The 144179-nt window shown below is 41.5% G+C and overlaps 3 protein-coding genes across 9 annotated transcripts; all 3 read right to left on the bottom strand.

Annotated features, from left to right (window-relative positions):
- Positions 1-44372: 44372 nt before the first annotated feature.
- On the bottom strand, positions 44373-104372 carry LOC140719829 (uncharacterized). Of its 4 annotated transcripts, XM_073034755.1 has the most exons (11): positions 104241-104372; positions 101222-101283; positions 98434-98530; positions 97605-97771; positions 95962-96009; positions 86497-86587; positions 84634-84815; positions 81220-81370; positions 69898-70072; positions 65023-65262; positions 44373-47728 (listed from the first exon to the last, which is right to left on the bottom strand). In XM_073034755.1, exons 4-11 carry the CDS (start codon positions 97680-97682, stop codon positions 47671-47673), a joined length of 1023 nt encoding a protein of 340 aa, XP_072890856.1. In that variant the 5' UTR covers positions 97683-97771; positions 98434-98530; positions 101222-101283; positions 104241-104372; the 3' UTR covers positions 44373-47670. The 4 variants fall into 4 exon arrangements, with proteins under 4 accessions (XP_072890856.1, XP_072890855.1, XP_072890857.1 ...); XM_073034754.1 differs by lacking the exon at positions 101222-101283; XM_073034756.1 differs by lacking the exons at positions 101222-101283; positions 104241-104372 and adding an exon at positions 101434-101468.
- A 6518-nt stretch (positions 104373-110890) lies between these two features.
- On the bottom strand, positions 110891-127005 carry meaf6 (MYST/Esa1-associated factor 6). Of its 4 annotated transcripts, XR_012096983.1 has the most exons (9): positions 126799-127005; positions 120915-121030; positions 118754-118841; positions 118602-118647; positions 117895-118090; positions 117335-117364; positions 115777-115810; positions 115506-115607; positions 110891-111740 (listed from the first exon to the last, which is right to left on the bottom strand). XR_012096983.1 is itself a non-coding variant. In XM_073034539.1 (8 exons), exons 1-8 carry the CDS (start codon positions 126886-126888, stop codon positions 111732-111734), a joined length of 609 nt encoding a protein of 202 aa, XP_072890640.1. In that variant the 5' UTR covers positions 126889-127003; the 3' UTR covers positions 110891-111731. The 4 variants fall into 4 exon arrangements, 2 of the variants coding, with proteins under 2 accessions (XP_072890640.1, XP_072890642.1); XR_012096984.1 differs by lacking the exon at positions 117335-117364 and having other exon boundaries at positions 126799-127003; XM_073034539.1 differs by lacking the exon at positions 115506-115607 and having other exon boundaries at positions 126799-127003.
- Positions 127006-132371: 5366 nt separating this feature from the next.
- On the bottom strand, positions 132372-140934 carry snip1 (Smad nuclear interacting protein). Its single transcript, XM_073034490.1, has 3 exons — positions 140581-140934; positions 138919-139526; positions 132372-134926 (listed from the first exon to the last, which is right to left on the bottom strand). Exons 1-3 carry the CDS (start codon positions 140917-140919, stop codon positions 134671-134673), a joined length of 1203 nt encoding a protein of 400 aa, XP_072890591.1. The 5' UTR covers positions 140920-140934; the 3' UTR covers positions 132372-134670.
- Positions 140935-144179: the final 3245 nt, after the last annotated feature.

Here is a 144179-nt window from a genome sequence, read left to right as displayed (position 1 = left end):
GATGGAAATTGTGGCAGGCAACTTAATATTTAGTAAAATATTTACTCTAGTCAGATATAATTAATGGAACAATAGGGCAAAGATAGTGCACAGTGCCTCATGAGTATAGCTATCTATCATTACAATTAGCTACAAAAAATATTTAATTTTAGATGTTTTCAACTAGTACTTAACCATTAAACAAGCTTGGAAAAATACTTTCAGCTCTTTTACTTCAAGCTCCCGTCTAGACAGAGTGTTAGCGAAGTACGGCAGGTTCACACATGTAACAGGCTACATTTGGGACTCTCCGTTCAGAAAAAATGCAAAGCTAATCTGTTTCATGCCCAAACCAGTCCAGTATGTTAAAGAAGGATCTAGATAGGATAAAACTGGACTGGTTTAGGCATGTAACCAACTGGCTGCACAGCATAAATGGACCACAGCAATAGTAGCTGTGTCTAAAGCAGATAAAATTATATGTCTGAGCGGACACCATAAGACCACACTAAAGCAGATTGTAGACGATAAATAATGTGTGCTGAGCTGCTACTTTCCAAGAGTTATTCACAAAATTGGAACTCTACGTGCCTGTGCACAATTATGGATGACACAGACCTAACTGTCAAACATGCCTAAAGGACTTTATACACACACAGTCACCCTATAGTACACTGATCAACTTTATGCAGGATTTTATCCCCCAAGATTTTCTATGCCGGTGGGGGGGCGGGGGGGGGGGGACAATGGAGAAGAGAATAAAATTTTGCATAGAGCAAATTAAGATGACCTGTTGATTGCCATGAGTACAGAAGATGATGATTTTAAAGAAAGTGTTCAGGAGATAGTTAATATATTTAAGACAAGGTTGGATAGATTTTTGCATAGTAGGGGAATTAAGGGTTATGGGGAAAAGGCAGGTAGGTGGAGATGAGTCCTGACTAGATCAGCCATGATCTTATTGAATGGCGGAGCAAGCTCAAGGGGCCAGATGCCCTACTCCTGCTCCTATTCTTTATGTTCTTATGAGATTATGTGACCACAATTAAAAGTTGAAATAAAGCAAATGGGTGATGAAGTGAGAAGTACAGTACCTTGGTTATAAGGCTAATGTCAATGCCCATGACCAGTGAAAAAGAATAGAGAAAGGAGTGTATCAAATCCTCACAGTATCAAAGAGATAGATCCAAGTTGCATGCCATCTTGGACAATGACTCCCATCCACTCCATAATGTACTGGTTAGGCACAGGGGTACATTCAGCCAGAGACTCATTCCACCGAGATGTAACACTGAGCGTCATAGGAAGTCATTCCTACCTGTGGCCATCAAACTTTACAACTCCTCCCTCGGAGTGTCAAACACCCTGAACCAATAGGCTGGTCCTGGACTTATGTCCACTTGGCATGATTAACTTATTATTTAATTATTTATGGTTTTATATTGCTATTTTTCCTCACTATTCTTGGTTGGTGCGGCTGTAACGAAACCCAATTTCCCTCGGGATCAATAAAGTATGTCTTCTGTCTGTCATTCCCAGAGATGGAATAATTCCACACATGGTTCCTTTCAGATCTTGTTCCGGTGCTCAGACCATTGCAAAGATGTGGAATTAGATTTTGACCAAGGAGAAATGAAGGCTAGAAAAGTTTAGCATGTGAAACACTTCTTGTTAACTATGAAATTCTAGATGTGTTGAAAGTTAGAATGAGAAAAGTCAAGTCACAGTCCTAATGCAGTAAATGCATGATGAACAAGGGAAACTTGTCACTTTCATTTCTCACACCTCCACAAGCAACAAGCATAATAAAGCTCAAATCAAGAAGGTTGTAGGATGGGAGCCATGGTAGTGGAGTGGTTAGTGTGACACTATTATAGCTCAAGGCGTTGGAGTTCAGTGCTCAATTTCTGGTTTAAGAAGGCATTACTGAAGTAGGACGACAGCTTTCTGGTGGTTCATAAGGCAAGAATTATGACTAAATACTTTATTAATAACACTTCTAAAATGATAAATTGTAGTAAACTATCACTGCCTACAATGAGGAGGCAGTGAAGGTGAGGCTGACCAAAGGGTCGAGGCCTGCAGGTGTGATGCAAAGTCAGAGTGAGTTCGAGGCATGTTCAAGCTGGAGTTGGACTGAGAGAATCATAGTGGAATTGGAGTGGATGAGTTTTGGAGCCCATCCACCTGAAGTGGGTTGTATCGATCTAACCACTGAGCCAATTTAGGAAGGTCGAATACATGGTGGTGGCCAAGGGCTGGACGGAAAGGTCTAGGCCCAGAGTGTATCACTGCAGAGAAGCCCTCATGGTTAGGTTCCCTGGTTTTTCCGTCAGCCCTTTTAAGGACCCAATTGATTTCCTTCACCTTGTAGCCATTCAGTAGGAACATCATGTATAATCGTCTTATTTCCTCATGGAGACTTTCCAGGTCCAAAGTAGTTTTTGAATGGTTAATCGAAGTACAAATTAGAAGGAACTGCTCTACATTGGGAGGTATGATGATAGCTGTTATTGGTGAGGTATAAGTTCATGTGAGTGGGTTTCTAACAGACGCCATATCCAAGGCTTCTGTTGTATCAGCACAGGAGGTTGTCTCCCTTTGTTGGGGACTGTGAGCATTACAACACAAATTTGCCTGACTTTGTAAAACCAGTAACAAAACATCCATAAGACCATAAGACGATAAGATATAAGAGCAGAAGTAGGCCATTTGGCCCATCGAGTCTGCTCTGGCTGATCCAATTCTTCCAGTTATCCCCACTCCCCAACCTTCTCCCCATACCCTTTGATGCCCTGGCTAATCAAGAATATATCCATCTCTGCCTTAAATGCACCCAATGACTTGGTCTCCACAGCCACTCGTAGCAACAAATTCCATAGATTTACCACCCTCTGACTAAAGTAAAGAGTCATCATTTCTTCCTCCATTGATGCTGACTGGCTTGCTGAGTCAGTTTTGCTCATCACTAATTAACTCAATCAACTAAATAATTAACTCAAGTCTGAATCAAAAGGTTACAATCTATCTCATCACCGCACATTTCCCTTGTACTGTGATAAGGACCTTTCCCAACATACATGTTCTCTCCAGGCTCAGCTGTTCCAGTGATCTCCTTATCATTTCCTCTCAGCACTTGCCAGTAACCTTAGCCCCTCTGTAGGATACCAGTTCCTCTTTAACCCATCCCCTATCAAAGCTAACGGAGAGCACTTGCTGTCAGACTCAGTTGTCTCATTCACAATTTAAAAAATATACCCGACTTGTAAGGTCGTTGATGAAAGATAAGTAAGTGAAATTGCACTGCCTGATGAGACAAGTTGTTCTGACTCTGAGCATTTCAATTTCCCTTCAACGTTTGCACTGAGCAAAAGCTTTTTCACATGAAGAAGCCACAATTCATGCCAAACAAAACACGTGATGTGTACAATGGTGTACATTCTGGAAGAACTTGGGGCAATTAGTAAGCAGGAATGATGGGTAGATTATTATTTCATCCATCATTTTGCACCTGCATTGTGAAGTGGATTAAGTTCCAAGTATATGGATTATGCACTAAATAATCATAAATGTTCAAGGAAAGAACAGCACTAGTCCACTCTTTCCTTGGGCAGAGTAGATGCTTAGTACTTACAATGTACTATAACACATCAGTGGCCTAATCTGATGCCACAAGGCCACAGAAAGAGTGCCTTCACCCAGCAGTCACAGAACCTTAGTCCTGTCCCCAATTGTGTCTATTTTTTGCACTGTCTTGTTTTCGCACAGTCTTTTCTTCTCTCTTTTCACTGCCTTGTAAATTATATTCTGTGTGTTGTCTGAATCTTCGTGCCTGTGATGGTGCTGTAGCAAGTTTTTTTTTATTGTCCCTGTAGACTTGCGCACATGACAGAAAACTTAAATTGATCAATTGGAACTAATTGAGTTGCATTACAAAATGCTAGCATGGAATCAATGGGCTGAATGGCTCCTTTCTATGATCCTATAAAAATACAGGTGAAGGTGTTCCTCAAATCAGCATGGCAACTAGACGGTGGAGACTTTAGTCACTGCCACATGACTGGACAGAACAAATTTTGAACAGACTGCCCCAAACCATTCAAAATTCTTCATTGGAACATCAACCTATTATAGCAAACTATTGTTTCCGCAGTTTCTGCATCTCTGGCTCTACCAGGAAGATAATTCTTCACAGTGATTGCTTCATACATGAAGAACTTCTTGACATCTGGTCTTAATGATATGACCTTGAAACAATGCTCCACCCATGCAGTTCCACTTGAAGGAGACAACAGGATTGGACAGTACTCAAGGCAGATCTTTCCTGGAGCAGCATACTACCCAATCTCCACCTTCTCCCATATATTATACTGTTTCCACCATCACATTTGAACTTCCTATTGCTTTTATTAAATGTTCTTCAGCACCAGTTAGCATTAAGCCTCACGTATTATTCCTGACCACTCTGTATTTGTAAAGCTTGTCCATCCCACTCCACCATTCCTGGACTACCTCTCAGTGGCTCAGCTAGCTTTCAATCATCTGTCAACCTCACCACTGTCCACTAACCTTCTAAATTAAGGTCACTTATTTGGTAACAAACATCAGTGATCCTAGCAACGTGGCCTGACATCCAGCTGACCCCAGAAAACAAATTGGTCAGTTTCGACATGGTGTCCCTGTTCACGAGAGTTCCCATTAAGGACACTTTGGTTCTCCTGCAGTCAAGGTTTGATAAGGGTATCATTGTCTTTTCTGAACACATCCTTACATCAAAGTACTTCCTCTATAAGAGGAACTACTATGAACAAACGGATGAAGTGGCCATGGGATCAACTTTGTTGCTGGCTATTGCTAATTTCTACATGCACAACTTTGAGGAGAGTGATGCACCATCAATAACTCACGCCGAGACTTAGGAAGTGAGATATCGGCTTTTATTGACTGAAGAACAACACTACATCCTGGGGAAAATGAGGGAGAGCAGCAGGCCACAGTCGCCTTTATACAGGGGTCTGTGGGAGGAGCCACAGGGGTAGTCAGCAGGGTCTTGGGAGGAGCCACAGGAGCAGTCAGACAGGTATATCTAGTTCACCACAGAGAGGACTCTGATTTCATCACCCTAGACCTCAAATGCTTCTTCAAATACATTGATGACACCTTTGTAGTGTGGCCTCATGGACTCCAGGCACTCCAACAGTTCCAAGATCATCTGAACAGCATACATCCAAACATTCAATTTATGATGTAGATGGAGAAGAATGGTTACCTCCCATTCCTGGACATTCGAATATGACAGAAACCAGACAGTAGCCTCAGACATAGTGTCTATCAGAAACCCACTCATGTGGACTTATACCACAACAATAACAGACACCATCATGCCTCCCAATGTAGAGTGGTTCCATCTACTTTGATTAATCGTGCAGAAACTATTTTGGACTTGGAGAGTCTCCACGAAGAAATAAAATGATTACAGACAATGTTCCTGCAGAATGGCTACAGGCTGAAGGAAATCAATTTGGCCTTCAAAAAGGCCGATGGAAAAGCTAGGAAACCAAATAATGAGGAGGAATCTGTTGCTACTGCCTGTTTTTCCTGTATTTCCACGGTTTCTGGAAGGATCGCCTGGTTCCTGAAGAAATACTGGATTAATACCAATCACAAACCCATAAGGAAGCTCAAATTGCAGCTTACGCAGGCCGGTGATGACCTGGGACTCAGGCTGGCTGATGATTACAGGATTCCCTGTGAATGCAGAGCAGCATATATCAGCCAAACAGGACGCACAGTGGAAACCTGCATCAAGGAGCACAGGAGGTTTATCCAATTGGGATACCTGGAGAAATCAATGGTAGCAGAACATTTCATTCACAATGGCCAATAAAACCACTGTGCTGCTCCTGTCTCTTTTGGGGCCACCTGCTGAAGGAAGTCATTGAAATACAACTTCAGGAAAAGAATTTTAACTAAGACAAAGGTCTCACTCTAAGTAAGAATTGGAATTTGATTGTAAACAAGATGGGACAGTGGAATCCTGATTTGATGAGGTCTAACCAATCAGGAGGGATGGACAACCAAGGTATAAATACCACCAGACTAGACATGCCCAGGCATCATCCCTGATGAAGATGACAGAGTTTGTCATCGAAACATCAGTTATAATCGATACCTGTACCTGGCTGGAAGCCTGCAAAGTGTTTAATTGTAGAAATAGAAATAATTGGAATCAAAGAATTCCATCAGTTCCAATAGGTTAAACCCTTTATACTTTACTAAAGCTCATAAGTCCACAATATGTGAGGTCTAAGGTCAATGACATTTATTACGGCATCATCATGAATGCACAGCATTTGTATAATGGTACAAGTACATAATCAAGTGCATGGGTCTTAAGCATAACAGCAACGTGGATGTTGTGGCAACTGCATGTACATTGTGATGTAGAAATGAAAATTAAATGCAGTTGAGGAAGATTTTTCAAAGGCTGCATTGACAGTTGCAGGAAAAAAGACATAGAAAGACTCATAGTTATAAAGGATCTATGAAAATTTGAAGAGGTGGACAGCATTTAACCTGTCTACAAGGAAGAGATAGAACCGTTCTACAATGAACGGGGTATAGAATGGGAATGCCTAGTACTTTGAGAGAAAAGATTTGTCTAAACTTCACGTTGAACACTCAGGAAGAGACAGAATGAAGCAATTGGAAGAATTTTTGTTTACTGCCCAGGTTTGAATAATAGTTTTGAACTATCTCTAAGCAAATCCAGTACCTGTCTAATTTTTAGGTATTGGCTATCAAAGTCCAATTTGCAATCACAGTCGATTTCTACTGGGCCTTCTCCCTATTCTTTAATCTTTAGATTTAGGTCAGAAGCCTAATTTAGGAATTTGCAGTCACATTCCTAAAGGTCAAAAGCCTTCCTTGATAACCTCATTCCTATCCCCAAGGATCGAATATGGCATATGTAGTCTCAGATCCATTAGTAAAAACCAGATGAATAGGTACTAAAGAGCTGCTAAATAACTCTTACTGGATCATACACTCTTTCACCACTTGGGTTTGGGGGAGTTCCGCATTTCAAAATTACTGTGATCTCAGTAGGTTTTGCCCAATTGTCTAATTGTCTAATTGTGCCCAAGTTGATATTACAACACTGACTACGTTACAAAGGTATTTCATTGACTGTAATTGTTTTACACCATTCCAGAAAATAGTACATAATTGCAGGTCCTTTTACTTCTTTACTTCTTTCTTTGTTCTAGATGATGCAAGCTTTACAAGAACATAAAACAGCAGGATTAAGCCACATAATCATTAAATTGCCACATTATTCAATGTAATTTTGACTAATCTGCCCCAACTCATCTTCTGTACTAGTTCCCCACAACACTCAATTCCACATCCTTTCTGATAATTACCTACCTCCTTTCTATATACCACCAGCCATCCATTCTCTGTAACCATCCAAGGCAGGAAATTTCAAAGATTCACCACCAATTGCAAGAAGTTTCTACATATCTCAGTTTTAAATAAACATTTCCTAAACATCAACTCTTCATTCCTCTCCATAGATGCTGCCTGACCTGCTGAGTTCCTTCAGTATTTCGTGTGTGTTGCTCAGCAACTACAGAATCTCTTGTGTTTATGACTTTCACCTTACTTTATAACCATGTCCTCTCATTGACTGCCACCAAAATCTGAGCACTTTGGATGATAAACACTAATTATAAGACCATAATACCGCTATAAGGATCAGATGAAGAATACTTTAAGGAAGTGCAAGATCAGACCTGAGGACCTGGAGGATGTTACTGCTGACCATAACACTTGGCGACAGCTGTGTAGGAACGGGGCTCGTATTCTGGAGATGGAAAAAACAACCAGAAGACAGCAGAAGAGAGCCAGGAGAAATGCAGCCATGGTTGCCATCACTACCACCACTACCACATATACATGTCCCACCTGCAATAGAGCTTGTGGGTCCAGGATAGGACTGTATAGTCATCAAAGATCTCACGGTTAAACGAGTGGACGTCATCATCGGATTCCGATGGACAACCGAAGAAGAGAAGAAGAAGAAGAAGAATACCCCATAAGACATACGAGCAAAATTAGACCATTTGGCCCATCAAGTCTGCTCCACCATTTCATCATGGCTGAACCATTTTCCTTCCCAGCTCCAATCTCCTGCCTTCTCCCCTTTTCCCTTGATGCCCTGACTAATCAAGAGTCTATCAACCCCTGTCTTAAATGTACCCAATGACTTGGCTTCCACAACCACCTGTGGGAACGAATTTCCCAGATTCAGCACACTCTGGCTAAAGAAATTCCTCCCCATCTCCTTTCTCAAAGGAAACCCCTCTAACCTGAGTTTGTGTCCTCAGACCCTAGACTCCCACATCATAGGAAACATCCCCTTCACATCCATTCTGTGGAGGCCTTTCAACATTCAATTGGTTTCAATTATGTCCCCCTTCATTCTTCTGAACTCCAGTGCCATCAAACGCTCCTCTTATGACAGGCCTTTCAATTCTGGAATCATTTTTGTGAACTTCCAATGTCAGCACATCCATAAGAGGTCCAAAACTGCTCACAATACTCCAAGTGAGGCCTCACCGGTTCTTTATAAAGCTTCAACATTACATCCTTTGCTTTTATATTCTAGTTCTCTCAAAATGAATACTAACATTGCATTCGCCTTCTGCACCACTGACTCAACCCAAAAATCAACCTTTAGGGAATCCTGCACAAGGACTCCCAAATTTCTTTGCACCTCAAATTTTAGAACTTCCTCTCCATTTAGAGAATCGTCTCCACTTTTATTTCTTCTACCTAAGTGCAAGACCATACACAACACAACACTGTATTCCACCGGCCACTTCTTTGCCCATTCTCCTAATTTGTCTGCATCCTTCTGTAGCCTCTCTGCTTCTTCAAAACTACCTGCCCCCCCTCACCTATCTTCATATTGTCCACATTCGAAATCAGAGTCGGAGTCATTGGTCATGAATTTATGAAAAGAAATCCCTTATTTTGCAATAGCAGCACAATACAAAGACATCCAATTACTAAAAAAATACAAAAATCAATAAATAGTGCTAAAAAAGTGATAATGAGGTAGTGTTCATAGGACCATGAACTGTTCAGGAATCTGATGTCAAAAGGGAAGAAGTCCCTAAAACATCAAGTGTGGATCTTCAGGCTCTTGTACTTACTCCCTCATGGTAGTTAAAAGAAGAGGACATGTCCCAGATGGGGAAGGCTCTTGGTGATAAATTGCACCTTCTTGAGGTATCTCCTCTTGAGGATGTCCTATTGTGAGGATGGTTGAACCCATGATGGAACTGGTTGAGACTACAACTGCAAGTGCAGCCATTTGAAATCATGTGCAAGGTGGCCTCCATATGAGGTAGAGATACAACAAGTCCAAGAAAAAGGAATTTGCAAGAGCGTTTAGTGAAATCTCCTCAAGCTCCTAATGAAGTAGTGCTAATGGCGTCCTTCTTCATGATTGATTTAAAGAGATGTTGATGGCTGGGAACTTGAAACTGCTCACCCTTTCCACCTCTGATCCCCTCAATGAGGAATGGTGTGTTTTCTCTCAACTTGTTCGGTAAAGCTTCACTTTAACAAATTAAGCACCATTTTAAACATTCCTTTACTCACGTGGGTGCTGCTGAGAAAGCCAGTATTCTTTGTATTCAATAACTACTCTAAAGTTGAACAGTTCATGTGGCCAGCTCAGAGACAACCACGTTGTTGCAGGTTAGAAGTCACACAAAAGCTTATCAGCATACCAAAGATTTTTTGTCATATTCAAGTGGTAGCTCTCCCCAGGCATTTTTTTTTTAACTTAAATTAAGCTCCCTAGCTACTGCTGTTGAATCAGTACAGGTTACCAGTACCATAAGCATAAAATGCTTGTGCCAACTCCCTTAATGGTACCTCACTTGAAGATAGGTGTTCAAACTTTAACAGAGGAAACCTCCCTCCAAGTTATACAACCTGTGTTATCCTTGCATTAAGTTTTACTTTCATTGCTACGCAATTAAAATCTCAGTTTTTATTTACATAAATAAAACCTTTCTCAGTTTTTCTCATGTCACTTGGAAATCTGACCTGGCTCTTGTCCTGCCCCAGCCACGCAACCTCTATAACAGGAAGGAAAATTATGACAAGCTTCCCCACACAATTTTCCTGTTGGAGACTGGAGGTGAGCTATGAAAATAGTCATTCTTGCCCCTGTCATTGGGCACTCCCATGGCAGCTTGTTTTTTTTTTACCAGCAAGGCCAAACTGAAACTTGCAAGTCACATAAAACACATACATGAATCCTTGTCTCAGCCCCACATTAACACAAGACCCCGCCAACTTCCACGATCTGGATATAACACCAGTCTCCAGTCTTTAAGCAGCATCTGACCCTAATCTCTGCTCTCCCACCCTTTAGCTCAACAATTCACTCTCCATCCTCATCTCTCCGAAAGCCAACCTTTTCCATCTTGTGTATTTAATATTTCAGTATTATTTGAGTAATATTGTAAATATATCGTTTGATTAAGCATTCTTTGTTGTTTGCTCATTTACATAATTATTTATAGGTTGTATGTAAAAGTATGTGAATGGCATATGTCATTATACTACTATGTCATAAGTGCGCACCATGCTAGAAATAAAACAAAACTAAGATATGTTCTTCTGGCTCCCAAGTTTTTCTTTTAATTAGTTTTATGTTTTGTAGTTATGAAGCATAACAGTGGTGATGAGAAAAGTTTTAAACAAACCTGAGATGACTACCTACCCATTGAAGTGCAGCATACTTTTATTATTCACATAGGGTAAAGCGATGTTTGAGTTTTAAAAAAAAAATGCAGCAAGACTTTGGATTTAAAAAAAAGCACAGCACATGTTTCATTGGAAAAGGAAATATAATCGAGTTAAAAGAAAAGGGGCACAAAATGGACAAATTCACAGGTTCATAAACAGTGAATATCAGAAGATAATAATCATAATTGTTTTAAAAGATAGACACATTCCACTGAAGAAAAGATAACTGGGTCATGTATACAGAGAGAATTGAGTAGCATTTTCAATCAAATGGAATAGCCAGTGAGAAGTGACTGCCAGTTTTTCTGAGAGTATTGGGTGGAAAAGCATACGATTTGCTTAGAGGATTAACTGCTTCAACCAAACCAGCCAAAATGAGCTCGACTGATATCATGAAAGTAATGATGGGACATTTAGAACCAAAACCATTGTTGAATGCTGAATGATTTAGGTGTAATAAGCAGAATCAAAACAAAAGTGTAGTCCATTTCTGTGCATATAACTGAATTGAAGAAGTTGTCTGAGCATTGTCAGTTCAGTGATGGGTGGCTAAACGGTGCCTTGAGAGAACCATTTAGATTGTGGAATCTTAAAAGAAAGCTTTCAAAGTTAACTCCTAACTGAAGCACAACATACACTGAAAAGTGCAGTTGAAATTGTTGTTTCATTGGAAACAACAGACAGAGACACAACTGAGTTGCATTCAGGAATGAAACTAAGCATGAACAAACTTGCAACATCTAAACAGAAACCAGCCTGGCCGTACAAATACTAGTACCATTGTGACATGAGGGTCGCATTCACCAGACCAATGCAGGCTTGACGGCTAAATATGTAGATAATGTGATAAAATAGGACACATACAAAAACTACGTCAAGCAGATAAATATAAATGAACTGCACAAGGAAGAGATAAAGATAAAAATTCAAGCTGCAGTTTCAAAAAGAGCACTAATTTCCAAGCAGAAAAGTTTGACGGAGCTGCCCGGGTGGGTGGAGGTTTAAATTGAATTGACTTTATTTCTCATATCCTTCAAATATGTAAGGAGTAAAAATCTTTATGTTACATCTCTGTCTAAATGTGCAATGTGCAATCATAGTAATTTATATTAATTTATAATAAATAGAGCAGGCAATGTAATATAGAGTACACTCAAATCAGCATGAGTTAATCAATCTGATGGCCTGGTGGAAGAAGCTCTCCTGGAGTCTGTTGGTCCTGGCTTTTACCCCGGTTGTTTTTTTTACGTAGTTCAGTCTAGTTTTTGTACTGTGTCATGTAACACCATGGTCCTGAAAAACGTTGTCTCATTTTTACTATGTACTGTACCAGCAGTTATGGTTGAAATGTCAATAAAAGTGACTTGACTTTTATGCTGCGGTACCGTTTCCTGGACGTTCGCAGCTGGAATAGATTGTGGTTGGGGTGACTCAGGTCTCTAATGATTCTATGGACCCTTTTTACACGCCTGTTCTTGTAAATGTCCTGAATCATGGGAAGTTCACAACTACAGATGCACTGGGCTGTCTGTACCACTCTCTGCAGAGTCCTGCGATTAAGGGAGCTAGGTATCCCATACCTGGCAGTCATGCAGCCAGTCAGGATGCTCTCAGTTGTGCCCCTGTAGAAAGTTCTTAGGATTTGGGGGCCCATACCAAACTTGGAGAGGGTGGGAACCAGACCAAATTTGGAGGGGGGGGGGGGGCCGTACCAAAGTTGGAGGGAGTGGGAACCAGAGTGCCAGACAGGCGAGGCTGTGGAAACAGATGCTGGTAAGACCTCAGATAATGTCAGGAATCAAAATATTGAGCATAGTGCAACCAGCGCTCTGAGTTGCATATATTTCAATGCAAGAAGTATCATAGGAAAGGCAAATGAGCTCAGGGCCTGAATTACACCTGGAATTATGATAGCCAGGTGAGTGGTTTGGCAGTTGCTCTTCACAGAAGGTCTGAGTTTCAGCAGCCACTCTCCTCTGTTCTGGCAGGAGGACGTTTTTGAAATTCAGGGATTTATGTGATTATTAGACTGTAGTTTATATTGCTCCCCTTCAGTTTTTTGTGGTTTCTTTCTTGTTGCTCATTGGTGGGTTGGGTTCTCGGTGAGCGGTGTGTTGTTTTTTTGTGCAAGGGAGGGGTTGGGATTTCTTGTTTTTTTTTCCGTGTGGGCGATCTGTTGGTTTTTGCGTGTGCAGAGTGGGGTTGGGGTTTTAGTGCTATTGTGGCGGTTCTTTAGTTTGAGGGGGAGGGGATTGGGCGTTTGATGCTGTTGTTGCTGATTTTCTGCGTGGGAGAGGGTTTGGGGTTTGCAAGTTTTGTTTCTTTTTCATTTTCGTGTGGGGAGGGTGGTTGCTATCTATTCTTTCAACATCTGCCATGATTCTCCTGTATTTCATTGCTCCCTGGAGAAGACGAATATCAGAGTTGTATTGTACATGCATACTTTGGCAATAAAATCAACCTTTGAACCTTTGATATTGTAGCCATTAGTGATACTTGGTTGCAGGAGGGGCAGGACTGGCAGCTCAGTGTTCCGGGGTTCTGTTGTTTTAAACAAGACAGAGTGGGAGGGATTAAAGGAGGAGGGGTGGCATTACTAGTCAGGGAAGTGGTCATGGCAGTGCTCAGTCAGGGCAGACTGGAGAACTCATCTAAGAGGTGAAACTGAGTAATCAGAAAGTGACGACCATGTTAATGGAGCTGTGTAACAAACCACCCAACAGTCCAAGGGATTTACAGGAACAAATCTGTAGAGAGATCACAGACTGTAGTAAGAAACGTAAGGCTGTTATAGTAGGTGATGTTAACTTTCCACATACTGACTGCAACTCCCATACTGTAAAAGTACTCGATGGGATGGAGTTTGTCAAATGTGTTCAGGACAGTTTCCTTAATCAGTACATAGAAATCCCAATTACAGAGTGTATGATACTTGAATGAAACAGGGCAGGTGACAAAAGTTTGTGTAGGGGAATTCTTTGCATCTAGTGATCTCAATGCAGTAGGGCATAGGGATCTGAGAATATTGGTCCATAATTCATTGAAAGTGGCATCACAGGTAGATAGGGTGGTAAAGAAAGTTCTTGGCACTTTGGCCTTCATATATCAAAGTATAGAGTACAGCAGACGGGGTGTTATGTTTAAGTTGTATAAGACTTTGGTGAGGCCATTGTGTGCACTTTTGGTCACCTACCTAGAGGGAAAATGTAAATAAGGTTTAAAGAATACAAAGGAAATTTACAAAGATATTGTTGGGTCTGGAGGACCTGAGTGAAATGGAAAGATTGAATAGGTTAAGACTTTATTCCTTGGAATGTACAGTAGAAGGTTGTGAGGAGATTTGATAGGGGTATACAAAATTCTGAGGGGTATGGATTGAATAAATGCAAGCAGGCTTTTTCCACTGAGCGTGGGTAGGACTACAAATAGAGGTCATGAGTTAAGGGTGAAAGATGAAAATTTTGAGGGGAACATGACAGGAATCTTCTTCACTCAGAGGGTCATGAGAGTGCGGAATGAGCTGCAAGCACAAGTGGTGCATGTGAGTTCAATTTCAGTGGTTAAGAGAAGTTTGGTTCGGTACAATAATGGTAGGGGTTTGGAGGTCTATGGTCCTGGTGCTGGTCGATAGGAGTAGGCAGCTTAAATGGTTGATCATGGACTAATTGGACCAAAGGACCTGTTTTTACGCTGTACTTTTCTATAATTCTATGACTCTAATCTGCATATTGCTGATATAAAATATCTCATAATTATGAGAGTGGCACAGGACTGTGTAGCCTTAAGATTTACATGATGAAAACTAACAGAAGACAAACAATTTGGCTTACACCACATGTGAACGATAAATTAATTAAAATGGAATTGGACACTGGCTCGGCCTTTTCTGATTCTTTTTCTGTGGGCATACTTAGCAAATCTATAGAATAGTAACTGTAAATATCAGGAACTGTTAACTGCAAACAAAACTGTGTAAATGCAGATATAAATACATAGCAATGAATAACGAGCATGAAATAACAATATTTCATTACAATAACAATAACAATTTAATAACAATAACAAGTTCTTAATTGAGTGTAGCTATCCCCTATTATTCAAGAGCCTGATGGTTGAGGGATACCAATTGGTCCTGAACCTGGTGGTGAGAGTCCTGAGGCACTTCTACCTTCTACCTGATGGCAGCAGAAAGAAAACAGCATGGCCTGGGTGGTGAGGATCTTTGATGATGGATGCTGCTTTTCTATGGCAACGATTCATGTAGATGTACTCAATGGTAAGGAGGATTTTACCTGTGATATCTTGGGTGACGGGGTCCTTAATGATGGATGCCTCCTTTTTGAGGCATCACTCCTTCAAGATGTCCTGGATACTATGGAGGCTAGTGCGTGCCCATGATGGAGTGACTGAGTTTTCAACTTTGCAGCTAATTTTGATCCTCTACAGTTGCATGTCCCCCCCCCCCCCATACCAGATGATGATACAGCCAGTTAGAATACTCTCCATGGTACACCCGTAGAAATTTGTGAATCTTTGGAGACGTACCAAATCTCCTCAAGCTCCTAATGATATGTAGCTGCTATCATGTCTTCTTTGTGACTGTATTGATATGTTGGGCCCGGGATAGATCCTCAGGAACTTGAAATTTCTCATTCTTTCCACTCCTGATCCCTCTATGAGGACTGGTGTGTGATCCCTCGTCTTACCCTTATTGAAGTCCACAATCCATTCTTTGGCCTTACTGATGTTGAGTGCAAGGTTGCTGCTGCAACACCATTCAACCAGCTGGTATACCTTGCTCATGTATGCCCTCTTGTCACCATCCAATTCTGCCAATTCTGCCACTCACCTGCACACAACAGGCAACTTACACTGGCCAATTCACTTACCAACCCTCATGTCTTTGGGATGTTGGTGGAGATTATAGACAATAGGTGCAGAAGTAGACCATTCGGCCCTTCGAGCCTGCACTGCCATTTTGAGATCATGGCTGATCATCTACTATCAATACCTGGTTCCTGCCTTGTCCCCATATCCCTTGATTCCCCTATCCATAAGATACCTATCTAGCTCCTTCTTGAAAGCATCCAGAGAATTGGCCTCCACTGCCTTCCAAGGCAGTGCATTCCAGACCCCCACAACTCTCTGGGAGAAGACGTTTTTCCTTAACTCTGCCCTAAATGACCTACCCCTTATTCTCAAACCATGCCCTCTGGTACTGGACTCTCCCAGCATCTGGAACATATTTCCTGCCTCTATCTTGTCCAATCCCTTAATAATTTTATATGTTTCAATCAGATCCCCTCTCAATCTCCTTAATTCCAGCGTGTACAAGCCCAGTCTCTCTAACCTCTCTGTGTAAGACAGTCCAGACATCCCAGGAATTAACCTCGTGAATCTACGCTGCACTTCCTCTACAGCCAGGATGTCCTTCCTTAACCCTGGAGACCAAAACTGTACACAATACTCCAGGTGTGGTCTCATTAGCTAGGATGCAGACCATCTGGACCTGGGGATTTGTCAGCCTTCAGTCCCATCAGTCTACTCATCACCGTTTCCTTCCTAATGTCAATCTGTTTCATTTCCTCTGTTACCCTATGTCCTTGGCCCATCCATACATCTGGGAGATTGCTTGTGATGGTCTGCACCCTAGGGTACTAAAGGAGGTGGCCCTGGAAATTGCGGATGCATTGGTAACCATTTTCTAATGTTCCTTAGATTCAGGATCAGTTCCTGAGGATTGGAGAATGGCTAATGTTATCCCACTTTTTAAGAAAGGAGGGAGGGAGAAAACAGAGAACTATCGACCTGTCAGCCTGACATCGGTGGTGGGAAAGATGCTAGAGTCCATTATTAAGGATGAAATAGTGGCATATCTAGATAGCAGTGACAGGATTGGGCCGAGCCAGCATGGATTTACCAAGGGTAAATCATGCTTGACTAATCTGTTGGAGTTTTTCGAGGATGTAACCAGGAAGTTAGACGGGGGAGATCCAGTGGATGTAGTGTACCTCGATTTTCAGAAGGCATTTGATAAGGTCCCACATAGAAGATTGGTGGGTAAAATCAAAGCTCAGGGCATTGGGGGGAAGGCATTGACATGGATAGAAAACTGGTTGGCAAATAGAAAGCAAAGGGTAGCAGTGAATGGGTGTTTCTCGGAATGGCAGGTGGTGACTAGTGGGGTGCCACAGGGCTCGGTATTGGGACCACAGCTGTTTACCATTTATGTTAATGATTTGGATGAAGGCATAGAAAATAACATCAGCAAATTTGCTGATGATACTAAGCTGGGTGGTAGTGTGACATGTGATGAGGATTTTAGGAGAATTCAGGGTGACTTGGATAGGCTGGGTGAGTGGGCAGATACTTGGCAGATGGCGTTTAATGTGAATAAGTGTGAGGTTATCCACTTTGGGAGTAAGAACAGGAAGGCAGATTATTATCTGAACGGTGTAGAGTTGGGTAAGGGAGAAATACAAAGAGATCTCGGAGTCCTCGTTCATCAGTCACTGAAGGTGAATGAGCAAGTGCAGCAGGCAGTGAAGAAGGCTAATGGAATGTTGGCCTTTATTACAAAGGGAATTGAGTACAAGAGCAAGGAAATCCTCTTGCATTTGTACAGAGCCCTGGTGAGACCACACCTGGAGTATTGTGTACAGTTTTGGTCTCCAGGGTTAAGGAAGGACATCCTGGCTGTAGAGGAAGTGCAGCGTAGATTCACGAGGTTAATTCCTGGGATGTCTGGACTGTCTTACACAGAGAGGTTAGAGAGACTGGGCTTGTACACACTGGAATTAAGGAGATTGAGAGGGGATCTGATTGAAACATATAAGATTATTAAGGGATTGGACAAGATAGAGGCAGGAAATATGTTCCAGATGCTGGGAGAGTCCAGTACCAGAGGGCATGGTTTGAGAATAAGGGGTAGGTCATTTAGGACAGAGTTAAGGAAAAACTTCTTCTCCCAGAGAGTTGTGGGGGTCTGGAATGCACTGCCTCAGAAGGTAGTGGAGGCTAATTCTCTGGATGCTTTCAAGAAGGAGCTAGATAGGTATCTTATGGATAGGGGAATCAAGGGATATGGGGACAAGACAGGAACCGGGTATTGATAGTAATTGATCAGCCATGATCTCAAAATGGTGGTGCAGGCTCAAAGGGCTGAATGGTCTACTTCTACACCTATTGTCTACTGTCTATTGTCTATTGTCTTCCTTAGTGAAAACAGATCTAAAGTACTCATTAAATTCTTCTGCCATTTCTCTGTTTCCCATAACAATTTCACCCAATTCTTTCTTCAAGGGCCCAACATTGTTCTTAACTATCTTCTTTCTCTTCACATACCTAAAAAAGCTTTTGCTATCTTCTTTTATATTCCTGGCTAGCTTGCATTCGTACCTCATTTTTTTCTCCCCATATTGCCTTTTTAGTTAAGTTCTGTTGTTCCTTAAAAACTTCCCAATCATCTGTCCTCCCACTCACCCTAGCTCTGTCATACTTCCTTTTTTTTTAATGCTATGCAATCTCTGACTTCCTTTGTCAACCACTGTGGCCCCTTTCCCCCCTTTGAATCCTTCCTTCTCTGGGGGATGAACTGATTTTGCACCTTGTGCATTATTCCCAAGAATACCTGCCATTGCTGCTCCATTGTCTTTTCTGCTAGGCTATCCGTCCAGTCAACTTTGGCCAGCTCCTCCCTCATGGCTCCATAGTTTCCCCTGTTCAGCCGCAACACTGACACCTCCGAGCTGCCCTTGTCCTTCTCAAATTGCAGATAAAAGCTTATCATATTGTGATCACTACCTCCTAATGGCTCCTTTACTGCAAGATCGCTTATCAAATCCTATTCATTACGTAACACTAAATCTAGAATAGTCTTGTCCCTGGTCGGCTCTCGTACAAGCTGTTCCAAGAATGCATCCCGTAGGCACTCTACAAACCCTCTATCCCGTGGTCCAGCACCAACCTGATTCTCCCAGTTCACCTGCATGTTGAAGTGCCCCATAACTACTGCGACATTACCTTTGCCACATGCCAATGTTAACTCCCTATTCAACTTGCACCCAATATCCATGCTACTGTTTGGTGGCCTGTAGACAACACCCATTTGGGTCCTTTTGCCCTTACTGTTCCTCAGTTCTATCCACACAGACTCTACTTTTCCTGACCCTATGTCCCCCCTTGCAAAGGACTGAATCTCATTCCTCACCAACAGGGCCACCCCACCCCCTCTGTCCCTACGATAGCACGTATACCCTTGTACATTCATTTCACAGGTCTGATCTCCCTGCAGCCATGTCTCCGTTATCCCAACAACATCATAGTTACCCATTTGCACCTGAGCTTCAAGCTCATCCGCCTTATTTCTGACACTTCGTGCATTCAGATATAGAATTTTTAGACCATTTCTCCTCTCTCTGTTTGAATCGCTGCCTATTGTGCTTAACCCAGCTCCCCGAACTCCCATCAGGCTATACGCCCCTAGAATTTTGTTGTCCTTCCTAAATTTACGTATTCTTTCAACACATTTAACTTCATGTTCCGTCAGACCATCCCTCTGTACATGTGTCCTCCTTATCACTTGTTCCTCACCTTTTTCTACTACACACTTAATATTCCGGAATGGTGTAGTCCCCACCTGTCCTTTATTCTTCCTCTCACTATCCTCTCTCACATTCTGGATCCCCGCCCCCTGCAAATTTAGTTTAAACCCCCCCCCAAGAAGCACTAGCAAACTTCCCTGCAAGAATGTTAGTACTGCTCCAATTCAGGTGTAAACCGTCCCTTCGGAACTGATCCCACCTTCCCTGGAACAAAGCACAATTATCCTGAAATATCCTATTGGCTTGAACCTGGATCTCTGACTTTGAACAGCAGAAGCTCTGCTAACTTTATCACTGCACCTCACACAGAATGATGCAGCAAATTATCCCCACATTCTACTGCAGCTAGTTAGGCCACACATAAATGTCCACAGTTTGACTTCTTTTGTACATTGGTTGTTTGTCAGGGTTTGTTTTTGTGCATAGTTTTTCATTGATTCTATTGAACTTCACTGTTTTACTCTGAAAGCCTGCAAGAAGATAAATCTTAGGATAGTATATGATGAAATATGCATACTTTGATAGTTAATTTACTTTGAACTGTGAACTTTGGTGAGGTCACTTTAGTTTGAGTATTGTATGAAGGCCTGGTCATTGCATTATGTGGAGGCTTTGGAGAGGGTGCAAATGAGGATGTCGCCTGGATTAGCATGTATTAACCATAAGGTAAAGTTGGATAAAATTGGATTGCTTGGGCTGTCGGAGGCTGAGAGTCAACCTGATAAAAGTATATGAAATTATGAGCATTATAGACAGGGTAGATTGTCAAAATCTTTCTTTCCCAGAGTAGAAATGTCAAATACTGGAGGGTATAGATTTAGTTTGGGAGGGGAGAAGTTTATAAGAGGTTCTTGTGTCAAATATTTTTGTCACAGGGAGTGGTCAGTGCCTGGAATGCACTGCCAGAGGAGATGGTGAAAGCAGATATGGAAGTAATGTAACACCCTGGTAAAGGTTTCACAGCTAATGTAATGGTCTTTCTGTAGAAGCAGTGTTTGGGTTATGTTTAAAGATAATGGGTGCTTTGGAATATGTGCTGTCCAATGACGGGAAGGTGTTCTCGTGCCGCGTGCCTGACACCATGGAGATCTGGGTCTTTTGTTCAAGCGGAGATGAAGAGAGAAGACACTGGAATGGGACCATGATCTGACGAAGGCCGGGGAGATTGAAGGAGGATCGGTGAAGGGAAACCATGAGCTCCAACTTGTGCACGTTAGACTGTTTTATTAAAATGGGCCCTTTTCTTTTTTTTTTGCTCTTTCTTCACTAAACCTGTTGTCAAATTAAGAACTATAAATCATTTTATTGTGTGCGGTGCACTGTCTATTATTTTGTGGTACTGGTTTGTAACAGGGTAACACATCATGCAGCATCCACACAAACAGGGGTGTTTCGGGGTGGGCTCACATCTCAATCTCACTCATTCAGCAGAACCAGTGATTGTCTTCCCTAGACTTACACGGCCGACAGAACCTGAGGGTTACAATTGTGGGGGCTCATCCGGGATTGATTTCATTGGATGCTGTGTGATTGCGGGGTAACTGAAGGACCAAGACCACGAGAGATTAGGCCAGACCCCGCCCCTGAATGGGGTACTGACTCGGAGGATGAGGAAATGGGGGTGTGGTATGTGCTACCTTTTGTTAACTCCCCACTGATTGAGGAAGAGATTCCCAACCCTTCTCAGGCTGAGTCAGGTGAAATCGGGGGCTATCTGTGGACAGATTGGGTATAAGCAGGACCCTGCAAGGGATGAAGCAGGGCTGAGCCAAGAGACAGAGGGGTCTGAGTTGCAGAGGGTATGAGTGATATCCCGTGGCAAGGCCTCGGCATGTAAACCAGAAGAATCCCCAGTAGTGGTGGAACATGAAGAGGTAGATGAGGGGGTACAGAGGTCTCAAAGAATCAGGAGACCACTGGATAGACTGGCCTATGTAGCACCAAGGGAACAGAGTGTAGTAGCTATCACCTTGGGGAGCTAAGTCACCGCCTTTTACAACTGGGTTGGTCTTTCTGCTTTGCAGGAAGGGTTGGAAATTATCTCAATGCCATGAGGACATGACTAAATTTGGTAGGGGGAGAGTGTAACCCCCTGGGAAAGGTTTCGCTGTTAACGTAATGGTCTTTCTGTAGAAGCAGTGTTTGGGTTGTGGTTAGAGATAGCGGGTACTTTGGAATGTGAGCCATCCAATGACGGGAGGGTGTTCTTGTGCCGTGTACCTGACACCAACGTGATCTGGGTCTTTACTCCGGCAGGAGATAATGAGAGACGACGCCGAAACGGAACCATGACCCGTCGAAGGCCGGGAGATTGAAGGAGGATCGGTGAAGAGGAAACCGTGAGCTCCAACTTGTGCACATTAGCCTATTTCATTAAAATGGGCCCTTTTCTTTTTTTTTTGTTTTTTCTTCACTAACCCTGTGGTCAAATTAAGAATTATAAAGCTGAATCATTTAGTTCTATGTTCAAAGGTTCAAAGGTCCAATTTAATGTCAGAGAAATGTATAGAATATACATCCTGAAAAGTTTTTTCTTTGTAGCCATCCATGAAAACAGAGGAGTGCCGCAAAGAATGAACGACAGTTAAATGTTAGAACCCCAAAGTCTACCCCCAGCTCTCCTCCCCCCCCCCCCCCGTGCATAAGCAGCAGCAAGCAACAATCCCCCCTTCCCCCATTGGCAAAAAAAAGCAACAGCACCCACCACTGAGCACTCAAGCATGTACAAAGCAATGGCAAAGACACATGTTTGCAGTTACCCCAAAGACTTCACATTTCACCCGGTATACGACATACTACAGGCTCCCTCTCTCCCTAATAAGGGAGAAGGAGGTGTCTCCATTTTCCAAGGGAACGGGGAGACATAACAAACAACTCGCTGGTTTACGATGTTAAAAGTTCTTTATGTCGCTTTTTTCAAGCTCTGTGCCAGAAGATCTCAAAGATCTCGGGTCTTTGGGCACACAGCAGGTATCCCGACTCCCCTGACCACACACGGGTCTCCTGCCATGATACTGACCCTCGATCCACCCATCTCCAGAGCCCCGAGATCCTAGGCTTCCAAATCCGGCCCTTGGTGTGCCGAGCGACAACAGTCGGTTATGAAACCCCGAGAGCGGGTCCCATTCCTGCAAAGAACAAAAGTCAGTGTGTAACTCCAGGTCAGGGTCTTCCAAAGAACCCTGAAAGGGAAAGGTAAAGATATTAAAGATGGAAATAGAGCTGTTTCCAAAGATGCAAACAAAGGAGTCGCCATTTAGCGCCATTATTACTCCGCTCCGTCTCTTCTGCCTCTCTACGCGGTGTACTGTCTGTTATTTCATGGTACTGATTTGTAACATGGGAACAAATCATGTAGCGTCCACACAAACGGGCGTTTCGGGTGGACACGCATCTCAATCTCACCCGTTTAGCAGGGCTAGAGATGGCCTTCCCTAGAATTACGCAGCCAACAGAACCTGAGGGTTACAGTAATGTTTAAGAGGTATTTTGACAGACGCATCAACAGCAGAGATGGAGGGACACAGACCACGTGTGGTCAGATGGGATTTGTTTATGATTGGCACAGACATCATGGGGTGAAGGAGCTTTGTTCCTGAGCTGTCTGTTCTATCTGGAATAGTTGCAGGAATAACTGCTTGGGGGATGATTTCACAAGTCATCATTGAATTTCCAAATGCTTGTGGAACTTACTACTCCTTTGTGACCTGAGGTCCTGGAGGCGGAGGGGGAGGGTTATATAATTCTTTTTTTTGTTTCTTCAGTACAAGTTCTTACTAATTGCTCACTTGACGTGTCGGGAATCCTACGTGAATTCTGTTTAGCTGCCGATCAATGCCAATGAAGTGGAAAGAGGAAATGGCACAAACATACGTACAGATGCAGATATACATGAGTTTTTTTTTAATTTATTCACTTAAAGATACAGCATGGAATAGGCTCTTCCAACCTAACAAGCTACAGCACCCAGCAATCAAGCCTAGCCTAATCACAGGACAATTTACAGTGACCGATTAACCAACCAATCGGTAGGTCTTTGGACTGTGGGAGGAAACTGGAGCACCCAGAGGAAACCCAGCCGGCCATGGGGAGAACGTACAAACTCCTTGCCGGCAGCGGCGGGAATTGAACCCAGGTTGCTGGTACTGTAAAGCGTTATGCTAATCACTATGCACCTGTGCTGCCCCAATAAGAAATGAGTATGGGCAAACGCCTGTAAGTCCCTGCAGTTTTTTTTATGACACACTTTCATCAATTTTAATTATTTATTGAGATATAGGATTTTCTGGCCATCCAGCAACCCTGACTTAACCCTAGCCTAATCATGTGGCAATATACAATGATTGGTTAACCCACCTCCCAGTACATATTTGGCGTATGGGAGCACCTGAAGCAAAGACACACGGTTATGGGGAGAAGGTACAAACTCCTTACGGACAGCGGCAGGAATTGAACTTGGGTCACTGGCACTGTAAAGCACCATGCTAACCACTACACTACTGTGCTGCCCTCATCAGTACCGTACCCCTGGTCCAGACCTGGATATAACCCAAATCTGGATCCAGGTCTAGAAGAGGACCAGGGTTAAGCCTGGTCTGTATCCTGGTACAGAGGCAGCATTGTGTGAGAACCTGGAGATCTGGCCCTATATCACAACAGCTCCCAATTACTGTGGATGGATTTATTAGCTCTGAAGACCATGCTTCCATTGGTTGAACCCTGGGGATCTGACTTCAGCACAAGTTGGCCACAAGGTCTACACAGAAAGGTGGGCCGTTTCTAACCAAAAGTCTTTACACCATAGTGCAAAACTGCTCATTTTAAAGAGTTGTGGCTGACAGGAGGCTTCCCTGGTAACCCTCATTTGGTTCTATTAGAAATTTAGCATCCCATATCTAGAGTTGCTCATTTTCCATTCAAATGCAGTCCTGGGAGAAGGCACAGACTCCTCACAGTCAACACCAGAATTGAACTCCAAACTTTGACACGCCAGGCTGTAGAGGCATCGTGCTAACTGTGACACAACCATGGCACCCTAGGTTAGAGCATGTGTAGCACCTCAGACCTGCTCTGCCATTCTCCAGTTCAGCCACAGTAAATTCTCACACCCACACCTATGCATATATACACACACACACTCACTTATGAAGAATCTATCATTGTCTTAAAATATTTAAAGGCTCTGCTTCCCCGTCCTTTGAGAAAGAATTCCAGTGATATTATCGTTCGAAGAAAGAAATTTCATCTCATATCTTTTTTAAATAGGCAACATACAAAAGGAGCTGTTCTCTCTACATCTACCCTGATCAGATCTCCCTGAGTCCTATTTCAAACAAGCCAACTCTCACAGTTCTAACCTCCAGTTGATAGAAAGCTTATTTGACGAACCTTTCCTCTTATAACCCACCCATTCCAGCTGTTAGTCCAGTAACCCTTCACCGAAGTGATTCCAGCATTTACATCCTTCTTCAAGTTGGAGACAAATACAGTACATTGAATCCATTTGTGGTCTCATCACTGTCCTGACAACTGAAGCATAACCTCCCTACTCCTATATGCAATAATCAACTATCTGCCCCAATGATTCTGTCCTTACATTCTATGAAACGTGTAGGCAAAGTATCTGTTATAAATATGAAATTACCACAGGAAATGCTGGAAACACCCGAACATTCAGAGCAGAGCACTCTTCCGATCATATGAACTTTCTAACTTCCCTAAATAAAGTTCCTTTTTCATTTTTGTACCTAGAGCTAGATGTTCATTGGTGTCATCATTACACCACACATTATATTCAGTTAGTAAGAAGTATGACGTATATTAACAACGTTAACCATAGTATGGAATTCTCACTTGTGATCAGTCCTATGAAGTGTGGTTTTATTTCTAATTACTGTTGTTTTGAGCTTCATTTATTCCTCAAATGTTGAGAGATTTCTTTTGATGTCTCTCACCTTCATTCTGATGGCAGTCAGATCTTGGGGTATTATTCCATAAAATACCATCTTTGAACCCAATTGGCTTGTCACAATTTTTTGATTATTCTCTCTAATTAACCCCCAGAGTTTTATATCATTTTCTTTTTGAGTACTTTCCTATGACTTTGATTTTATTAGGCAGCTTTCCAGATCATAACAGGGCCTTGCTTATAAATATATATCAAATTTTACCCTATAATTCTTGCACTGCATAATCTTCAAGGGAACTACAGCCATTTGTAATTCAGGAACTGGCAGAGTCGATTATACATTGTGTTGGAACAATAGCATAAGGTGTTTAGTACCAGACCACACCATTTTCCATTTACCAAAGGGGTTGCCGTCTCTCTGGGATCATGGTGGAGGACAGATTGCTCCTTAATAAAGAAACTTAAAGAACCTGTTTTCTCGTCTCTATACACAGAGCATTGTTGGCACCAATTGACAAAGAAAAGGTATGAATTCATACAGTGGCTTATCACATAATTCAAATGTTTCAAAATATTTGACATGAATTTGTTAATCTAGGAGCACCAGACATGACAAGTTTTATAAACATAACTGCTATTATATGAGAACAAATGGGATATGTAAGTATTTAAGTCAGTACACAAAGAAGTTCTTTGTATAATACCGAGGATTATAATTCCAAAAGATCCATTGTAATTGATAATGCTAACTGTGCTACATAGCCAGGGTAATATTTTTTACTTTACTTCAGAATATACATAGGAATTCAGCAGGAAAAGTACAAAGTGCTAGTACAACTGTTTGGTCCTTTTCATGCTATTGAATGGAGATGAATTCAAAAACAAACATGTTCACCTGACTCAGCAACAATTCAATCATTCAAAAGTTACAGATTCCTAAGGTAATGCAGCATGAAAACTGGCTCCTCAGTCTAGCACGTCTATGCCAGCAAGATGCCCAATGACTTCTGGCAAGATGGTGGCATGTTCAGATGCAGCAGCCCCTCAGGGGTCAACCAACGGCATTTTTCTCTTTATTAAATGCCTTTTGTATGATCACAAGACAATGCTGGACTCCAAGAACTTAGGGTACTGCAGGTCTACCCCAGCAGTGAGCTGCTCGTTAGGTGGAGGTGCTGCACTGGGTGAACACCCAGTTGTTGCCTGTTGCAGGAAGGACTCGAAGGCATCAGAGTTGGTGCACAAAATCAGTGTGCAGTGTAACCGCGGGTGATTGTCTCAGACGTTTCCCTTGCGATAGCAAGACCCTGTTGGACATTGATCATGTAAGATGTCACAAGCCTGTTTCCCTTGTTTGGTGGTCCACCAGATGGTGGGAAAGCTGTGTGGCCTTGGCTCTAGCAAGGATGAGCCCTCAAGCCACAGTCTTGCCTGCTGCTGCAGTCCAGGAGTGGAGATGCCAGAGGCGGTGTAACGTGGCGTCCGTACTCATTTGGGGGTTGGCCTCTCCTGTCAGAGCTGTCCTCCAGTGTTCGATCGGTAGAATGACAGGCTGGATTCCGTGATTTTGCACACTGCCGGGAACTGTACCTTCGATTTGTGGGACATGTCGTTCAGGAACATGGGCCATATACTTTTTTTTTGCGTGACTATGCTTTTTTTGCTCACTATTTTGAATGTGCTGTGTATGCTTTGCGCTTTGGCCAAAGAAGAATGCTGCTTCATTTGACTGTATTCATGTATGGTTGAATGATAATTAAACTTGAATTTGATTTGATTTCAATTTGAACTAAATGTGGGCCCACATTTGGCCCAGATTCTCTAAGTATTGTCTAACCAAGTATCTGTCTAAATGTTCTTTTCCCTTATGAAGGATATTCACTTTCCAGGCCCCAAGAAGTTTGTTGTTAACCTTAGTGTTCAATTACACTGCCGTGATCTTTCCAAAGGGTCAGAGTTGTTTGCGACAAAGTTAAATGTTTAGCAAATATTCCTTGCTCAACTTTTAGTTGTAAACAAGAAATCCTTAGTGTAAGTTACAAGCCGTGATCTGTTTGAAGTTAAAAGGACACCTGGGTTAGTGGCTAAGAGATATGATTTGCAAACTGAAGTGGCCATGAGATTCCTTGTCTGCACTAGTGAAACACAAAATAACAGGGCTACGTTAATTGGCCTGCATTAAAGCAGGCGATGACAGTAAGTTATTTGCACCATTGTCTTCAGAAGTTTTCAGACCATCTGTGTAGATTACTTTGTCCCATCCAAGGTATCTGGAAAACATCATATGCAGATGACATCATCTAGTAGAAAACACTATAAATATTAAGAAGCACTGGGAATTGTTAGGAATGACTAGGAAAATGACAGAAAGACAGGGTGACATAAGGAAGAATTAGAATTCATTCAACACACACAAAATGCTGGTGGAACACAGCAGGCCAGGCAGCATCTTTAGGAAGAAGTACAGTCGACATTTCGGGCCAAGACCCTTCGTCAGATCTAACTGAAAGAAAAGATAATAAGAGATTTGAAAGTAGGAGAGGGAGGGGAAATCCAAAATGATAGGAGAAGACCGGAGGGGGTGGGGTGAAGCCAAGAGCTGGAAAGGTGATTGGCAAAAGGGATACACAGCTGGAGAAGGGAAAGGATCATGAGATCGGAGGCCTAGGGAGAAAGGAAGGGGGAGGGGAGCACAAGAGGGAGATGGATAGAATTCATTCCTCAGCTTTCAGTTTCTGCGATGGAAAACTCATTTGTCTGCAGCTCATTGGTATATCATCTAGTTGGTAAGAATTGAGCCTGTGTTTGGAAATTCTTTATAGTTTGTAAATCTTTTGTAATTTGGAAATCCTCTTTGAGTATTAAAAGTCTATTAAGAACTCGGTCTAAATTTAAATGTATATCATTAAAATTAAACTGAACTATTTAAACTGCTTCATTAGCTGGAATCATTTCCTCCTTGATAGGGAGGAGGAGCCCACCACTCAAGCAGTGGGTATTGGAAGTTAGACTTTACTACAGAGACTAGACTGGGTAGTAAGCTAGTCCTTGAAGAGCAGGGGGATATAGTATAACCTCTCTGTTATGAGGGTACTTGTAGATACCTATATCAGATAATGCTTAAAATCTTCTTTTGAGTTAAGTCTTTGTGGACAACGAACCCAATTCCGTAACAGACCTTCTTTTTGACGTTTCCTTTTGTAAATTTCCCAGTCAGCAGAGTTCATACACTTCCTGTTTCTCTCTACAGTGACACATTCGTGCTCTTTTCCTGTATTTCTTCCATGTTCCTGATTTTTGGTTTCCCTGTGTCTCTTTTCACAGAGAGTGGCGTATCTCTGGAATTTTCCAGCCTGGAAGATTTTAGAGGCTAGGTGATTGGAGGTATAAAAGCAAGAATACTTTTTGGAAGATCATGGGATTGAGGGCTATGGGGAACCATCTCAAAAAGGTGAGGCCCAGAAAAGATTAAACCTGATCATAGTGAAGGACAGAGTAGGGTTGAGGAGCCAGGTGGCTAACTTCTAATGTTTTGTTGTGTTCTCTCACCTACTGCGTGTTCTCCATATGTTCTTACTTCTCATTCTGTGTGGACTTTTGTAATTGGTGAAAGAGAGCATGAGGCAAGGGATGTTCAGGCACAGAGCAGGGTAAGGAGAAGCAATACAGTGGGTCCTCACCAAGACCTAATTGAATCAGCTTCTGGGCATTGAGACAGACTGGACTGCATTGGTTTCTTGCTAATAACTTCTTGACAGGCATACGTAGAGTGACAATGTGTTAACATTTTGGCACTCCAATTTGTCTATCAATACCATCCAGGCCACAGCTGGGGAAAGGTTCTGCTTAGGGATTTTTAGTAAATGCAACCAGATTGAATCCCTTATGTGGTAACCTTCCCCCTTCCTCTATCTCTCTATACCATGCATTAAACTTTGCATGAACAGTTCACTCCTCCTCCAAGAGGACAACAACTTTGTTGTGGTTTGGAGGCTTGCGTGCCACAATGAGCCAGAAAGTTATGCAGGCCAGAGTCAGGGTGTTTTGCTTTGGTTCTTGGTAGGGTCACCCGTGCCAAACAGGTCATAGGATAGAGGCCAGACTACGACTGGTCCACTGGACCTCCAGGTTTGGGGGTTCAGCTCAGGGCCAACAATCCTGACAAGTAAAACAAAATTGTTATGGAGAAAACAATGAAGAACCCATCTACATCCGAGTGCCATGGTATTCCTGAGTCTCCAGACAGGACTTTTAGGATAGGGGGATCAAGGGATACGGGGACAAGGCAGGAACCGGGTATTGATAGTAGATGATCAGCCATGATCTCAGGATAGCGGTGCAGGCTCGAAGGGCCGAATGGTCTACTTCTGCACCTATTGTCTATTGACTTGCACAAATGACAGTAGTGAAAACTGACAAGAAGCTATTGACATGATAAAGGAAGCTGTGAACATCGCCAGAAATGGAGGACCTTCATTGCTGCCCTAAATGCCAGTGGTGTAATAGGCTGTAAGTGCACAGTTTTCTGATGATCCAAGTGCTCACAACTTCTGGTGGCTTACCATATTGATCTTCTCCTTGACTCTAAGCCTCTCAAAGCTGAGATATCTAATCATTAGGATAAGATCCACCCCATACAACCCCATCCATCCACTGCCCTGAGCATCTATAGTGTTTTTTCCCATCTAATGTACTCCCTTCCCCAGTATTCTGCCCTGAACAGACAGGATTTACTCATTACCCCTCTCCTGTATGGTACCTGTGACAGCTCCTTGATATAATTTTTTATTAAAGTTGCAAAGACATCCTTTTTAATTAACTTCTACATGGTCAAGTTGTTACCACGGGTTTATAAATCTCACTTCAGTGAAGTCTCAAATGGAAACGAGAGCTTCAATGGAACTAGGTGAGATTTCAGACTAGATTTATCTATTAATCGCACGTGCATTGAAACGTACAGTGAAATGTGGCGTTTGTGTTAAATCTGTGGATGTGCTGGAGCCAACCTGCAAGTGTTGCCACACATTCCAGCACTGATGTAGCAGGTTCAGCAGCACAAACACTCAACCCAACATACAACAAGAAACAATAGAAAAACATTCGCAAAGAGATTGCATGTCACAGGCGGAGGAAACAAAAGCTTTGAAAACCTCACAGTCTGGTCTCTGTACAACAAAATGCCCTATGTAAATAACATGACATTAATTTTTTTTGGATTCAATGTGGCAATTTGTTTGTTTTGTTTGCATAATGTTTCAAAGATTGTGGAAATGAGCATTGCGGGGAGCGGGAACAGGAAGGGAGTCGACGCGAGGATAGATCACCTCCAATCACACCAAGTATTGAGGCAAGCTTGAGGGGTTTGACAGCCCACTCCTGCAATGGCATACTCATGTCCTTGTTTTCCACTTTCCTTTGACTCGCACGGTTCGGAAGCAAAACGTTCTGCTCGTATCTGTATTCGACGCTGGGCTGTGTGTTGCTCTGCTGAACGTTGCGAGCTTGCTATGTTGCTGCTGGAATGTCGCTGACACTTGTGGGCTGCCCCCAGCACGTCCGCAGATTATGTTGGTTGTTAACACAAATTTCGTTGTGTGTTTTGAGGTACATGTGATTAATAAATAATTCTAACCTAAAATCTAATTTGTTTCAAGCAGCGATTCCTAGTTCTAGATTCATTCATAAACACCCTCTCCACATCAATTTTCTGAGAGCTTTTAAGTTACTGACTTATTTTTAACCACTGACATTTCTAAAGTTTCTAGACTGAACTCAATATACCCATACTCATTTCGCCAAAGAATGGTGAATATCACAGTCCACAATCACAGTCTCATTCCCTCTCCCTCACTCTCTCTCTCTCTCTCTCTCTCTCTCTCTCTCTCTCTCTCTCTCTCTCTCTCTCTCTCTCTCTCTCTATTGGGGTTGGGGTTACTGGTGTATCCAGTGCTCCTGTTGTGGATTCTCCTATATCGACGACACCAAACGCAGATCGGGGGATTGCTCTGTCAGGCACCTTCCCTCCACCTCCTGGTGTCCAACCAGTTTGCTCCTACACAGTTATGTCTGTCTATAGCCTCCTCTGCTGCCACTTTGAGTTCAGACACAGAATGGAGGAGCTCGTCTTCCATCTTTGTGGTCTCTAACCTGAAGTCACTGGCATCGACATTTCTAATTTCTGGTAACCACTTCCCTCTATTCTCCCCTCACCCCCCACCCCCACACACCTCTTTTTTTTTCTCTTATCCCTCTGGCTCTTTTACTTCCTTCTCTTACAGCCCTTGCTCTCGCCCATCAGATGCACCTTCATCCCTCTGATTCCCAACCTCTTTCCCCTTATTCCATGGTCTACTCTCCTATCCTATCAGATTGTTTCTTCTCCAGCTTTTTGTCTCTTCTACCTATCACCTCTCGGCTTTTCACCTCACTCCGTTCCCCCGCTGCCCCTACCCTCTTGCCTTCCACCTCTCAGCTGGATTCATTTATCACACACCAGCTCATGCTCACTCTCCTCCCCTCACCCCCCCACACACACACACTTTTTATTCTGACCTCTACCCTTCTTCCTTTGAAGCCCTGATGAAGGGCCTCAGCCCAAAGTACGAAGAGTTAATTTCCCTCCAATGAGGCTGTCTGATCTGATGAGATCCTGCACTCTTCTCTGTGTTGTTCCAGATCTCCAGCATCTGCAGAGACTTTTGTCTCTCTGTACTGTTGCCTCCCTTGGCTTGAATTGTCATCGGGTTGGAGATTCGTTGTATCATTGTTGCACTCTACATTGGCTTCACTCAACACCATGCGCTGCAGATGTTATCTCTGCCTGAATACTGAACCCAAAATACTAAGTTTAAACTCCTTGAGGATATCATGGCAAGGTGGGAGGGTTTCCGGTAGACCACACAAAACTGACACAACTGTATTTCTATGTAATATTGTTGTACATGCTATTTATTATAAATTGTACATTGCACAGTTAGAACCATAGAACACTACAGCACAGTACAGGCCCTTCAGCCCTCCATGTTGTGCCGACCCATATAATCCTTAAAAAAAGTACTAAACCCACACTACCCCATAACCCTCCATTTTTCTTTCATCCATGTGCCTGTCCAAGAGGTTCTTAAATACCCCTAATGTTTTAGCCTCCACCACCATCCCTGGCAAGTCATTCCAGGCACTCACAACCCTCTGTGTAAAAAACTTACCCCTGATGTCTCCCCTAAACTTCCCTCCCTTAATTTTGTACATATGCCCTCTGGTGTTTGCTATTGGTGCCCTAGGTAACAAGTACTGACTATCCACCCTATCTATGCCTCTCTCATAATCTTGTAGACCTCTATCAAGTCCCCTCTCATTCTTCTACGCTCCAAAGAGAAAAGTCCCAGCTCTAATAACCTTGCTTCATATGACTTGTTCTCCAAACCAGGCAACATCCTGGTAAATCTCCTCTGCACCCTCTTCATAGCTTCCACATCCTTCCTATGATGAGATGACCAGAAATGAACACAATACTCTAAGTGCGGTCTCACCAGAGATTTGTAGAGTTGCAACATGACCTTTCTACTCTTTAACTCAATCCCCCTGCTAATGAAGCCTAGCAACACATAGGCCTTCTTAACTACCCTATCAACCTGCACAACGACCTTGAGGGATGTAGGGATTTGAACCCCAAGGTCCCTTTGTTCATCCACACTCTTAAGTAACTGACCATTAATCCTGTAATCAGTCTTCCAGTTTGTCCTTCCAAAATACATCACCGCACACTTGTCTGGATTGAACTCCATCTGCCATTTTTCTGCCCAGCTCTGCAGCCTGTCTATATCCTCTTGTAACCTTCGACAACTCCATCCACAACTCCTCCAATCTTCGTGTCATCCGTAAACTTACTCACCCATCCTTCTACCTCTACATCCAGGTCATTTATAAAAATCACAAATAGCAGGGGTCCCAGGACAGATCTCTGCGGCACTCCACTAGTCACTGACCTCCAGGCAGAATACTCTCCTTCCACAACTACCCTCTGCTTTCTTCCTTTAAGCCAATTTTTTAACCAAACAGCCAAGGTTCCACTTATCCCATGCCTCATGACTTTCTGGATGAGTCTCTCATGAGGGACCTTGTCAAATGCTTTGCTAAAGTCCATGTAGACCACATCCACTGCCCTACCTCTGTTAGACAGAGACATAACGTAACGATTTGTACACCTCATGTATATGAAGGATATAAGTAATAAAGTCAATTCAATTCAGTAAAAACACATGGCACTTCTCACCTGCGACTTTCCTTGTCCCACAGCAACCTTTCATTCTGCTGGACGGTGGCAATGAAATTCTTGAAGGGTGACTTTCTTCCAATGATCCCGAGTATCAATATTTGAAACCACAGTTATTGTAGAACTAAAAACACACAAACAATTTTTAGAGGCAAATCTGAATTAGAGATAAACTTTATTTGTCACGTGCATCAAAAAGTTGAAACGTGGTGAGAAATATGCTGTTGACGTCAAATCAAATCAGTAAGGATTGTGCTGGGAGCAGCTTGCAAGTGTTGTCATGCTTCTGACACAAACGTAGCTTATTTATTATTTTGGGAATATTTGAATAATTTTGTAAATATATTGTTTGATTAAAACAATATATTTTTTATATTGCTGCAGAGCAGCAACGGCTGGAGTTACTGCAAAATTCCAAATAAGAAGAAAGTTTTGAATGGAAGAAGGACACTACCATGGCTGACAAGTGAAGTCAGAGCCAAAGTAAAAGCAAAAGGGAGGGCATACAAGGAAGCCAAAGCTAGTGGGAAGATAGACGATTGGGAATCTTTTAAAAACTTGCAGAAGGAAAATAAATGGTCATCAGGAAGGAAAAGATGAATTATGAAAGGAAGCTGGCGACTAATATCAAAGAAGATACTAAAAGCTTTTTTAAGTATATAAAGGGTAAAAGAGAGTTGAGGGAAGATATAGGACCAATAGAAAATGACACTGGAGATATTGTAATGAGCAACGCAGAGATGGCAGAGGAACTGAATGTGTATTTTGCATCAGTCTTCACAGTGGAAGACATCTGCAGTATACCGGACATTCAAGGGTGTCAGGGAAGTGAAGTATGTGCAGTGAAAATTATGACTGAGAAGGTGCTCAAGAAGCTTAATGGTCTGAGGGTGGATATATATCTCCTGTACCTGTTAGAATGCACCAGCAGGTTCTGAAGGAAATAGCTGGAGAGATTGCAGAGGCATTAACAATGATCTTTCAAGAATCGATAGATTCTGGCATTGTACTGGATGACTGGAAAATTGAAAATGTTACTCCACTATTAGACTAAGAAAATGCAGTTGATATGGTGTACTTGGATTTTCAGAAGGCCTTTGACAAGATGCTGTACATGAGGCTGCTGAGCAAGATAAGAGCCCGTGGAATTACAGTTGAGGTACTAGCATGGGTGAAGCATTGTCAAAACACAAAGAGTGGGAATAAAGAGATCCTCTGTCTGGCTGGCTGCTGGTTACCAGTGGAGTTCCACAGGGGTTGGTGTTGGGACCGCTGCTTTTAACGATGTATATCAATAATTTGGAATATGGGATGAATGGATTTGTGGCTAAATTTGCCAATGATTCAAAGATAGGTGGAGGAGCAGGTAGTGTTGAGGAAACAGAGAGCCTGCAGAGAGACTTAGATAGTTTAGGGGAATGGGCAAAGAAGTGGCAAATGAAATACAATGTCGTAAAATGTATTATCATGCACTTTGGTGGAAGAAATTAACGGGCAGACTATTATTTAGATGGGGAGAGAATTCAAAATGCAGAGATGCAAAGGGACTTGGGAGTCCTTGTGCAGGATACCCTAAAGGTTAACCTCCAGACTGAGTTGATGGTGAAGAAGGCGAATGCAATGTTGGCATTCATTTCTAGAGGTATAGATTATAAGAGCAAGGATGTGATGTTGAGGCTCTATAAGGCACTCGTGAGACCACACTTGGAGTATTGTGTGCAGTTTTGGGCTTCTTATTTTGGAAACAATATACTGACGTTGGAGAGGGTTCAGAGAAGGTTCACGAGAATGATTCCAGGAATGAAAAGGTTACCATATGGCAACTCTTGGGCTGTATTCCCTGGAGTTCAGGAGAATGAGGGGGGATCTCATAGGAACATTCCAATGTTAAAAGGCCTGAACAAATCAGATATGTTAAAGTTATTTCCCATGGTAGGGGAATCTGGAACAAGACTTCAGAATTGAAAGACGTCCATTTAGAACAGAGATGCGGAGAAATTACTTTAGTCAGAGGGTAGGAAATCTGTGGAATTTGTTGCCACAAGTGGCTGTGGAGGCCAAGTCATTGGGTACATTTAAGGCAGAGATAGATAGGTTCTTGAATAGCCAGGGCATCAAAGGGTATGGGGAGGAGGCAAGGGAGTGGGGATGACAGGAAGAATTGGATCAGCCCATGATTGAATGGTGAAGCAGACTCAATGGGCCAAATGGCCTACTTCTGCTCCTATATCTTATGGTCTTATGATTAAACATTCTTTTTTCATAATTCATTACAAGTTATATGTAAGAAGTATGTGAATAGCATACGTCTTAATGCCACCGCATCATATGTGTGCACCTCACTAAAGTAAAGAAACTAAGTGGACATGTTATACCAGGCTCCCGTATTTTCTTTTGATTAGTTTCTGGATTTGCAAAATATAACAGTGATGATGAGATAATTTAAAAACCAGTCCAAGACGAATTTGTACCTGTTGAAGTGCAGCATGTTTTTCGTTGAAAGGGAAGAGACGCATTTGAGTTTAAAAATAGGGCAGCCTGTGTTTCTTCAGAAGGGGACAGAGACTGTCGACTTTAAAAAAATAGGCAAAAGAAATGGAGGAAATTCATGGGTTCATAAACAGTGAGACCGGATGATGATAATCATAAATTTTTAAAAAGCGGAACCAGCCATCTACATAAGGAAGATGGACATGTTCGATTGCACAACAGATAACCTGACGACGTATACTGAATGAATTGAGCAGTATTTTAAAGTAAATAAAATAGCCAATGTAAAGCAAGTGCCAGTGTTACTGGATGCCATAGATGAAAAAGCATACAGTTTGCTTAGTTTAACTGCTCCAACCAAACCAGCCAAAAAGAGCTTTGCTGTTATCATGAAAGTGATGCTGGAACATTTAGAATTGAAACCATTGTTGACTGTTTTAGGTTTCACAAGCAGAACCAGAAGGAAGGGGAATCCATTTCAGCATATGTGGCTGAAGTGAAGAAATTGTTTGCGCATTGTCAGTTCAGTGATAGGATTAATGATGCACTGAGGGGTCATTTTGATTGAGAAATCTTACAAGAAAACATTCAGAAACAGCTCCTAAATGAAGCAAAAATCACATTTAAAAGAGGAATTGAAATTGCTGTAACAATGGAAAGAGCGGCCAGAGACACAAATCAGTTGCAGTGAGTGTAAACAAAATTGCAACATCTAAAAGAAACCTGCCTGGCCAAACAGATTGTGTTACCATTGCAGCAGGGGCTCATGTAAACCTGTCCAATGCAAGTTTAAAGGTGAAACTTACAGAAAATGCAACAGAGTAGAACACATACAAAGAACATGTGGAGCAAACAAAAATAAATGTACTGCACATGGAAGAGAAGATAAAAAGTCAAGTTGCAGTTTCAAAAAGAGCACTACTCTGCATGCTGCTGTTAAAAAAATCTGATTATGATAAGAGTAACACAGGACTGGGTACCCTTGAGATTTGCAATGTGAGACCTAACAATAGAAAAGCAATATTACTTAAACCAGAAGTGAACGGCAAATTAATTAAAATGGAATTGGACTCTGACTCAGCTGTTTCAGTCATTCTGCAAAATGAGTTTCTACAGCATTTCAAAGATATTGAACTGAAGGCTGTAGGTATCCAACTAAGATAAATCCTGTGGGAATTACATTTGTAACAGTGAAATACAACAACTAAAGAACCACATTGGGCTTGTATATAATGAAAATAAGAGGGCCGACATCAAAGGGTTATGATTTGCTGACACAATTACAACTTTAATGGAGATCCATCTACGATTTACATAAGAGTCAACTGATAGTGAATTAAGAAATGTACTGGATTATGACACAGCTGTGTTCAAGGTGGGAACTGGAAAACCCAGTAATATCAAGGGTAAAACCACACCCAACTTTTACAAAGCCTGTCCAGTTACTTGTACTACCTGTGATAAAATAGCCAGTGAGCCTGATCAGATGGAGGCTGAAGGAATTCTTTACAATAGAAATAATTCCTTTCACCTGAGTGGAGCCCGGGGCAATGCCAGTGTTCCCGGTAGCCAAGAAGGATAGATCTGTCAGGATTTGTGATGATTTTAAGGCCATCATCAACCCAGTACTGAAAGTAGAGAAATAACCTCTGCTCGGGATAGAGGATATCTTTGCTAATCTTTCTAGAGGGAAACATTTCAGCAAAGTGAACTTAGCTGAGGCCTACCTACAGATGGAAATGGAAGAAGAGTCCAAAGAGTTTCTCACCATAAGCACTTACAAAGGGCTTTATCACTATAATAGGCTTCTTTTTGGAGTAGCATCTACACATGCATTCTGGCTGAAAGCCATAGACCAGATGCTGCAAGGCTGCCCAAACACTCAGTGTTACCTGGATGACATCAATTCAAGTCAAGTCAAGTTTATTGTCATTTCGACCATAAAACTGCTGGTACAGTACACAGAAAAAATGAAACAACGTTCCTCCAGGACCCTGGTGCTACATGAAACACAAAACTATACTAGACTATGGGAGACAGCACAAGACTACACTAGACTACATAAAACAACATAAAAAACTGCACTAGACTATAGACCTGCACAGGACTACATAAAGTGCACAAAACAGTGCAGGGCAGTACAATAATTAATAAACAAGACAATAGGCACAGTAGAGGAAAAATTACAATATAATAATAAATGATGTAGATGTCAGTCTGGACTCTGAGTATTGAGGAGTCTGATGGCTTGGGGGAAGAAACTATTTCACAGTCTGGTCGTGAGAGCCCGAATGCTTCGATACCTTTGCCAGATGGCAGGAAGGAGAAGAGTTTGTGGGAGGGGTGCGTGGGGTCCTTCATAATACTGTTAGCTTTGTGGGTGCAGCGTGTGGTGTAAATGTCTGTAATAGTGGGAAGAGAGACCCCGATGATCTTCTCAGCTGACCTCATTATCCGCTGCAGGGTCTTGCGATCCAAGACGGTGCGATTTCCAAACCAGGCAGTGATGCAGCTGTTCAGAATGCTCTCAATACATCCTCTGTAGAATGTGGTGAGGATGGGGAGTGGGAGATGGACTTTCCTCAGCCTTCACAGAAAGTAGAGACACTGCTGGGCTTTCTTTGCTATGGAGCTGGTGTCGAGGGACCAGGTGAGATTCTCCGCCAAGGGATGAAAATGGGCATCTCCCAAGTCTCCAAGACAGTGTTAAAAAAAAATTAGAAGATTATGGACTCAGAGCACAATGCAACAAGTGTGGATTCTTTAAAGCAAGCACCCCTTACTGTGGTCACTCCATTGATGGGCAAGCATTTCACAACTGTGCTGAGAAAATTCAAGCAGCTGCAGACCGCCCAAAACATAAGAGCATGTTACAGTTGTGATCCTTTTTAGGATTTGTTAATTACTTTAACATGTCCCTGCCAAACCTGGCTACTGTGCTCCAGCCTTTGAACTCATTACTATAGATCAGGAAGAAATGGCAATGGACAAAACAGTGTGAGGTGGCTTTCCAAAAGGTAAAGGGAATGGTGACATCATACACTGTACTCACCCATTATGATCCACATCATTCAGTGAAGCTTGTCTGTGATGTCCTGCATTATGGTATAGGTGCAGTCATATGTCACATGTTAAGAATGATGGAAGTGCATTACGTTTCCTGAACTATGCAGAAAAACGAATATATAAAGATTAACAAAGATGTCTTCAGTCTGGTTTGGGTGTAAATCATTGCAACCATTACCTGTACAGGAGAGTGTTTACCCTCATAGGAAGTGTGGTCCACTGACAGACAGCAGCAGCAGGAATGCTGAGATGGGCTCTGTTCCTTGGAGGACACAATTACAAGAACAATTTCAAGGGGACAACTAATCATGTAAAGGCTGGCGGTTTGTTCCATTTACCTTTGGGAAAGGAAATAGCTGAAAATTTTACAAAAGACAACAGTCCTCTTAACATATTCTGCCTAACGCAAGTTGAAAGTCTCCCTGTTACAACAGAGGTGATCCACAGGGAAAGCAGTAAAGACTCCACACCATGCCTCCGAGGGGTGATTGATAAGTTTGTGGCCTAAGGTAGAAGGTGATGGGTTTTTAACTTCGAACTTTCTGCATAATCACTCAAAGAGTTGAACTGCATGTGCATGTAACAACAGCTGTATAACTCATCTCCTTCTACATTAGGCCATGAACTTATCAATCACCCATACTGTGAACACTTTCCAGAGGTCTAAGGTCCGTATGCTCCATGACCGCTGGACTAAGCGTGTAAGTGTAGGAGGGGACTATGTTGAAAAATAAATGTGCTAGGTTTTCTAAAATTGACTCCTTCTACCTTGGGCCGTGAACTTATCAGTCACCCCTGCTGAGGAAACTTTCTGAAGGTCCAAGATCCATATGCTCCACAACCGCTGGACCAAGTGTGTAAATGTAGGAGAGGACTATGTTGAAAAATAAATGTGCTAAGTTTTCTAAAATTGACTCCTTCTACCTTAGGCCATGAACATATCAATCACTCCTTGTACATGGCCGCTCAAAATAGCTAGAATGTTCAGCAGAAATTCCAGTTCCTCTATTTTACCAGTGCTGGAATGAACATGCCCTTGACAGGTGTTGCCTTTGGTGAAAATGAAAGGAATATGACAGATTACATCTGTACTGTAGAATCCAGCTGCAAATGGCTTGGCAGAAAGGTTTTCCCAGAGTCTAAAGAACGAACTACGAGCGATGTCAGCAGAAAAGACTACAGTGACACCGAGTCAGAAGCTCAGCAACATCCTCCTTCCGTATCACAATATAGCACACACCACAACCAACAACTCGCCAGCTGTGCTGTTGTTGGGCCATCCCTTGCACTCAAACCCAGTCCGAGGAATATACAGGAGAAACAGATGAGTCAGACTGAGGGCTCCTCAAACAAGGAGCTTTGATGTTTCACTCCTGGGCAAGCAGTCCTGGCAAGGGACTACAAGGATCAAAAATGAGTACTTTAAAAATTAAGGACAGAACTGGGCCACTCTTCTACACAGTCCAGATTGCATCTGATGTCATCTGGAAACAGCACATTGATCAGTTGAGGAAAGCAGGGTCAATTGTTGGTGTCCACAGCTATCAGGACCACTTCCTGACACCCCAGAGTCGACACCTACAACCACCACAGAGGAAGCCCCAGAACCTAAAATTGTTTCAGGGCCAGAAGTCTCAGCAGCCTAGCAGAGTAACCCTCCCTCTTTGCCCCATCATTATCCCACAAGATGAAGAACTCCTCCATAGGCCTGAATGGGACAATTTAAAATTTACTATGCTGTGGATGTCTATGTAGCAATTGTATTATAGAGTATACCATTTATAAGATAACTAGAGAGTAACACGTAACATATTTAAGTTAAGATGCATTCTATATCAAGTTGGAGTTTATAGCTAAGCAGAGATGTGTAGTGTATTTAATATTTCAGCAATATTTGAGTAATACTGTAAATATATCATCTGAATAGGCATTCTTTGTTCACATAATTCAATATGGGCTATATTTAAGAAGTACGTGAATGCCATACGTCATTACACCACCACTTCGTACTAAAGAAACGAAACTAAGTAGACACGTTACCCCGCGTTCCTATGTTTTTTTTTGAGTAGTTTCAGGCATCACAAAACATGACCACATAACTGCCCAGAAATCACTAACCCTAACTGTAAATGTGGGAGGAAACCAGAGCACCTAGAGGAAACCCACAGGGAGAACAAACAAACTCCTGTTAGAACGCTACCTTAGCGACCTTGCCACTTTACAGTTCTTCGGGGTTTCTCCACGTCGGTGAAGTCCAGTTTCATGACATTAATACTTAGAAGCCTTCAGGGAATGGCATTACCCTCATGTTTACAAGAGAATAAAATAGATCTTTTAAAATCGGGATTTGTGCTGTGGCTTGTCCTTTGGTTGAGTTCATGACTTCACCTTCCTGTGTAAACTAAACCACATTCTGGAGGATGAGCAGTTCCTCATTCTGCACTGGAACTAAGCTGGTTGACTGAGCTCAGCCAGACAGCCAATAAGGATAGCATAAGTGAATTAGTCATGTCAACAATAGGCAGGAAGTCACTCATCCTGGGCCCCTGCTCTTCAAGTTCATCCATCGATAGCATGTGGACAATGCAGACTAGAAACGGAATCATATTGCTTTCATTTATAGGCCCAGACGCAAGAGGACATGGTAGAGCCCAGTGCAGTTGCAATCTTCAAAAACATTTGGACCAGTACGTGGATAGGAAACATTCACAGGGATACTGGGCAAATGCAGGCAAATAGGACTAGCTCGGGAAGGCAGCTTGGTTAGCATGGACGAGAATGGCCAAAGGGCCTGCTTCTGTTCCATATGAGAGAGAGCCTGTGGTATGTTGAATACCAGGTGAACGAGTAGTCTTCAGGATACTGCAAGTCAATGTCTTTATTGATGCTTTGCTGCACACGTGAGTGCTCGCTGGGGGTCACCGATGCTTTTTTTGCTGGTGGGGGGGTCGTTGCCTTGCTGCTGCTTGTGTGTGGGAGGGGGAGATGGGGGCGGCTTTGGGGTTCTAACATTTTAACTGTCATTCATTCTTTGGGGCAATTCTCTGTTTTCGTGGATGATTGCAAAGAAAAATAATTTCAGGATGTATATTGTATTCATTTCTCTGGCATTAAATGTACCTATTGAACCTATTGCCAAATTCCATTGCATTAGAATACAACCATTTAAGATGCTCTCCATGGTACATCTGGAGAAATTTGCTACAGTCTTTAGAGACATAAAAAAACCTCCTCAAAACTCCTAATGAAATATAGCCACTAACTTGCCTTCTTTGTAATTGCATCAATATGTTGGCCTCAGGATAGATCTTCAGAGAGGTAGAAGACTGATGTGTGTTTCCCTGATCTCCCTGAAGTTCACAATCAGTTCCTTGGTCTTACTGATGCTGAGGGCAAGGTTGCTATTATGACATCACCAACTAGCTGGACTACCTCACTCCTGTTCATCTTCTGGTCACCTTCTGAAATTCTGCCAACAACAGCTGTGTCATTGGCAAATTTATAGATGGTGTTTGAGTTGTGCCCAGCCTCACAGACATAGGCATAGAGAGAATGGAGCAGTGGGCTAAGCAGCGAGGATTTTCAGCAGGGAGAAGATGTTATTTCCGATCGCACTGCCTGCGGTCTACTGATGAGGAATTCAAGGACCCAGATGCAGCGGGAGGTACAGTACAAAAAAATCAAAACAGTGAAACATGCAGTGAAACACGTAGTTTGGATAAAATTAGATCAGTGAGGATTGTGTAGGTGTCAGTAATCCTAACTGTAAATCTTTGGAATGTGGGAGGAAACTCACGGGATGAATATACAAACTCCTTACATACATTAGCGGGAATTGAACCCCAATCAGTGATCGCAGGCACTGTAATATCATTACACTAACCACTACGCTACCATGCTGCCAGTAGTAATGATGATGGCAAAAAAAACTGAAGCATTGTTGTATAAATCCACCTCATTTACTAAATTCCTTAAGTAGAGAAAATTGTTCATCCTTGTCTGACTGTTCAATACATGACCCTTGTCCCACCAATGTGATTGACTCCTGAATAACATACTTAGCAAGCCATTACATTCTAGGGCAATAATTGTCATCTTCACCAGCCATGTCCAGCTCTTGAAATATGGATAAATATTGAAAAACAATGTTGCTTTGGACATCGTGCTCTACACTCACCACCCCATTGATTCTTCTCACCCTTCTTCTTACTACTGCCTCTGATTCTTCCCCCAGCTCACCTTTTTACCACTGCAGTGAGCAAGTGTACTGAAATAATGGTAGCAATGTGGCACAACCCCCAACTTGTCCTTAGCAGAATGACTCTGCCAGTTATATACAAAGAAAGGGTGCATGTGACAGACAATGCAGATTTGGGGAACAGCTGCAGGCATAGGTTGCTCATCGCTGTTCAGGTTAATTGAACCTTACCTGGGAACAATCCCACCAAGGACTTCTGGAATTTTTCTTGCTAAAGGAACAATCATGACCTATCCTATTTTAGCAAAAAATGTTTGATAGCCTTATTGAGTGTATAGGGTCAGCATTCTTTCTGAAATGGTATCATACAATCACATAGCAATATATTTCATTACCATAAAATCTTCCACTGAGCAATTTCAGTGTAGCACCACTTCGGTCTGAAGTATATGCTTTGTAAGACCCTGGTAATGCTCTGCGGGAGCATTCTACACCAGAGCTGTGTGAAGTACAGATTAAAATTGTTTCCTCTTACTCCACCCTATGGTGTTATTGCTGTACTTCAATAAATGACGGAATAACAAGTTGCCATAACAGGGCATCTGTTGCTTCATTTAGACTTACCTCATGCTTTGAGGTCCTCTCTTTATGAGATTGATCAAAGAAGTCTTATTAATTATTAAAGACTTCTGATCATACTTCTCTCTGTGTTATCACCTCTACAATCTACCTCTTATGACTTTCCAACTCATAGATACCTGGCACACAAGTGGGAAGCCTACTTCCTTCTCTCTTAACAGTAATGTGTAAAAATTATCTCCACATGCAAGAATATTGCACCTACTTCATGGGACAACCTACACTCTGCTAATTGTTTCTGGATATTTGGACAATCTTCATCACATCTCAGTTTTTGCAAGTCCTTTCTTATAGGGTGTTTATGATCTATTGCAGAAGAACATGCAGTGTATCAAATAGAACCAAGACAAGTAGAACTACATAAGTCAAATAAATCACTTAAAGTCCATTAAAAATCTGTTTATTTGCAAGCTACCACTTGATGAAAAACTAAAAATGTATAAAGTGTTACTTTGATAATAAGTTTTTGATATATATATTTTAATATTTACTGTTCTAATTCACTGTCATTAAATTTGTCCGCATGGGAAATCAAAACTAACACTTTAAATTTTATTAAGTGATGACCAGTTATTTGACTTAATTTGGTTAACTCAGTCATAAAATATTTTGTCACACAAAGGGAGATGCACTCCTCTCGAGTTTGGCTCATGATGTTTGATTTCATGCATCCCGCTACTTCCTTGGAAAGAGTGAGCCGTTAAAAGCAAATACATATAAATGTTTATTGTGTATCAGTCCTACACTGAGCACACATTTCCAGTAAGAAGGATGCACTTCTTGTAAATATCACACTACTTCCTTTAAGAGTTGCTTTCACATTGCTATAAAGTCTCACTATATACTGCATATTGATATATTTGACAGGAAGAATAAAGGCCATAAATCCTCAATAAAATCTTAAGGATCTTTGAGGGTACAGACAAAAAATCATTAGAATTTGTTTCAGAACTTAATTAAGTGATTCAGAATAAAATCAAACTATACATTTGAAGACTACTCATAAAACTATAAAGGGTAGATTTACAGTAATTCTTCTAATAGTTGTATATCTGTGCACTTTAATGCTACTGTGACACTAGTTTCTTTTGGGATCAATAAACTATCTATCTATAATATATAAAGGATATATATTTAGGAAGGTGTGGAGGCTTTGGAGAGGGTGCCGAAGAGGTTTGCCAGGATGCTGTCTGGTTTAGAAGGCATGAGCTATCACAAGAGGCTGGATAAATTTGGGTCGTTATTTCTGGAGCACTGGAAGCTGAGGGGAGATCTGGTAGAGGTTTGTAAGATTATGAGAGGCACAGACAGAGTGGACAGAGAGTATCTCTTTCCCAGGGTTGAAATGTCTAACAGCAGGGGGCATGAAATGAAGGTGAGAGGGGATAGGTTCAAAGGGGCTGTGAGGGGTAACTTTTTTTACTCCGAGAGTTGTGGATACCTGGAATCTGCTGCCTGGTATGGTGGTAGAGGCAAATATATGGAGGCTTTTTAAGAGACATTTGGATAGGCACATGGATGTAAGGAAGATGGATGGATATGGACATGGTGTAGGTAGGAGGGATTAGTGTTTGGGTATTTTGATTTGCTTTTTAGCTGCTTCGGCACAACATTGTAGGCCACATAGCCTGTCCCTGTACTATACTGTTCAATGATTTGGTGCGAAACATGAGTGGAATAATAGCATCAATACAAAGTTGCACATATCTGAAAAGATCAAATAGTGGAATATTTCTTCGAGCAAGAGACGAGTAAGCCACACCCTGATAATACCTACAGCAAATTGAAGACTGCATGCATGCAAGGTAGGATAAGACTAAAGGACACATATATAAAAAATCAACATGGAATTCAGGAGATATGTCATTAGTGATTAGAATGTCAAACTTGTGAATGGTACTAGAATCAGCAGAATAAACGTAAAGGGAGAAATAAGAAAAGAAGATATGTTGGTAAAATTTGAGGCTTGAGAAATTCTGAGGTGGAAATACTCTTACATTGAGCATAGACAATGGGGGGAATTTAATAGCCTGAATAACTGGTTGCTGTGCCATGAATTCCACACATTAGATCTGAATGCAGCACTGTGGAATTTGCCCTTTTACAAGCTTCTCACATTCTCTAAGGAACAACTGCACACAATTTCCTTTCCGGGCTATGAATTTCCCCAGTGACTCAGGTAAGTCTGTACAGGATATGCAAGTAACTATTCCACAGAGCTGCACAATCATCCCAACGGTCTGCGTTGAAATGGCTAGGCTTGGTTCAGCGCTATGTTCTGTGGGTGCAGATCTGCTGAAATAGCATTGTTTTTGGGGGAGTTTTGGAAATGCATTTCTTCTTCACTGGGGAGTCGAGGAGAATGGGAAAGTGATATTAGGTTGGTCATGATTTTATTAGATGGTGAAGCAGACTCCAGGAGCCAATCAGTCCACACATGCACCTGCTTCCATTGTTCTTAGGTTCTCATCCCATTACTGACGTCATACGACTATCATTTTTGGTTAACAGGAATGAAGTTAGAGCACATACCTATATCGCATGAAATATAAATTAGGACCAAAAGGAGAGAGAAGTAAATGTCAGAGAAGTGTTACAGCCTCCTGGAAAATGACATTAATATTAATATTCAAAATTTACATAAATTGTTGACTATGAAACACTTTGCAGACAGAGAAAAATATTATTTGCAAACCTTCTTTCACAAGATAATTTTGGTTCACTCTGTATGAAATTCTTCTGGTGCACCACGCTGGTAACCTCATCCATCAGTTGGATCTACACTACAACACCACCATTCAGTTTATCCTGTCACTAAAGTCATCATTCTCCAAAGCAACACACACAGAACACTGAAGGAAATCAGCAGATCAGACAGCATTTATGGAAAAGAATAAACAGCAGACATTTCAGGCTGAGACCCTTCTTCGGGACTGAGAAGGAAATGGGGTGCCAGAGTAAAAAGGTGGGGAAAGAGGCTAGCTGGAAGGTGATAGGTGAAGCCAGGTGGGTGGGAAAGATCAAGGAGAAGAAAGAATCTGATAGGAGAGGAGAGTGGACCAGAGGAGAAAGGCTGTCGTAGCAAGTCTAGGGGAGCACATGGTTGAAGAGTCGGAGAGCAGCAGAGATCACAGAGGGGGAGCAGTGAGAGAGGGTCTCATCGAAGAGAAGATTTAAGCTTCTTCAGGGTAGGCTTCCTTTGAAGAGACGTCACAGTGAAGAAGTCAATCAAAAGCACAAGAGTCTGCAGAAGCTGGAAATACTGTCAATCTGATCAAATTAAAGTGTAGTCTGACAGTCCGGTGCTGAGCCTCATGTGTGAGATGAAGTCACAATCCCACACGGTGTACTATGCATAAGATTTTGAACAAAGATACATTCCAACAGAAAAGACAGAAGTAGAGAATACTATCAATTTAGAAGCTACACACTCGTTAACAGTGGAGACAACATATCAGAGTTGATTTTTAAAAACAAGTACAAACAGATACATTCCCTGTTATAAAGGAAGTTGGAATTCATGGAACCAATATGATGAATGGTTCAGGAGCATTTTGCAGAGTTGGCCACCACATCTCATCACCTGAATTGGATAGTGGCTGGATTCTTTTTATCGTTATTGATGTAATGTTCCTTCTGATAGCTAAATAGGTAGAATCCTTTTCCTTTTAATTAACCATCTTCACTCGAGGATCATCAATATTTTGCTAAAATTGACAAAAATGCCTTGGCTGGGCTTGCTGCTTGGACAAAACAAAACAAAGGAAATAATTGGTCAGAATATATAAATCATTCAGTTCAGTATAACAAAAAGAATTTCAATTAACAGGATGTGTACATGGCAAAATTGGTTTTCTTATTCTGTTTATACCAGACCTAAAGTTCATTATTCATTTTTTTTCTATTCCATAATAAAATTTGAGAGGATAAGATGCTGATTCAGCTTGAGACACCATGAACTGAAGAGGCAGCACAGAGAAATTTCTCCACACAAAGAGAAGCAGCATCATTTAGTAGATTTTCTGTCTTACAGCTCCAGTGATCTTGGTTCAATCCTGACCTCCAGTATTATCAGTAACGAGATTTCACACTTTCCCTGTGACTGCATGGGCTTTTTCTGGTCTCCTGCCACATCCCAAAGACATATTTATTTATTTATTTAGAGATACAGCGAGGAGCAATCCCTTTTTGCCCAGCAACCCACCTATTTTAACACTAGCCTAATTGCAGGACAATTAACAATGACCAATTTGCCTGCTAACCAGTACGTCTTTGGACCGTGGGAGGAAACATGCAGGTTGGAACTTCAGTTGCTCCTATTGTGTAGGTGACTGGTAGAATCTGGAGGTGGTTGATGGAACTGAGGAAGAGTAAAGGGGAATAGTGGAGGATTAGTGGAGATGAATGTTTGATGTTCAACATGGACTTTGTGTGTGAAGGGCCTATGTCACTCTATAACAAGTTCACATTCTAAGCTGGGTGCACAAGATGATAAGAGGCTCTTCTGGAACTTCTTCCTAGAGCAGAAGTGGCTAAAATGACAAGGTATTTTAAGGTGATTGGAAGAAGGCATGAGCTAATTTTGTTCATTCAGAGAGTGGAACGCACTGCCAGGGGTAGTGGTAGAGGCAAATACGTTACAAATATTTAACAGACTCCTCGACAGGCGCATGAATGATAGAAAAATGGAAGGCTATGGGAGAGGGAAGGGTTAGATTGGTCCTGGAGTAGGTTTTAAGGCTAGCACAACATCGTGGACAGAAGGATCTGCACTGTGCTGTAAAGTTCAATGTTCTATGTTCTGTCTGCAGTCCCTTATGTAATCATTATTTTTTTCGGCAGCATATTTAATTCATTCATTAAGATATTAGAACATAGAACATAGAAATCTACAGCACATTAAAGGCCCTTTGGCCCACAATGTTATGCCGACCATGTAACTTAGTCTGGAAACTGCCTAGAATTTCCCTACCACATAGCCCTCTATTTTTCTAAGCTCCATGTACCTATCTAAGAGTATCTTAAAAGACCCTATTGCATTCGGCTCCACCACCACCATCGGCAGTGCATTCCACGTACCCACCATTCTCTATGTGAAAAACTTACCCCTGACATCCCCTCGGTATCTGTTTCCAGGAACCTTAAAACTATGCCCCCTCGTGTTAGCCATTTCACATGGCTGGGAAAAAGCCTCTGGCTATCCACACGATCAATGCCCCTCGTCAGCTTATACACCTCTATCTGGTCACCTCTCATCCTCCGTCGCTCCAAGGAGAAAATACCAAGTCCGCTCAAGCTTTAGACAGAGATGATGGTAACACTCATGAAGTCAGTGACATTTTGGGTATTGAAAAGTACTCTCCAGGCACTGTCTAGGTGTTGTCTGGAGAGCCCAACCACTGCAAACAAGGCTGACAGTAAACATGCCAAGTTTGGTGCTGCTCACTTAAAATTACTTGCTGGTTGTTGTTCCGGCACAGGGAGATCATTACCTACTAACATGAAGAGAAATCCCACTACCACCGGCAAGAGCTTGGCTTAAAACAGAAAATGTTGGAAACAAGCAACAGGCCAGGCAGCATCTGTGGAAAGAGAAACAGGGGTTAACCCCTCAGGTTCGAGGCCCTTCGTCAGAAATGGGAAAGAGAGAAATATTAATTTTCAACTGCAGAAAAAGTGTGGGAGGTATGGGTAGAACAAAAAGGCATAGCTCTGACATTTAGTGGTAGTTAGAGACAGATTATGTTTCTTTGCCCCTGGTGCTAATAGCAGGGCTATGAGTATACTCTCTTACTTCTCAATGTCAGCAGAAGGTAAAAATTTCTTATGGACTTCTAAGAAATATTTAGGCAAATGTTTAGATTTCCCTTAGATTATATCTTTAAAAAATCTTTGTCCACAGTACAGACAGGTTTGGTCCCTGAACCAAAGGGGTTTTAGACCATGAGGCCGCAGATATACATAGACAGAGGAGCAGAACTAGGCCATTCAGTCCATCAGCTCTGGTCTACCATTCTATCATAGCTGATTTATTATGCCTCTCAACAGCATTTTCCTGTCTCCTCCCCGTAATCTTTGATGCCTTTACTAATCAAGAATCTACTAGTCTTTGTTTTAAACATACCCAATGACTTGGACTTCACAGCAGTCTGTGGCAATGAATTCCACAGAATCACTACCCTCTGGCTTCAGAAATTAAACATAGAACATAGAATAGTACAGCGCACTACAGGCCCTTCGGCCCACAAAGTTGTGCCGACCCTCAAACCCTGCCTCCCATATAACCCCCCACCTTAAATTCCTACATATACCTGTCTAGTAGTGTCTTAAATTTCACTAGTGTATCTGCCTCCACCACTGACTCAGGCAGTGCATTCCACGCATCAACCACTCTCTGAGTGAAAAACCTTCCTCTAATATCCCCCTTAAACTTCCCTCCCCTTACCTTAAAGCCATGTCCTCTTGTACTGAGCAGTGGTGCCCTGGGGAAGAGGTGCTGGCTGTCCACTCTGTCTATTCCTCTTAATATCTTGTACACCTCTATCATGTCTCCTCTCATCCTCCTTCTCTCCAAAGAGTAAAGCCTTAGCTCCCTTAATCTCTGATCATAATCCATACTCTCTAAACCAGGCAGCATCCTAGTAAATCTCCTCTGCACCCTTTCCAATGCTTCCACATCCTTCCTATAGTGAGGCAACCAGAACTGGACATAGTACTCCAAGTGTGGCCTAACTAGAGTTTTATAGAGCTTTTAAATTTTTTTAAATTCCTCCCTATCTCTATTGTATTGGGACGTCCCTCTATTCTGAGGCTGTATCCAATGGTTCTAGGCTCCCCCAATGGGTTTTCTGTCTTCTGATAATGTTTTCTCAAGAATAATTCCAAAAATGGTATACACTCACCATGATAGTTTCTCTTTGGTGTAGATATATATTTAAGGTGCCAATGACTTTTGTAAGTGCCTTTTGATGATGTGAATGTATTTTTTTCACAAACGTACAAAAGGAGCTGCATTTCAGATTCATGAACCTCATCATATGACCTACTGCTTTTTTTTCTGGAGTGGTCTGCTTTGCTAAAAGTACGAGCTGTTTTATCCACTGCTTTATTTTTATTTTGGTAAAAATATAATAGTTACAAAACCTTAAGCAAAGGAATCAGAGCCACATTACACCTGAATAGAGGAACATAGTATTGCCCTCACCTCAGTGAGTTGCCCCAAAGAGTATTAGAAACAAAATGGAAGATGATGAAATAGCTATGAAAGCATCTTATTTATTTTATTTCCCATTGTTATGATCATATAAGACTTTTTTTTTTAGCTCATTGCAGTTAGTCTACTCACAAATTAACAGCTGACCCTCTTCTATTAAAGCAATATAAGAATACAGAACATAAAACAGTACAGCACACGAACAGGCCCCTCGGCCTAAAATGTTGTGCCAAACCAACCAAAAGGAAACTCAAAAAAAAACCCTACCTACACAAATTAGAGAAAATCTGCAGATGCTGGCAACACAAAATGCTGGAGGAATTCAGCAGGCCAGGCAGCATCAATAGAAAAAAGTACAGTCGACGTTTTGGGCCAAAACCCTACACAATGTCCATGTCCCACCACCCCCCCACCCCCCCCCCCCCGCATCTTTCTTACATCCATGTGTCTATCTAAAAGCCTCTAATGTATTTGCCCCTACCACCATACCAGGCAGTGTATTCCAGTCATCCACCACTCTCTGAGTAAGAAACTTAGCCCTGACACCCCTTCTGGGTATCTAAGGTTCAAAAGCACTTCACTGGATATAGATTTTGTTAAGTCTTGAAGCTATGATTCATTGCTGTAAATGAAGTTCCTGCCACTGTAGGTTCTGAGCAAATGACAGACGGTTTCAGTGAAAGAGAATGGTTGTAGGAAGAATATTTTGAATAATACTCTGACAAAAGAAAGGGGAGGAGCGGAACCTTACAGCACGTTTATATTTATCAGAACCTGAAAACAACCCAAGGGCCTTTCTTTGAATTCTGAAGAGAAGTAATATTAAAAAGAAGTGCTGAATGAACACAGTGGAGTTCCAGGTGGGCAAATGCATGAACATTTCTCTAATTTTTGATTTTCTCTACATCCCTACTCACCAAAACCTCTAATACGAAGAATAGCTCTGATTGAACTGATAAACAGATGTACGAAAAGAGCTCTCCAAGGGATTCGGACTACTCCTCCTGCAGAAGATAAATACAAGCAACCAACTTCTGTGTTATTATTTCTATGCAATATACAATTAATTTCTCCATGGGAAAGGCTCTGTTGCAATTTTAAGTTCTCAAAGATGATAGATCCTGGTGTGACAATTCCTCGCAAAGCAGTTACGTCATTCATCCATCTGTGACCATTCTGCCCTTTGATGCTAGATCCTCCCTTTAGCCACAAGAGCTGCCCTTTTATTGCATCTTCAGTACTTTACCCAGAATGCCACTTAACAAGCAGCAGAGGTTAAAGCCTCTGTTGAGCTGATACCCTGCTCGTTGTCTAGGATCATACAGTATGAAAGTCTCCACAAGTAAACCATGTGACCAAAACGGTACATGCTGATCAGGCCCTGGGTTAGAACCATAGAACATTACAGCACAGAAACAGGCCTTTTGGCCCTCCTTGGCTGTGCCGAACCATTTTTCTGCCTAGTCCCACTGACCTGCACCTGGGCCATATCGCTCCATACATCTCTCATCCATATACCTGTCCAAGTTTTTCTTAAATGTTAAAGGTGAGCCTGCATTTACCACTTCATCTGGCAGCTCATTCCACACTCCCACCACTCTGTGTGAAGAAGCCCCCCCCCATGTTCCCTTTAAACTTTTCCCCCTTCACCCTTAACCCATGTCCTCTGTTTTTTTTCTCCCCTAGCCTCAGTGGAAAAAGCCTGCTTGCATTCACTCTATCTATACCCATCGTAATTTTATATACCTCTATCAAGTCTCCCCTCATTCTTCTACGCTCCAGGGAATACAGTCCTAACCTATTCAACCTTTCTCTGTAACTCCGTTTCTCAAGTCCCGGCAACATCCTTGTAAACCTTCTCTGTACCCTTTCAACCTTATTAATATCCTTCCTGTAATTTGGTGACCAAAACTGCACACAATACTCCCAAGTCGACCTCACCAATGCCTTACACAGCCTCAACATAACATTCCAACTCTTATACTCAATACTTTGATTTATAAAGGCCAATGTACCAAAAGCTCTCTTTACTACCCTATCTACCTGTGATGCCAGTTTTAGGAAATTTTGTATCTGTATTCCGAGATAATCTCTGTTCTACTGCACTCCTCAGTGCCCTACCATTTACCTTGTATGTTCTACCTTGGTTTTCCCTTCCAAAGTGCAATAGTTCAAGTTTCCTTGAACCAGTTTCTCATGAGACCATGGCTACCAGCAGTCCTCCATCCTTCACATCTTTGTGAGCTCCAGCAGGTAGGGCCACCATTAAACAACTGATTCGGATTGTCAGGCTACTCAGCCTCTATCCCTATCACACACATGCCTAACTGCCCACTTGCAATACTCAGCGGCCTTCAGCTTGAGAGCTCCTCCAAGATTAGTGTAGATCTGGTCTTCCCACAACTGCATCATCTTATCCTTCAGCCGTTGGGGTAGATCTTAATGATGGAATTACACACACTCATCAAATTTATACTCTGAGTTGGGTGCTACCCTTTGCTTAAATGTGGTACTCAAGGTACTGTCTTATTTAGCAAGATTGATCAGGAAGGCAATTTGATTTGGTCCCTGTGTACCTTAATAAAAGATTCAGACAGAATGGTGAAGTCCTGCAGGCACCATAATTTCAATAAGCATATTTGTATATTTTCTAAGGGTATATCAGTGCATATGATCTTTTAATGACAATCCACAGTAAGAATGGAGTCTAATAAAAAGCTCTTCACTTAGATCCAACCACACTGCACTTGTATTCTATAATTGGCAAAGAACTGGCAACCCTGGGATTTGTTTTTTGACAGTAATAGGTCAAACAAAAGCAAACCACAGTAACTATCTAAAGAGAAATAGAATGGTGCTAAACTGTGAGAGGGGGGAAATGTACGGATAGGAAAAAAATAGGAAGAGAAAGAGAAAAAGAGAAAGGAAAATATTTCAATGTAAAAGTACCAACAGAGCTTCAAGATCTACCTAAACACTCTAAAGCCAATGAAGTGCTTTTCAATTTTAGACCCGACAGTAACAAAGGAAATTCAGAAGGTATTTTTTACATTGGAAGGAGAGATTCTGGTTAATTGGGCTATCAGTTAATTAGGGCAGTTGCTTATTTGGGCCAATTCTAAATGAACAAAATAAAATTGAGAAAATAGCCAAGATTCTTTTTTAGGACACAATGCTGCTTAATTGGGGCAGGAGCCTGCTGCTGAACTTTTTCTAACTAGCATCCATCACGTGCATGTTATGTGGCCATTAGACACAGCAGCATGCTTAAAGCAAACAGCTGTAAGTAGCATCACTTGCCTGTTTGTGATCAATAAGCAAAGCTTTTTGTCATTCATAGTTGGCAAGTGATAAACGGTAAGACAATTCAGAACTGTTTTACTCACTCCAGTTCCAACCATTTGGCTTTGAGATGCCAGCAACAGCCAGGAGTAGTAATATGAAAAATTTTAAAGGTATCGAGAGTCATCTTGAATGTTACAATTAAAATGAAGATTAGGGGGTTGCAACCCTCAAAAGCACCATTTGAAAGCAGTCCACAAACTTTAAGGGCTGTTGACAATCTCTCCCGGGATTTGGTGTGTGTGTAATCTATTTTTATTCTTGTATAACATTACCTACAGAGTTCTGCAACTAACTCTAACTTGTTTTGGAGGTTCGAAGTCTTTAGTGAAGGCCTCCCTGTTTGTCGGTTCACAGTTCAACTGCTGATTTATTTTTCCTTTGTTTTAAATATTTATTTATTTTATCTTTTTCTTTTCTTCACCCCTTTTTTCTAATCTCTGAATTTTTTTCTCCCTTCTCTGTAAATGGTTGATAAGCACTTATCTTGAATTTACAACTTTCCCCTTCCTCTTTTTTTTCTTTTTCCTTCTTACCTTTTTTTTCCCCTTTCTCTTACTTTATTCTTCTATAATGTTTCGCGGGTAGGTTAGTTTTGGTTTTCTTCCGATTTTCTCTGTATTAAGTTGTATATTTCTGCAGAAGGTGTTCTAATCCGTAGTTATGTTTTCTAGTGCATAAACTAGTTACTATTTGCTATAATATTTATACGGAAATGTTGTTAATGACACAGATCTGGAAGTTGTATTTGGGTTAATTTTTTTGGTAGAGCTAGCTACTTGTTTTGGTAGCCGTCTAGTTTTGGGTTGTGCGGGTGGGGTAGATTTTCCAGTTCCAACATCTCTTTATTGCTTAGGACATGTTTTTATATTTTGACCTTACGAATCTATGTTTACATCTCTGCTCCCAGACTGCTATTGTACTGCTTGACTTTTTATATGCCTGCTGCCTTTTATGCATTAGTAATTGATAATGGCTAGTGCACTTAAATTCGTGAGCTGGAATGTAAAGGGACTGAACCACCCTGTTAAAAGGAGGAAGGTATTCTCACATATCAAACAACTCAAAGCTGACATTGCTTTCCTTCAAGAAACTCATATTCGTTGTTTTGATAACTCCCGGCTTCTGTCAAAGTGGGCGGGTCAGCATTTTCATTCATCCTTTGCCGCTAAAGCTAGGGGAGTTTCCATTCTTATTAATTCAAATATTCCTTTTGAACTCCATAATAAAATATCTGATACAAATGGCCGTTTTATTATTGTTTCTGGTAAACTATATAACACTAAAGTTGCACTAGCAAACCTGTATGCCCCCAACTTTGATGATGTTAACTTTTTTGAACGGTTTTTTTCCTCACTACCAGACTTAAACTCATACTCTCTTATATTGGGTGGTGATTTCAACTGTTGGTTGGATCCTAAACTGGACCGATCGTCCTCTGTTACCAGATCACCTACTAAATCTGCCTTAGCTATTCAATCGGTTCTTAATTCGGATCTAAAGATCCATAAGGTCTGGGGACCTTTTATCGAGTACTTTCATAACCTTCCTCTTGACTAGGGTTTTTTTTTCTTTTTTTTTCTTTTCAGTCCCTTGCTTTCAGCTCCCTTTTTTTTTCTGGTAGTAGGCATTATTATCCTCTGTTGCTAAGTGTATTCACAGTCTGGGAGTTTGACTGTCCGGACTTATACTCTTTATACTGTGTGGTGGTTGGTCTGGAGTTGTTATTGTTTTTTTCTTGTGTTGTGGGGCTTGGGGAGGACGCTAAGCTCACTTGTCTTTAATTTAGGTGCTTTTTTTGTTAAATTCTCTTCCTTTGTAGCATATTGTTATTGTATGCCTAATCTTGCACTGTATTAATGCTCCTCATTGGGATTTGGGGTTTTTAATTTTGTAAAATGTTTTGAAAACTAATTAAAAAAATTTAAAAAAAAGAAAGCAGTCCACTACCTGCACGAGGTGTCTGCACTGATTTTCTTCATGTACAGCCAATCAAAAGAGCATGTCAGCTAATACTGAATAAATTCCTCTGTTGATAACTATTAGAAACTAATACACAGTTTTATAGTAGTGTAGTAGTTTTGGTAATGTTATAATTTGTTCTGTATTTCATTTAAATACATAATCTGTTACTCAGTTAAATGGCAGTTACTCTTTTTTATAACTTTTAGACAATACACAATAGACAATAGACAATAGGTGCAGAAGTAGACCATTCGGCCCCTTGAGCCTGCACCACCATTTTGAGATCATGGCTGATCAACTACGATCAATACCCAGTTCCTGCCTTGTCCCCATATCCCTTGATTCCCCTATCCATAAGATACCTATCTAGCTCCTTCTTGAAAGCATCCAGAGAATTGGCCTCCACTACCTTCCAAGGCAGTGCGTTCCAGACCCCCACAACTCTCTGGGAGAAGAAGTTCTTCCTTAACTCTGTCTTAAATGACCTACCCCTTATTCTCAAACCATGCCCTCTGGTACTGGACTCTCCCAGCATCTGGAACATATTTCCTGCCTCTATCTTGTCCAATCCCTTAATAATCTTATATGTTTCAATCAGATCCCCTCTCAATCTCCTTAATTCCAGCGTGTACAAGCCCAGACTCTCTAACCTCTCTGCGTAAGACAGTCCAGACATCCCAGGAATTAACCTCATGAATCTACGCTGCACTTCCTCTACAGCCAGTATGTCCTTCCTTAACCCTGGAGACCAAAACTGTACACAATACTCCAGGTGTGGTCTCACCAGGGCTCTGTACAAATGCCAGAGGATTTCCTTGCTCTTGTACTCAATTCCCTTTGTAATAAAGGTCAACATTCCATTAGCCTTCTTCACTGCCTGCTGCACTTGCTCATTGACCTTCAGTGACTGATGACTCCCAAAGTGGATAACCTCACACTTATTCACATTAAACATCATCTGCCAAGTATCTGCCCACTCACCCAGCCTATCCAAGTCACCCTGAATTCTCCTAACATCCTCATCACATGTCACACTGCCACCCAGCTTAGTATCATCAGCAAATTTGCTGATGTTATTTTCAATGCCTTCATCCAAATCGTTGACGTAAATTGTAAACAGCTGTGGTCCCAATACCGAGCCCTGTGGCACCCCACTAGTCACCACCTGCCATTCCAAGAAACACCCATTCACTGCTACACTTTGCTTTCTATCTGCCAACCAGTTTTCTATCCATGTCAATGTCTTCCCCCCCCCGATGCCCTGAGCTTTGATTTTACCCACCAATCTCCTATGCGGGACCTTATCAAATGCCTTCTGAAAATCGAGGTACACTACATCCACTGGATCTCCCCCGTCTAATTTCCTGGTCTAACTTTTGAACTATTTCCATGAAACTTTGGCTAATTGGGGCAGCTGCTTATTTAGGCCAAAATGTACTGGTCCCGGTGTGTCCCAATTAACTGGAATCGACTATAATTACAATGAAATAATAATAAGCATTTCATTTCTGGGTGAGGTTCAGAACTCTCATCAAATGATCTTTAGAACAGGATTCCATTTCTGTTCAATGAAACTTTTTCTCTATTGTTCAGATGAGAAATTAAAAGTAATCCCATTCATGACACTTTATTTTGCTCTAAACAGGTCACTGGTGATTAATAATTATCCTCTTGTAGACGTATCAACACCTTTTGTGTTGCTTTGAACAATCTTGTCTCCACCCTATACAGATATTCCCTGCCCTCTCCACCACTTCCCTTCTCTGTAATTTCAAACATGCCTTCTTTTTGCATTTTGCCAGTTCCGATCATGAGTTTGGATCCTATTTCTCTTTGAAAGTCCTGCCTGACCTTCTGGTATTTTCAGACTAAGTAAATATCTTCAACATAAAATAAAGATAAAATTAAATAGAGGAATGGAAATGCTAGAAATTGAGAACAAACAATCAGGTGGATATGCTTTCATGAGTCCAGTACATCTTGTTAACTGTGTCTGAGCAACAAAATTGCACTGGGAGCATCCCATTCTTTCTAAAACAATATCTATCGTCACTTTAAGGTTTCATGGTGTGTGTGCAGTACACCACAAATTCACCTCACCAACTGAAAGACAAACATATACACCACAGGAGGAGCCACTAAGATGAGAGAAGGGAGAAGAGAAATCCGATTAATTTGCACAGTCAATCTCCAGCATTACCAAAAACCAACAATCCATCAGATTTTGGCCCAATGGGGAATTATGTCTAAGACCAGAATAAAGCTAAGTAAGTTTCAAAGCTTTCAAAGGTACATTTAATGTCAGAGAAATGTATACAAAATACATAGTGAAATGCTTTTTCTTCGCAACCATCCATGAAAACAGAGGAATGCCCCAAAGAATGAATGACAGTTAAACGTTAGAACCCCAAAGTACCCCCCCCCAGCTCCGCTCCCTCCCGCACGTAAGCGGCAGCAAGCAATGATCCCCCCTACCCACACTGGCAAAAAAAGCTCCAGTACCCGCCACCGAGCACTCGAGCATGAAGCAAAGACACAAAGACGCAGTTTTTATCAGATGTAGAAAATGTGACTTTTTAAATAAAATGACAGCATGACTACTCTGTGTTTGATTTGTGGACACAAGAGGCTCTGCACATGCTGGAATATGGAACAACAATATGCAGGAGCAGGGGTGCAGTGCTAGCTGGAGCGCACCCGGCACATCTTTAAGAAAAAAGCCAAACTAAACAAGCTAATTAATTAGGTGCCGCCCAGGGTGATTTGAATATCTCAGAATCTGCTGATCTCCAGGGATTTATACGTACAATGGACTCTGGAGTTGTGGTGAACTACATATACCTGTCTGGACAAGCCCCCCCCTGCTGACTGATCCTGTGGCCCCTCCCACAGACCCCTGCTGACTCCTCCTGTGGCCCCTCCCACAGACCCCTGCTGACTCCTCCTGTGGCTCCTCCCACAGACCCCTGCTGACTGATCCTGTGGCCCCTCCCACAGACCCCTGCTGACTGATCCTGTGGCCCCTCCCACAGACCCCTGCTGACAGCTCCTGTGGCTCCTCCCACAGACCCCTGCTGACTGATCCTGTGGCCCCTCCCACAGACCCCTGCTGACTCCTCCTGTGGCCCCTCCCACAGACCCCTGCTGACTCCTCCTGTGGCTCCTCCCACAGACCCCTGCTGACTGATCCTGTGGCCCCTCCCACAGACCCCTGCTGACTGATCCTGTGGCCCCTCCCACAGACCCCTGCTGACAGCTCCTGTGGCTCCTCCCACAGACCCCTGCTGACAGCTCCTGTGGCTCCTCCCACAGACCCCTGCTGACTGCTCCTGTGGCTCCTCCCACAGACCCCCGCTGACTGCTCCTGTGGCTCCTCCCACAGACCCTGGTATAAAGGCGATTGAGGCCTGAGCCCGGCCCTCAGTCTCCAGGATGTCGTGTGATGGTCACTTGCTGCTCGTGCTTTCTTCCAGCCAATAAAAGTCTAACTTAACCCACGCCTCAGAGTTATTGATGGTGCATCAGGAGTTTACAAAGAATGGTGTCAAAATCAAAAAGTGGAGTGAGTGGACTTAACAAGATGTTTTCGCTCACAGAACAGCCACTCGCTGGATGTGTTTTTGCTTTTGGCACCATTTTTTGTAAACTCCAGAGTCCGTTGTGTGTAAAAATCCCAGGAGATCAGCAGTTTCTGAGATATTCAAATCACCCTGGACAGCACCTAATCAATTAGCTTGTTTAGTTCAGCTTTTTTTCTTAAAGATGTGCCGGATGCACTCCGACCAGCACTGCACCCCTGTTCAGGAGAAACTCAGTGGGTCAAGTAGTATCTGTTGCATCAGGAGTACTGATGCAGAGTTTCAACCCATAAACATTGAGCTTGAGGCAGATAATTCTTCAAGATTTCTTATTCTAAATACTATCTTGGTGAACAATCTGGACAACAAAGTTAACACAAGCGTTCCTATGCAGTTATGGCAATGTAGAGGCACATTTAGCAGAGCTGCTGCCTCACTGACTAAGCGAACCATGTTTAATCTGGATCATGGATGTTGTCTCCATGGAGTTTGCACATTCTCCTGGTGACCTTGTGGGCTTCCTCCAGTTGCTCCTGTTGCATTCCACATCCCAACGACATGCAGGTTGGTGCATTAATTAGCCACTGTAATTTGCTTTTGGGTGAGTGTAAAAACTGAGGAGAGCTGATGAGAATGTGGGGAGTATAAGATGGCTTCGAGTAGGATTAATACAAATATATGCTAAATGTTTGGCAGAGACTCAATGGGCCAAAGGCGAGCAGAGGGGCGAGGGCCATTACCGGACGTTCGAGAAATTGATGTTCATACCATCAGGTTGGAGGCTACCCAGACAGAATATAAGGTGTTCCTCATCTGGAAGAACTGTTTGGGGCCCTGAATGGTAGTGAGAGAGGAGATGTAGGGGCAGGTGTAGCACTTGTTCCGCTTTCAAGGATAAGTGCCAGGAGGGAGATCAGTGGGAAGGGATGAATGGACAAGGGAGTTGCGTAGGGAGCAATCCCTGTAGAAAGCAGAAAGAGCAGAGGGAGGGAAATGTGTGCTCACCGGTGGGATCCCATTGGAGAGGGCGGTAGTTACTGAGAATTATGTGCTGGATGCAGAGGCTGGTGGGGTAGTAGAAACGGGAGGTGCAGGATGAGAGAACTATGAGGTTGGTGGCAGTGGATTTGTCCCTTCCCACTGATCTCCCTCCTGGCAATCCCCTCACCATTCCCCATTCCCATTTCCCTTTCTCAACTTATCTCCTTACTTGCCCATTACCTCCCTCTAGTGCTCCTCCCCCTTCCCTTTCTTCCATGGCCTTCTGCCCTTCTCTATCAAATTCCCCCCTTCACCAGACCTTTATCTCTTTCACCAATCGACCCCCCAGCTCTTTACTTCACCCCTCCCCCTCCCAGTTTCACCTATCACCTACTACCTTGTATTTCTCCCACCCTTTGCCCCACCTCCTTACTCTGACTTCTCATCTTTTTTCTCCAGTCCTGCTGAAGGGTCTCAGCCTGAAACACAAAGTGTTTACTCTTCTCCATAGATACTGCCTGGCCTGCTGAGCTCCTCCGGCAATTTGTCAGCATCCTCTTCATGTCCATATAATACCATCTCAGAGTCTGAAATTATCTCCTCATTTCTCTAAATAGATAATTTATTTTACCCCCTTCAGTATGCCACTGATCCATTAGATTTTAGTTCAAATGAAGAGGAGAGTTCCTTCATAATGTTCTTATTTCAAATGCTGCACTTTCTAACGGTATCAGTTGTATCAGGAATATTGGAAAACATCTTGCTTTGAGAAGGTAGTGTTTTGTAGTTGTTTCTGAAATAAACTGGCAAAAAAATGCAAGATCAAAGCTACTACAGCATATGCAAACCTGTACCCTTAGTCAGCCATTAGCTGAACATTCATGATTTAAAGTCAACATAATAATATTAGTTAACAACAGGACTTCACATTCTTTCATCCTATCTCAATTGCAATTAACTGAACTGTCCTGACACACAGAACATGATGACAGTGTGTAATAATAAACTACAGAGTCTTACATACATTCACCCATATCCATTTCTAATTGGGGTGGTATGACAGCATCATGACTAGCTTTACAGTAACAGTGATATCAGTTCAATTCACCCTGTGACCGCATGCGTTTCCTCGGGTTGCACCAGTTTCCTCCCACAGACCAAAGACGTACCGGCTGGTAGGTTAGTTGCTCATTGTAAATTTTCCCTAGTGATTCAGCTAGGGTTAAATCGGGGGATTGCTAGACAGTATGGCTTGAAGGGCCTTTCCATATCACAATAAATATATAAATAATAACATATTAAACACTTACATAAACACACCAGCTTAATTAATCTAGCTGATGTTTCTTGATCACTTTGACAATAAAATGAGGCTAGATGACAATTTCCTGGTGTTTGTTGATGACACTTGCAAATCTCCTAAGATAAGTTGCAATGCTCTCCCAGAGCTTACAAAGTGAGTGATAGACCCTTTAGGCACAACACAAAAGCGATATGCTAGGATATCTGGCATTGCAGCCTTTGTCACCTTCCTGATACTCCTCTTCTTCCTACACCATACGGCCATAGGATATAGGAGCAGAATTAGGCCATTTGGCCCATCATCTGCTCCATTTTGTTATGGCTGATCTAGTTTTCCTGTCTCCCTCCCCCCCTCAGTATCCCTTCATGCCCTGACCAATCAAGAATCTATCAGCCTCTGCCTTAAATATACATAAGAATTTGGCCTCCACAGCCACCTGTGGCAAAGAATTCCGCAGATTCACCATTCCCAGGCTGAAGAAATTCTTCCTCATCTCCATTCTAAAAGGATGCCACTCTGTTCTGAGGCAACGTCCTCTGGTCTTAGGCTCTCCCACCATGGGAAACATTCTCTCCACATCCACTCTATCACGGCCTTTCACCATTTGATAGGTTTCAATGAGGTCACCCCTTATTCTTCTGAATTCTAGTGAATACAGGCCCAGAGCTATCAGACGCTCTTCAAATGAAAAGCCATCCAATCCTGGAATTATTTTCATGAGCCTCCTTTGAACCCTGTTTGGTTTCAGCACATCCTTTCTGAGATAAGGGGCCAAAGCTGCTCACAATACTCCAAGTGAGGTCTCACCAGTACTTTAAAAAGCTTCAACATTACATCCTTGATTTTATATTCCAGGCATTTTTATATTACTCCTATTCAAAGCCACTTTATACTCCCTATGTATTCTCTTAATGATATATACTCAATGTCAGCAAGACCAAGGAGCTGATTATTGACTTCAAAACGAGGAAACAAAATGTTTGTGAGTCAGTCCTCATCAAGGAATCAGAGGTGGAGATCATCAGCAACTTTAATTTTGTTTTTGTTGCCGCTTCAAAAGATCTGTCCTGTGTCCAGCACATAAGTGCCATAATGAAGAAAGCATGTTAGCCCCTCTAATTTCTGAGAAGTTTATAAAGTTTTAGCATGTTGTCTAAAACTTTGACAAATTTCTGTAGATGTGTTGTGCAGAGTATATTCATCGGTGCATCACAGCCTGGTACGGAAACACCGATGTCCTTGGATGGATAAGCCTTCAAAAGGTAGTAGTTACAGCACAGCACATCACGGGTAAAGTCCTCCCCACCTTTGAGCACATCTACATAGAGAGCTGTCACAGGATAGCAGCGTACATCGTCAAGGATCCCCAACATTCAAGCCATGCTCTCTTCTTGATGCTGCCATCAGGACAGAGGTACTCGAGCCTCAGGACAGACACATCACCAGGTTCATGAACAGTTATTACCCGTGAACCATCTAGTTCTTGAACCAAAGGGGACAACTTCACTCAGCTTCACTCACTCCAACAGTAAACTGTTCCCTCAACCTACGGTCCAGTGGCTCTTCATCTCATATTCTCAACTGTTGTTGCTTATTTATTTGTTATTTGTTTGTTATTTTTATTTGTTATTTGTTGTATTTATTTGTTATTATTACTTATTTCTCTCTTCTGGTATTTGCACAGTTTGTTGTCTTTTACACCTTGGTTGTTTGTCTGTGCTGTTGGGTACGGTCTTTCGTTGATTCTATTGCGTTTCTTGTATTTCTTGGACTTGAACTTGTTTCTTTCACTTTATTGTGAATGCCCATATGGAATTGAATCCCTGGGTTGTATATAGTGACCCACTGTATATGTACTTTGATAATAAATTTACTTAGAACTTTTGAACTTTGAAATTAAAAGAGACTTTAAAGTACAGGTGGCCCTCGTTTTTTTAACATTTGCTTTATGACAGCTCGCTGTTACGAAAGACCTACATTAGTACCTGGTTTCGCTAACCAAAGAGGATTTTCGCTTTTACAAAAAAAAGACACGCGCTTTATACATGTGTTTACCCCGGGAAAGACTACCATGACTGTGAAGCCTTGTGCGGGCAGTTGTGTGCGGATGTGTGTACATACGTGCCAATTTTTTTTCTCCAAATCAATTTTCGCTCGCTGTCTTCCCGATTCTGTTAAGTGAAACTACACCGTATATAAAATATTTCTAATTTATATAGGTTGTATATTTATCATATCGTTCCTGCTTTTACTATATGTTAGTGTTATTTTAGGTTTTATGTGTTATTTGGATGATTTGGTAGGTTATGTTTTGGGTCTGGGAACGCTCAAAAATTTTTCCCATATAAATTAATGGAAATTGCTTCTTCACTTTATGACATTTCGGCTTACAAATGGTTTCATAGGAATGCTCTACCTTCAGATAGCGGGGGAAACTTGTATTAGAATGTCTTATTTGTAAAACTTTCCTTGCCCCAATCGCTACTCTATACAGTTAGTGAATTACAAAGTCGTGGAAGCTAATGACTAAAACAAGACTGGATTGAGACAAGCATAATCCTGCAATTTGCCAAAGCAAACAAAGTGAGAAGAAAAGATAAACCAATAGAAAGCATTTTCACATTTATAAAGTTCGCTGATTGCTTTACTCACCAGTGGAAATAGCAGTGCCCTGCAAACTCTCCATTATGTAGGCCATTTTCGGGAAACTCCAGTTCCACTCCGAAACAGACTTCTGGTGCACCAGGCAACATACCCATATACTTTAACACACCTGTGCCAACTTTGCCAATTGGCAAAATAATCTTCACTCTGTGCCCGATCTTTAAATCTAAGATAGAGTGGGGTGCATATGCTTTCAAGGGTTGAACACTTCTGACAGCAGTGTTAAATCTAGGAGAGAGAATGGAATCACATGTAATAACCAGAGGTCAAATCTATTCAAAAAAACCTAAGGATATACTCTGTAGAGAGTCAGAATTCACAATGGTGTAGGCTATCAGACATTCTAATGGTAGCCCATTCAGTAAACCCTTTATATCTCTTGTGATTTTCATCTCTTGTGAACTTTACCCATAAGTTCTATGGGTAAAAGCACATGCTCTCACACACACACCTCCCACTCACTTCACTCCAAACCAAACATGAATCCTCTCCCTCACTCTCTCCTCTACTTTTCAGCTAGCTAATCTCTTTAATTCCTTCTGCCTTTCCCATTCTTAGAGGGTTAAAATCACAACATTGAGTCTAACCATCATGATCAATCTGAATGATATCCAGTAAGTTAAGCTTTTGTCTGCCTGCACCTTCTGAATTGGCTTTCTCGTGACACCGTTTATAGCTGTTGGAAGAATATTAGCACTTGACTGGTTAAAATTCCTGCATCTACACATCTTGGGGAGTATCATTACAATATCCAATTCATACATTACAATAAGATCCACAATTCCACAGAGGGTTCACTGAACACAGATTAGAGAGGTTCCTGTTTGCTTTCACCTCCAAGAGGACCACAACTTTGTCATTGGGTTTGTGGGCTTGCATGCCTCAATGATCTACAGAGCTGTGTTGGCTGGAGTCTGAGCTCGATCAATTGGCTCTTGGTAGGGTCACCCATGCCAAACAGGCTAAAGGCCAGAGGCCAGACTCATTGTAGTCCACCAGTCCTCCAGGTTCAGGGGTTCAACTCGGGGCTAACAACCCTCAGTTGCAAAAACAAAATTGTTATGGAAACAGCAATGAAGAATCCTTCTACATCTGAGTGTGATAGTATTCCTGAGTCTCCACTCGGGACTTGCATGACTGACAGTAGTGAAAACAAAGAGTAAGCTACTAACATGATGAAGAAAGCCCTAAACATCGCCAGAGATGGAGGACCTTCATTGCTGCCCTAAGTGCCTGCAGCATAACAGGCAGTAAGTAAATAAGGAGCATCCTTTGTCCACCTCTAGTTATCATACAGAGAGCCATTACCTTCCTATTTGAACTGTTCCTCCTTGTGAAGACTATTTTGACAGTTCTCGTTATATAAGGAGTTTCAACATTTTCAGCCAGTGATGGTGAAAGAACAACAATATACATTTCCCTAGTTTGCAGCCAGAGTTGGCACAATATTCCTGAGGAGACTAACATCCTTTGAAGTATGCAGGCCTCTCCTTCACATGTTCTATCAGTCGGTTGTTGCCAATACTACCTTCAATGTGGTGGCATGCTCGGGCCTTGGCATCCACACAGGTGATGCCAACAGGCAGAATAAACTGATTAGAATGGCTGGCCCTGTCATAGGAGTCATACTGGACACACTGGTGGAACAAAAGACTCTCCCGAAAAATGCTGGCAATTCCGGACAATGTTTCTCACCCTCTGCACGCTACCTTGGCTGAACAGAGAAGCACTTTCAGGAATAGACTAAGACATCTATGCAGCTCCAAAGAGCGCTATATGAGATCATTCTTACCCTTGGCCATTAGGCTCTATAATGGGGAAGTGATGACCCCCTCTGATTAGACTATTATTAACCTTCGTTTACCAGAGCTCTGTTTACTACACCCTGCTATCGCAGACACCCTATGCAATACTACCATCACTTCTTACCTGGATGGTATGAATGTGCTCCCATTACTGAAATATTACAGTAATTTTTGCACTACCATCTTATCAGTGTGAACTTGTTAGTCTTGTAATCGCTGACTTGCAGACCTTGTACATCTTATTTTTAAGGTAACTTTTAAAAATTACTTCTTGCTTCTCTTCTATTTGTGTATCTGTGTACTTGTAATGCTATTGTGACACTGTAATTTCCTTTGGGATCAATAACAACTGAGGAAGTTCACCATTATCCATTGACAGTAATTTTATTCTGTAGATGTTTCCGAAGTTCCTTCAGCTGAATTCCATGAAACTAGTTAATCAGCTTTCTGTATAGGTACCCTATCTTTCTTGTCAATCCTGTCAAGAAATTAAATGAAAAGGGCACAAAGCATTTCTTTCAACTGCAATGCATACCTCATTAAGTAAATATCATGCCCTAGAACTGTAAGCACGCAATACAATGTTGATCAAAGCAATGTTATTAAAATTCCATTCTACTTTGTGCACATGCAGTGCTGTTACTGGGTTCATTATGAATACCTTTAGCAAAGATATGGGGGCTATGGAGCCTAACCATCCTTGCTAATCTGCTGAATCAATCTGTGGCTTGCTAATAGGCATTTAGCACCTGAACGTCAATGACAGTAACTCATGGAGACTCTGGAGAGGAAGGATCAGTTTTTGCTTCTTATTTCTGGCATACATTAAAATTATCACACCATAGAAGGGATCCGATCATACCAGGTTTATCACCTCTGCCTCAGTAAGTATAACACTGAGCTAAGTGATTCTGCGGATGCTGGAAATCCAGAGCAACACATACAAAAGAGTTCCCACTGCTGCCTGTAAGGAGTTTGTATGTTCTCCCCGTGACCGCGTGGGTTTCCTCCCACAGTCCAAAAGATGTACCGGTTGGTAGGTTAATTGTTCATTGTAAATTGTCCTGTGATTTGTTAAGGATTAAGTGGGGGATTACTGGGCAGCATGGCTTGAAGGGCCAGAAGGGCCTATTCCACACTGTATCTCAATACATAAATAACAAAAATGCTGGAGGAACTCAGCAGGTCAGGCAGCATCTATGGAAAGGAATAAACAGGGGACATTTCGGGCCAGCCTCCGGGAGGGCCACAGCCTTGTCATAAGGTTTGGAGGCTTGCGTGCCTCAATAACCCGGAGACCTATGTTCGCTGGAGTCAGGGCTTTATGAATTGGCTCTTGGTAGGGTCACCCATGCCAAACAGGTCAAAGGGTAGAGGACAGACTTAAGAGCGGTCCACCGGTTCTCCAGGTTCGGGGGTTCAGCTCAGGGCTAGCAATGCTGACTGGTCTAACAAAACTGTTACGAAAACAGCAATGAAGTATCCTTCTACATGTGAGTGCCACAGTATTCCTGAGTCTCCACCAGGGACTCGCATGACCGACAGGAGTGAAAACCGAGAGGAAGCTACTGACACGATGAACATCTCCAGAGATGGAGGACCTTCATTGCTGCCCTAAGTGCCAGAGGTGTAATGGGCAGTAAGTAAGTAAGTTTCAGTCTGATATTCCTGGGTGTTAATATCTCTGAGGATCTAACCTGGTCCCAGCATACGGATGCAGCTACAAAGAGGGCAAGGTAGTGAGTGGCTATATTTATTCAGGAATTTGAAGAGATTTGGTTTGTCACTGAAAACACCTGAGAACTTCTACAGATTCACTATGAAGAGCATTCTGACTGGCTGAATCACCAGCTGGTATGCAGTGGGGGGAACCGCTGTACGGCATTGAAGTAAGCTTCAGAGAGTTGTCGAGTTAGTTATTTCCATCATGGGTATGAGACTCCATTGTATCCAAGACATCCTCAAGGAGTGGTGTCTCAGAAAAAGTGGCTTCCACCATCAAGGACCCCCACCACCCAGGACATGCCTTCTTCTCATTGTTACCATCAGGAAGGAGGTACAGAGGCTTAAAGACACACACTCAGCGATTCAGGAACACCTTCTTCCTCTCTGCCATTCTCACTACTTTCTTTCTAAATTTCTGTTTATGCACCACTTTTCTTAATTTAATTAATTATTATTACTGTAATTCTGTAATTACTGTAATTCAGCTTATTTCTGTATTTATCATGTATTCCCACAGAGTTAACAAAGTTCACAACATATGCCAGTGATATTAAACCTGATTCTGATTCGGAAATCTTTCAGGAGGGAGGGTCTTGGCCTGAAATATCGACTGTTTATTCCTCTGCATTGGTGCTGCCTGACCTACTGAGTTGCCCTAGCATTTTTAATGCATTACATTGAGTTAATAATACTTCTGGATTTGATTTATGCAGATCTAGTACTCAGCTCAAGTCAACTACTGTATCTATTTCCTATTGCTGGACTTGCTAGCTGCTCTTTAAACAGGATCCTAACAGGGCGACAATAATTGCACATGTGGAGCATGGCAAAAAATATTTTATTCAGATTTCCAAATAAAGAAAGATTTGCATTTGAAACTCAATAGATTCTGTAGATGTTGGAACTCCAGAGCAACACAGACAAAATGCTGGAGGAACTCAGCAGGTCAGGCAGCATCTATGGAAATGGACATAGAGTTAGTGTTTCAGGCTGAGTCCCTTCATCAGGACTAGAAAGGAAGTGGGAAGATGCCAGAATAAAATGGTAGGGGGAGAGGAAGGAGGACAAGATAGAAGGTGATAGGTGAAGCCAGGTGGGAAGGGGAGGGGATGAAGTAAAAAGCTGGGAGCTGATAGGTGGAAAAGGCCTGGGTGAGCTCACGTTCGAAAAGTCGAAGGGCAGCAGAGATCGCAGAGAGCGGGACTCACTGAACTCCCATCGAAGAGAAGATTTAAACTTCTTCAGGGTGGGCATACTCACGACAGTGACAATAGGCAGACTCAATGAACACTCATCCAGCAATTCCTATGTTTCCATTCCTTTGACAACTTACCTGTACAGCAGAGATCCATGTCTGTAGGAGTGGTAGCTTGTCACAGAGGTGAAAGGGGTGGACCCACATGGAAGGCTGCAAAGGGGCATTTCAGTGATATAGTGCTTGTCAGGGAGTCCGCCTGTAAATGGTATCAACTCTGTTTGGCTACTTTTATTAGATTGTGGTAGGAAATCTGTCAATACAAATACAAGGAAAGCAGGATTTTACAAAAGCAATGAACTCTAAAAATACTCAATGAAGAAACAAAAAGCTTCAATAAATAATCCACAATAACATAAAAATCTTATGGCACATGTGTTCTATTTTCCACAAGATTTCCAGCATAAAGTCCTGTTCCACTTTTGCCATGTTATCTGTTTATATAAACTCGTCATAAAAATTGAGAGCAAAACACACAAAATGCTGGAGGAACTCAGCAGGCCAGGCAGCATCTATGGAAAAAAGTACAGCCGACATTTTAGGCCAAGACCTTTCAGCAGGACTGGAGTTAAAAAAGATGAGGAGTAGATTTAAAAGGTGGGGGGAGGGGAGAGAGAAACAAAAGGTGATAGGTGAAACCAGGAGGGGGAGGAATGAAGTGAAGAGCTGGGAAGTTGGTTGGTGAAAGAGATACAGGGCTGGAGAAAGGTGAGTCTGATAGTGGAGGACAGAAGGCCATGGAAGAAAGAAAAGGAGGGAGGAGCACCAGAGGGAGGCAATGGACAGGCAAGGAGATCAGGTGAGAGAGAGAAAAGCGGATGGAGAATAGCGAAGAAGGGTGGCGGTGGGGCATTACTGTAAATTTGAGAAATCGATGTTCATGCCATCAGGTTGAAGGCTACCCAGATGGAATATAAGGTGTTGTTCCTCCAACCTGAGTGGGGCCTCATCATGACAGTACAGAGGCCATGGAGTGACATATTAGAATGGGAATGGGAAGTGCAATTAAAATGGGTGGCCCCTGGGAGATCCCTCTTCTTCTGGCAGACGGAACATAGGTGCTCAACAAAGCAATCTCCAGTCTACGTCGGGTCTCATTGTCAAGCTGGATCCAAAATTGGCTTGGCAATAGGGTGATGGCGGGGGGTTGCTTTTGCGATTGGACACCTGTGACTGGTGATGTCCCACAAGGATCAGTACTGGGACCTTTGCTGTCTGTAATGTATGTGAATGGCTCAGACGTGGATGTGGTTGGCATGATCAGTAGGTTCACAGATCATATGATGATGAGCAGAGCTGGTGACTGTGTGTAAGTAAGGCAGAGTTAGGCTGCAGAGAGATATGGGAGTGTGGGTGAAATGGGTTGCAAAATAGCAGATGGAGTTTAAACCAGACACATGAGGAGTGCCAAGATGAGGCCACCCTCGGTGTGAAGGAGCAACACCTTATATTCCGTCTGAGCAGCCTCCAACCTGATGACCTGAACATTGATTTCTCCTTCTGATAAACAACTTTTTTCCTTTCTCCACCCCTCTTCCTCAAATTCTCATCTGGCCTTTTACGTCTTCTCACCTGTTTATTGCTTTCCCCCTGTGTCCCCTCCACCATCCCTTTCTCCTATGGTCCACTCTCCTCCCCTATCAGATTCCTTCTTCTCCAGCCCTTTACCTTCCCCACCCATCTGGCTTCATCCATCACAATCTATCTATCCTCCTTCCCCTCTCCTACACCTTTTTATTCTGGCTTCTTCCCCCTTCCTTTCCAGTCCTGAATAAAGGTTTCAGCCCAAAACGCCAACTGTTTGTTCATTTCCATAGAGGCTCCCTGGCCTGCTGCGTCCTGCCAGCATTTTGAGTGTGTTGATATGAGAAGTGATATGTTTTGGGAGTTCCAGCAGCAGTCCAGGTAGGGTTGAGCTATTTTACCCAGTCAATGAACTTCTAGCTTGCTGGTTAATGCTTGCTTCACTATTCATGATCAATGCTGTGTTTATATGCATTATGAATTTTAGCCATTCTGTTCAAGGACATCATGTGCACAGAGGATGTGGATGAAATTCCAGAAGTGAGTTATCGGTACCTGAAGAAGTTTGACAAAACGTGTGAGTCTCAACAGAATTTCTGAGGCACTGTTTCTAATAACGGGAAGTTCAAGGAGCATAGAACTAAGTTAGTTGGAAACAGCATAAGGGGAGAAAAAGTACTTAGTAAGTTGGCCTGAGCTGGAATGTACTGCCTGAAAGTGCGTCAGGAGAAGATATAATTATAACTCTCAAGAAGGAAGGAGATAAATAGTTGAACAGGAAAGAAATGATGATATTGATGGAAGAGTTCTTCACTGAAAACTCATGCTACACATGGTCTCCTGCTGGCCCAGATGCAGATGGTACAGTGGGCCACTCAGTATGAAGATGTCGTAACTGCTGTAGGAATACCAGACACTGGCTTGATTGGTGCCATATGGTCACACACTAACAAACGTTGGGACACTGGATTAGCCTTCAGCTCCAGTACACATCTTTGGACTATTTTTACTGTGCCCACGGTCTGGTTTTTTTGATCAATTATGTTATTGTTTGCACTGTTGTAACTATATGTTGTAACTATGTGGTTTTGTGCAAGTCTTGTAGCTTTAGTTTTTGGTCTTGTTTGTCTGGTGGGATTGGAGCTCCTTTCCGGGGAACGCGCTAAGATGGTAGCGTGATATTAATACGCAGCAGCCTCTCCGGACTCTGGATTGGGGATTGCCAAACGTTATGTGGATTTTCTGGTGTAGTCTGTTTTGTCATGTGTTTTTGTGATATCATTCTGGAGGAACGTTGTCTCATTTTTTAACTGCATTCCATTTGTGGTTTTTAAATGACAATAAACTGAATCTGAATCTGAACATACAGTTCCCTCAAAGCAACATATTCTCCCAGAAGTATTATTTTTTTTCCTCTAGGAAGTGGTTATCTCTGGAAAGGTCAGGATTTATTAATCATCTCGAGTTGTTCTTAAGAAGATGGTGGTGAAATGTTTTCCTGAACTTCTGTTTTGCACATAGTAAAATTTTACCCAAAGTGTTGCTGAGGAGGGAGTTGTTTTGGTAACTGCTTCACACTGTTGTCATGGTTCTTCCACAGTGAGTGTTTAGGTTGAGGACTGGCTGCCAAGTGAGCAGCCCAGTTTATCCTGGATGGTTTCAGGCATCTTGCATTCTTGGATCTACAGCCTTTCTGCACAAGCCAATAGCCTGTGACCTCTGTAAAATCAAGTGGTCACTTTGACCTGTGGTCTTCTGGTCAGGAAGGCATGGAGATGCTGATTTTTGAAAAGAGAGTGTTTGAGACCATCTTCATAGCAGACTGTGAGGTGTTGAATCTATCTCCAGGCTCCAACCTGGAAGGAACTTGCTTAGTTCATGTCACAGTAAGCTTTAGAGTCAGCCTTTGCCTAGCCGCTGTGAGAGAGGACCACAGTCCAGAGTATTGCACTGGAACCCAGGAGTCTGAATCCCATGCAACCTCTTCTCAAATTCTTCATAAGTGCTTTAAGGAGGAAATATGGCAATGATGCATTGTAAGAGAATATACTGGATAGGACAACCATTGTAGGGAATGGTATGTCCAGTCATATTTACTGTATTTATTACTTATCATTAATTATTGTTTATATTTATTATAACTGAAAAATATATTTTCAATAAAACATATCTTAATAGCCTCTGGCAAAGCTAATCTTACACTGAAGATAAAGGTGTGAATGAACTATGTGGAAGATTTTAGTGAGGAGGCCATGACAGAACTGTAAATTATTCATATTATTTTCTCAATTCGAGAAGAATTGTCCCCTGAGCACTCTTGGTGCACGTGTACCAGTAATTTTCCCAGTCATGTTGTGTTTTGAGGGAATGGCTTGGCTCTGGGAACAACATTTCAAGGCAATTGAAAAGACTTCAGAAAGAACCAAGCCAGTCCTTAGGTATACTTAAGGCAGAGGCTGATAGATTCTTGGTTAGTCAGGGCATGAAGGGATACAGGGAGAAGGCAGGAGATTGGGACTGAGATGGAAATGGATCAGCCATGATGAAATGGCGGACCAGACTCGATGGGCCAAATGGCATACTTCTGCTCCTGTATATTATGGTCTTATGGCCCTCATGTATCAGTGTGGCCCAGCGCAGTGCAAGATAAGTGAAAACCTGCTGTGATAGAATGTCTTTGAGGCGGATTACAGACTCGCTGGCTTCCTTTGGACGTACATTGGCATTGAAAAGAAGTTATAAAGCTAATAGTTAAAGTATTTAAAAATTACAATTAAAATGCTAAAAAGTCAAAGCACTAAAAATCCTAAATGCACTTAAGCCTACCGGCAAATAAAATGATAAGATCTGTCTAGCACTGTATGGATGCAGTTTCCCCCTGGTGATTTCAAGTAAATTATTATCCTTGCACTAAGGTCACTGGGCAGGTTTCCCAGCCTTGGTACGAAGAGGTCAGTGAAGAGTTTGACTACCCTGATGCACTCCATAAAGACTCAGCGGGTTCTGTACAAGGGCAGATGGCACACACAAGCTGGCATGATAGGCGATGATGCTACTGGCTTCAGCCCAACACTTGGATCTCTTTGCATGGGTAAATCAGACCAAAATGCTGGTGGCTGGGCTGAAATCTAGCCCTGCGTACCGGCTATTTGGGAAGCAATGGAGGATGTTTGCAGTTGGTGGCCACAATGAGCACTGGCTTCCTTTAACATTCATAGGCATTGAAAAAAAAAACTTTAAAGCTAATAGTTAAAGTATTTTAAAACTACAATTAAAGTGCTAAAAAGTCAAAGCATTAAAAATGTACTTAAAACCTACCGACAAATAAAATGATAAGACCTGTTTAGCACTGCATGGACACTGTTTCTCCCTGGTGATGGGGTGTTACATGATGCACAGCCTTAACAGTGTGAGAGGTGCAGCCTTACCATCAGCCACACAGCCAATGACCAAAGAGCAAGAGGAAGAGGTGGGAGAAGGCAAACTAGATTCCCTCTTCCTGGCCAGAATAACTCTTTGTTTGAATGCAGTCACACTTCCCTATTTGCCAAGCTTCCTTGCTATTTCCCCTTGTTACTGATCATTACAGTATATTTTCACTCACAATTCAAAAATAAAAATCAATACAAAGTAAACAAATTTATGATTCACATCATTTAAACATCTTCTGCCTTTACATGTCCTGGTTGCTGCAGCAGTATCAGTTGTACTAAATGTACAATGTTTTGGAGCATGATCTTAAGTACCATAATGGATTGCACAGTGCTTTACAGAGCCACTGACCTTTGATCAGGGTTTGATACCTGCCACTATCTGTAAGGAGTTTCTATGTTCTGCCTGTGTTAAGGTATGAATAGTTAAGATTAGGGTTACTGAGTTGACCGTGCTATGTTATTGCCGGAAGTGAGGCAACACTTGCAGACTGTGTTGGTCGTTGAATCAAACAATCCACTCCCCTGTATGTTTCAATGTATGTTTGTCAAGCGGGTGCCTCACATTGAAATACTTGTAAAGACCAACTGCAGAAGTATTGAGGCCATGATCACCCAGCGTCAGTTGCAGTGGCTGGGGCACGTGATAAGGATGCCCTCATGTCGGCTACCCTGCAGAGTGTTATATGGCCAGCTACATCAAGGTCAACGCTCAGCTGGAGGGCCGAAGAAGCGCTATAAGGATCAGATGACGAATGCTTTAAGGAAGTGCAAGATCAGACCTGAGGACCTGGAGGATGTTGCTGCTGATTGTAACACTTGACAACAGCTGTGTAGGGATGGGGTTCGTATTCTGGAGATGGAAAGAACAATCAGAAGACAGCAGAAGAGAGCCAGGAGAAATGCAGCCATGGTTGCCATCACTACCACCACTACCGCATATACATGTCCCACCTGCAATAGAATTTGTGGGTCCAGGATAGGACTGTATAGTCATCAAAAATCTCACCGTTAAAGGAGTGGGTGTCGTCATCGGATACCAATGGACAGCCGAAGAAAAGAAGAAGACAAGCAAAGCTAATCTTTATCTTTTTTAAAATGTTTAATCTTTAAAATCTTTAGCTTTCTCTTTCAGCAGCAACAAACAGACCGGCATTAGGCTGCATTGTCTTTCGCTGCCTGGTGGACAACGACAAGGCCACAGATGGTATGAGAGTGGCGAGGGGACGAGTGTTGAAAGAAGCAAGGGTTTTATGCTCCTAGGGCCACTACAAGAGTGGCATTTCTTTAATCCTACTAACTTGTTAAAAATTTGTGTGGCAACACCCAGCAATCCCTCGACATAATGGCTTCAGTGGCTGAGGGTGAGCAGTCTCATCTTGCATGACAATGAACTGACCCTTGTTGAGGTAAGTCTGAGCATTCACCGTACACCCAGGTCTGGAGCCTAACTGTGCTGATAGGAGGCTGCTGATATATATCAAAGCCACTAGTTAACCATAGCCCCTCAGCACAGTCCAGATTCACCCACCTGTGCCTGGTAACACTGAAGTTCAGAACATACTGGACATCAGGTGATCCTGCATCTCAAGTCAAGTTTATTGTCATTTAACTATATACTTGTATATAACCATATAATGTATATAGGAATGAAAAATAAGGGTGTAAAGCTCAGTAGTACACATAGCATACAATAACTTCAGGTAAAATCTTCAGATAAATCACACATAAATAACAAACTAAAGTGCATTAATATTAAATATTGCAAGGTACGGAACAGATTAATCAGTGACATTTTGAATGCAATTTGGCAGGAGGTTCAGAAGCCTAATGGCCTGGGGGAAGAAACAGTTTCTCATCCTGACTGTTCTTGTTTTTATGCATCGTGGTTTCCTGCCTGATGGTAGAAAGTCAAAGAGGACGCTGGATGGATGGCTGGGGTCTTTAATAATACTGAGGGCCCAGCATATGTAGCGCTCCAGATAAATGAACTCAATGGATGGTAGAGAGACTCCAATGATCCTCTCAGCTGTTCTCACAGTCCTTTGTAGGGACTTCTGGTCCGATGCTTAACTGTTCCTATACCAGGTGGAGATGCAACTTGTTAGGATGGTCTCAGTGGTGCTCCTGTAAAACACAGTTAAGATGGGAGGGTGGAGCCTTGCTTGCCTCAATTTTCTTCAGAAGCTGAGGTGCTGCTCTGCTGTCCTTGTTCAGGGAGGTGATATTAAGAGACCAGGTGAGGTCATCCACAATGTGAAATCCCAGGGACTGATCCATAACTGTCTCTACGGAGGAGCCATGTACTTGCAGAGGGGGATGTTTATCTGCACCTTTCTGAAGTCCACAATGATTTCCCTTGTCTTCACCACGTTCAGGCTCCGGTAGTTCTTCTCATACCGATCCACCAGCTGCTCCACTTCCTCTCTGTACTCCATCTCGTCATCATTCTTCATAAGGCCAACCGCTGTTGTGTCATCTGCAAACTTGATGACATAATTTGAGCTGGATCCTGTGAACAGCAGTGGGCTCAGCACATAGCCCTGGGGAGTGCCAGTGTTCAGCGTAATGAGACCAGAGACATTGCTGCCCAGAAGACTGACTGTGGCCTTATTGTTAAGAAGGAAGGAGGTTTTGATGCCCAGTGAGGACAGTTATCCCACCAGTTTCTGGTGTATGATGATGTGGAATGCTGAAATGAAGTCTATAAACAGCAGTCTGGCATATGAGACCCCATTTTCCAGGTCGGACAGGACAGAGTGGAGAGGAGAGGTTATTGCATCATCAGAGAATCGATTTAAGTGATAAGCGAACTGGAAAGGGTCCAGTGTAAGGCTTTAATGTGTTTCATGACCAGCCCCTCAAAGCATTTTGTAATGGTTGATGTTCATGCCACAGGATGATAGTCATTTAGGCAGGTGACTGTCACTTTCTTTGGCACTGAAGTGATGTTTGCTGCCTTGAAAACTGAGGGGACAATGAATTGTTCCAGAGGGATGTTGAGTATATCCATCAGCACTTCAGTTACCTGGGCTGTGCAGTTTCAGAACCCTTTCAGTCTGTCCTTCCATTGTACCCTGGACCCACTACAAAATCCAAGGGCTGTTACTAATCACACTGGGTTGTGCCACCAGACTTCCCTTTCAGCTTTATACTAGAAAGGGCTGGTATATCTCATGTCCCCCTTGATATGAACATGGCCATGATCTACATTGTAAAGGTATGGTAATCCAAGCAATATGTTTCAATCACTCAATATTTTGTTAATTTACATCTATATTTAAAATAATTTACATTATTTAATAACATGTTTATGTGATTTTTACTCTCTTGCATTGGTTAAACACGCTTCAGCTGGGCCCATGCGTTTCTGATCGTCAGAGACATTTCGAGTAGAAGGTGTCGGAGGTCCTCTGCGTGATCCACAGGGACGACCTCGGTTTGTGATCACTAATCTGAGACTGCCCCATCTCATGTGGTGGTTGTGGCAGCCAAGTCACCAAGTCTCCAGAAACCACACGGCCATAAACCATAATGGTGGACATTCTGGTTATATTACACAGGTGTATGTCAGTTTATTATTGTCACATGTACCAAGCTACAGTAAAAAGCTTGTGTTTTTGGATTTGGAATCGGACCTCAGAAAGGGTAAGATAAGGGAACTCACACATGTCTTCATGGAGAGTTCAGAAGTGGAAAGAGTGAGGAATTTCAGGTTCCTGGGTATCAATGACGATCTATTCTGGACCCAAAATACTGATGCAGCTACAAAGAAGGCATGGCAGCTGTTATATTTCATTAGGAGTTTGAGGAGATTTGATATGTCGCCAGAGACGCTCACATATTTCTGTGGATGTACCGTGGAGAGCATTCTAACCAGCTGCATCACCATCTGGTATGGGAAGGTTTACTGCACAAGATCAAAATAAGCTGCCGGGGCTCCATTTTGGCCACTGGCCTGCATAGCATTCAGGATTTTTTTCAAGGAGCGATGCCTCAAAAAGGAAGCATCCATCATTAAGGGACCCCATCACCCACATTATGCTTCGTTCTCACTGCTACGATCAGAAGGGGGATTCAAGAGCCTGAAGGCACACACTCAGCAAATCAGGTACAGCTTCTTCCCCTCGGCCATTTGATTTCAGAATGGGGATTAAAACTATGAACACTACCTCACTACTTTACTTACTTCAGTTTTTGTGCTACTTAATTAATTTAACTAGTTAATATAGGTGCAGTATGTATTTACAGCAATTCACATTTTGTCTATTATTATGTTTTGCATTGTACTGCTGCCACAAAGACAACAAATTTCACGATATATGCCGGTGATATTAAACATGATTCTGATTATTGCCACATGTACCAAGACACCCTGATAAGCTTGTCTTGCATACCGTTTATGCAGATCAATTTATTTCACAGTGCTTTGAGGGACAACAAAGTAAAACAATAACAGAACTGACCCCGCATCTTTTAATTTTAGAGTTGGTTGTTTTTAATTCAGTTGTAACTTACTTGTCATTCTAAATAACTCGGACATAGTTTTAGATTTAGTCTTTGTGATTTTAGTAATTGACTTGACTGTGAGCTATTTTTCAGTGAATGGAATAGCACTGTCAACTTGTTTTCATCAGCAATGACAATAAGGCTCTAACTGTTGACTGACTACAGAATAAAGTGCACCGTCTACTGAAAAAGTGCAATGCAGGTTGACCATGACCACAACAACAGTTCACAATTACAAAGTTTCTATATTGAGATAGATGAGCATGAGCAGTGAGCCTGAGGGGGTAGGATTTATCCCAATGAGTGACATCTGCTTGTGTTGCAACAAAAGCTGAGATATCAGTCTTCATTATGTATCTGGGTTAGGCCCAGAAGTGTCCTAATGAAGTTCCCCACCCTGTTTGACATTTCTGCGTCATGACTCAGCACATGCAGATACAACCCCCTAAGCTATCTTCTCTTCTATCTGTAGTTTCACTGTATTATAGGTATGAAATGTTTCATCATGATCAGCATCTTCTTGTTCCTACACCGTTGCTCTGCTACCACGGCCTGGTCAGGTGGCAGTTTCCGGCTCCCTCAAATAAAGCACAGGTATTGGCTTGTGACGGGGAGAGAAATAGAAAGTGAGGCTCCAATACCATCTGCAACTTCCAAAATCAGAAGAGTTCCGAAGATGTGTAGAAAGCGACGCGTGAGAAAGAGGAGAAAGAGAAAAGCACTCACATTGTCCATTGCTTTTGTCTGTTGAGAGGCACTAACAGAGCCAACAGTCAATATCTTTTTCCCAAACTTGAAATGTCTAATACTAGAGGACATGCATGAGAGGGGGCAAGTTCAAAGGAGATATGCAGGTCAAGTTGTATTGCGCAAAACCTGGCGTGCAGTCCTATTAATTAGTGAGCAGTACATACTCTCCCAATCTGTATTCGAAGCAACAGATGTGTTAGTCTGGCATTGCTAACACTCAATTTGTTTTCAGTAACTATCCTTGGCTTCCTAACCAGAAGACCACAATCTGTGCGGATTGGTGACAACATCTCCTCTTCGCTGACGACCAACACTGGTGCACCTCAGGGGTGTGTGCTTAGTCCACTGCTCTACTCTCTCTATACCCATGACTGTGTGGCTAGGCATAACGCAAATACTATCTATAAATTTGCTGATTATACAACCATTGCAGGTAGAATCTCAGATGGTGACAAGAGGGCAGTTGCAGTTATAAAGAAGGTGAGACAGCGACTGTACTTCATTTGGAGTTTGAAGAGATTTGGTATGTCAACTAATTCACTCAAAAACTTCAATATTTGTACCGTGGAGAGCATTCTGACAGGCTTCATCACTGTCTGGTATGGGGGGAGTGGGGGCTACTTCACAGGACCAAAAAAAGCTGCAGAGGGTTGTAAATCTAGTCAACTCCATCTTGGGCACTAGCCTACAAAGTACCCAGGACATTTTTAGGGAGCAGTGTCTCAGAAAGGCAGCGTCCATTATTAAGGACCTCCAGCACCCAGGGCACGCTCTTTTCTCACTGTTACCATCAGGTAGGAGGTACAAAAGCCTGAAGGGACACACTCAGCAATTCAGGAACAGCTTCTTCCCCTCTGTCATCCAATTCCTAAATGGACATTGAATCCTTGAACACTACCTCACTTTTTAAATATATATTGTTTTGTTTTTGCACAATTATTAATCTATTCAATATACATATACTATAATTTATTTATTTATTTATTTATTATTATTATTATTATTATTATTATTATTATTATTATTATTATTATTATTGGTCTTCTATGTTATGTATTGGATTGAACTGCTGTTGCTAAGTTATCAAATTTCACGACACATGCTGGTGATAATAAACCTGATTCTGATTCTATCCGACTTAGTCCTTAGTTATTTGAAGTAAGAATCCCAGGTCTATGTAACTCACTGCAGGGGTAGTCCACTTCATCATTTATGGAGTAATCTCTCCTCTGTCGGCATGTGAAGTTTTGAGCCTGGGTTTCTTTCGGCATCTTGTACTGCCAAGGAAGATCCACATCCCTGGTCCTCATTCTCTGATCACTGCACTCAACATAAGGCTGAAAGGTACAATTAATAAAAGGAACTTGTTAACTTCCGATTACCTCCATTGAGGTATTTCCTAGTAATCAACTGCTCTTTATTCCTGAGCTTGATTGTCTAATAACTTAATATCATTGTAACACGCTGTAAGGTTTCACTGCAAAGGCTAATGTAATGGCTTCTATGTAATGTTCCACTGTTAAGGTAATGGTTTCTCTGTAGCAGTGATGTTTGGGTTATGACTAGAGATAACGGGACTTTGGAATTCAGTGGCTATCCAATGGGAGAAATGTTGTTCTTTCTTGTGTGTCTGGGAGCTGGGTTTCTCGCGGTCTTTTGTTGAGGAGAGATGAAGAGGGAAGGCGTGTGGGGAGAGAGCTGGTAGACCACCGGACGGAGTGGACTGGGATCTGAGGGTCTGAAGGTCGGCAATGCTCGGAGGAGACCGATGGTGGAAGAATGACTACTGAGTGAGCTCCAACGTAATTTTGACTTTGACTTGGGCCCTTTTTTTTTTGTTTTGTTTATTTTCATTACTAACCCTATATTCAGATTATGATTCATAAAGTCTATCATTTAATTGCATATGGTGTACTGTCTGATATTTTGCGTTGTGGGTTTGTAACTGGGGGTACATTACACAGCATCTGCACAAACATGATTACCCAGTTTGGCGGCGCCGAAGGCTGATTCCCCTAGGCGAACGCCAGTTGAATGAGCCTGAGGGTTACATCAGTATTAATGAAAGCAGAGCAATGAAAGCAGCCACTACTTGAAAGGGAAAGATGGGTTAACGCATTGGCTGAGATGCCATGATAAAGATTCTTACCGGAAATGCTCATTAGTATAGACTGACCTAAATTTTGTATGGTTTCAATATTAATTTGTATTTTCAAATTTACAGTACTGTGCAAAAGTCTCAGGCACGTATATATAGCTAGGGCACCCAAGACCTTTGCACAATACTATATTAATTTTATGCATTGCACTGTACCGCTGACACAAAAAAAACAAATTTCATGACATATGTGAGTGATGATAAACCTGATTCTGATTCTGCTGTGGGCTGAGAGTGGGAAGGGTGCAGGGAGGGGGAAGGGAGCAGGAAGCACCAGAGAGAAATCCTGCAATGAATAATAATCCAATTGTTTGGAATCAAAGGATCTTGCCTGGTGTCTCAGGGCTGGGAGTGTCTGCACCATACCATCCCCTGCCCCTGGCACTCCCTCTCTGCCACCTGTCCCACACACCTCCCGTGGCACTCCACCCTCACCATTCCTAACATCCTTCGGTCTTGCCAGCTTTACAGACTTGCTCCCCATTCCACATTGACAAATACATTGAGCAAAGTCTTAGGCAACCCAGCTATATACAGCTGAAGTCAGAAGTTTACAAACACTTAGGTTGAAGTCATTAAAACTCATTGTTTAACCACTCCACAAATTTCATATTAGCAAATTATAGTTTTGGCAAGACGTTGAGGACATCTACTTTGTGCATGACACGAGTAATTTTTCCAACAACTTTTTACAGACAGGTTATTTCACTTTTAATTGACTATATCACAATTCCAGTGGGTCAGAAGTTTACAAACAAAATAAAAAAAAATCAGCCAAGACCTCAAAAAAAAATAAATTGTGGACCTCCACAAGTCTGGTTGATCCTTGGGAGCAATTTCCAAATGCCTGAAAGTATCACATTCATCTGTACAGACAATAGAACACAAGTATAAACACTATGGGACCACACAGCCATCATACTGCTCAGGAAGGAGACGCATTCTGTCTCCTAGAGATGAACGTACTTCGGCACGAAAAGTGCAAATCAATCCCAGAACAACAGCAAAGAACCTTGTGAAGATGCTGGGGGAAACAGGTAGACAAGTATCTATATTCACAGTGAAACGAGTCCTATATCGACATAACCTGAAAGGCTGCTCAGCAAGGAAGAAGCCACTGCTCCAAAACTGCCATAAAAAAGCCAGACTACAGTTTGCAAGTGCACATGGGGAAAAAGATATTTCTTTTTAGAGAAATGTCCTCTGGTCTGATGAAATAAATATTGAACTGTTTGCCCATAATGACCATTGTTATGTTTGTAGGAAAAAGGGTGAGGCTTGCAAGCGGAAGAACACCATCCCAACTGTGAAGCATGGGGGTGGCAGCATCATGTTGTGGGAGTGCTTTGCTGCAGGAGGGACTGGTGCATTTCACAAAATAGATGCCATCATGAGGAAGGAAAATTATGTGGATATATTGAAGCAACATCTCAAGACATTAGCCAGGAAGTTAATGCTCGGACACAATGGGGTCTTCCAAATGGACAATGACCCCAAGCATACCTCCAAAGTTCTGGCAAAATTGCTTATGGAGAACAAGGTCAAGGTATTGGAGTGGCCATCACAAAGCCCTGACCTCAATCGATAGAAAATTTGTGGGCAGAACTGAAAAAGCATGTGCAAGCAAGGAGGCCTACAAACCTGACTCAGTTACAGCAGTTTTGTCTGGAGGAATGGAAAAAAAATTCAACAGCTTATTGTGAGAAGCTTGTGGAAGGCTACCCAAAACATTTGACCCAAGTTAAACAATTTAAAGGCAATGCTACAAAATACTAACAAGGTGTATGTAAACTTCTAACCCATTGGGAATGTGATAAAAAAAATAAAAGCTGAAATAAATCATTCTCTCTACTATTATTCTGACATTTCACATTCTTAAAATAAAGTAGTGATACTAACTAACCTAAGACAGGGAATGTTTTTTAGGATTAAATGTCAGAAATTGTGAAAAACTGAGTTTAACTGTATTCGGCTAAGGTGTATGTAAACTTCTGATTTCAACTGTATATGTGACCCAGACCTTTGCACAGTACTGCACAGTTACTTCAATCTGAAAATCATTGAACTTTATTGTTCAAAACTTTGAATCATGTCAGTGTGAAATTGGTTACTAACACAATTCATCATAAAAATGCATAATCAATGAGTCCGGGAGTCTTTACTTTAAAGATCCAGTCATTTAGTCCTGATCACGATTGAATTACGTGTTTGATGTACACTTCCAAGTGTGTGTGCTTATGCCTGCGGGGAGGGATGGTTGCCATTCTAGCCCATAGTTTGTTTTTAACTTGCATAAAACAGGTCTCAATAAAAGTACTCTTGTATCTGTGCTTTGTTGTACAATTGTTACTGATAGCTTTCAGCAGGTAGATTTCAATCTTAATTGAAAAAGTGCAACATCGAGACACTTTAAAGAAGAAAAAGATTAAATGTTCTATTTACCTGACCCTTGGTCCTACTGCACTCTGTTGGTATTTCTTGCTGTCGGTTTTGCCATTCTGTCTGAATCTTGGCTATTTCTAATTTAATAGACTCAATGTCATTTTCAATCATAATAATTCTCTTTGTTGATTCTTTGCTTTCTTCTTGCAGTCTAATGAACTTCTGAATAATCTGATCTGCAGCTATGTTAAACAAATACAAGTCACTTAAATTTCCAGTAAAAAAAAATATTGTTCTGAATAAACTATATATACACAAGACTGAGCTCATTGTTCAATTTATACATTTCCAAAAATAACACTTTGAAAGCAGTTCTACAGGTTTAATTGGCACGAGGGAGCTCAACCATATCATAACAGGCACCTCCCACAACTATTTAATACATATGACCTAAAATACATAAATAGGTTATCCATTGCAATGTGGTAATACCTTGGAGCAGGAACGACTCAAACTTGATCTACAAGTAACGTTTTGGGCTGTATCTCAAATGACAATCAGATTACAGGAAGGAAATGAAGTGCTTAGTAACATGGTACCTTGACAATAATCTTTCCTCCATGTCAGCCAAGCCCATGATCTGGTTATTGACTTCATTAAGGGAATGGGTGGTGCACACCTCTGTCTACATCGACAGAGCTGAGGCTGAGAGCTTCAAGTTCCTTGGAGTGAACATCACGAGAATCACTCTTGGACTGTGTTGGTCATTGACAAAACAACACATTCAGTTTTATGTTTTGATGTTTCAATGTACATGTGACAAATACAGCTAATCTCTTCTAATAAAGTATTATGATACCGCCAGAGGAAGGAATTAAACAGGGAATGCACTTAAATTCCTCAGCTAGAGACAGGGAGCGATTACCAATCAGACATCAAATGTATGTGCAAAACTATTCAGCATGTCAGAAATTAATGTAAAGAGATAATCAAAGTGACTATTTTAGATCTCCATATAACCATATAACCATATAACAATCACAGCACGGAAACAGGCCATTCCGGCCCTCCTAGTCCGTGCCGAACTCTTAATCTCACCTAGTCCCACCTACCCGCACTCAGCCCATAACCCTCCACTCCTTTCCTATCCATATACCTATCCAATTTTACCTTAAATGACACAACTGATCTGGCCTCTACTACTTCTACAGGAAGCTCATTCCACACAGCTATCACTCTCTGAGTAAAGAAATACCCCCTCGTGTTTCCCTTAAACTTTTGCCCCCTAACTCTCAAATCATGTCCTCTCGTTTGAATCTCCCCTACTCTCAATGGAAACAGCCTATTCACGTCAACTCTATCTATCCCTCTCAACATTTTAAATACCTCGATCAAATCCCCCCTCAACCTTCTACGCTCCAATGAATAGAGACCTAACTTGTTCAACCTTTCTCTGTAACTTAAGTGCTGAAACCCTGGTAACATCCTAGTAAATCGTCTCTGCACTCTCTCTAATTTATTGATATCAGTAAATCGTCTCTGCACTCTCTCTAATTTATTGATATCAGTAAATCGTCTCTGCACTCTCTCTAATTTATTGATATATCTCATCATGATTAAAGGCCAATGACCTGAAATGTGAATCCTCTTCCTCCATTGAAATATGCAATCCAACTTGCTATGCATTTCCTGCATTTTCTATTTATACTGAAAAATTAAGAGACCACACTATTCTGCATCTTAAACCTGAGATGAGTTTTTAAATCCTTCAGATTGTTAGAAGCAAAACTATATTCAATACATTGCAAATTGATAATACTGTAATAAGTTCTCGCCCAATTTCAAAGAGTAGAAAAAGACCATTTTCCTAAGGTAGACTTCATTAATCAGATGGTGTTTGTATTTTTATCATAAAATTCACACCTATCTGGCTGTGGCCAGTCTCTGAGGGGATGGTGAGGCTTGCATACAGTTTTCCATTTGTTGAGATTGGAATTGGCTCCTGAAACTCAACCTGAAAGACAAAAAAGTTCATCAGATATTCTGATTGCAAATTATGAGTAACATCATTCACCAACATGTATCAGTAATTAATAAGCAATGTAATAAACTGTGTGATTTCATTGATTTAAACCCCTACAGATTTGTTATAGACTGGAAAGAAGTAATAAATATTTTTCCTTTAAAATAATTTCTGGAAAGAATTGTTTCTAATGAAAGGTCATCAGCATGAAGCAATAACCTTGTTTCTTTCTCCTCAAATGCTGCCTGACCTTCTATACATTTTCAGCATCTTGTTGTTTTTATCTTTCAGATTTCCAGCATCCGCACTATATCCCTTTTAGGTTGCAAAATTGTCACTTATAAATGGATATGTAATATTCTTTGTTATTAAGTATTTTCTCTTTCTTGTATCCACCAATATTTTACTATTTGCAAGAAATAGCCCATCACGCCTGCTCCATTAGTAACAATAAAATCAGCTTAACTTTCCTGCACTAACTCAAATCTGATTAACTCCTCTCTACTGCCCTCACAGTACGTATGTACAAAGCTATGCAGTGAGTTAACCAGCTTCTCAAAAATCACCCCAAGACAGAATCTTCCTTCAGTGTTTTAATTGAGAAATTACATAGTTGTTTTGAAGACAAATAAAGAGCGGATGGAGATAGATGTCTTCCCATCATGTGCTTCAATTTGAATCCAAATTAACCCACACAGGAAATGATATAAAAAACAGCTTACATACAGGAAGTGATATTCATACAATCTGCACCTCTCGAGGCCAGAACATCCTCTGATATACTTTATACTAATGCCAATTTCTTTTAAGTTCATCGCTTATTCTAAATGGTTGCCATTGCTATTTCCAGGTGGATTTCTTTGTCCTCTTCTGTTGAAGAGAGACACAAAATATCTGATAGTATTTTCTGTCATATCTTTATTCCGTATCCTAGCGGCATAGCAACATCAGACCGTAAACTTCATTTGAGTGCTGGACTGTATACAGATTGCATATAATTGCATGGCTAATCTATTTTTGTTAAATGCGATAAGATTTCCTTGTCATTTCAAGGTTATGACAGTAAATTACTGTAAACCAGAATATAAAGTTGTAAAGTAACATATAAACACCAATATAATTACACAAAATGATACATTATTATATATGGAAACAAAATAGTGCAAGGTGCAACTACTGGTGAATTAGACCGAGACAAGAAACCTGCTTTTAATCTTGCTTGTACAGTGTTTAATTGAAACAGGTACACAATATTAATGAGTTTGAATTGGAAACAGGCAGAAATTGTAAGCCTACTTCCTGCACTTTGTTCATTCAGAGCTTTTAAGAACCAGATCCTTATCATTTTAGTCACTGTTCTATGGAGTGATTGGCTTTTATTACAGCCCTTTGATCATCTCTCAAGTTGCTTAATTGTTTATCAAGCAGTCCTAAATCAAAGCAACTGGACTTGCATTTTAATTCCACTTCCTATTCCCATATGTCCATCCATAGCCTCCTACACTGTCGTGATGAGGCCACACTCAGGTTGGAGGAACAACACCTTATATTCCATTTGGGTAGCCTCCAACCTGATGGCATGAATATCAATTTCTCAAACTACTGGTAATGCCCACCATGACCCTCTTTTTCTTCACAATTTCCCATCCTCTTTTCCCTCTCTCACCTTATCTCTCTGCCCACCTATCACCTCCCTCCGGTGCTCCTTGCCCATTTTATTTCTTCCATGACCATCTGCCTCCCAGCTCTTTACTTCATCCCTCCCTCTCCAGGTTTCACCTATTACCTTGTGTTTCTCTCTCCCGTTCCCCCCACCTTTTAAATCTACTCCTCAGCAATTTTTTCTCTAGTCCTGCTGAAGGGCTTTGGCCCAAAACGTTGACTGCACACTTTTCCATAGATGATCCCTGACCTGCTGAGCTCCTCCAGAATCTTGTGTGTGTTGCTCGGGTTTCCAGCATCTGCAGATTTTCCCTTGTTTGCTGTGTTGTCTAGAAGACATTTCACCACTCATCCAAGAGGCATCTTCAGTTCTGATCCATGGTGGGTAGTTCTCCGGTTTATAAACTCTGTGAGTTTTTTAAAGGTATAGCACTCACATGAGGGTCATTAAGAGACGTAGAGGTAATGAGAGGGTCATTAGTCTTACCTTTGCATGAATGCAGGTGTGAATGGCTGTGGAGATGCCAGGGTAAGGATGTTAGGACTGCATTGTAAGTAGCTGATAGGTGGTGTCATACCCCTGTCCAGGAATGGGTTTTCCAGTTTGACACAAGTGCTTCTTTAACCCTTATTTGAAACCACCTGTCCTCCTTGTCCAAAATGTTCACGTTGATATCATCAAAGGAGGGTCCCTTGTCCATTAGGTGTAGATATACAGCTGAGGTATTAGCCCTCCTGTTGTCTTGATTTACGACTGCTTGATACACAATGTCCTGGATGATTGAGAACCTTCAAAGATCCAATTGTTTGTTCCAAATACATCCACCAATCACGTTAAGCCTCCCATCTACAGGGCTCCGATTTTTAAATTCCAAGGTATTAATCTACTGAGCATCTGGCTTTGCTGAAGAAGTCTCTGAATTTTCCTTATCATCCTGAACAAAAAAGTCTTAATTACCAGGCGCTGTGAATTTTTCTGTCCAGTTATTCAAGATTCAAGTACATTTATTATCAAAGAATGTACAAATTATACAACCTTGAGATTTGCTTGCTCACGGGTAGACACAAAGTAAGAAACCCAGAAGAAACCAATTAAAGAAAAATAAAGAATAAAATTAAAATAAAAGACCAACACTCGATGTGTAAGAGAACGAAATAAATATAAATCATGCAAACAATAGAAGCAAACAACAGCATTCTGAACCAAAACTGAGTCCTCAAATACAAACCCTAGAGCAGCCTGGAGTAGGCCCAAAGCCTCAGATATCAGTTCGTCAGTTCAGGCGCAAAGCACAGCAGCCGGGCAGTCTTTATAGCCACAGCGCCATGGAGATGACCATCTCAGAGAATGAGCAAAATTGGCTTTTGTCCCGACCAGCACCCTGTCTTTTTCAGTCTATCTCAGCTGGCATTTAAATTGACCAAGCACTGGAACAGCAAAAGGCCCCAGCGCCCTAGAGAGTGAGTGAAATCAGCTCTCGCCTCCAATTTGGGCTGGCATTTAAATTGTCTAAACGGTGTATCATACCTTGCACTAAGACCCAGGCACCACTCCTGTGAAAGGCTCCAAGCCTAGACCACACCACCCAATGATTTGTTCCAGCCCCAGATTTCATCGCCCAGCCCGAAGCCGCTCTCGAGCTCTTTAAATCTGTTCGGACCAGTTGTACGGGCACTGAATCTCCTCTGCACAAGCCCTAACTTCTCCTTTTTGTGCCTACAGCAATCCAACCTCACTCCTGGCCCAGCTGTATGGGCGTCGGAATCCATCTGCAACACACCAGCTCAGTTTATGCCCCGTACTCACCTCACCATCGCTCGCCCCCTTCACTGTTTGCAGTGACAATTTGACACAATTTACCTCAGAGAAGTATTTTTTACTGATGTTTTTAGCTTTCTGACTACTGGAGAGTTGTTGCACACTTACTGTAGCTCATCTTAACCGGTTTGATGAAGCTGTTGCAATTGATCTTTTCCTGAATGAAATGCTAAATGCTTTACTGACCAAAAATTGCTCTTGTGCTGTTGATTTCACCATCAGAGGCACGTGAATGATCTCTTTCCTTGTGTATTCTTCATTCTGGGGAAGTGCCCATGACCTTGGATTGCCATGATATGGGTGAGCACAGGGACATCTGTTCCCTGGATCTCGCTGTGTATGCCATCCTCTATCGTTAAAATGCAGGCTCGAGGAACAACACCTGATTGGCTGCAGTACCCAGTATCATATTCTCCTACTCTAGATAATTTACTCTTTCTTTCTGTGTACTCAAATATTGGCTGTATTTGCCCACCACTATTTTTTTTTTTCTTTTTTGAATGATCTGTCCTGACGAGTATATCCCAGTAGACCAGACTACAGCGTTAGCAACACATTACAAATTAACTTAACCTGATATTAATTGCTGTTTATTAGTACACCCCATTGGGGACATCCCCTTTGTTCCATCCATTGCCCTCCCCCACCTTCTCCACAACTTAGACTAACTTGTTCTACTTAACATGCTTCTTACTACTCAGTTCTGGCAAGGGGTCCTAGACCTGAAAGGTCAACTTTATTTCTCCTGCTTCACCTTCTGAGATTTTCCTAGCACCATGTATTCGTGGTAGCACAGAGGTCAGCACAATGCTTTACAGAACCTGCCGCCCGCATTCATTTCTCACCACTGCCTGTAAAGAGTTTGAATGTTTCCACAGAGAATGCATAGGTTTCCTCCATATGCTACTGTTTCACCCCCCAATGTAGTGGTTGGTAGGTTAATTGGTTGCTGTAAATCGTCCTGTGATTAGGCTATGGTTAAATCGGGGGTTGCTCAGTGGCGTGTCTCAAAAGGCCCAAAGTACCCTATCTCAACTGTTACGTACTCTGTATCTGGGTGTCTGACCAGCAGAGAAAGAAGAATCTGTTGGACTCTGGTGGTACCAAACTAAAGGTGTTTATTAGTAAACTACACATTACAATATCAAAAATGCAAATATACATATAAAACAAGTTAGCAGTAATAAACCTAAAAGTGTAGAAATAATAATAATCAATAATAAACAAGCTCTATCGATGTCTATGGGTAAATGAATTGTCAAAGGAAAGCATAGAGTTCAGTTCATAAATGCTGAGGTGGTTATGGTTGTTGTATTGAAATCGTTGGAGAGAGAGAGAGAGAGAGCGAGCGAGATGTAACAGCAACAGCTGTGGCAGGCAAACCTTTTGTGGCTTTCTTAATCCGTCGTGTCGTTGTGGCCATTCAGTTATGACCCCTCTGGTCTTCAGCTAGACTGTTCTTCTGTGGTGGACTCATCACTCTGGCATGAGTGGACACACACACAAGTCCCCACCGGTCCTGCCGTCACACTGTGAGCATTACTGACCGATCTCCTGATTCGGTCTCCAAAGCCCCCACCTTTCTGTGGGTTCCCAACACTCAGTCAGTGTCCACTGGTGTGTCTGAAGGGTGCCTCTCCAGACCTGTCTTTTATCCCCACTCACAGGGTCTCAGCTATCCATCAATTCTGAATGACCGTGTCCATCAAATCAGGCCACTCCTGCTATCTCCTGAGGAATGTTAACGAGCAAAGTACAGTCCTTGTAGTGGAAGGTAAATAATCTAGGAAGGGTCAAAATACAGTAAATCAACAGTCTCTCTCCCCCTCTTATCTGTAGTAGATGTTCTTGCCTGGGCTTTATCTCTCTCTCTCAATAGCAGCATAGCAACAGCAATAGTTCGTAGTTCTCAGGAGGGGGGTTGGGAATGGTTAACTCTGCACCCCATTGTCCATCAGGTCTGTTCATCACTCATAACACAACGAATAAATAAATAATCTTTTCCTCAGAATTCCAGCATTTTCATTTTTTTTCTATTCATAATTTACAGAGATATTATCATTTGAGGGTAAGTAATTATACATAGGCTATTTATGATTTAGTGTTGGCATGTGGCCAAGTGGTTAAGGCGTTGGTCTAGTGATCTGAAGGTCGCTAGTTCGAGCCTCAGCTAAGGCAGCTTGTTGTGTCCTTGAGCAAAGCACTTAACCACACATTGCTGTGCGATGACACCGGTGCCAAGCTGTATTGGCCCTTGCCCTTCCCTTGGACAACATCGGTGGCATGGAGACGAGGACTTGCAACATGGACAACTGCCGGTCTCCCATACAACCCTGCCCAGGCCTGCGCCCTGGAAACTTCCCAAGGCGCAAATCCACGGTCTCTCGAGACTAACAGATGCCTATTATATATGATTTCAGCCAATGCAATGCTTTAAAGTTTATTTTTCAACTCTTCAAGCATTTTCTAAAGGCAAAAATAATTTGCTCAGTTGGCTGAAGGAACAGAAGGGGTTGAGGAAGCACATAAAATATCTCCGTTCTGAGGACACATAAAATGGCTGGGGCTGAAAAATTATCCTGTGTGCAACTACACAGTGGGTGATTGTTCATCCAGATAGGGCAGATGATATAGCCGCGACTTGGTTTTCCCCTCTGATTGCAACACAGGGCAGAGCACAATTCAGAAAGCTATCTAGGAACAATTATCCAATGCAATGACTTACAATATAGATGATCCAAATGTGCATGTCTCAAATTTTTGTCTATTATGCAATGCAACTCATTTACAAATATTCTTTGACTCTTACAGCACATTATACTGTTTGAACTCAAACTGGGCATTTGTTCAAATGCGACATACACAAACCTCCAAGAGGACCACAACCTCGTCACTGGGTTTGGAGGCTTGCCTGCCTCAATGACCCGGAGAGCTATCTTGGGTGGCTCTTGGTAGGGTCACCCATGCCAAACCGGTTAAAGATCAGAGGCCAGGCTAAGAGTGGTCCACCAGTCATTCAGGTCCGGGGGTTCAGCTCAGGGCTAACAACCCTGACTGGTGAAATAAAATTGTTACGGAAACAGCAATGAAGAATCCTCCTACATCTGAGTGCGACGGTATTCCCCAGTCTCCACCTGGGACTTGCATGACTGACAGTAGTGAAAACTGAGAGGAAGCTACTGACATGATGAAGGAAGTCCTGAACATCACCAGAGATGAAGGACCTTCACTGCTGCCTTAAACACCAGCAGCATAATCGGCAATAAGTAAGGAACCTATGCAATGTTTCAGATTCAGATATATTCATCACATGTACATCAAATATATAGTTCAATGTTTCATTTAATATTCAATTTGAATATAATATTCAAAATCCATTGAACTTAATATACTGTTCGTCCCATTTTATATTCCATTCAATCGAAGAGTATTAAGAAGTGACAGAATACAAGATATCTGAACATTTCAAGGTAAGTGCCATTCATTTTCTAATATTTGCAATGTTGCTCATTCACTTTCACACAGTCAAATGCATAATCACATGAACATCACCCACTCTCCACAGTGTAACACCAACCCTAACCGAAGATACCCTCGGGACACATTCCCTGCTAGTCAGCTCTGAAACCATTCACAGAAGCAGAAAAAGTAGACTGAAGCACCTCATCTGAAGCCTGAGTCACCTGCACAGCTACTTGCCTTGTGCTTCATGAGATTGGCAATTAGCACTGAATAGGTCAGGGTACTGAGCTGAGAAGGATTACACGGTGACAGCCAAGAAGCACCAGTACACAAGAGATTCTGCTGATTTTGGAAATCTTGAGCAACATACAACATGCCGCAGGAACGCAGTCTGTCAGGCAGCACTTACAGGGGGAAATAAACACAGACATCCCACCCTACAAAATCCCATTTCAGGGAGGTAGCACCCCCGCCCCACCATATCACTCCCCACCCCCACCCCCGTCGACCTCCAAAGGTGTATGTAATACTTTTTTTAGTGATTTTGTCTAATCTGTAAACCAAGTTGGGTATATGCAGAAAATGTGACATTAAAATATGTACTTATATTATCATGGAGTCATTTTTTATTCTATTATGACTTTAAGCAAGTCTACAGGGAGTTCGGCCTCAGCACGCAGGACATCAATAGAGTAGCTCCTTAGCAGTTAGCCAGCTAGTTTAAATAAAGTTAGCTATGCTGATGAATGAATGACACCTGTTAAACTCACCTGAACATGTCTTTTACATTTTAACCCACCATGGGCAATAAAAAAGTCACTATTGCAAACAGTGCAGCAAGCAACACTGTCATTATTTTTGAGGTCGACTGTAAAGGTGAACTATTACTACACGTATAACAGACTATTTAGCTAACCGAGCAATTTTTATTCACACTTACCTGGTCTAAGGACATATTCTGACAAAACAAAACAACATCCACCCATTCATTCAAATTCTAAACATGGACAAAGTTTCTGGCTCAACCACTGACTTGTCATAAATCTCTGTGGACGTAAATTCCTTCCTCTTTGTTTTTAAGATGTCTTGGTTCTGAGCCTGGTCTCCTGTTTGACATTCCGTAAAGAAAATTTCCTTTCATCTACTCTGCCCTTTTATCGTTTTTGACATTGTAACCACTATTTTTGTTGAGCTAATCTTTCTTTAAATTTAATCCATCCTGAATTATCTGTCTGTGGAAATCTCAAATCTTTATCTTTATGACACATACTGTATCTCATTAACATGGAAACAGAAAGCGCCTTTACTCCCATCAATATAGACATCAGTAAACTAGATAACAGTGAAATCAAACAGATGTAGTTGTACAGTTTACATTAATCTTTTCAACATAATCTTTTTCTCTTTGATTTACACTTCCTCCCTTTCTCCAGTTCTCATTCACTGACACCTTTATTTAATCCTTCCTTTCCTAAATATTGCTCACCCTTGCCAACACCATTCTGTAGTTATCAACAGCATTTTCAATCCAATGCCACACAACAGCAAAATATCATATCACTCGATATACGCTTGACCATTTGCACACAGGCCAAAGCTATTTAATAAAAACAAGAAAATCTTCAGATGCCACAAATCCAAAGCAACACACACAAAATCCTGGAGGGACTCAGCAGGTCAGGCAGCATCTATGGAAAAGAGTAAACAGTCGAAATTTCAGGCTGAGATCCTTCTTCAGGATTGAAAAGGGAGGGGTGAAGTCAGAGCAAGAAGGTGCGGGGAGGGGAGGAGGAAGTGCCAAGATGGCAGGTGACAGGTGAAACAGGGAGAGGGGGTGGGGTGAAGTAAAGGGCTGAGAAGTTAACTGGTGAACGAGATAAAGGGCTGGAGAAGGGGGAATCTGATAGGAGAGGGTAGGAGACCATGGGAGAAAGGGAAAGGGGAGGAGCACCAGAGGGAGGTGATGGGCAGGTAAGGACATACAGTGAGAGAGGGAAGCAGGAATGGGGAGGGAGAAAATTACTGGAACTTCTTCCACCCCTCCCCACCTTTCCAGTGCTGATGAAGGGTCTCAGCCCAAAATATCGACTGTTTACTCTTTTCCATAGATGCAGCCAGGCCTGCTGAGTTCCTCCAGCATTTTGTGTGTAGCTATCTTTAAACGTTTGACCATCTATTCCAGCACACACATACTATCCTCAGAAAATCCTTATTGAAGTCTGGTTGGCTTCAGATCTGACAGGCAACTCAAACTGAGTAAACTAGTGGACATGATCGTGAGTCATATCATGGAGCTAAAACTAGGAGATGTCCACTCCCTTTTAAATCATGACCACCGGATTTAACAATAAATGCAAAATTCCACATGTTATTTCCTATCCATTCATTTGAACCAGCACCATTAAAAATAAGAAGTACTCACTTTAGTTGTCCAGTAGGAGAGAGGCTCGATCTTCGGTTTCAGTTTGGGCTGTGAACATGTAAAAGAATACTGACATTTATAAAGTTCAGAGGATCATTGTAGATGACTTGACTTCATAATCTTGTTCTGCTAGTTAAATTATGACTTTGGCTTTGCCTAGGTTCAATAACCTTCAGCACCATTCCACTCCATGCCCCCCAACAACAAAAATAATCTGTTTACAAAATGTTCAAGTATCTGACGCGTGAACATTTTCGAATGAGAAGCTCCAGATTTGCAACGTTTCCTGAGATCATTCCTACGTACACTTGATGCTCCCTTGATTTTAGTTTGGCCATCAGAGCAAATAAAATCCTTCTATATACTCCACCAACTCTTTTGACATTTTGAGTGCAAGAATTGGATTAACTGTCAAACTTCTAAAGTCAGGAGAGTACAGTCAGATCCACTCATGTTGCTGAACTAAAGTGGCAGTGCAACGCACTTCAGTGGTCCTTCTACCAGATTCCAAACTCCAAAGTCCAAATTCCATCCTTGGATACTAAGTTTCAGACCAGTTATTATTTTGATGTATCTACAAAGCATGTTTTCCAAGGCCAATAACTGGAAGATGCTGGAATGCTGCCTGACCTGCTGAGTAATTCTGAAGTTTTAATTTCAGATTCCAAGCATTTACAGCTTATGGATTTTCAACATCTTTGAGTTGCAGTGTTTGGAACTGAATGCAGTAATTCAGATGAGATCTGACCACATTACCATCAAATACAGCATAACATCTGAGCCACTACACATCTCTGAGGAACATTCAAACCGTATAAAGCTGCTGTAGATAATCATCAGAAATTATGTCATAAATGCAATGATTAATGAAGCATGTTCAATAAAACAAATCCATGCTTCATTAATTAACCTCAATAATTTTGTTTTGTTAACGTACCTGCTTTCTGCATCAATAAAGACATTTGACAAGACATATTTGTATGTGATGTATGAAGAAGGATTGGGTCGATTAAGTATATAATCACTAGAGTTGAGAAGAATTAAAGGGGATCACATAGAAATCTTTAAAAAATTCTAATATGGCTGAATGAATTAAATATTCCAGATGGCTGTAGAGTCCTGAACCAGGGGTCATAGTTAAGGTTAAGGGATAAATCAGAAAGCTGAGATGAGGAAGCAGTTCTTCTCCAAGAAAGTGCTGAACTTGTGGAAATTTTCTGCCACAGAAAACAATTAGATGCCTTATCATTGAACATACTCAAGATAAAGTCGGTTAGTGTTCATAGGGCCACAGAGATATGAAGATTTAGGGGGAGAAAGCTGGATTAGAACAAGGATTCCCAAATGCTTTTATGCTATGGACTCCTGTCATTAACTGAGGGGTCCACTGACCACAGGTTGGGAATCCCTGGATTAGAGCACTGAATTTCAATGATGACACGTCTTGATGGTGGAGCAAGGTTGAAGGGCTGAATAAGTGAATCCTGTTTCTGTTCTCAATGTTTTTGTAAATAAACAAATGACCAACTATCTAAATAGGACATAGGAACATAAAAAGATGTAAAAAGAAAAGGTCTATTTTAGTAAAATATTTTATAGCCACATTAGAAACTGAAATTTGGAAAGATAAAGGAAATCAGTACCACCAGCATCAGTCTCCACCAGTTTAAGACCCTGTTGAGAATCTTCCATAAGGCAGACCATGTGGAGTGGAGAGCCATGTCTGTTGGGCATCTGTTGTCTCAATTGTGCGCCTACTCCCAGACTGATAAATGTCAGCAGTATCGTTTTCACAATGGGGAATCTGAGGCTGAAAGAAAGGTAAACACAAAGTCCAGTATGATGTAACACTAATTCAAATTGTAAGATAAACATGTTCATCCAGGTTTATAATTATATAATAATTATGCTGGGTAGCCTCTCAGTTCCTTAATGAGGTGCAAATGAATGAAAGCAGATTTGTCCTTCACATTCTTGGGAGATCCAAATGTATTTCACAGTTAGTGGGTCCTGTACTGATCATCTCAAGCTTCTGGTTGCATTTCATTTTAATTCTCTTTCCTATTCCCCAACCAACCTGTCTGTCTACAGAGAGGCCAAATATGAATTGAAAGTATACCATCTCATGGTCTCTTAGGTAGCTTACAAGCTAAATAGCATTAACATTGGGTTTTCCATTGCAGAGAGCCCACAAACACCTAGTCTTCTTCTCCTTTTGTTCACCACTCCCATTTCCCTCACACAACCTGGTTCCATCTATCCACTATCCCCACCCCCAGCTGATCCCACCCATCACCTACCAGTTTCACACCCCTACCCCCTCCATTTCCATCTGTTCATCATCCCATCTCCATTTGGTTCTACCTGGCACCTACAAGCCACTATCCCAGCCCCACTGCCTCCTCGTTCTGCTACACACTGCCTCTTACTTCCAGTCCTGATGCAGGTTCTTGACCTGAAATGTTGACTTACAATTTTTGCCTTCACAGCTGACCTGCTGAGTTCTTCTAGAGTGTTGTTTTCATTCCAGATTCCAACATTTGCTGTTTTTCTTATCTTCAGTGAGAAGCTATTTGAAAATGCAACGTAAGAAATGAAGCTGTTGGTTTGCACACAGCAAGTCCCCCACAAAAAGAATTGTGATCATGGCCAGATTACCTGTTTATTGAAGGATTAAAATTGAAAGGAAATTCTGGCTGCTCTACCAAAAGTAGTGCTATGGGGTTATCTTACATCCAGACCCTATGCTACACTCAGCCAAGCTGAAGTGCTGGAGCTGAGCTTCCAGTGGAAGATGGTGTCTGAGACCACATAGGAAAGAAACAATGTAACATCTTTCCTCAGGACGTCAGAAAGCCCAAATTAGCCATTAAAGACTTGGACACAGACACCATGTCTTGCTCTCAACTAGAAAACTGTAGAAGTCTGGAAATTCTTTTTCTGTTGTATTTGCAAAATGTGGGATTGTAAGACGCAAGAGGTAGTGCAGATGCTGGAAATCTAGAGCAGTCCACATAACGTGCTGGAGGAGCTCAGCAGGTCAGGCAGTGTCTATGGAAGGGAATAAACAGTTGGCATTTTAGGCTGAGACCCTTCATCAGGACTAGAAAGGAAGCGGGAAGAAGTCAGGATAAGAAGGTGGAGGGAGGGGAGGAGGAAGTACAAGGAGGCAGGTTGGAGGAGCAATAACTTATATTCCATCTAGGTGGCCTTCAACCTGATGGCATGAACATTGATTCCTCAAACTTCTGATAATTACCCCCTCATTTTCTTCACCATTCTCTATTCCTGTTTCCATCTTACACCTTCTCTCCTTACCTGCCCATCATCTCTCTGGTGCTCTTCCTTTACTTCCATAGTCTTCTGTCCTCTCCTATCAAATTCCCCCTTCTCCAGCCCTTTATTTCTTCTACAAATTAATTTCCCAGCTCTTTACTTCACCCCGTCCCCCTCTCCCAGTTTCACCTAACACCTTGCTACTTCTTCCTCCCCTCCATCCACCTTCTTACCCGACTTGTTTTCTCTTTCTTTCCAGTCCTGATGAAGCGTCTCGGCCCATCACATTGACACGTTTATTCTTATCCACAGCCTGACCTGCTGAGCTCCTCCAGCACATTGTGTATATTGAGAGAAACTAAGTAGTACATGCAAGTTGAAATTCTGAAATTCAATTCTATATTAACAGAGGACAAAAGTTTTTGCTTTACTTCTTCTTCCCCCTAGTTTTTAGCCAACTCTTTGGGTCTTTGGTTACATTTGCGGAATCAACAATTTTCACATTTGGACCAAAGCCTTGCTATTAGCCACTAAAATTTTGTTTGTAAGTGAGCTATTGTGTACCTGTCACAGAAGAATTGAATTTGAGCATAGCTCACCCTGCTGGATGTCTATCACTTCACTGTTGTAGTTACCAATTACCAAGTAACTAAAGTGGTACAGAAATATTCCACTTCCATCTCCCCATATTGCTTAAACTCTTGCATTCAGTCATGCTTAATAGGATTAGAGGCAAAACTATGAATGGAATGTGGCTTAATGATATGGATTATCTAGGGGAGGCAACTTTCAACACATCTTTATGAACGCAGGAGGAAGACAGCTGAAAATCTCCTCTTCCACTCAAACATGTTAAAATAGGGAAGGTTAGAAAAAGTAAAGTTATCAACGTCACTTACATTAAAAAATATATTTTAGTATCCAAATTGATATAGCTCAAGGAAAGTTTGGATCAAAATGGCTTCTGGAGACTTGACTTCCCTTACCCCAGTAGAGTAATGGTACGTCACTTTGAAAAAGCCACATGAAGTCACATTAGAAGACCTTGGTGAGTACCACATGAGAAGTTGCTTTGCATACTAAAGCTAATGAAAGTAATAGTGAGACATACCAGTCTAGTAGAGACACAACTAAGTATTGTATATACCTTCATTTACAAAAGCAAGGTCTAATAGAGTTTAGCAATCCCACAGCCAATGTATTCAATCCTACTTTTCTCAGCATGACGGTGGACAATTAGAAGCTAAGAGAAAACTTCGGGGAACTCCATGGTTTCAAGGTAACTCACCTGGTACATGCCAAATACATGACTGAAATTTGCACCAACTTTATCCAGAAGAACCAGAAATGAGTCATTTCAAATTCATCTCGAGAACTCTACCATTACAAAACTAATTTTCAGGCAATGCAATTTATTCCATGTGGTAGCAAGAAATGATATAGAATGCTGGATTGAGCAAAGACTCTGTGAGCAACGTCAGAGTCCTGATAATTTACATTCTGGAACTAGACGTGTCTACAATCACACTGTTCTGGTACGGTTATAATAGTTTGCAATAACTCAATACACACCCAGGTATGTCGTTGTCATGAAAAGGCAGAATTTACTTATTTATTTATTGAGTACAGAACAAAATAGACTCTTCCAGTCCTTCAAACCATGCTGCCCAGCAATCCCCCGATTTAGTTGTAGCCAAATCACAGGACAGTTTACAATGATCAATTAAGTACCAACTGGTACATGTTTAGACTGTGGGAGGAAACCAGAGCACCTGGAGGAAATCTATGCAGTCACAGGGAGAACATACAAACTCCTTAGAGGCAGCGGTGGACATGGAACACGGTTCAACTGTACCATAAAGCGGTGTGCTAACCACTACACCACTGCACTGCCCATTCTAACTATTAAACCCAATCAGTCTGCTTTCCATCATCAGAAAAATTAAGGGATGTGTTGTCTATAGTGCTATGATTCATAGATTACCTGCTTACTGATGATCACTTTGGATTTTGTTAGGACCACTAAGCTCCATGCTTCCTCATAACCTAAGGCAAAATGTGAATAGAGTATTGAATTCCAGAGGAGAGGGGGTTCTGGGTGAAACTTCCCTTAACATAAAGATAACATTCAAGTAAGTGTGACATCTTGGAGACTGGTAAAACTAGAGTCAATGGGAATTAGGAGTAAAAACTCACCAGTGATTAGGATCATCCCTTGCTCAAAGGACAATGATGTAGTTGTTGAGGGTCAAGCATCTCAGCCAAAGGATATTCCAGCAGGTGTTCTTCAAGATTGTGCCCTTGGTCCAACTATCTAGAGCTGCTTCATCAACGAGTTTCCTTCTATCATAGATGTTTGCTGATGATCCCACAATGCTAATTCCATTTGCAGTTCCTCAGTAAATGAAGCAGTCAATGGCTGCATGTAGCAGAATTGGCCAATGTTGATGCCACACAAATGGCAGAAAATAACTATATCCCTTAAGGGAAACTCTACTTCCTTACATAGTCAACGGCACTAACTTTGCCAAGTCCCTATTGCTAAGATCTATCTGACTCTTCAGAATTCCTCATCACCTTAAGGACACTTGGGTTGGATATTGACCTAGCCAGCAAGGACTAAACACCACAAATAATAAAAAAACAAAAGAATGAAAGAACCAGTTGCGACTTAGCAGGTATCTCACAGTTCTGTATCAGAATGCTGTAGATTCAATCCCATTCACTATATCTTTACACAGTCTAAAATGGATTTTGGCTTGGTGGGGAAGGAATACTCTGCTGCTGCAAAGTCCAGTAAAGCATATCCAGTAAGGCATAAAACTGTTGACCTATCTAAGTACTTACACTTATTTTTAGTAAAAAGAAATCAAGGGCTAATATAATTCCTGATAAGTAAGTTGGACTTCTATTTTGCTTTTTTTTTTTTGCTATCTATGGCTGATTAATTGCTGATGGTTTTTTTAAAAAAAAACAACTTTATTTATCCCATGTACATCAGAACATTGAAAGACAGTGAAATGTGTTTCAGCAATGACCACACCATCCAAAGGCTGTGCTGGGGACAGCCCACAAGTGTCACCACACTTCTGGCGGCAACATGGCAGGCTAACCCCAACTACGTGTCTTTGGAAAGTGGGAGGAAACCAGTGCACCCCGAACAAGCCCACGAAGTCATGGGGAGAACATACAAACTCCTTACAGAGAGTGGTGGGAATTGAACCCTGACCGATGATCACCAGAATTGGAAAGCATTGCACTAACAACTACGCTACTGTGCCGCTTACAGTGCATGGCGCGGTACACTACTCATGGGCATGTTTTGAACTTTCCGACTGTAAGTTCATTCTTATTTTCCAACATGGTATACTTCAAATGTTTTATAAAAATTCCATTTATGGATATAATATACAAGAGTACCACAAGTTTGATGCAATAAGGTTGATGCCTTTACAGAAAGGTCTTGCCAAAGGGAAGAGTTTTAGATATGATGCAGAAATGGGACGTGCAGAAACAAGTTTGGACTAAGTTAGTGCTGTTGGTAAAACACAAGTGCACACAAGTTATTTTCCACTCCCTGTTGACTTGGAGGAATTAAATCAACAGCAATTTGGTGTACTGCTATTGTAACTCATTTTAGTTACATTTTAATGAACTGAAAGCAAAATTTCTCTTGTTCTTGACTGTGCTGGCAGCTCTTACATTTAACTCTTAACATGCCTTGCATTGCTTTCAAAGATCTGTAAAATTAATTGGATTTCTCCAAATAGGATTATCTGTATTTAATAGCCACCTTATATTTTATGACAAATTAAATCATTGTTGAGACATTGGGTAGGAGGCAAGTGGAGAAGTGACAGGTTTGGCTCAAGAATATATGTTAGTCATGGTCCAATTTTAAACATCCACACAGTGATTTCATCATTTATTTGCCTCTTTTCCCACCTACCAGACTCCCTAGGCCCCTACCACCCTCATCACACTTTCAGATTTCCTCTAAAAAATAAATTTTAAATCAGAAGGTAACAAAAAAATGACAAATATGATTTAACTAAAAAGAATAAAATTTATATTACACTTATCAATTCTTCACAAGGAAAAACTAAATGTAAAATTCTAAGTAAAGCTTATTTGATCAAAGCAGACATCACCAGACTCGAGAACAGATTTTACGCCACTGTTTTCAGATTCTTGAATTAACCTCTCAAATGCTAAAGATGATTTCTTAATTTTTCAATCTACCTCATAATGGCCCTTGCACTTTATTCATTTACCTGCATTGAACTTTCTCTGAAGCTGCAATGCTATATATGGCATTCAGTTTTTATACTATCTTGCTGCACTTGATCATGTAGGGCATGATCTGCTTGGTTGGCACCCAAATAAACATTCTTCACTGAACCTTGATGCACACGACAAATATAAACCAGCACACAATTTGACATTCTTCAAGTAGCACTGAATTCCTATTTATCTTCTTCTGATGTCCTGAACATGTTCACTTACAGATATACTGTGTTAGCAAAAACTTATCATTTATATCTCAAAAGAAGGAGTATCTTATCTGATCATTTCCATTTGTTAATCAATCTAATGCTAAACTTATGTTGATGTTAAGATCTTAACTGGTATATTGAAAAAAACAATAAGCACTTTGACTAAAACAATACATGCAGAATATTTGCACTCTATATACTGTAGCATTTAATTCCACTGCTTCATGTTTTCAGCTGGGATACTAGCAAAACAAAATACATTGTATTTTTGAGCTTAACTAAGCAGTGAGCTATCTCATTTACTGCAAATGTCCTGCTAGCAACTGATACAATATGTAATACAATAAAGTGGTGGTGTTTTACGAGGGAGATGCTGATGAGAATAGAATATAAAACTACAACAAAAGACATGAAAGTCCCCAATACCACATTTCTACCGGTAACTTCAATCCTCATCCAGGCAGGATGAAGATGTGTAATCTCCTAAAACAAAATAAGAATTCCTACCTTTCAATTTCAGTTGAACAAAAATGGAAACTTGTGAGCAAATCTTGTTTATTCTTTCCTATCAGAATCCCATGCAGGTTACTGCAAAGTCACTTTTTGCCTGAGTACATGATCATTCTGATCAGCAGTAGTCCAGCTCTCAATCTGTTAATATTATGAGACTTCCAACTGTGTACACATACCACCTAATGTTGTCATGTCTCTCTTAGTAACTGCACAGCCGATCTGATGTGTAAACAAACGGAAGGGGAAACAGATTGTAATCCAGTTCTTGACATTTAAACATTATTTTAATCCGTCTCATGAAAATACTGCTTTGTTGACCAAATAAATCTTGGAATGTTGTCAACTTTACCAGTCTAATCCTCTTAATATTTAAATACTCCCTTTTATTCTGTTTCTAAAATATTGCTAGGCCTCAAGTAACTTTGTTCATTGTTCAGTAGCTTTGCCTAATTCAAATACATTTAAGAGCTTTAATTTGACAGTGAACAGCTCCACCATTTGATCCTTTTAAAGCTATACATCCCCATAGTTAATGTGTTAATTGAAAGATATGCATACAACAAGAACACACTCAACCTTAAACTCATCTTGGAGTCCAAGTTGTTTTACTACTTTTGTTGTTAGTTGTAAATTGCAAAGATAAATTAACGTGATACAAATAATGTTGCGTATGTATTAATTCAAATAGATATATCCATTCAGCAGCCAATATTCTAATGGATGAAAAAGGCAGCAGTGAATAAACTTTGTGCACCTTGAAGATGGTGGAACCATCTTTCCTTCCAGTGAGGGAAGATTCACTGGAAAGGAAAATGGGGTATAATCTTCTTGGCCAATTGTATCCTCATCTTTGAAACTGTACCCCCTTGAAAAAAAGGTCCTGCTGCAGGCATGATAAAGTATTTCCATCAATTTGGCATGGAGGTTTTAGCAGATTCACACCAGTCAAACATGCCTTTTGGAGTTCTGCAGGTTCTGCTTGTCAAAGGCCAAAGAAACCCTCCCTTCTTTGTTTTGTAAAAGATGGAAGATACTTACTTGGTTAATCTGGTATTTTTTTTTGCCAATGGCCAGTTTGTGAGGTAGTTAATTCCTTCAACCACTTGAGGAGGGTTTGTACATTCTCCTGATGTGTGGACCTGATGTTCTCATGTTTTGTGGATGATTCCTCTCCATTTTGATTGGTCAATGCCCAAAGATTTTTAAGTTGACATGGAAGTTATATTTTCTTTAAGGGGGCATTTCTTTAATGTTTTCTTTGGAGCAGCAGAAGCTGTGGGGAGACCCAATAGAATTTACAAAATTATGAGAAGCACAGACAACCAGTTTCTTTCTCAGAGTCAAAATGTGAATACACTGCCTGGAATGGTAGTGGTGGCAAATATGATATAGGCATTTAAGAGGCTCTTAAATATACAAACCACATTTCCAGAAAAGTTGGGATATTTTCCAAAATGCAATAAAAACAAAAATCTGTGATATGTTAATTCACGAGAACCTTTATTTAACTGACCAAAGTACAAAGAAAAGATTTTCAATAGTTTTACTGACCAACTTAATTGTATTTTGTAAATATACACAAATTTAGAATTTGGTGGCTGCAACACACTCAACAAAAGTTGGGACAGAGTTAAAATAAGATTGAAAAGTGCACAAAATATTCAAGTAACACCGGTTTGGAAGACTCCACATTAAGCAGGCTAATTGGTAGCAGGTGAGGTATCATGACTGGGTATAAAAGTAGCGTCCATCAAAGGCTCAGTCTTTGCAAGCAAGAATGGGTCATGGCTCACCCCTTTGTGCCAAAATTCGTGAGAGAATTGTTAGTCAGTTCAAAAGGAACATTTCCCAATGCAAGATTGCAGAGAATTTAGGTCTTTCAACATCTGCAGTACATAATATTGCAAAAAGATTCAGAGAATTCAGAGACATCTCAGTGCATAAAGGGCAAGGTCGGAAACCACTGTTGAATGCGCGTGATCTTCGAGCCCTCAGGCGGCACTGCCTCAGAAACTGTCATGCTACTGTGACAATTATAGCCACCTGGGCTCAGGAGTACTTCGGAAAACCATTGTCACTTAACACAGTCCGTCGCTGCATCCAGAAATGCAACTTGAAACTGTATTACGCAAGAAGAAAGCCATACATCAATTCTATGCAGAAACACCGGCGAGTTCTCTGGGCCCGAGCTCATCTCAGATGGTCCGAAAGACTGTGGAACCGTGTGCTGTGGTCAGATGAGTCCACATTTCAGCTAGTTTTCGAAAAAACGGGCGTCGAGTTCTCCGTGCTAAAGATGAAAACAACCATCCTGATTGTTATCAGCGAAAGGTGTAAAAGCCAGCATCTGTGATGGTATGGGGGTGTATCAGTGCCCACGGCATGGGTGAGTTGCATGTATGTGAAGGTACCATTGACTCTGAGGCGTATATTAGGATTTTAGAGAGACATATGTTGCCATCAAGGTGACATCTCTTCCCGGGACGTCCATGCTTATTTCAGCAGGACAATGCCAGACCACATTCTGCGCGGGATACAACAGCGTGGCTTTGTAAACACAGAGTGCGTGTGCTTGACTGGCCTACTGCCAGTCCAGATCTATCTCCTATTGAAAATGTATGGCGCATCATGAAGAGGAGAATCAGACCACGGAGACCACGAACTGTTGAGCAGCTGAAAGTCTTATATCAAGCAAGAATGGACAAAATTTCCAATTGCAAATCTACTACAATTAGTATCCTCCGTTCCAAAATGATTAAAAAGTGCTATTAAAAGGAAAGGTGATGTAACACAATGGTAAACATGCCTCTGTCCCAACTTTTGTTGAGTGTGTTGCAGCCATCAAATTCTAAATTTGTGTATGTTTACAAAATACAATTAAGTTGGTCAGTAAAACTATTGAAAATCTTTTCTTTGTACTTTTGTCAGTTAAATAAAGGTTCACGTGAATTAACATATCACAGATTTTTGTTTTTATTGCATTTTGGAAAATATCCCAACTTTTCTGGAAATGGGGTTTGTACAAATATGAAGAGAATGAAGGGGCATTGTGTCGGCAGAAGAGATTAGTTTAGCATTTAATTAGCTTAGCATAACATCATAAGCTGAAGGGTTATTTTCCTGTGCTGTTCTCTTATATGTTCTATAAGGCTTTGAGTACACCCTCGAAGCCTTTTCTATATATTCCTAGTAATCTCTTACTGTGACATAACTAGGCTCAGTATTCCTGTTTTGATATTTTGGTGTTGGCTATGCAAACAACGTGGCCTGCCTGTCAGAACTGGACTGCAATAAAAACCTCACTGCTGCGCATGTTGGCCTGAGACATTACACTGACACTAGCTCACATCATCAAAGTGAGGCGCAGCAGTGTAGCATTTAGCCTAATCGCTTTACAGCACCGGCGATTACTGAAAGCTGTTTGATTCCCACTGCCGTCTGTAAGGAGCTTGCACGTTTCCCTCTGACCGCATCAATTTCTTCCTAGTGCTCTGGTTTGCTCCCACATACTAAAGATGTACGGTTAGAGTTAGTAAGTTGAGGGCACGTTTTGTTGGCGTCGTAAGCACACTGATGCTTGTGGGCTGAGCACGGCCCTACCCTTGGACTGTGTTGGCTGCTGAAGCAAAGTGACAGATTTTTGTTTGTTTCGATGTACATGTGATAAGTAAAGTTAACTTTTAAATTCATTAAATCGGATTTTCCATTGTTGTAACAGGTAATATGAAGCATAAAGGAGAGGGATCACCGTTGGCCTGTAGGCCACTAGCTTAGTCCCAGGTCGTGAATGTCAAACATCCTTTTCCTCAAAAGCTGTGCTGGAGTATTGAGGACAATGGTGAATTTCTTCATCAAAGTCTGCCTTTCTCAAGAGGTGGCTCCTGATATAGTCGGTGACCACTTTCTTAGGTACCTCCTGTACCTAATAAAGTGGCCGCTGGGTGTATGTTTGTGGCTTTCTGCAGCTGTATTCCATCCACTTCAATGCGTGGTGAGTTCAGAGATGTTCTTCAGCACACCACTATTGTGACATATGGTTACTTGAGCTGCTGTCACCTTCCTGTCAGCTTGAACCACTCTGACCTTTCTCGTTAACAATGTGTTTTCACCCACAGAACCACTGCTCACTGAATGATGTGTTTTTCATACCAGTCTCTGTAAACTCTAGACTGTTATGTTTGAAAATCCCAGATCAGCAGTTTCTGAGATATTCAAACCACCCCATCTGGCACCAACAATCATTCCACGGGTCAAAATCACATTTCTTCCCATTCTGATGCGAGGTTTGAACAACTAAACCTCTTCCAGGGGTTTCCAAACTTCTTTATGCCATGGGCCAATAGCATTAGGCATGGGGAATCCCAGATCATATTCTGCATGCTTTTATGAATTGAATTGCTGCCACAATTGGCCAATTAGATATTTCCATTAACGAGAGGGTGTACAGGTGAATGTAATAAAGTGATCACTGAGTGTAGAAGTAATCCAGATCATGAACTTTTCTGCAGATTTGCTCGTGCTCATGAACTTTTTTTTTGTTTGGAAGGCAATATGGTAGATCAGGGGCAGTTTGGTAGATTGACCTTTTGATCTGCAGATACAGAATGCACACATACAATACTGTAGCTTGATTAGCTCTTTTCCTGCAAGATGTTTAGAGGAAAGTTGTAGCATTGACATAAAACTGGGGGGGGGGGGGGGGGAGAAGGGATGGATAATGCTGCTTTGTTTGACACTAGTCTTCATTTAGATTGCTGTCACAGGCATGTTTTTTTAACTTTTTTTATTGTGTTTTCAAATAATTACAGAATAAAAGTGTGTGAAAAAGAAAATATGTTACCCATCCCCCCCTCCCCCCTAACATCCCTATAGAAAAAAAGAAAGAAAGAAAAAAAAAGGAATGCCTGGATATTGGAAGATCCCCACATGCTCCATGGGGTTCATAATAACTTTAGTATATATATTTATTTCTTTCCCCAAGTAACCAATTATTTCATCTTCGGAGCACCTATATATTTATCCTATTTTTTGTAAATAAGGGCGCCAAATTTTCAAAATGTCACAGGCATGTTGATTAGGATTACATTTTGCATACCATCGAAATGAAAAGGTACACATTTCTGTGGGTAATGTATCTAATTTGAAGATCGTGCTCCAACATATTTTCTAATTGGAGTCAAAAACATTAACAAGGCTTAAAAGGGCTATAAACAATGATTGCTACTGCTTCCTGCATACCTCTTGGATCTGTAATTCAGGGAAATGCAGATCTGTCATTTCTTTAAATGGATGGATTACGCACTGTGATTCAGGGAGCTGCTCATTGGCTACTGGAAGATAGTTGAGGAAGACCCTGGCAATGACTTCCCTTCTATTTAACAGAAGAGGGACCTCTTTAATCAACAGTCAGAAGTTTCATCTCTAGCAATGATTTATTATTCTCTTCTAAGATGTGGACAATGAGGATTTTTTGACTCTTTACCACCCAAGTTTTAGAAATTCTCAAATTATTGGCTCCAAGGGTCTTGTTTTTTTTTAAAAAAAGATATGGCCTTTTCTGTTTCTTACTGATCAGGAGTGATGGGAACATTGATCTTAACATGCTGTTGAAGGATGGCGTCCAGGGCTACCACATCAGAAATAGTTGAGGAGGTCTTCAAAATGGACTTCTTCGAGCACATATCTCCTGTAACTATGGTTTACTAAAATTGAATATTCACAGATTTGTTTTCCATTGCCATGGAAGATGTTTCATTTGAGGTTGATGTTGTTGCAGGTTATTCGTTACTTTGTTTAAGGTATTCCAACTTCTATGCTATTTTAAATATTTCAGTGTTCAATCAAAAAACTCGGTTAAGTGTAATGTAGAGTAACATAGTTGGAATTTTTAAAAGTTCATTTCACACAAAGCCTTTAACGGAGAAAAGCCACTAACCCTATTCTTAACCCCTACAGTGATGGTACTGTCAAATCGAAAACAATGCTTTCAATATAGTAATTTTTCTTTTATACTATATATTAAATCTCAGAATGCAGTTACCACCAGAGCCAAACATGATGGACAATCTACTTATGGCAAAACTCAAAACCAGCAATGAGAAAAATTATTCAGTCTAATAGGTTGAACTATTCTAGAATAAATAGTGTCAAGTACTTTGGGAGAAATTGCATGCTTAATTTTCTAAACAATGCAATGTTATCTTTTACATTGAGCTGAACAACAAGACCCCAGAAGACTCCAAAATCTATCCCCAAAAGAATACATTTTCTGCACTTCAATGCTCATCAGTCTGTAATAAAGAATCAGCTAAGATTAGGCATTCAAGAGATAGAATTACACTTGTCATCTCACTCGTGGCCAGGGAACTATTGTACATATCCAGTTATTCAAGCAAACTACACCCACTGCTGAAGCTCATGTCAGCCTATGACATTGCTGCTGTTCAACCCAACACAGATGGAAAGCGTGCAAGGAGCCAGCCGAATTCAAACCCGGAACCGCTCACCTCGACGTCCAATGCGGATGCCACAATACCACCAGCTGGCTATCCTTTGACATAGTAAGTTTATACTTATCAACTAGGTCAAGTATTTCCCATCAGTTTTTAGGATGAAAAACGATCAATAACTGAATAAACAACAAATTATATTTAACTTCTTTAATACAAAATGGTCACAAATCCATTTTCCTTCTTTAAAAAAAATAATAAAGCCATGTGTCCAAAAAATGTCATAATTGTACAAATTAAAAAGGTAATATTTATACATACAATATCCAAAGCACAAAAAATATAATGGGTTCAAAAAAATAAAACCACATGTTGCTATTAAATCTAACTCCATTGAGTCCATTTAGAAATATCTGGAGATTATGGCCTTCTGTGCTTTTCTCACACTCACAGCTACACAAGGCTTTGACCCCAAAATGAGAACAATGTGCCTGCATACAAAATCTGTCAAGGCACAATCCAGCACAGAAGAAATTATTTCAAATTAATTTCAGGACAAAGCAAAATAAACCACCATTTGTACTCAAAGTGAAACAGGAACTTCCAATAAGAGATTTAAAATTTGAATTTTACCAAATGAAACACAACACTTTATGTAGAATACAGTCTCACATAAATGTCACAGGTAACATCAAATATTTAAACTGAGTCACAACAGACATAAAATCGACCAATTAATTCCCCAGTTTCCCCTCACCCCATGACAATTTAAATTGGTTATAAAACCCAATGGATGCCTTACTTGTACAAATAACAAACAAATGGGCTGTAATCAGTGACGTCCAAATGAACACAAATCAGATGTAGCTGATAAAGACGCAATGTGTGGCCTCGAACACCAGGAGGAGGCAAGGCTGCCTTCATATAGTAGAGATCAGTTAAAATCATGGCAAATGCCTGAAGCAACTCGATTTTAATGTTTTATGTCCATGTTCCTTAAACTTTGATCTTGGCATCTGCAACTGGCAAAGGTCCTTTAGTAATCCTATGTAAATGATAAAGTTTTAAAAATTACATCAAGAATCAAAATACCCAACATATTTTCACAACTAAGCATATTATCCAGATCAGATAAAATGACCTAAGAGTGAAAGAACAATTTTACATTGAACTACTACTGAAGTTTGGATATTCACTTTGAATGTTAAATGGTGACTTGCAGTTATCAGTGAAAGACCAATTTAACAGCACATCTAATTATGTAAAAACTGGTTCCAAATTAATTCTTTCCAACTTATGTTTCATTGTCAGTGGAAAATTATATACAGTGGCATGCAGAAGTTTGGGCACCTCTGTTCAAAACTTCTGTTACTGAATAGTTAAGTGAGTAGAAGATGAACTGATCTCCAAAAGTCATAAAGTTAAGATGAAACATTCTTTTCAACATTTTAAGCAAGATTAGTGTATTATTTTTGTTTTGTACAATTTTAGAGTGAAGAAAAAGAAAGGAGCACCATGCAAAAGTTTGGGCCCAAGCCCAAGAGATTTAAGCACTCAAACGACTTTTCCCAAGGTCTCAGACCTTAATTAGCTTGTTCGGGCTAAGTACTGACCATACTGTCCCTGCATGGTCAGTACTTAGTAACACCCCCTTTGGCAAGTATCGCAGCTTGTAAACGCTTTCTGTAGCCAGCTAAGAGCCTTTCAATTCTTGTTTGGGGATTTTTGCCCATTCTTCCTTGCAAAAGGCTTCTAGTTCTGTGAGATTCTTGGGCTGTCTTGCATGCACTGTTCTTTTTGAGGTTTATACACAGATTTTTGATGATCTTGAGGTCGGGGAACTGTGAGGGAAGGCAAAACCTTCAGCTTGCACCTCTTGAGGTAGTCCACTGTGGATTTTGAGGTGTATTTAGGATCATTATCCTGTTTACATCTTCAGCTTTTTTACAGACGGTATGATGTTTGCTTCCAGAGTTTGCTGGTATTTAATTCATTCTTCCCTCTACCAGTGAAATGTTCTCTGTGCCACTGGCTGCAACACAAGCCCAAAGCATGATCGATCCACCCCCCGCTTAACAGTTGGAGAGGTGTTCTTTTCGTGAAATTCTGCACCCTTTTTTCTCCAAACATACCTTTGCTCATTGTGGCCAAAAAGTTCTATTTTAACTTCATTAGTCCATAGGACTTGTTTCCAAAATGCATCAAGCTTGTTTAGATGTTCCCTTACAAACTTCTGATGCTGAATTTTGTGGTGAGGATGCAGGAAAGGTTTTCTTCTGATGACACTTCCATGAAGGTCATATTTGTGTAGGCGTCGCTGCACAGTAGAACAGTGCACCACCACTCCAGAGTCTGCTAAATCTTCCTGAAGGTCTTTTGCAGTCAAATGGGGGTTTTGACATGCCTTTCTAGCAATCCTGCTGTTCTCTCGGAAAGTTGTCTTGGTCTTCCAGACCTCAACTTGACCTCCACTGTTCCTGTTAACTGCCATTTCTTAATTACATTATGAACTGAGGAAATGGCTACCTGAAAACGCTTTGCTATCTTCTTATGGCCTTCTCCTGCTTTGTGGACATCAATTATTTTAATTTTCAGAGTGCTAGGCAACTGCTTAGAGGAGCCCAAGGCTGCCGAATGTTGGGACAAGGTTTGAGGAGTCAGGGTATTTATAAAGCTTTGAAATTTGCATAACCTGGCCTTTCCTAACGATGATTGTGAACAAGCCATAGCTTTGAGCCCTTTTCCTTTTGTGTTATTTTGAAACTGTAAAAGATGGAAATAAAGAAGTAATATTGCCAAATATTAAAGAAATGTGTCATCTTTAACTTTATGCCTTTTGGAAATCAGGTCATCTTTTACTTGCTTAACTATTCACGGTAATAGAAATTTTGACCAGGGGTGCCCAAACTTTTGCATGCCACTGCATATTTTGTTCACTAAATTAGCCTAAAATGCATAATTAATATTTATTAATGCTATCCATGTGCTGTTCATGGTCCTCAAGTGAGATTGGATTAGGGTTTCCAGTATTTACACCTAATGACAAAAGTGCAACATATTTCCCAGTTTGGAGGGTAACACACAAACTTTGACATTCCCTTATGGCTGATGTCTTTACTCTAGAATCAATCAGACAATAGGTTTGAGGTATATTGTCCAAGATACAATATGCAAAATGAAAGCTTGCTTTGGTAGAGGCAGGGAATTGTTTTGGGTGGTGGAATGGCAGCCTATCATGCTGCTGCTTTGCTCTGGATGGTAGCAATTTCTTCATCCTGTTGCACTCATTTAGAAAAATTGGAGAGTATGCCATCATACTCCTGGCTTGTGCTTTGTGGGAGCCATACTCTGCAAAATACCCAGTCACTGAACTTCCCTTGCAGACTCAGTCTTTATATAAGCTCATCCAATTAAACTTCTGGTTATTGGCAACCCTCAGAACATTGATAATGGAAGATTTGGTGATGGTAAGTCATTAAAGAGTTTGACAGATTCTGCCCTGCAGATTCTGCTCATTCTCTGGCACAAGATGTTATGATTATTTCTTGATCCTGATTTCTGACTCTGGGCGAGTTTGCACATTGCTCTGTTACCACATGAAATACCTCCGAGTGCTCCTGTTTCCTCCTGCATTACAAAGACCTGCTGATTGCTTGGCTACCTAGCTAACAGACCCTTGTACAAGTGAGTCAGGGCAGGTGAGCCAATAGGGTGTTGAGTACATTGCAGAGAAATGGGTGGAGTTAACAGATTACTTTAAAAACCAGCATGGACTGAATAACAACACACACAAAATGCTGGTAGAACACAGCAGGCTAGGCAGCATCTATAGGGAGAAGCGCTGTCGACGTTTCGGGCCGAGACCCTTCGTCAGGACTAACCGACTAACAGATACTATCTTTCCTTTCGGTTAGTCCTGACGAAGGGTCTCGGCCCGAAACGTCGACAGCGCATCTCCCTATAGATGCTGCCTAGCCTGCTGTGTTCTACCAGCATTTTGTGTGTGTTGTTGTTTGAATTTCCAGCATCTGCAGATTTCCTCATGTTTGCTCTTTAAATGGACTGAATAGTCTCTTTCTGACAGAAGATAACATTAACAATGAAATGATCCATTTCAATTGCTACAACAATTGTTGGGGAGGAGAGAGAGGCTTCGGGATTCTAACGTTTTTACTATCATTCATTCTTTGGGGCACTCTTCTGTTTTTGTGGATGTCTGTGAAGAACAAGAACTTCAGGATGTATATTGTATACATTTCGCTGATATTAAATAAAACTACTAAGCTATTGTCCTATGTGCCAGATACAATGCTAGACAGTAGGGGATTTTCCCCTAGGTTTCAAATGTCTTCAGTTTTACTTGGGACTCCTTCATGTCACTCAATTGAATTATGCCAAAATACCAAGGACATCTTACTTTACCTCTGGAATTAAGTTCCTCTGCATCATAGCCTGGAATAACTGATGCTGGCAGAACAGGTAGTGTTAGTTAGATCTGTTAGTGAGAAAATGGTGGCAGACAACAATGTTGCTGATACCTTTGCCAATGGGACAATAATTAGCTGGATTTGATTTTGTGGCTTTCTGGACGGGACATACTTGGGCATCATTTCACATCATAAATATAATTGTTCTGCTGTAATGTGGCTATAACTGTAAATAGTTCTGGGGTATCCACTGCTTCTAGTTGTTTTTCGGTATCACAGACTGAACTGAATTTGGCAGATGACCAGCTGTGAAACACAGCGGAAATTCAGGAACAACAGAGGTGAATTGATCAGTTCTCCTTGCTAAGGGCAGTTTCACGTACTTCTTCATCCTGGTCTTCTGCAACAAAGCTGGGGTGTTCCGCTACCTTTGAAATCTGTCCACTTCTGAGGTGCTTAAATATCCACCGCTATTCACTACTGGGCTACAGAGAAAGCATTGTTATCTCCAACTGTTAGATTATAAACTAGGTAACATGCTTCACCTTCAGCTACTTCCATCTGAAATCAATTCACTCCCTCATTTTAGATGACAGAGATACTCCACAACATTGTAAAACATGTGGCAAGAAAAATAATACAAGTTGTACTTACACTTCTTGGCTTTTTATTCAGCTTGATATCAATCCTATAAGTAAAATCAGAATATTTGACACTGTTACTTGAAAAATCACAACACTTACCATCCACTGATATCAACAGCAACAACCAGAACATCAAAGCATTTATTTCAGTTTATAACTTGTTTCTCTTTAAATGGTTATTCTATTTCAGTTTATTTCTTGGCCTCTTACCAGCCCTGGAACTAAAACAGCATCTTGCACAAACTTAATGTTTAAAGCTATTTCATTGTCACCTTTCGAAATCGAAAGTTGGGTCACAATGTTGAGAGAAGAGAACGTGATAAATTCTGTCAATTATATAAATCAAATTTAGTTAGGGCCAAAAGTTGTTATGCTTTACATTTTCTGAAACTGACAGGACTAAAGTCAAAGAGTTGAAAAAGTAGCACACAGGAGAGGAAGAAAGGAAACTTAATGTCATCTGGCCATTGCTGGAGGTTGGAATCATAGACTAAAATGTTCCTATTTGATCTCATTTTGAATCTTACACTACAACTTGGCTAATTTGGTTCACTGTCAAATGATGAGTAGTGGACATACTGTATATACACCAGAAAACGAATAAAACTCATTCAATCATTTTGCGGATGCATAACGGTTATTTGGATCTCAATGATAGCAGCTGTATCTGACTCAGGTGTCTAAAATAGCAAAATTTGTAGAGGTACTAAATATTTAAATTCATCTCGAAATGGCTATTTATTAAGGTGCTCCTTTCCAGGGCAAAGTATTAAGACATCCAACCAATACACTGAAAGTGCCACAGAAAATCATGCTGATCGGTATCAACTTGAAATGCAAAACGATAAAATACAACTTTATACATGCTCACATATCTAGACACAGATTCCAATATTTATATACTTGCTATGCAAACTTAAATATCAAAATGATACACACTAGAAACAAAATTCTTCAATAAACCATTTTATATCCAAGGATTTTATTTGTAATCTGTATCATTCAAGTTCAAATAGAGATGAAAAAGACCTAACTTAAGGATTTGTGGGAAATTATTAATATCCACAGTCCTGCTTGCTTTGTGATTTACATTAAGGTGCTTATCTGTCTTTTTCTATAAGGATGTTCTTACTTAACTTACTGAAGGGTATTTATGGCATTTTTCAAAGCTGCAGAATTATGAAAAACACACTGATCAATGCTGAAATACATGCATTACTGGTGAGATGAAACAACTGTGGAGTGCAAACAGTACACAGCTTGGACACATATTCTGCTCACCAGCAGAGGATTCTACACTTCCTCATAAATCTCAATGATTGACAACCATTTATTAGGAGATTTAATACAAAGTTCATTCAGTATTATATTATCCTTATGCACAGAATGTATCCTGAACACAAGACGAATTTAGTGTTTGGTAATCTATATACAAATATATATCAGTGAGTATTCAATCCTAAAGCTACTGGCAAAGATACTTCCATAAATGTCTACAGTCTACACATCACAGTAAAGGGGAATACTGGAAAAGAGACAGCACATATACTGACAGAAAGCAAACTTACTCAAAGTCATAATCAAACATGCCAGATGGGCTTGATGGTAGCATAAAGGAGGAAAGAAAGCAACACGTTAACATATCAATTATCCAAACCAGAGTCTCAACCTTTTTTAAATATACAATTTTTAGCAAAAAGGCAAGAGACTACTGGTATTTTGATAAATTTACTGGAGAAACAAATATATCCAAAATGTTTTCCATTCAATATTTATAAACCCATAGAAAAAAAAGAGAATTTAAAACAAAAACTTATTGCATGGAACAGTAAGAGCGTTAATTCTGTCTAATCCATTTAATGCAAAGGCAAAAAAGTTGATGGGTCAGTGAGAAGAGTCCCTGCAACAAACAGACACTAAAACAAAATCATTACATCCAATACTGTTAAATTTAATTTATAAAACTGATCATTTCCAATAAGCTGCTATTCATTTATTATTTAAAAAATTACCAAAGGAAATCCCACGTCACGTCATATTTTGTTCCCTACAATCCCAGAAATAGTTGCACAAGATTCATCCACTCTAGCCCACACACCTGAGAATCTCATGAATTTCAAATAATTACCTGTGACGGTTTTTATTTTTCCTTTTCTTGTGACTCCCATGGTGACTGCTGGATGAGGTAGAGGAGGCTGCTTTCTGAGGTTTCACGCCCTGCAGGTGCGACCCATCCAATTCCTCAGTGTCCTCCTGGCTGGGTTCGTTCTCCTGGTTCTGGAAGTCTGGTGAATTGTCACTTTCTGTCCCACTGCCTGGTTCACCTAACATATTTCACACAGAAAATGTAACAGATTTAAAAAAACATCTGCTAGTTCTACCTTTGATAACTACATTCTTCAAAGCACATCAGCACAAATGATCAACCTTAGAAAATGTCATCAAATTTTAAGTATTAGAAATTGTGCCACAGCACTTCAGTTTCTAATGGTACAACCAAATACCACAACAAAATGTTTACAGCATACATAGTGAACCATGAAAAGTTATATCACACTGTTGACACCATTGGTCCTTATTTCTCTGCCATGATAAATTAAAAAGCAAATAAAACCATAAACATGTCCAGGTTAGCAGAAATTAATAAAATAAGGAGGTGTCAGAATTGCAATTAATTTAGAAGACTTGTTCAAAGCTTGATGACGTCAATATAATCACTCTTCTACTGAACCAACCTTCCCTGCCTCATTTCCAACAACTACCCAAAACATTTGAGAAAAATTGCCTGCTACAGGTCAATTTCTGTCAATAGATTAAGCATGGTTTTAGACTTACGTTTTTCCACCAGTTGGTCCTGGACACCAGTCAAAGCACTGACTGCCTACAACGAGAGGGATCGAACAATAACACTAAATAGACAATACAAAATATATCTGCAAATTTTAAGCATCTTATAATTAGTATTTAAAAAAAACTGTTTTACGCACTGCTACTGAGGTAACAGAGGACTTGCTAAAGAGACGTTCTGCTTCTTTAAACTTCCTGTTCCTTCGATCATTCTTACTGTTGGTGTTTCTGAAACAGAAAACAGCCCTTCATAGGTAAAGCACCCAAGGTAACTGCCATTCAAAACTTGAAGTACATTGTACCATTTATGCAGGTGCCCTGATTATAAGATTTAAAAAAGAGTGCATACAGGGAAAGGGAAAAGTAAAGCGAAAACAAGTTACCATCCTTCACCTAAATAGCTGGTTTACACAACTATTGATTATGCTCCCAAAATTACATGCTGCACAGGATGAAGTCATTCAGACATGAAGTAAAGGAGAAAAAGATGTCTTTGCTTTTGGTACACTTTTTTACTTTTGATCTTTGTAATTTTGAACTATGAGATGTATCTTGACGCTTATTTGAATAATTGGGATTGTTGATCCACAAATGAATGCTGTAGGTATGGTTAAAACTGGCTTTCCCACAAGGCACTGTCATTAGTCAATAACTTGCTACATAACTGCAATACAATTTCATACTGGATTAGGTTATAGTTCTGAGAACTTCAAGCCTCAAAGGAAATCATCTTATATCAATCTGCACTCCTCAGCTGAACGCACTGAATTTTATCCGGGTATGATTCCTCAGGCCCTCGAATCCACCTATACCTTTCAATGGTCATTCTTCCCAAACCGTGTTCCGTTCTTGTTGCCTCATTATAGGAAGGATGTGTAAGCTTTAGAGGGGGTGCAGAGGTTTACCAGGATGCTGCCTGAACTAGAGGACATGTCTTATGAGGATAGGTTGAGTGAGCTGGAGTGAAGGAGGATGAGAGGTGATCTGATAGAGGTCTACAAGATGATAAGGGGCATAATTTTAAGGTGATTGGAGAAACACATAGGAGGGATTTCAGAGGTAAATTCTTTATACAGAGAGTGGTAAGTGAGTGGACAGGGGTGGTTGTAGAGGCAGGTACATAAAGATCATTTAAGAAACACTGAGATTGGCACATGGATGATTGAAAAATGGAGGGTTTATGTAGGAGCAGAGAGTTAGATTTCTCTCAGAGCATGTTAAAAGGTTGGCACAACACCGAAGGGCCTGTACTGTGCCGTAATGTTCCATGTTCTATCAACTCAAGCATTCAAATATTAGTACACTTTTTATTATGAGAATAGCAGTAGAGCCTAGTTCTATTCAACAGTAGGGTGATTGAGAACACAAGTCCAGCTGTACAATTCCCTAAACTGTGGTCCAATAGTCCTGAGGTCAAGTTTAGTTATCCAAGTACTACCCTGTATGGGTTCAACTCAAGATACCTCTATGTTACTATGCGAAGTCTTATTCAAGAGATTCAATAGTCTGCACTCAGATTAAGCAAATCTTAGTAATGAAACATACTCACTTTATAAGGTACACCTGCTCATTAATGTAAATATCTAATCAGCCAATTATGTGGCAGCAACTTAATGCATAAAAGCATGCAGACATGGTCAAAAGGTTCAGTTGTTGTTTTTCAGAACAAACATCTGAATGGGGAAGAAATGTAATCCAAGTGACTATGACCATTGGTACAAGACAGGGTATTTTCAATATCTCAGAAACTGCTGACCTCCTGGGATTGATTTTTTTTTAAACACACACGTCTCTAGAATTTACAGAAACAGTGCAAAAACAAAAAAAAAACATCCAGGTTTATGTGCAAAAGTGCCTTATTAATGAGGGAGGTCAAAGGAGAATGGTCAGACTGGTTGAAGCTGACAGGAAAGCGATAGTAACTGGAATAACCAGGCATTACAACAGTGGTATGTAGTAGAATATCTCTGATCGCACAAGATGTTGAATCTTGAAGTACATGGGGTACAGCAGCAGAAGACCACAAACATACCTTCAGGGACCACTTTATTAGATACAGGAGATACCTAATAAAGTGGACACTGAGTCTTTCTGGTCTATGGACGTGATACAAGATTCTTTTAGGGCCCAAACAATATAAACTTTACCTCTTTTTATTTGGAAAATTCACAGTAGCTATAATACATAATACATCTGGAACAGATTGAATTTTAAAAAAAGCCAAGAAAATCCATCACTGCAGAATATATGGAAATCTCAGAATAATAAAAATCTGCCAAAAGCTCTTCCTGGTAAACATACTTCTGATTGGTTAAATAACGATCCCATCCTCGAATGATATTCCCATACATTTGAGTATCTTCCAAATAGCTTCCCTCAAAGGCATAGATCTGCCGCTCAAGGTTTGCCAAAGTCTCCTATAAAAAGAATAAATTAACTGTTAAAACTGTGGGAGAACAAAAATTCTCTTGTATTGCAATGTAATGCAGTGAGCATGGGTAAATTTCAGAAGTGGGATAGAAAATTAAATGCTTCATATTCTCTACATCTTCTGATTAAACCTTATTCACACAAATAACTAATGCACGACTTTACAATAAAGGATACAGAAAAGGAGTATAAAGATCAATTATTGAAAATTCTGACAGGAAAATTAGTCCCATAGTAAGTATACATCTTAGCTATAAAACTTCTCAGTAAGATCTAGGTTCTAATTATCAATGGTCAGCATTTGGATATGGAGAATATTATTTAACACTTTAGGAATTTTCACAATTCAGGAATTTTATACTCGTCATGCAGCTGATTAACACAGGTTTACCAAAACATCACTGCTTTACCAGAAAAAATAAGGACAGATTGGATATTCCCAAATAAACTGGACTAACCTGTTCCAATTGCTTAAAAACATGGGATTTAATTGGACATAGAGAAAAAGTATTTTAACTGGTGCAATCTTGAAAATGCTTCAAACTGGAGATTAACCATTTAAGGGCGAAATCAGGAATTCCAATTGTATACACGAGTTTCCCAAAATGCAAAACTGTCTTTGCTAAAAGGCAATGGATACAACAACAAAGAAATTTCAAGAGATGCAAACCTATGAATTAGGATCAGGACACTCTCTAGGTTTCCTATGCACTAAGATCATGGCTGATCAGTCTGCAAGCTCTACTCTGCATTCCCATTTGTCCAGCAGAACCTATTACGTCCTTGGTAAGAATCTATCCTCTGCCTGGAACAAGCTAGAGTATCAAGACCCACTCAGGGAAAAGATTCACTTCATCTCTACCTTCATTTTTTTTTCAGTATCACCTCTGGTCTTAGCTTCTCACTTGAGAAGAAACATCCTCCTCACCCTTTCAAAACATCTCAGGAATTCATTTTAATCAGTTATCTCTGACTCTTCTTTACAAAACCACCTCATTCAACATTTTCTCACAAGTCAACCCACCTGATTCACTCATCAACCTGGTAAACCTCTAAACTACTTAAAATGTATTTCTATCCTTCCCTAGATCAGAAATCTATGCTATACATAGTATTCTAAATATAGTCTCACTAACACTCTGACTGAAACTTTTGACTAAAGTCTTCTAACTTTCTGACTTTTGTATTTTTGTATTCAATTCCCTTACAGGTAAACAATAACATTAATTACCTTTCCCTCTTATCTGAAATAGCTGCATACTTGCCTTCTGAGTACTAGGACACCTGGATCCCTCTGCATATCAGAGATCTGTAATCACTTACCAGTTAAATAACAGATTGCTTTTTATTGATTCTGCCAAAAGTAGTTATAAAAATTTTGTAAGCATGGGCATAAAAGGAAACAGAATTCCAGTTGCTCAGGAGTTCAATGTAAGGTCATTTATTTTACAGTGACTGAACAACTTATCCTTGTTCCTCTGTCTTTTATGTCAGGCGGTTATGGCAATGCTGAGGACTCTACAATAAGTAAAAATGGCTGCTGTAAGTGTGCAACAAATAAAACAGACTTCAGTACCGACCATTTACAAACAAGAGAAAATCTGCAGATGCCTGAAATCTGAGCACCACACACCAAATGCTGGAGGAACTCAGCAGGCCAGGCAGCGTCTAGGAAAAGAGTACAATCAATGTTTCAACCCAAAATGTCAACTGCACTCTTTTCCTAGATGCTGCCTGGCCTGCTGAGTTCCTTCAGCAATTTGTATGTAGTTTTCAGTGCTGACCATACTGAATTACACAAAATAATCAGTAGCCACTTTTGAAGTTTCACACATCCAACTGTTGGCTTAATCAGATGTGGATGCCAAGGTGTGACTGAGATGGTGACTCTGAACAGAAACATGTACAATTACATACTGGAAATTATACTGGTCCCACGGGTCTATCAATACTTGGTTACCTAACCGGAACCTATAACAAATACGTGTCCTGATGAAGGGTCTCAGCCCGAAATGTTGACCGTTTACTCTTTTCTGTAGATGCTGCCTGGCCTACTGAATTCCTCCAGCATTTTGTGTGTGTTGCTTTAGGAGCCTACAGTTGCAAGAAAAAGTTTGTGAACCCTTTGCAATTAGCTGGTTTTCTTCATTAATTATTCATAAAACATGGTCTGATCTTCATCTAAGTCACAATATTAGACAAACACAATGTGTCTAAACTATTAACACACAAACAATTGTACCTTTTCATGTCTTTATTAAACACTGTTTAATCATTCACAGTCTAGGCTGAAAAGTATGTGAACCCTTGTATTTAATAACTGGTAGAACCTCCTGAAGCACCAATAACCTCAAAACATTTCCTGTAGTTACTGATCCCATTTGCACAACAGCAAGGAGAAATTTTAGACCATTCCTCCATTCAAAATTGTTTCAGTTCATCAATATTTCTGGGAGATCTTGCACGAACATCAGGTCATGCCACAGCATCTCAATGGTGTTAAGGTCTGGACTCTGTCTTGGCCATTCCAAAATATGAATTTTCTTCTTTCTTTTTCTTCTGTTGTTGATTTACTCGTTTTGGATCATTGCCTTGTTGCATCATCCAACTTCTATAAAACTTCAGGTGACAAACCACTACACAGATATTCTCCTGTAAAATGTCTTGATACAAATTTGAATTCATTGTTCTCTCAATGATTGCAAACTGTCCAGGCCCTGAGGCAACAAAGTAAGCCCAAACCACGATGCTCCTGGCAACAAAGTAAGCCCAAACCACGATGCTCCTTCCTCCGTGCTTCACAGTTGGGATGAGGTTTTGGTGCTGGTGTGCAGCGCCCTTTTTCCTCCAGACATAAGTGTGCATTTCTGCCAACAAGTTCAATTTTAGTCTCCTCTGTCTACAGAACATTGTCCCAGAAGTGTCGGGGAACATCTAGCTGGTCTTTTGCAAACTTGAGACGTGCAGCAATTCTTTTTTTTTTTGAGAGCAGTGGTTTCCTCTGTGGTGTCCTTCCATGAACACCATTCTTGTTCAGTGTTTTTCTTGTAGTGGACACATGAACAGAGACTTTAGCAAGTTCTAGAGATTTTTGCAGATCTTTTGCTGTTACCCTTGGGTTCTTTCTCACCTCCTTCAGCATTGCATGGTGTGACTTTGCAGGATGCTCACTCACAGGAAGAGTAGCAACAGTACTGAATTTCATCCGTTTGGAGACAATTTCTCTCACTGTGGACTGATGAACACTCAGGTCTTTAGAAATGCTCTTGTAGCCTTTTCCAGCTTCATGCATCTCTACAATTCTTCTTCTAGGGTCCTCTGTAAGTTGCTTTGATTGCAACATGGTGCACATAACCAGAACTTTCTTGAGAAGAACAGGCTCTGTCAGTAACTTGACATTGTATTTATTTTTTATAGGGCAGGGCACTTCTATAATCCATACCCCCAATCTCATCTCATTGATTGGAACACCAAGACTCCAAATAGCTTTTGTAGAAGGCATTACCCCAGAGATTCACATACATTTGTGAACCTAGTCTGTGATTGTTTAAATGGCGTACTCAGTATTGATGAGAAGTGTTATTAGTTTAGGCAAATAGTGTTGGTCTATTATTGTGCCTTAGATGAAGATCAGACCACATTTTATGAGTAATTAATGCAGAAAACTAGGTAACTGCAAAGGGTTCACAAACCTTTGCTTGCAATTGTATAGCTTTGTCTTTCAATTACTTTATGACCATAAAACAGATGAGCAGAATTAGGCCATTTGGCCCATCAAGTCTGCTCTGCCATTTGATTTAATTTCCCCCTCAACCTTATTCCCCTGCCTTCCTCCTATAATCTTTGATGCCCTTACAAACCAAGAAACTATCAACCTCCAATTTAATTATACCCAATGACTTGGCGTCAATGAATTCCACAGATTCACAACAATCTGGCCAAAGAAATTCCGTCTCATTTCTGTTCTAATGGAACACCTTCCTATTCTGAGGCTGTGCCCTCTGGTTCCAGATTTTCCCCACTATTCGAAGCATTCTCTTCACACCCACTCCAATGAGGTCTTTCAAGTGGTCATTAGTTTTGAGTGAAACACTGACACTGCAACTGGTTACACTTCCCCACCGCTCCAGCAGTCTGTCCTGCAGCACTGCACTGTGTGGATGGAGACTGCACATTTGCCTTATATCCAATTGCGAACTTCCCCACCTCAGATCAGGTGTTCCAGTTTTGCCCTTACACCCCAGAGCTGTTAGGTTATTAAGCTACCATAAATGTAAACGCAGCTGGGAGAATCAGAAAGGTGTAAATACCTACGTACGAAAGAATAGGTTTCAAGGAAATAAACGGGGAATAGAATTGATCCAAGAGCTAACAGAGACTTGATAAACCAAGCAACCTCCTGTTTTAAGGAAACATGAGAAATACTTTCATTCAGGCTGAGGGGCAAAATAAGCAGAAAGATATGCATTTAGATGATTCACAGTTACGATAATTAGGAATGAAAATTCAGAACACAGTTTCAATAATTTAAGCTGGTGGTTGTGAAGAGAGGCAAAGCAATACTGATAATTAATTTTCCATTCTGATTCACTTGAAATCCAATTCAAAGCATAGGGTCTTGTATTAATCTCATTCTGTACAAGAAAACCTACAAAAACAAACACTACCAGGCTAAGTGCAATTGCATGCTGTTAGCCCACAGACCCAGTGGCCATTGGACCAATGTTACTAGACTAGAGATGCAGTGCCTGTTGGATGCATATTAATGTTCCAAAGTCACAGTGGCCATTGGTTGAATGCTGTTAGCCTGTAGGTACAGTGCAGCTGGGTGGACGTTGTGGACATTAACACGCAGGGACTGTTGAGTGGACATTGAGGCACAGTGTCCGTTGGGTGAACCTTGTGGTCATCAGGGTGTAATGACTATTGGATGGACATTGTAAACATTAAATTGTCATGACTTTTGGGTGGACATTGTGGACATTAAAGTGCAGTGACCATTGGGCAGATGTTGTGGACATTAAGGCGAAGTGACCATTGAGTGAACGTTGTGGACATGAAATGCAGAGACCATTTGGTGGACATTAAGGTACGGTGCCTGTTGGGTGAACATTGTGGATATTAAGGTGCAGTGACCATTGTGTGAACGTTGTGGACATTTAGGTGCAGTGACCATTGGATGGGCATTGTGGACATTAAGGTGCAGAGAACGTTGTGGACATAAAATGCAGTGACCACTGGGTGAACGTTGTGGACATGAAATGCAGTGACTATTTGGTGGACATTAAGGAGTAGTGACCGTTGGGTGGACATTGTGGATATTTAGGTGCAGTGACTACTACTGTTGGACGCACACAGCCCGCCGCTGGGCTGCGATCAGTGGTGGGAGCAGCGCCGGCGAGAGGCGGCAAAGCAACCGGGGCAAGGGGGCGGATACTGGATGGAGGGAGGGCGGCAGTCAAGGCTGCGAACTTCCCATCTCCCGGCCCTTCAACACAGCCCGACAGCCCGCAGCTCCCCTCGAACCGGAGCCGCGCTTCGCCGATGACCCGCCGCGGGCTCCCGTACTGGCCTTCTCAGGCCCGGCTCCCGCCGCCTGGCCTGGCCTGGCCTGTACCCGCCTTCCCTCCTCTAAACCGGCTACCGCCACAGCGCAAGGTCCCGCCTCTTTCTCGAAGCTTCGCGCCGGCTCCCTGCTTCTCAACGGCGAGGGTTTTGTTTCGTTCCGCATCTAACGGCTCCGCACCGCGCTCACCGCCAGTTCCTGCTTCCTCTTCACCAGCTCGGCCAGCTCCCGCCGGGTGTCCGGGATCTGCGGTGCCTGCGCCTTGTTGTGCATCGCCATACTGGAGATGAGGAGCGGGAGGCGCCCCAAGCTGAGCCGAGCCGAGCCGAGCCAAACGCTTCTCCAGGCCGCAGGAGCTCGGGGCTCGGCGGACCTCCGGGCAGCAGGGGCCGCCAGCGCGACGCCCGGAACCCAGCGGGCGGACTGCCGCCCCGAGCGCCGCCGGCAGCACGGGAGGGCACATTGCAGCAGCTGAGCCCAGGAATGACATCCAGGCGCAGCGCCCCCTAGCGCAGTTAAATCAAAGTGCTGGAGACACTAAACATAGTTAATATTTGAGGCCCCAACATCCCTCAGCAGACCATAGAACGGTACAGCACAGAAATATTTATTTTCATTATTTAAATTATTAAATTAAGTATTTTAGAGTCTCATTCTGTAAAATATCACGGCTAGTTCTAATCTAACTTAGTGGGTAGCATGGTGATTTAACTGTTAGGGCTGAACTTTATAACGCCAGTGATCGGAAGTGTTCCGTTCTTGCTGCCTTCTGTGTGGAGTTTCTATGTCCTCCCTGTGACTCCGTAGGTTTGCTCCAGGTGCTTTTGTGTCCTCCCACATCCCAAATGGCATGTGGGTTATTATGTTGTAGGCATGCTGTACTGATGCCAAAAGCATGACAGCACTTCCACCCAGCACATCCTCCGACCGTGTTGGCCGTAGATTTCAATGTTTCTATGTACATATGACAAATAAAGCAAACCTTTTAATCAGAGAACGGTGACGTATGTACTCTACCCATTGTTACGACCATCCAGACATTTACGACATTTGTCCGGACAAACAGTAGGCTTAATAATTCCTTAATGAATTATTCCCTGCAATTCATTCTCTCCTATGCTCAGCAGCTCCCCCTATTGATTCTTTTATCATTTAGCTATATTAAGACATAATTTTCAGTAGCCACTTGATCTAACACTTTGTCATTGGGATATGGAGAGAAAGCAGAACAGCAGGAGGAAATAGAAGGAATATGCAAACACTCACAGCTCCCAAGCTCAGGAAGAGAGAGAGAAGTATGGTGAGAGAGAAGTACCGCCATCAGTAAGCTCATTATTGGAAACAAGAAGCAGTTTTCCAAAAATTGATATTCAAGTAAATTATTGGCATTAATCAAATAGATGCCATTGTTTGCAAAGAGTCATTAAAAGAGGCTGTTGTGGGTATCCAGCTTCCAAACAATGATATCTGAATATTCACAGGAGTTTTTGTCAATTGAGGTATACTCCCATTGTTAATATGTAATAGTATTTCTCTCCTCCCAGAGATATTGAAGTAAGATATATAATTATAACACCTTAATGCATTCAATCACCTGCTGTTAGGTTGTGACAAAGAGTGTAATACCACTATGTACTTTCTTCCCCCATGTCTCTACTGAGTCTGTCGTTGTTCTGAAATGAAGACTTTTTACATTTACAGCTCTGGTCTCGCTGTGGCTCATTCAATGACGTTGCACCACCTTGCTCACCATATATTCATCCATGACAGACCTTTATTTACTGACATACAGCGCGGACGGAAAAGGCCCTCCGCACCATGCTGGCCCCAAGCAACCCCTGATTTAACACTGCCCTAATCACGGGGTGATTCACAATGACCAATTAACCTACTAACGGGTACGTCTTTGGACTGTGGGAGCACCCGGAGGAAATCCACATGGTCACGGGGAGAATGTACAAACTCCTTACGGGCAGTGCCAGGAATTGAACCTGAGTTGCTGATGCTGTACAGCAATGTGCTAACCACTATGCTACTATGTGACTCCAGTATGAAATAAGTATGGGCTCATTTCCGCTGATTTTTATTGCACACTCTGATCAAGTTTAGTTACTGAGATACAGTGTGGAATAGAACTTTCTGGCCACTCATCAGTCCCTGATTTAACCCCAGCCTAATTAGGGGACAATTTATAATGATCAATTAACCTACCAACCAGTACCTCTTTGTTCTGTGAGAGGAAACTGGAGCGCCCAGAGTAAACCCATATGATCACAGGGAGAACATACAAACTCCTTACAGACAGCGGCAGGAATTGAACCTGGATCGCTGGTACAGTAAAGCATCTGGATCCAGGTCTAGAAGAGGACCAGGGGTAAGCCTGGTCTGTATCCTGATATAGCGGCAGCATTGTGTGAGAACCTGGAGACCTGGCCCTATATCACAAGAGCACTGCGGACGATTTATTTGCTCTAAAGACCATGCTCCCGTTGGTTGAACCCTGGGGATCTGACTTCAGCATCAGTTGGCAACAAGGTCTAGGCAGAAAGGTGGCAGTTTCTAACCAAAAGTCCTTACACTGCAGTGCCATACAGCTCATTTTAAGCAGTTGTAGCTGACACGGATTCCCTGGATTCATTTGGTTTTATCAGAAATTTATTATCCCATTACAATATCATCTAGAGTGGCTAATTTTCCATTCAGATACAGTAGGCAATGGACTATGTGGGATTATGGGCAATACCAGTGGCAGCTCAAGCGTCATCATCAGGCAGAAAATGCGGCAGCTAATTCAAGAACTAAACGGTTGAAGGGAGTTAGCTGTTCTTGAACCTGTGGTGGGGGACTTCAGGTTGTGGTACCTCTCAAATAATGGCAGTTGTAATTTGTTGAGGATCAGTGACAGATGCCTGAGGCAGTCCCTCCCGCCTCTATTACCAATGGTGGGGAGGGATGTGCCCATGATTTATTAAGTAGAGTCCACCACACCGCTCCTTGCTTGCCTTTTACAGTACACTCCTGACCTTCAAACTGCCATACCAGCCAACTATTCCATACCAGCTATCGATGGAAGTTTGTTTGGGTCCAATGATAAGCGGAACTTCCTAACAAAATGGCCACTGGCACACTTTCATTATGATTGCATCTATAAAATGAGCCCAGTACAGGTCATCCGACATATTGGCATGCAGTGTTCTTCCCTCTGCTGACCACCAGAGTCCCTGATGTATGACCAAGGTGCTATGTGTTATGGACAAGAATAATGATTGGACTCCCCCAGTACTTGACATGGTATATTCTTCAAATAAAGCCTCAAACCATTTTCATGGAACTGTCATAAATAACTTTATATCTTACACCTCCCTCCCACAATCTCACATTAAATTCTGACATATATTGTCAACCAGCATTCAATAATTGGCTACGACAACAGTAATTCAAAAACAAGTTGTCCATTTTGTTAATGAAGCAACCCGGTTAAGTTATTGTAGTTAAGACATAAATATCTCTGGATTCTGAAGTCCCTCCATGACAGTCTGGAACTTCGAATTTAGTTAATTAAATATAGTGTATTGGGAATTTAAAATCTAATCTTGGAAACGATGCATGGGGAAAAATTGTCCAGTGAATTTGTTTGGTTATCTAATGTGTATTTTGGGAGAGACCTGCTGTTCTCATCTGGCCTGGTCTGAATTATTTTATTCCATGTGCCCGAAACATGCAGTCATACAATCAGTATATTATCACCTTTATTCACTGTACTGAGCAATTCAATGTGTTAGTGTCACTAATGTCTCATCTCCAAGCATTCAGTCAGAATAACCTATGAGATTACACGGACCCAGACCCTCCGCATCCAGCCAGGACCATAGACTGTGCTCTCTTCTCCCAGAACCGTTGCAGTTGCTGCACCAAACTTCAAGTCCCTGACAATATAACCTCACGTCAGTAGCATTCAGTTGCAGGTGTCCCATAAGACTTAGCAGAATTAGGGCATTCAGCCCGTCGAGTCTGCTGTCATTCCATCACGGCTGATTTATTACCCCTCTCAAACCCGTTCTCCCAGTAACCTTTGACACCATGACAAATGAATCTATCAACTTCCCCTTTACATATAACCAATAATTTGGTCTCTACAGCCATCTCTGACAATGAATTCTACAGATTCACTGTCCTCTAGCTAACAAAATGCCTCATTTCTATTCTAAAGGGACAACCCTCTACTTGATGGCTGTGATAGGAAACAACCTCTCCACATCCACTATACCTAGGCCTTTCAATATTTGATAGGTTTTAATGCGATCTCCCCTCATTCTTTCAAATTCCAGCTGGTATAGGCCCAGAGCTAACACTCTCCTCATACGATAACTTTCACACCCAGAATCATTGTAGTGCACCTGCTCTGGACCCTCTCCAATGCCAGCACATCTCTCCTCAGGTAAAGGGCCCAAAACAGATTATAACGCTCCAAGTGCTCCAAAGCCTCAGCATTACCTCCTCATTTTCATTTTCAAGTCCTGTCGAAAAAAAAATGCTAAGATTGCATATGCCTACCTTACCACCGACTCAACCAGCAAGTTAACCGTGCTTGATTACTCCCCAGATCCTTTGCAGCTGATTTCTGAATTTTCTCCCCATTTAGAATATAATCTGTGCTTTTATTCCTTCTACAAAGTGTATTAACCATACCCTTCCTTACACTATACCTTCCCATTCACTTCATCCAAATCCTTCTGCAGACTGCCTGCTTCCTCTACACCACCTGACCTGCCCCTTCACCTGCATGTGTATCGTCTGCAAACTTGGGCACAAAGTCAACAATTCTGTCACCTGAACCAATGACACGTAACGCAAAAAGAAGTGGTCCCAACACTGAGCCCTGCTGAACACGAGGCACCGGCAGCTATTCCCACTCTTTAACACTTGCCCATCAGCCATCTATGCTTCGCACTTGTGTGAGAGTTCTAGTGAAGATGCATTCTGCAAAATGATTTTGTCACCAGTCTGAGCTATATGTGACCCCAGAGAGAACCATGTTTAATTTATCATTGTCCACTAATATGACTTTGTAAACCAATAATTTAGACTAAATAACTTCAATCTTTACACAACAGCTCATCTTGAGTGTCATTAGGGAGTGGAAATTAATCACTGGTCTTGCATTCAATGAGAGAATGAAGATGCTCTGTATACACTTTAATGTTTTGTATGTGTTTTAAAAATTCACATCCTAAAATGTAGTTCTACCAACTTGTGAGTTTAAAAAAAACCTAAATGTTAAAGGCTAGAAGCGAAGCTTTAACCTGCTAAGAGATAAGTCAGTCCACCTCCACAAATGACCCAATTTTCTGAGCTGGAAAATCATGTTGGGTTAAATGTAGCAATAAATGGGCCAGTACCGACAACCTGGTCCTACACATGGCACTTGGACATCATAGAACTCTCCACCTGCAATGAGTCAAGTGTGCTCTATTTCTTAAAAGCAAATATTTTTCATGAAGGATATATAAAAAGCTACTGACCTTCAATAATTACCTAAATATGTGACCACTTAGAGCCCATTGGGAGTACTCAAATAGAACAGATTGGGTTAATCTTAGCTCAGTTTAACAGCTGAAGCAGCATAACCACATTCTGTATCTGACTACACACTGCGACCAAAGCCACAAGAGTACAGCTGATAATTTATTTTTTAAAGTCAAGTGAGCATTTTATTTAAACCAAAAGCAATGTCATAATAAAGGCACTCAACACATGAAAAATATTGTTGGAAATCTACTTTACTAAAAATTAAACAGACTGCCAAAAAACATAGGAGTGATTGTAACAAAGTCAGTATTACAATCTACAGAACACCAGTATTTTTATACAACAAAATATAAATCTGAGCAGTATTTTAAAACAGCTTTCCATTTAATAGTAAATTGTGGCAAAAGATAGGCTTGTGCCACTGCTCATTATCACCTCCTGTTGCTTAGCAACAATTTGACTTGACTATACAACTGTACTGGAGAAGGGGTAAAGTTGAGCCCTTTGGTATGAAAATCTATGAACGTTTTTGCACACATTTATGAGCAACAAATTTAAGTAAAGACGACTTTTCCTTAATGGTTGTTTCCAAGGCCTACAGACATCAGTGTAATTATACAGATATAAAAAGCATTAATTTTTCATTACCTGCCTTCCTAATATTTTGTGAAGAACACACTATTTTGATGCCACATGTAGCATCCCTGCCTCTCAACATGAAACTCTTTCTTGTCACGGGAGTTGAAAACCTCCTCAAAAGAAAATCAATGCGATAGGTGAACTAGAAACGCAGATCAATATAGCCAACTGATTTTGACTGCATTCCCGCCCCAACCACTGTCATTTATAAATGACTATCTTCGTTCCAAGCAGTTATGTTGGAGGTGGTAGATGCAGTTACATGTCCTAGACATCCAGGCATCTTAACTGGATAGTCTAAAGTAATGTAAATTATTTAAAAACAGAAGTTGCCAGTAAACACTCATTAAGTCAGACAGAGTCTGCAGAGAGAAGCACAGGGTTAACATTCTGGGTCCATGGGCTTTAACAAGAGCTACTAAGGATTAAAATGAATGTTGGTGGAATATGTCTCTTTCTGTAAGATGTCAGAAACACTTGTAGGAAATAGAATATAGCTGCGTTTTTGAACCATACAATTCATACTTTCTCTAATTCAAGAATTTTACAGACCAAAATTAGATTATACTGCCAGTTGAAAGACTCCAAGCTCAGGTGGTGGGTAAAATTGATGATTTTCAATTACTGACAAACTGTACATGGATTTAAATTAATTTGATCTATGCTGCAATTAAAATTGGTTGAATTTCTGTATGCCCAGGAATTCTATATAAAGAAAGTTTCAGTAGAAAGTACACATTTAATGAAAGTATTAGACACGGTATAATTTGAAATTAATGTTTAATGCTCCTGTTGGTCAATGTCCTTGGCATGTCATTTTCACTGTGCACAAGTACAGCTGTATTTGTTGTGACTGTATCCAAATCAAACGTGATGAATCAATAGCAAGATGCAGAGGATTATATTGCAAAGTTTACTACGTAGGAGTTTATTGAGGTTCCTGTTACTTCCTGCTCCTCAATGTCATTCAAAACAATAATTCACTGCTGGCAGATTAAAAAAAACCTTCAAGCAAAAATCTCTTGCCTTGCCTCAGCATTTATACAACCAGACATCATATATTACTAGCAACAGAATCCCCGCTTACCCTCTCATTAACCAAAATAGCAACAAAATCAAAATTAGAAAGATAAACCCTGTGAGAAAGTATAGCATCTTATATTTTAACACAAGGTTAAAGACAATTCTCAGACAAAAAAAATGTTCTGCTCATTTTTACCATTAATTCAAATGCCAGAGGGTTCTGAAATATCATGTAAAGAGCTTTAAATTATAAAGGACACTGTGCACAATTTTCAGTTAGAAAAATTAAAGGCTTGAGACTTACAACCAAACATCTCAAAGCTCGCAAAAGCCAACAGATGTACAAAAGATCAAACAGCCATATGACAACTTGTTGTCTGACATCCTCAGACCAGAGCCCATTGGTAAACTTGCTCATGGAGTTCATTGCTCTCCATTAAATAACTTGAAACTAACAAAACAACAATAAAAACAATTGTCTCTTCCTAAATAGTTAACTACAGCCCTTTTGCAGCTGCTTGGTAAAATCTATGCAGCAATTCCATGGGCTTTGCTACTATCTCGTAAGCTTCCCGAATGCCACACTGAAGGCAATGAACCAGATTACAACACATGAAAAGTCGACTGCAAAATAGAACTTTAAACGTTTGGTCTGAAGGGATTGCATGTCCAATCCTGTTCGCCAGGCTGCATTTCAAACACAAGTTGATCTGGAACCCCAGTGTGAGAGTCAATATGCACTCGCTGTTGGCTTCACTTGGACAGAAAAAAACAAAAGTAGTCAATTGTCCATTGGTCCTTCCAATTAGATCATAACCATTCAACTGCAAGGGGGAAGTGAAAATGCAGAGTGAGGTTTTCTTTTAAACATTAACTTTCAACTTCTTCATCATCATCCTGTTCTTGTTTTGCATCCACCTCAGCAGTATCTGAGAATTCGTGCAAAATGACATATTCCCTGCTACTGAAACCGAATTTCAGCACATCCTTTTCTCGGAGTTCATAGTATCGCTGGACTTCAATGCGTTGATTGTTAAGATAGGTGCCGTTGGCGGAGCTCAGGTCGATGATGTATGGCCTCACCCTCCTGCCAGGTGTACCATCGCTACGCGTGAACTCGACAAGTCTATGAAGAGAAAATGGACAGCATATTATTCAGTGACTGTACTTTTAAATATTAAATTCCATTTCAGCCTTAAGGGATTTGTACTTTTCCCAAGGAGGGAAGCAAAAATGTGCATACTGGGGTAGGATGGTAAAGCTGCTGCTTCAACTCCAGCAACCAGATTTATTCATCTCTCTGGAATTTGCAAACTCAAGTAGATTTTCTCACCCACAACTCAAATACATGGGGGTTGGTAAATTAATTGGCCCCATTGTGTGAGTGAGTGAGTGGCAGAAGGGGAGATGGGAGAGGTGTACTAGGTGTTAATGGGAATGAGATTAGTACAGATTGGTGGATGATGTTCTGAGAATGGGCTAACAAGTCTTTTAAATGCCAACAATGACTCTCTAACATTAATAACGAGTTACTAAATGAGTGAAAGACAGTAACACAGTCCTGTACTTTATCTTAGGCTACATCCACACTAGACGGGAAAATTTTGAAAAGGCCGGTTTCGTGTTATCTTGTATTTCCATACAATGTTACATTAGGCTGTTACACATCTATTGTTTGAGAAGTACTTGCATAATAGGTAAAACCACCTTAATACCAGCAAGGACAGAAAACAGGGCAAAAGCGTTTTTGAAAAGCTCCGGTTTCGGGGGACGAAAATGATGTTTTAGTGTGGATGGAGGTTAAAAACGAAGAGAAAAAGCTTTGGTTACGGATTTATCCAGCGTAGTATGGACGTAGCCTTAGACTGGATAATTTTGAAAACGCTGGTTTCGCGTAAAAACAATAGGCGTCCACACTATGCTTTTTAAAAAATATCTCTGTTCACATTAAAACGGATATTTCGGCGAATCCCCTCCTACTGCGCATGTGCAGGACACATCTACCGAAAACACGCAACGTGTTTGATGTTGAATCTCACTGTGAAAGTGTGCGTTTGTCCAGTTACAGACTAGAAAAACTTAAACAACGGACAGGTGTTGGCTCTCGCGCAGGAGGACTTAAAAGTAAAAAAACTAATACTGAAGCCTAAGGAGGCAACCGACAGGGAGTTCACAGACAGTATGACCTGGCTGATGACGAACATTGAAAAACTGACGAACTCTGTTGCATTAATAAAGCACCTTGTTAAATGTATAAAACATGTCTGCATCAGTATTATCTTGTATTTCCATACAATATTACATTAGGCTGTTATACACCTATTGTCAGAGAAGTACTTGCATAAATAGGTAAACCACCTTCATACGAGCAAGGACAGAAAATATTTATTCAGTAAGTTATGGATCAAAGTATTTGACAAGCTCCCACTACCTATTAAATGCTCCCAATGGCGTGTGTCTCAAATAGCCTTTAACAACCAAGTCCAGCTCCTGACCTTCACATGTGGTTTACTTACTAAGCCCAGTGGAGCCATTTTTACTCATAGCTTGCTTCAGGCAGATGGGGCTTGTCAGCCATGGCTGGCAGCTCATCTAGAAAGAAAACTAACTTTAAATCTCTGCTGCCTTGCAGCTATACCCACTCATGGGAAGGCTTCGGGAATAACCCCCCCTACCCCGGGAAAAATCTATAAGCAGTCCTACGTTGAGTTCAACACTGACTGGCAACTCCTGCGACGCTGCTGCTAGCAAACTGTAGCCGGCTCTGCTGTTCGTTGAGGAACATCAGTTGAGTGGTGAGGGGGAGCCTTGCTACACAGGGAACTGTATGATCTCCATATCGTACTGCCCGCGGTTGCATGTCTAGTTTGGCCTCATTCACTCGCAAGTGGAGTGATATGGATGATATGCAGAAGATAACTAATACAAATTGGCATCAAGATAGGCATAACACTGCAATGTTATACTGCTTTATGTTCTATTTACTGCAGCTTGTTTTATTAACAATATATTAGCATTTACAATGAGCCAAAAAAAAAGCAATTTTCTTAAGGGAGATGCCTAACAAAATGAAAGGATTAGAATTGATACTCAAACTTCCTCACAGTACAAAACAGTTTGGAATCACAATGAAAAAGAAACATAGAAAACCTACAACACAATATAGATCCTTCGGCCCACAAAGCTGTACCGAACATGTCCTTACCTGAGAAATTAACTAGGGTTACCCATAGTCCTCTATTTTTCTGAGATCCATATAACTGTCCAGGAGTCTGAAAAGACCCTATCATATCCGCCTCACCACCGTTGCCGGCAGCCCATTCCACGCACTCACCACTCTCTGCATAAAAAAACTTAACCCTGACATCTCCTCTGTACCTATTTACCAGCACTTTAAAATTGTGCCCTCTCGTGCTAGCCATCTCAGCCCTGGGAAAAAGCCCCTGACTATCTACACAATCAATGCCTCTCATCATCTTATACATCTCTATCAGGTCACCTCTCATCCTCCGTCGCTCCAAGGAAGAAAGGCCGAGTTCACTCAAGCTATTCTTGTAAGGCATGCTCCCCAATCCAGGCAACATGTTTGTAAATCTCCTCTGCACCCTTTCTATGACTTCCACATCCTTCCTGTAGTGAGGTGACCAGAACTGAGCACAGTACTCCAAGTGGGGTCTGACCAGGATCCTATATAGCTGCAACATTACCTCTCGGCTCCTAAACTCAATCCCACGGTTGATGAAGGCCAATGCACCGTATGCTTTTTTACCCACAGAGTCAACCTGCGCAGCTGCTTTGAGTGTCCTATGGACTCAGACCCCAAGATCCCTCTGATCCTCCACGCTGCCAAGAGTCGTACCATTAATACTACATTCTCTCATCCTATTTGGCCTACCAAAATGAACCACCTCACACTTATCTGGGTTGAACTCCATCTGCCACTTCTCAGCCCAGTTTTGCATCCTATCAATGTCCTGCTGTAACCTCTGACAGCCCTCCACACTATCCACAACACTTCCAACCTTTGTGTCATCAGCAAACTTACTAGTCCATCTCTCCACTTCCACGTCATTTATAAAAATCACAAAGAGTAGGTGTCACAGAGCAGATCCCTGAGGGACACCACCGGTCACCGACCTCCATCCACCCATCTAAACCACTCTTTGCCTTCTGTGAGCAAGCCAATGCTGGATCCACAAAGCAATGTCCCCTTGGATCCCATGCCTCCTTACTTTCTCAATAAGCACCTTGTCAAATACCTTGCTGAAATCCATATACACTACATCTACTGCTCTTCCTTCATCAATCTGTTTAGGCACATTCTCAAAAAATTCAATCAGGCTCGTAAGGTCAACCTTACCTTACCTGCCTTTGAGAAAGCCATGCTGACTATTCCTAATCATATCATGCCTCTCCAAATGTTCATAAACCTGCCTCTCAGGATCTTCTCCATCAACTTAATGGCCATTGACGTAAGACTCACTGGTCTATAATTTCCGGGGCTATCTCTACTCCTTTTCTTGAAAAATGGAATAATATCCGCAACCCTCCAATCCTCCGGAACCTCTTCCGTCTCCATTGATGATGCAAAGATTATTGCCAGAGGCTCAGCAATCTCCTCCCCCGCCTCCCACAGTAGCCTAGTGTACATCTCGTCCTGTCCCAGTGACTTATCCAACTTCCTCTAGCTCATTCCATATATCTGCCACCCACTGGGTGAAAATGTGCCTCAGATTCCTTTTAAATCTCTTTTCACCTTAAACCTATGCCTTTTTTAATTGTTGAACCCCACAGTCCTAGGAGAAAAGATAGTATGCACCGACCCGGCCTCATGATGTTATATACCACTGTAGGATGACTCATGATAGTGGTGACTCATGATCCTACTTTCCAATAATAAAGCCCTAACTTGCTATATAACTCAGTCCCCAAAGTTATAGCAACATTGTCGAAACTTTTGCCTGTATTATCAATTTACCATCAAGTCTGTTATCGAGAAGTGATTTAAGGAGAGTAGGTTAATCAAATTGAGCTGCTTTAATTTCTTTGAGTACATGTAAAAGGAGACACCTAAATCTCCTTCTTCCCAATTGTATTTATTCAGAGATCAACACAAACCTGTACTGCAGCACTGCATGTTGCTTGGAGCAGGAGGGATGATCAATCGGGATGTCCACTATTCTTCGCTGCCGACCCAAAAGATAGGCACTCTGGCGATGAATGTGCATGACTGGGAGGGGCTCGTCATTCTTGAACGGATAAAGACGCCATCGTTTCCTTGGGACTCTGGACTCTGGCGGTTCGTTGTATTTTATCACCACCCCACGAAAGGTGTTTGCATCTTCCACAAGAGCACCAGATAACTCAAAATTCGGCTCCTCTTTAACCTGCGCAGTATTGCCCCGACCAGCCTGGCTACTGTTCGGTTCAGCCTGGGGATTCTCGGCTGTGAGTGTTTTGAAACGGTCACGGTTCTGGCGCCGCCTTTCGTTGTGCAATTCGCGCTCGGTCTGCTGCTCGTGGAGCTGTTGAACCTCCCTGTCTCGGCCACTAGCGCCGTCTTCTGTGCGAGGCCCACCATTCTTTTTGCTGTGGGCCCGCCCGCGGTCCGACCACTCCCTGCGTCGCTCTCTGTCATCGGCCTTCTTGTGTCGGTGCTCTTTCCCTTCGGAGTGGTCTCTGTGACATCTTTCATGGCGCTCCTGTCGCGGATGGTCATGTCGTTCCTAGATACAATCAGAAAATCCAACTTTGCTAAATAAACCCAGCTAGGATTTAAAAGAACTCCAAGTTTTTTTTTGGGGCAAACTACTTCATGAAGCAAATGACCCAAACAGAAAACAACATTGCATGCATAATTTCAAATTTGACTTGCATAAGTATCTATCACCAGAACAAAGTAAGAATTGCGTCCAAGCTGAAATTTGGATTTTGAGCAATAAATGTATAAGTTCAGTCCATAGTATCTGTTAAAAAGATCTGCCCGACTTGCCTCACTTCCCTGCTTTTTTTAAGCACACTTCACTACTGCCCTCTATTTTCAAGAAGTTACCCTTTGACATCACTGCCAATTTCATTTTCACCGCTCGTATAGTCCAGATTCCAGCAATGTACCACATCACTATCTTTGTTCTACCTCCAAGTTCTTTTACATTGGTGCAATTTGAGTGACTGAGTTACCAGCTACAAGAACCGGATTCTCCTTCCCTCCTGTAAAACTCTTTCATAATGCACCCATTCTTGAAACAAAACCAATTTCCTTCCCACTCTCTAACCCTCGCCAGAGAACTACATTCTTGTTACATTTCCCTGAATTGAACTGGGAGAGTGATGGCTATGAAAGCAAACACTCAACTTCCCAACAATTTGACCCCCCCCCCCCACTTTCAGTCCCTGCTTCCCCTTCCCACTGCCTCCCTCCCAATAACACTCCTGCCTTCCTCCACTTCCCTCCTTCCCCCTCCAGCAGATGTCCTTTCCTTCCCTTCAACACCTACAACAGTTAAACTCCATCTGTTGCTCCTTACCCCCCCCCCCCCCTCGCTGGATGACCCCCTACCTCCCTCCACCTCGCCAGGTGACCAACTCTCTCCCTCTTACCAGATGACCCTCCCTTCCTCCCCTCTCGCCGAAAGGTCCCCTCCCTCCACCCACGTCGGCTCTCACCCCACCTCCTTCCTTCTATTTCCCTTTCCTTTCCCGTCACCGGCCGCTCCTTCAGCTCGATGCCGGAAGTCCTTGCTTCGGCATCCAGGAATTATGCTGCTAGGCCGTACTTACCCGCCTATACTTGGCCTCAGGCCGCGGGTGTCTCTGTGTGCCAGGTCCGGGCTTCGGCTCCCTCCGGGCCGGGGAGCGGCCTCTCCAGTGTCCGGGTGGAGACAGACTGCCGCCGGACGAGCCGGAACTCGAGCGGCGCCGTTTGTAGGCCGCAGCCTCGCTCTTGACGCGCACCCTGTCGCGGCCGGGACTGTGCGAGGCCCTGCGGCGGCCCCGCGCCTCCATTGGAGTGGCTCCGGCCGACACTTGATGCCCAGTGAAACGTCCGCCGGCAGGAGCGGGGGAAGGAGTGAGGACAGCGCTTCCGGGGCAAAGGTTAACACTGGAGACAAGGTCCATTCATCCACTCACCTTCCAGCCAGCCTCTCTCCCCTACCCCCACCGTTTAATTCACACCTTTACCACCCCACCCCCCTGAAGAACTCCTGAAGAACGATCTCGGCCGAAACGTTGGCTGTTAACTCTTTCCATAGATGCTGCCGAACTTGCTGAGTTCCTCCAGCATTTTCTGTGTGTAGCTCCACTCATACAGCCTTGTTCTGGGCATTCAAGCAACAAACACAAAATGCAGGAGGAACTCAGTAGGCCAGGCAACATCCGTGGGAGAAAAAAAGAATAACCTTTGTTAAATTTACAGCATTTGCAGATTTTCCCTTGTTTGTGGTTGTTCTGGGCACTAGACACCCTAGTCTTGTGCCCTTTGATTTCAACAGATTGAATTAAGGCAGCATTTACCCCCTCAAAAATGCAATTCATTCTTAATATTTACAAATATATAATGTATATTTAAATGCCTCTATTGTCAGGCAGAAATATCTATCTACATGTACAGTATATGATTTACTTCCGACACTACCACAGGTTTAAGAACAGTTCTATCCCACTATTTGCTCCCAGTACGATAAGATGGACTTGTGACCTGGAATCTATCATATTATGTTCTTGCATGTTTGCCTGCTGTACACTTTCTCTTTAACATTTTTTTTGCAGTATGCTCATTGCTTTCCGTTGCAGAGTTGTAACAGTTGTCCACTGAAGCTCATTCGACAATAATAAAGCAATATGATTTAATATATTAAAAATTATGGACAAATTATAATTTACCAATATGATATTGTTTTTTCCTGACATGTCCTTGCATTGAGCCCTTCAGTGCCACAGCATGGGAACGGGCTTGTCAGCCCACTGTTTTAACACCTAACATCAAGGAAACCTGACAGAATTTTATAAGATTATCAAAGGCATATTAGGGGCAGGCAGCTGGTATCTTTTCTACAGGGTCGAAATGTCCAATACTAGAAGACATACATTTAAGTAGCGAGGGGACGTTCAAAGGAGATAGGCATGATTACAGAGTCAGTGGTGGATGGTTGGAATGCAGTCCCGGGGTGGGACTGGAGGCAACCACAATAGAGGCATTTAAGAGGCTCATAGATATGCACATAAATATATAGAGAATGTAGAGATATGGACATTGTGCAGGTAGAAGGAATTAGTTCAGTTGGGTGTTTATTAATTTGGCACAATATTATGGGCTAATGGACTTTTTTGAATAGTTTAAAGTGAAGTTTAAAGAGACTACTAGACAGGTATATGGAGGAATTTAAGGTGGGGGGTTATATGGGAGGCAGGGTTTGAGGGTCAGCACAACATTGTGGGCTGAAGGGCCTGCAATGTGCTGTACTATTCTATGTTCTATACTGTTCTATATTCTATCGAACAACCATTGATACTAATCCTACACTTAATTCCACTTTTTCTGTTAAACTTACATCAACCTCCCCCTCCCCACCCAAGTTTTGTTCCACTTGCCTACATTGGAGCAATTTGCCAATTAACATACTGATCAGCAAACTTCTGGAATCGCAACACCAAGCAATCACAGAGAGCCTCTAAACTCTCCAGAAGCAGCATTTTATCAGGATCATAACCAGGTCCCTGGAACTGTGAGGCAGCAACAGTAATGATTACTGTAGCGTTGTACTGCTCAAATTAAAATCAAGTTTATCATTGCTGACGTGTGTTATGAAATTTGTAGTTTTGCAACAGCACAGTAGAATACATAAAAGTAGTATAAGTTACAATGAGAAATATATTTTAAGAAGAGCAAAAGGAGCAAAATAGTGAGGACATGTTCATGGTTCATAGACATTTCAGAAATCCGATGGCAGGGAGGTAGAAATTGAGGTAGGGAATTGAGTACAAGAGCAAGGAAATCCTTTTGCATTTGTACAGGGCCCTGGTGAGAACACACCTGGAGTATTGTGTACAGTTTTGGTCTCCAGGGTTAAGGAAGGACATCCTGGCTGTAGAGGAAGTGCAGCGTAGATTCACAAGGTTAATTCCTGGGATGTCCGGACTGTCTTACACAGAGAGGTTAGAGAGATTGGGCTTGTACACGCCGGAATTAAGGAGATTGAGAGGGGATCTGATTGCAACCTATAAGATTATTAAGGGATTGGACAAGATAGAGGCAGGAAATATGTTCCAGATGCTGGGAGAGTCCAGTACCAGAGGGCATGGTTTGAGAATAAGGGGTAGGTCATTTAGGACAGAGTTAAGGAAAAACTTCTTCTCCCAGAGAGTTGTGGGGGTCTGGAATGCACTGCCTCGGAAGGCAGTGGAGGCCAATTCTCTGGATGCTTTCAAGAAGGAGCTAGATAGGTATTTTATGGATAGGGGAATCAAGGGATATGGGGACAAGGCAGGAACCGGGTATTGATAGTAGATGCTCAGCCATGATCTCAGAATGGCGGTGCAGGCTCGAAGGGCCGAATGGTCTACTTCTGCACCTATTGTCTGTAGAAGCTGCTTTCTGAGGTTCCTGTACCTTCTCCCTGATGGTAGTAATGAGAAGAGGGCATGTCCTGGAAACTGAAGGTCTATAATGTTGGCTCCTGTCTTCTTCAGACACCACCTTTTGAAGACGTCAAATTGTTTAATCTTTGTAAGCAAGACACAGAATTGAGACAGAAGAATGCTATTCATTACAGAGGCACAAAGATCCTTACAGAAGAGACTTTGGACAGGGAGCAAAACTTCAGATCAAGATCTAAGTTTTTGTAAGTTTATCGCAGTGCTGAAAGCCTTTTATAGGTCGATAATTCTACATCATAAAAGAAAAACAATCACAAAAGCACACAGATCTTTGCTATCTAGTTTACCAAAGAAGTTGTTAAATACCGTCCCAGTGAAAACTAAAACAATGTTGTGTTATATTACAAATTTCACTACTTCAGATTAGGCCAAAGCATTTCACAGACGATAAAGGTTCTTTAATCTAACAATTGCTATAGTCATTCTGCAAGGTAACCATGATATATTCTAGTTCAGTAATGTTCACAAAGATATATGTATTCATCAATTTAGTGATAATTTCTTTACAATTTTCTACAGTACCACAGGATCTGTCTTGGCTGGTAGGGACAACAGTGCCTCATTTGAAAAATATCATGTCAAATAATACATATAGTACTGCCCTGCAGAGCAATTTATCTGTTACAATGCTCTTGATTCTGGAGATCAAATGGTACATGTTCCCCCATATTTTTAACAAAGGCATTTGCTCAGGGAGCATTGAAGAGAGTTGCACCAGAGCT

This window comes from Hemitrygon akajei, chromosome 32 (genome assembly GCF_048418815.1).
Source record: "Hemitrygon akajei chromosome 32, sHemAka1.3, whole genome shotgun sequence".
Taxonomy (NCBI): Eukaryota; Metazoa; Chordata; class Chondrichthyes; order Myliobatiformes; family Dasyatidae; genus Hemitrygon; species Hemitrygon akajei.
Note: the sequence above shows the minus strand (reverse complement) of the source record. Positions and strands in the feature narration are given on the sequence as shown.

Excerpts from the sequence above, each read along its gene's own strand:
- LOC140719829 (XM_073034755.1), bottom strand. The coding sequence starts at position 97,682 with ATGGCTCTCCACTCCACATGGTCTGCCTTATGGAAGATTCTCAACAGG. Across the intron at positions 96,010-97,604 it reads GGTGGAGACTGATGCTGGTG|CCCAAACTGAAACCGAAGAT; the intron begins GTACTGATTTCC and ends ACATGTTCACAG. Across the intron at positions 86,588-95,961 it reads TCTCCTACTGGACAACTAAA|GTTGAGTTTCAGGAGCCAAT; the intron begins GTGAGTACTTCT and ends TTTGTCTTTCAG.
- snip1 (XM_073034490.1), bottom strand. The coding sequence starts at position 140,919 with ATGGACCTTGTCTCCAGTGTTAACCTTTGCCCCGGAAGCGCTGTCCTC. Across the intron at positions 139,527-140,580 it reads CTGAGGCCAAGTATAGGCGG|GAACGACATGACCATCCGCG; the intron begins GTAAGTACGGCC and ends GATTGTATCTAG. Across the intron at positions 134,927-138,918 it reads CATGCAGTGCTGCAGTACAG|ACTTGTCGAGTTCACGCGTA; the intron begins GTTTGTGTTGAT and ends TTCTCTTCATAG.
- meaf6 (XM_073034539.1), bottom strand. The coding sequence starts at position 126,888 with ATGGCGATGCACAACAAGGCGCAGGCACCGCAGATCCCGGACACCCGG. Across the intron at positions 121,031-126,798 it reads AGAGGAAGCAGGAACTGGCG|GAGACTTTGGCAAACCTTGA; the intron begins GTGAGCGCGGTG and ends TTCTTTTTATAG. Across the intron at positions 118,648-118,753 it reads CCTCTGTTACCTCAGTAGCA|GCAGTCAGTGCTTTGACTGG; the intron begins GTGCGTAAAACA and ends CTCTCGTTGTAG.